At 33.6% G+C, this 141,606-nt stretch overlaps 9 protein-coding genes and 2 long non-coding RNA genes across 12 annotated transcripts; 4 read left to right on the forward strand and 7 right to left on the reverse strand.

Annotated features, from left to right (window-relative positions):
- Positions 1–4,237: 4,237 nt before the first annotated feature.
- On the reverse strand, positions 4,238–13,056 carry LOC132758674 (uncharacterized). Its single transcript, XR_009629612.1, has 4 exons — positions 12,967–13,056; positions 11,814–11,994; positions 11,278–11,542; positions 4,238–4,453 (listed from the first exon to the last, which is right to left on the reverse strand). It is a non-coding gene; the product is annotated as an uncharacterized LOC132758674 (long non-coding RNA).
- An 11,679-nt stretch (positions 13,057–24,735) lies between these two features.
- Positions 24,736–29,486, forward strand: LOC132758661 (uncharacterized). The gene is made up of 6 exons (XM_060750350.1): positions 24,736–24,956; positions 25,495–25,554; positions 26,189–26,497; positions 26,939–27,031; positions 27,923–27,995; positions 28,648–29,486. The coding sequence occupies exons 1-6, from the start codon at positions 24,899–24,901 to the stop codon at positions 29,087–29,089; spliced, it is 1,035 nt and encodes a 344-aa protein (XP_060606333.1). The 5' UTR covers positions 24,736–24,898; the 3' UTR covers positions 29,090–29,486.
- A 2,186-nt stretch (positions 29,487–31,672) lies between these two features.
- Positions 31,673–34,726, forward strand: LOC132758662 (uncharacterized). The gene is made up of 4 exons (XR_009629611.1): positions 31,673–31,782; positions 31,968–32,095; positions 33,959–34,097; positions 34,586–34,726. It is a non-coding gene; the product is annotated as an uncharacterized LOC132758662 (long non-coding RNA).
- Positions 34,727–37,718: 2,992 nt separating this feature from the next.
- LOC132758663 (tryptophan 5-hydroxylase 1-like) lies at positions 37,719–56,102 on the reverse strand. Its single transcript, XM_060750351.1, has 13 exons — positions 55,573–56,102; positions 50,311–50,427; positions 47,526–47,715; positions 46,925–47,028; positions 46,182–46,249; positions 45,221–45,271; positions 44,793–44,891; positions 42,968–43,014; positions 40,964–41,099; positions 40,472–40,598; positions 39,693–39,788; positions 38,535–38,668; positions 37,719–37,972 (listed from the first exon to the last, which is right to left on the reverse strand). The coding sequence occupies exons 1-13, from the start codon at positions 55,870–55,872 to the stop codon at positions 37,732–37,734; spliced, it is 1,710 nt and encodes a 569-aa protein (XP_060606334.1). The 5' UTR covers positions 55,873–56,102; the 3' UTR covers positions 37,719–37,731.
- A 7,475-nt stretch (positions 56,103–63,577) lies between these two features.
- LOC132758664 (uncharacterized) lies at positions 63,578–71,061 on the reverse strand. Its single transcript, XM_060750352.1, has 6 exons — positions 70,948–71,061; positions 67,826–67,967; positions 67,146–67,274; positions 65,003–65,077; positions 64,564–64,702; positions 63,578–63,943 (listed from the first exon to the last, which is right to left on the reverse strand). Exons 1-6 carry the CDS (start codon positions 71,045–71,047, stop codon positions 63,647–63,649), a joined length of 882 nt encoding a protein of 293 aa, XP_060606335.1. The 5' UTR covers positions 71,048–71,061; the 3' UTR covers positions 63,578–63,646.
- A 6,617-nt stretch (positions 71,062–77,678) lies between these two features.
- LOC132758665 (probable methyltransferase-like protein 24) lies at positions 77,679–98,157 on the reverse strand. 2 transcript variants are annotated; one of them, XM_060750353.1, is made up of 8 exons: positions 98,063–98,157; positions 96,986–97,100; positions 95,593–95,734; positions 94,513–94,641; positions 93,404–93,478; positions 93,009–93,083; positions 92,657–92,795; positions 77,679–78,112 (listed from the first exon to the last, which is right to left on the reverse strand). In XM_060750353.1, the coding sequence occupies exons 2-8, from the start codon at positions 97,083–97,085 to the stop codon at positions 77,816–77,818; spliced, it is 957 nt and encodes a 318-aa protein (XP_060606336.1). In that variant the 5' UTR covers positions 97,086–97,100; positions 98,063–98,157; the 3' UTR covers positions 77,679–77,815. The 2 variants fall into 2 exon arrangements, with proteins under 2 accessions (XP_060606336.1, XP_060606337.1); XM_060750354.1 differs by lacking the exon at positions 93,404–93,478.
- Positions 98,158–98,979: 822 nt separating this feature from the next.
- On the forward strand, positions 98,980–106,922 carry LOC132758675 (uncharacterized). The gene is made up of 7 exons (XM_060750363.1): positions 98,980–99,082; positions 99,440–99,829; positions 100,317–100,512; positions 103,869–104,047; positions 104,361–104,558; positions 104,899–105,014; positions 105,213–106,922. Exons 1-7 carry the CDS (start codon positions 99,013–99,015, stop codon positions 106,701–106,703), a joined length of 2,640 nt encoding a protein of 879 aa, XP_060606346.1. The 5' UTR covers positions 98,980–99,012; the 3' UTR covers positions 106,704–106,922.
- Positions 106,923–110,526: 3,604 nt separating this feature from the next.
- LOC132758671 (uncharacterized) lies at positions 110,527–115,288 on the forward strand. Its single transcript, XM_060750360.1, has 4 exons — positions 110,527–110,587; positions 111,848–112,450; positions 112,720–112,820; positions 113,826–115,288. The coding sequence occupies exons 1-4, from the start codon at positions 110,527–110,529 to the stop codon at positions 115,023–115,025; spliced, it is 1,965 nt and encodes a 654-aa protein (XP_060606343.1). The 3' UTR covers positions 115,026–115,288.
- A 4,508-nt stretch (positions 115,289–119,796) lies between these two features.
- Positions 119,797–122,084, reverse strand: LOC132758676 (uncharacterized). Its single transcript, XM_060750364.1, has 2 exons — positions 121,920–122,084; positions 119,797–120,848 (listed from the first exon to the last, which is right to left on the reverse strand). The coding sequence occupies exons 1-2, from the start codon at positions 122,082–122,084 to the stop codon at positions 119,832–119,834; spliced, it is 1,182 nt and encodes a 393-aa protein (XP_060606347.1). The 3' UTR covers positions 119,797–119,831.
- A 3,820-nt stretch (positions 122,085–125,904) lies between these two features.
- LOC132758672 (uncharacterized) lies at positions 125,905–131,165 on the reverse strand. Its single transcript, XM_060750361.1, has 3 exons — positions 131,041–131,165; positions 127,527–127,916; positions 125,905–126,107 (listed from the first exon to the last, which is right to left on the reverse strand). The coding sequence occupies exons 1-3, from the start codon at positions 131,099–131,101 to the stop codon at positions 125,905–125,907; spliced, it is 654 nt and encodes a 217-aa protein (XP_060606344.1). The 5' UTR covers positions 131,102–131,165.
- A 2,957-nt stretch (positions 131,166–134,122) lies between these two features.
- Positions 134,123–141,011, reverse strand: LOC132758673 (probable serine/threonine-protein kinase DDB_G0275165). The gene is made up of 4 exons (XM_060750362.1): positions 140,753–141,011; positions 140,472–140,596; positions 136,928–137,791; positions 134,123–134,161 (listed from the first exon to the last, which is right to left on the reverse strand). The coding sequence occupies exons 1-4, from the start codon at positions 141,009–141,011 to the stop codon at positions 134,123–134,125; spliced, it is 1,287 nt and encodes a 428-aa protein (XP_060606345.1).
- Between the last annotated feature and the right edge of the window lie 595 nt (positions 141,012–141,606).

The following is a 141,606-nucleotide window of genomic DNA, read 5'->3' on the forward strand; positions in this document are numbered from 1 at the left end:
TCTACTTACATCATGTAACGATCATTCCCAGTAAGTCGACCATATAAGGAATGCAGTCTCGGGTGTGTTAATGCTGTATGTAACAATTCATGTGTATGTGAATCTTTATTTGCACAAACATTACGTTAATAATTTTCGGTATGGCCGAATATACTAAATATTTTAGTATTCTTTCATTTCAGATACTGAGAATGCAGCTAACAATGGTAGGATATTTTTTGGTTCGGACAGGAAAGGGAGGGATTTGGTCACATATTTTTTTTTAACAAATCTGTGGCATATTTTATTAAATCACGAAACTCATTAAATGTGGATTCTTTTATTTGATAATTTATTAACACGAGATACTGATATGTAAATTGTATATAAATGAACAAACTGATAAGCTGGACTTCTCCATACTATAAGTTTGATTTCTATAAATCTACAGGTGACGTTGAGGGTTTCTATGACGTAATTGGTGCAGCACTAGGATCATGTTTGGTTATTATTCTTGTAGCGGTTTCTGTCGCAGTTATAGTCAAGGTGAAAAGGTACAGTTACAAATTTTACTTTACAATACATGTATATATACTCTTCTTTGTCATTTCAATCACCGTAGCTATTAAATAATGTTTTGCGTCCGCATCTTGCGGCGTGTCCTGTGTGACTTTGTGTTGGTCTTGAACGAGTGGGCTTGATTTTGTTGGGAGCTGCATTCTGTGAACGTCGCTATGTTCCACGGCATTCGTTTCACTGCCATTTATGATCCACCCCTTCTATTCCTCCTGTCCCCATTTTATTTCTCCTTTCAAAATTCGCGTCTTTTTTTTTTCAGATTATTCTTATTTGTTAATTGTAAACAATAATAATTTTTCCCCGCCCTTCATTTTCTGTAGTATTTTGTACGCTATAACTGACCTTCAAAAAGGTCTTGTTGTACTAAATAAATGTCACCGGGACTGCGTCCAATGAATATCGCGCTCCCTTGATGATCTGTGAACTCATAACTTACAGTTGCAATAACATTTTCAGGGTACATCTGAAAAATAAAATCCACGATTCGTCTGCAGATATGATTGAGAACAGACGGCAGTCACACGAGGAGATGAGGTCTCGACTGAAATCAATTGCCAGCATTCAAAGTACATCACACATACCAGTATCCGTGGAAGATATTAAATAGATTTAACAGTTAACAAAAAAGATAAAACGCATATCGTGTTTAGATACTAATAGATTTTTATTATTTTGTTGTCGACAAAAATCAGTTTTGGTGGTATGATTACTATTTTTTTATATTGATTCCAAACACCATGAAATCGGAGGGTCATTCATAGTATACCTTTGTCCATGTTTGTAACTGCGGGCAAATGTGCGAGTCCGAAAAAGTTCAATATTACAATAAAGGATTTAACTTAGTATATTTATAACGTTTTTTCTTAAGTTTAGCAAGGTCTTAGAAAGTATCAAAGTTGTTCACTTCAAACTCAGTTATTTCACAAACAAATGTGCACAATATTAAAAGGGCATAATTATAATCGTAAAACTAATTTTGCAAAATAACGCCTCCCTTTTTTGGCTTACTTTTTTTATATTTTTATGCCCTTCTTTACTTTTTTTAGTCTATTCAAAAAAAAAATTAAAGGTATTCACTTCAAAGTAGGAAAAGTACCAATGGTTTTAAAATAAGATTCTGAGATACATGTATCACGATTGTAAAACAGTTCTAAGTCACAATATACAATTTGTATACAACATCATAAAAACATGTATAACAAGAGCATTGAATTGAAGTTTGTACACAGAAACTCGTACTTTTGCATTTTTTAAAGGTAACTGAATTATGGACAAATATTGCAGTAATTTCTCTCGCCTTCATGAAGAATGAATGACAATGGTCTCTGTTGTATTTGAAAAAACTAGATGTAATTTAAAGGCCCATTTATAAAAAAAGAATCATATTATTTTTGGTGCCCTTTTACGGTTTTATTGACAACTCCACCAACTTTTGCTTATTTAGTACAGCTATTATGTTTATGTAATCTGCATGGAATTACTTCTTTGTTACATTTTCCTACTTTTTTGACAAATTATTTAACATCCAGTGCTTCTTTCTTCAGATGATACACGGAACTGCCAAGCATGTTCTAAATTCGTTATATTAGGAACATAAAACACACGTTTGACTATTCTGAAAAAAGGAAAAATGTACTCATTTCTTAGCGTTAATGTGCTTAGTTTTCTTGTTTTGTTATTTACTTTGCTTTATAATATATTTTGTTATGATGTTCTTGCATATAATTAACTATTTTTTTATTACTCTTTCTATTTTTTTTTCAGATTTATCGTAGTTCCGTCCAATAAATGTAGCTTTAGCCAAAAAATCGAAATATTCAGTTGATAGTTGAATTAAATAAAAGTATTTCGTAAAACTGTTAAGTTGTTATTGCTATAAAATATACTAATATGAAAACAGTATGGAAACACCTCGTATATTTATACATGTATTTATATGCTGCTAACTTTTGTCAAGTGACAACAAGACTGACAGTTCTCTTTTTTTAATCAAAGCATGTAATCAAGTATGGTTCCAGGAACTGATCCGTCCTCATACCAGAATGTCGCAAATATACGGGTGGACGATTTAAGTTCAATTATTGATAGAGCATAAAACTAATCGCAGCGGTACTTATATAAACCAAATACCGAGATATTTTACTATATAATTCTTATTATGATGCACATTTTGTGTGGCAAATGAGGTTATTACCACTAAAGACCAAATTTTCCAATTGAAAAACACCTTAAAAACTGTTTTATTTAATTAGGATTTTTTTTTCAAAGAAACGTTCCTTTGGTGACAATCTACCAATATTGTTCAAATATTCCTGTTACTATGAACTGTAATATAAAGAATTGGCTGTCTCAGAAAGTTTCTCCAGGCTGCCGTAGCCCCTCAAAGTAATTGGGGGATACAGTGTAATGTTAAGTGTTCTCAACTCACTCCTTGGCTAACTTCACTGCGAAAAAGATACTGATATACGGGAATATACGGTCCTGTATTTTTGACATATACGGGCGTGTACGGGATGTATTCGTCGAATATACGGACCAAGTATACGAGTCCGTATAGGGAACACCGGGTATACGGGAAGTCCGTATATGCATCAGGCATATACGGAATTCCGTATTTGCCCCATATACATGTACGTATATTTGTTCGTACTTCTGAAGTATACGGAGAATTTAATCCCGTATACGGACTATATCAAGGTTGTTATCCCTAGTATACTATAAATATACCAAGGATATACGGGACCGTATTTTCTACATATACAGAGGATACGGACCCGTATTTTCTACGTATACAGAGGATATACGGAACCGTATATTCTACATATACATAGCATATACGGACTCTTATTTTCCACATATACAGATGAAATACGGAATCGTATTTTCTACATATACAGACGATATACGGAATCGTATTTTCTACATATACAGGGGAAATACGGAATCGTATTTTCAATATATACAGGGGATATACGGAATTGCATTTTTTAGTTGTCCACAGGGAATACAGAACTGTATTTTCTTGATAAAAGAAGATACAGATAATATCAAATGCATTTACATATAAAGTGACACGTATGCTTGACCGAAATGCAGACGTGTAAAAATAGAACATGTTTTATTACACATTTTGAATGGGAACTGTAAAGTCATATGCTTAAAGAACTTTATCTTCACAATTGGAGTATTTCAAATGATAAAGTAAAAAACCAAATCGAGTTCATTCTTAAATATTTATTATTTCATAAACATATATTCAATATGTATACATATATTAAACAAAATAAACATGTCTTCGCTACAACAGTCATATATTTTGCAAGCCTTTTTCCAGAGGGACAAATTAATGTAGCGTTTGCAACGGACGGCGATATACCGTTATGTTGCGATACAGAGTCATGAAATACGCATCACGGTGGAGAAAATCCGCACTGCGATATTTTCTTTAGAGATCGAATTATACATGTACAGTTTTCGATATTTTCAAGCCGTAACCTTTATGAATTGCATGTTATTTAAATCTAGAAACAACTATACCAACTTGAAGTTATTTTCTATTTATCTTAACAATGATTTTTATGAGCACACTAGTATTACACCTATAAAACATTTTAAAGATATTCATATCATTTGTTCGTGTTAACATTACATATTATTTTAGGAAAATGAGTCCATAGCACAAATGGATTATTACAGAAAGTTTTAATAATAATCATTAAAACTAAAAATCCGTATTCACAGAAATTCGTCATTCAAACACAGTTCTTAAAAGCACTTAAATACATGTATATCAAGCATCTATAGGAATGTTACGTAGACCAGTGTGATGGTGTCTATTTCGTGACGTAGGAAATGTTATCTCCAGATATTACAATCTTCTTCGGCATGTGTGTATCTGAAAAAGAGAGTTTAAAATCTTGTTTAAATAGTGTCTTGAAATAGTTATCACATCTTTCAAAAAGACTATACACAGGCATTTTTTAAGCGTATACATATATACACAGGCACCAGACACAATTATTTTACCCATATACGCTCCTAATACTATATATAAAGAATAAAGGCCCCTAACGAGAGAAAACTATCATGCAAAACAAACAAAAACTGTTCTGTAAAAATACACCAGATCACTATTTTGTCTTTGTGGTCGACTCAAGGGATGATTATTCCTATCATAAACACTTTTTACTTCATCGAAATCCCTCAAAATGCTCCAAAATACGAGCAAGTTTTCCAAATTTCACTGAAATGTCATTGCAATGTCGTTTTTCCGACGTCCAAGCGATGCGTGTAAACAAAGGTGAATTCTGGTCAATTTCTACAAAATCAACGAATAACTGTTAAAATTTTCACATACTTCTTTAAAACATCTCGTTTACAGTCAACTGCGAAAGTCTTTACTTCTCAACTGCCCCGGTGATAAATTCAACGAGCTGAAAAAATAAAAAAAAATTGAGAGCTCCGTACCAGAAAAGTAACGCATTTCCTACTTTACCGCACTGAATAAAAACGTCGATTAACGATTGGTTAGCGCGAAATCGGAAAAAACTCGGATTTCCCGCTTAACCAATCGTTACTTGACGTTATATTCAGTTGCGGTAAAGTAGGAAATGGTTACTTTCTGGACGGAGGCTGTCAATAAATTTATTTTTTTTAGCTTGTCGGCGTTATCATCGGGCAGTTGAGAAGTAAAGACTTCGCAGTTTGACTGTAAACAAGATGTTTTAAAGAAAGTATGTGAAAATTTTAACAGTTATTCGTTGATTTTGTAGAAATTGACCAGAATTCACCTTTGTTCAACGCATCGCTTAGACGTCGGAAACGACATGCAATGACATTTCAGTGAAATTTGGAAACTTTGCTCGTATTTTGGAGCATTTTGAGGGTTTCGATGAAGTAAAAAGTGTTTATGATAGGAAATAATCATCCCTTGAGTCGACCACAAAGACAAAATAGTGATCTGGTGTATTTTTTACAGAACAGTTTTTGTTTGTTTTGCATGATAGTTTTCTCTCGTTAGGGGCCTTTATTCTTTAATATATAGTATTAGGAGCGTAATATGGGTAAAATAATTGTGTCTGGTGCCTGTGCATATATTAACATTTTTTTCTTACGGCAAAATTTCAAAAATTATTATATATTTATTAGGGATAAAGATGTCATTTATAAAGCAAACCATTTACAACAGGGATTTAAAATGAATATGATTAATTTTATGACGGATGTAAGTAATATGTGTTTTTTATAAAACCTTACGAAATATATTTTTTTCACACCTTGTAATATAAATGATAATGGTAATCTTTGTTTCTAATGTAAAGAGTGTTTTATTTGATAAAAAATTTATTAAAATACAAAATAACTTGTATTGTTGGGAAAAAGGGTGCTGACATAATCTTTTTGATCGTTTTACGATTTAAATATTTAGCATCGTTGGTAGATTCCCAATTTCGTTTTGAAAAAAAGGTCCTTAAAAAGGTACAGATATTTTGATATCATTGAAGATTCCGTGTTTTTGCAAATCATTGATATCCCAGTTAAGTAAAAGGCGGAATACCCAGCTATACTTTCTCATTTGTATAAAAACGTTAAATCTTAACAAAATTTGGGGAAATATTGTTGTTTCAATTTCAATTGTCTTTCAAAAAAAAATAATCTCAAGCAAACGATTTGAATACCTTTCAATAATAACAATGGTGTAGATTAATTATTTTTTATTGTTTAAGAACTGTTTTAACTAAACAGTGGCTATCTCCAAAATAAAGTGATTTAATTCTCAACAAAATATTAAAATCAAAATAACCCCCTTGGCCCCTTAGCATTAATCTTGATAAGTATGAAATCAAATTCAGATGATAAAATAATACGTATCAGATGTGAACAATAAACATTAAAAAATAACATAGGAAATATTTTTAGATAATACATTTCGAATGCGACTAAATTAGCGTGTGCACCGTGAAACATTTACTACAAACGCAAATATGTTTTTACCGGAGCACAAGTACTGTGGCGTTTAGTATAATAATTTTAAGTGGGACGAGGGCTCAAGTTCACATCCAGGTGTGTCTCAAACAGCCTAGATTTGTGACAACGATGTACCAGAACTCTCAGGCGTAATTGCATAAGGTCATAAATATGCAGATGAAGACAATGTAGGAGCACATTGAGCACACACGAGATGTGTTGCTTGTAAACATTCATATTTGCGAAAAATGGGAAATGAGACAGATGTGACACTCACTCGAAGCACATTTGACTCACATTCTTCCATAAAAAATTCTAAAAGGTTAATAATTATCCCCGTCCGTTTCCTGGCAACCAGTCATTGTTTTGTGTTGTCTGTATTTATAATACCGTTTTAGGTCACTTCCGGTCCAATCAAAAACTTCCTTCCTCTGCATAGGAGTCCCATATTAACTTAAAGAAAAATCCCTGTCCTGCCTGTGCACAATGAAAATTTTCTAACAGTGCAGTATCTAAGAACCCCAAACACATATGCAGCGAGAGATTTTTATCGTTAAATTTTTATCAATTGTGAACACGTTTCTTTCCGATGCTCAAAGTTTTATAATTTAGGAATTATTCTAAGCAACAAGAAGGTAGTATTACGGTGGCATAAAAGGGACTCTAGGATTTTTCGTTATTTATTATGTGCGCACGCGAAAAAGCTTTTAACTTGGCCAATCGATACTTTTACGTGCGAAACGCAGATAAGCTATTCACGTTTCGTAAGGAATTAGTTATTTGCGTGCTCATGCGATATAACTATACGAACGTGCGCACGCGGATAGGTATTCTGCATTTGGACCCTGGACAATTCTTCCTCACATAAATAGTTCTGTACGCTCCGAGTGAGTGTCTTTTGTTTGTTTTGTTTGTTTGTTTCATTTACGTGGACGCCTTTTTCCCCAAAGTATTGTTCAGACCCCCCCCCCTTCATATAGGCGGGTACAGTTTCCTGAGAGTTAACAACCAGTACTAGACTCCCTCCTCGCGCGCTAAACTACCAAAGCATCTCCGGGGATCGAACCCACGCCAGAGAGGTAAATGGATTAGAAGTCATCGACTCTAACCCCTCGACCAACGGAGGCGGTACCCGAGTGAGTGTCAAACTCTACAGTGGGTAGGGGCAAATAGATTTTTTGAAATCATCCCCCGACCACAGAGACTAAATTGATCTAAGGAAGAAAATGAGATGACCATGCCCACACGTATTTTGTTTTATCAGAAACATATAAAAATATCGCCATTTTCAGAGAAGTGATGCTTTCAGATCCGCCATTGAAAAGCACTTACAAAACGTGCATGAGTTCCTAAAAGAATTCCGGTTAATGCCATAATTATGGAATATCGGACCTCGCAGAATCGGGCGAGACACGAGCATTCCGACGAGAACCAGAAGCGAGGCACGATACTGTAACACGAGATCTCGCAATGTCGAAGTATCCCTTACCACGAAATTTCACGGCTCGCTTTCATGTTTTGCCGGAAAGCGGCTTTTCTTGTCTCTCGTGCATCGCTTCGTGCATGTGCTTCTCAAATACCTGACTATGACAAAGGAACCAGCGCGGGAGCCATCTGGGCTTGTCGCCTTAAGTAATGGCGGACAGTTATTGACACTTTTTTGCACACTGCATGGCTATAGACCTTTTTTAGCAATACGATTTTCCATAGTCAACGAAATGTTGCATTTCGCGCATGCGCATTCTGCGATTAGGGCTAAAATGCAATATACGATATCTACAGTTTATCATACTTTTAAAAGGCTTTTATAGATGCGAATTTCATGTTATGTCACCTAAAAAAATATTAATTTTGGGATGACTTAAGGCGGAAAGTACTGAAAACGTGAATTTATTTTTTAACAGATCTACGAAAATGTGGCGAGACTAATAATTCAATGGTCTAAAAAAGGGCCGCACATGTCGTTTGTTTAAGGTATCATTAGACGACTTTTCCATCAGTAATTTAAATTGAAACAGTAGGGTTGTTAAAGAATAAAATTTTATTACTCATGTTTTACATAATATTACGCAATTTGTATTGTACACTTCCTTTGAATAACTGGATTGGTCAGACGGCAAGTGTCAAACAGATTGGCATCAACCTGGACGTTTAAATACCATGATATAGTTTATCAGTTACGTTTATTAAAATGGTAAATAATGTAACTTTTTAAATATACCGATCAATGTTTTACGGATTTTTGAGAAGAGAAAAATTGGTGTGACGTGCATTATTAAAAATAACATGTATTACGGAGAAGCGGAAAAAATGTGTGTTTATGTGCCATGTCTCTTCCAAACAACCTATCTTAACTTCTCAAGATTTTGAAAAAAAAATAATTATTTAAAATCTATTTATGTGACTTAAATTTTTTTCTGTTTGCATCACAGGCAAATCGGATAAAGGATATAATCAGGTATATTGAACACTAAAAATGCATTATCACCTGTTCTGATATTTTTTACAGAATTGATAATTAATCTCGATTTCATGTTATAAATAAATTTCTTTTGTTTTTATATGAACTATTTCTACAGCAAATACGTTAACTTTCCATTGGCTAATAGATATATTCCCACGTCTTCTTAAAAAAAATGATCTCAGTGTCAGGTCCGTGATCATAAATTCTTAAACAAGTATCTTTTTCCATGCCTTTTATGGCATTCTTCGCCACAAGCTATAAAGTCACCTTTTCTATATTTGTTTAAAGCTATTTAATATAATTTTCTACAGTTTACCTTGAACTAAGTCGGAATTGTCTATGAAATTCTACTATATTTTCTATGTAGAGCGATGCAGTTTTTTTCCCTACGCAGGTTGCGCATGCGCGAGAAAATTCTAATTCCGGTCGATTTTCATAGCAACGGACCGCGTCGTAAAAAGGTCTATAGACTCCAAAACGTCAAGCTATTTTCTATTTAAATTTCATTATGAAAACGTTTTTGACATTTGGTTGAAAAACATGCGAGTAAAGGTTGTATTTGATTAAGTGAATTTCAGTCTTCGTTATGGTGGTCACAGCACTGTAATTCTAAGTGATTTTACAGTAACAAATATGACGCTAGAAATGTTTCTTTCATCATTTTTATATCAGTTTTATCATAACTCTTTAAAATGAGATAAGGATTTGTTTTATATAGAATATAAAGGGAATACTATTTAGTGGTATATTGCCTCTTTCGCGTCGACGTACGATATTCGAAGCGAGACGTGAGATTCAGGCGAGATGCGAAACGAGTCGCGATATTGTATCGTTCAAATATTCGCCCGATTACGGTGATCCGTAACATTTTTGTCTCCTGAAACCGATATGCACGATGGTACAATGGTGATTTCTAGCGCAAAGGTACGATGATGAAAATACGGACGCATGATGATGAAAACAATGATGGCACGATGCTCATATAAGAATGATGCGATGACACGATGTTGAAAAAATAATATCGCGTTTTCAACATAATGCCATTGCAGTTTCATCATCGTACCATCGCATTTTCACCATCGTACTACCACGTTTTTCATCATCGTGCATCGCTGTTCAACACATCGTACAATCGTTGTTTCAAGTTTTGTATCATCGTGTTTTCATCATCGTTTCCATCGCGTTTTCATCATCCATGCCATTGTGTCATTTTTTTCCCGTTTTTTTACCATTGTACCATCGTGAAACGGGATTCCGTATGTTTCAATGTTTGCCTTCAGGTTAGCCAATCAAATTTCTTGAATTAGAGATATTATAATTGATAGTTCCACTGTAGGTTTAAGATTTTCAATAAAAAAACATTTGCAAACCTATTGTTGATTACATTTGGCGAAACGGCGAACCTCGAAAAAAATCTGCATGAGACAAATGTGCTTTTCTTGTCCCTTAAAAAATCATGAGACAATGTGCTTTCTGGTCCCTTAAAAAACTTGATCGGAACACATTTATCACACAAATGAGTTTTTTTGGGGTAGACATTTGAGGTCCCATTTGTCTCACGTGGGACAAATGCGACCCGCATTGGTCTTACGTAAGACAAATGTGCTCCGAGACAAATGTGCTCCTCCATAGCTTTTTCAACGGATTTGAATGGCCACAGCGGCCAAAAGTAGGCGATTTTTTATGTCAGTCCCTGTCACCACACCTTCCATTTCACTTTTATTTAGATCAAAAAAGAATTTGATAGAAACAAAAGTAAAATCAAGTGATATTAGGACAATTATTATTATTGTTGTACTCTTTTAGCTGTTTTTTTTTGCAATTTAATGAGTTTATAAGTGTACGTGAAAGTTTTAGTTTTAAATGCTGCTTAATTAAGATGTTTGAAAAGTAAAACTTACATAAGTGGAAAAGCTGCGAAGGGTTATGAGGTACGGTGAATTAAAAACAATTTATTCGGAGCAGCAGACCTCTTCGCTAAACTAAACTTTAATCTGCTGGCACCGGAAGTGGTTTGCATAGATTCTGGTTAGTATACAAGTTCGCGTCGTCTGACCAGTCTCTATAATGTTGGTAGTTCATATATAACATGGAATGTTTCAAATTCATTACAGGGCAAATCATATTACACAAATTCAGCAGTTAAAATAGTAAATAGACCGTTATAAAGAGGTCCAGTAAACTGAAAATTGTCTCTGAGATGCCCTAATTACGCGTAACCACATGCATGTAGTCGATCATCTAAAGAAAGTTAAGTTTTGTTAGGAAAGTGAACTAATCTGAATTACCTGTAACGAACATACGGGTATAAATGGGTACTTTGCGTGACTTCGGCCAACGCGTACACGTGTAGATATGACCGTTTCACCATCAGGATCAATATTCTGTAAGGCTCTTATTTGTTCTTCTGACCCATAGTAAGGTTCCGGATGATTTAAAATTTCAACACGGTGATACCTTCTTATAACTTCAGTGAATATGTCAGCAAAAACACACTATACGCCTCGGGATCGCTGGCATAAATACCTGCGTTTTTACGAAAATGCAAACACCCTGCAAACATTTCGAAATATAACAATATACTTTAGTGTATTTTTTCTTATGTATTTTGAAACAACAGCATAATTCTACTGAAGTTATTTAATATTGATTAACGAAATAACAAAAAAATGGTTAATTACTAGAGTATTCATATCGCAAGCCAATAAACAGTTTCTCATTAGAAACTATAATAAATATTTAATTAACATGTATTTTCTAATGAAATCGATATAGTCGTACGTGAGCTGTTTTCTCGAATGTTTAAAAATAATATATATCTCACCTGAACTCATACAATGTGCCAGTGTACCGCCAAATGAAGTTTTTTTGTCCTTCAGTTTGTGAAACAACTCTTCTGTTAGGATCCCCTTCAAAATGGACGGAGAGTCGTTCTTACTGATAAGTTCCCATAATTCCTCTGCTGGTCTAGGATTCCAATCCATGCTTGTTTGTGTGTTTTTTTTCTTTGTAAATATAAATAATAATATAAATCAGAAGTAATAAAGCAAGGTGAAGTTTATGAAATAATCAAACCATATAACGATGAAAACAGTATGCGACAACAAGATATGCACTGGAACACTGCAATATGAAATCACCCTCAGAGTGGATGACTTTTTGACGACACCCACCCAACATGGGTCCGTCCTACGTGTGTGTAACTTCCACATTTTATAGAATATATTTTAAATTCGGTGACTTTTTTTTTTTATAATTTCCCGTTCTCCTTTTTTTTTTTCATACCAACCTGCCTGTGCGGACAGTTAAGGTAAAATATGCGATGAAAAGGCACGCTCTCGGTGAAAAGTGAACAAATGTACAAAATAGAATGAGTGTAGGTCCTTACTGAATTTATTTAACGAGTTGAATAAAATTATATCATGCGAGCCCTTTGCGAGCATTACATTATTTTATTCATCGAGTTCAATAAGTTAGTTAAGTTAGTGCTGAAGCTGAAGCTACACGAATATAATTATTTATTTATTACATACCCCAAAAAAAAACTGTTTACAGTAGAAAGAATCATTTTTTCATTAACGTACTTATATACAGTGTACGTATACGTTGCTGTTTAAAGAAAGCTCTAGATCATTAAAAAAAATCAAAAAGAAATACAATTAGATGAACTCACTGGATTTCCTTTAACACGTTGAAGAATTCAAATTCATTTTTCGTATAAATATTAATATCACCTCTATATCAATTTAATATATAAAGTAAATCTAGTTTAATAAAGAATACCTTGTAATAACTTGTGTCTAATCACAGCTCCTGTTACGAATATATCATCGAAACTTAAATATAAGTCAAACTAAGATATCATCCAAACTTAAATATCATCCAAACTTAAATATCATCCAAACTTAAATATCAGCCAAACTTAAATATCACCCAAACTTAAATATCACCCAAACTTACATATCACCCAAACTTACATATCAGTAAAACACAGTCATCACAATTTCGTTTTAAACGAGTGCGCCTTCATACAGTTTTCATTTTTATAATTTACTAGTGATCATGAGCTTACATATTTTTTAAAAAACGTTTTTGCTGATTGCTTACCGTGTTAAAGGTGTATGATGAAGTGAGTATTACGACTGTGACATTCGCATGTAGCATCGATTCTTGTATCATAAAATCAATCGATTTGATCTCTCGGCTATGATGCTTCACAAAAGACCACTGGCATAAAAAGGCGGCATATTGGGAACTAGCACATGATTCTGCCATTTTGTTTTTTCAAAATTGGGACGTAAGTTGAAAAAATCAAGCTGGTAAAATGGATCTACCGCCGAGGTATATGTGTTCAAAATAACGTATTAAAATCCGCTTAAAACCAGAAAAACAGTCAAAGAAATCAGTTATCATGCAATTTTTTGTGATACTGTTGATACCGTGTAACAAAAAAAAAAATTAATAAATAAACAAAAAATAAAAAACAGCAACAACAATAACACGTTTATTTTAGAAATCTTTAGAGAAATTAGATAGTAAATGTTTTTTTTTTTTCAAAGTTCAGATTTTACACATGCTATAGGCAAATGATAACAGTATATTTCTATGATATTCTAAAAGAATACAAAGTTAAAGTAACTTCTATTATACAATTTTCATCCTGTCTGAAAATGGCCTATATTTCACTGTAGCATACGCCTTTAATATCCTGTTGCAATCGCCCACGCAATTTACTCGTTCAAAATAATTAGTCATAAAATTATTTATTTAAAACGATCACCATCCTGCAAGCTGTACGGCCGTAAATGAATAAATGTGTGAACATTTCCAAGATGGCAGACTGTTAAAGTAGTTAAGGTAGGTGAGCATAACATTTTTACTTGAAAATGTCTGGAACAAAAAGTGCATGGAGAACATGTTGAGACTCGGTACCATAAAGAAATATTCCAATGCCCTTTTGTTTTAAGAACAATGCCAATTGGTGAAAATCAAAATTATATCGAGGATCTCTAACTGTTATGATATGTTTAGTTATGTTCAGTTTAATGCACATGAGCCGCGTCACGACAAAACCAACATAATGCGTTTGCGACCAGCATGGATCCAGACCAGCCTGCGCATCTGCGCAGTCTGATCAGGATCCATGCTGTTCGCTTACAAACCCTATAGCAAGTAGAGAAACTGATAGCGAACAGCATGGATCCTGATCAGACTGCGCGGATGCGCAGTCTGGTCTGGATCCATGCTGGTCGCAAACCCATTATGTTGGTTTTGTCGTGACGCGGCTCATATGGTTGTCACTTGACAAGTTCAACTCCTACTTTATGTTGGTTGACGATGTTTTTGTAAGATGTAAAAAAAGTCTATATAAATGCTCGGAAACATGTATTTTTTTCTTTCATATCTTCAATGCAGCGTTGTCGACCATATGAATTGTTTCGCACACAGCTGCGTAGAAACATTATTTTCTGAACAATTTGACACGTAAACGAACCTTATTTCTGTACGGTTTAGATCCAAAATTTATAAAATCATTTTCTTACATAAGTTCTTATATTTTTTTTGTTACATTGTTAAAACACGTAATGTGTACAAAAACGAAACCGATGTCTAAATATTTGTGCCAAACAGTTCATATGGTCTACATTGAAGATTTAGAAAATATATGTTTTTGGACATTTATAATTACTTCACAAAAACGATGTTAACGAACGCAAATAATGAGTTGAAGAAGTCTAGACACTATAATTTGCATCGAAAGCATAAGCCTATTTAACAAATTATAACTAAGAATAATGCGAGATCCTCGATTCAATTTTAAATTTCACCAATTAGCTATGTTTACTGACAAACATAATGACAATGTGATTCCGAGGCCCTACACGTTTTTCATACAAATTTTGCTATATATTTTATAGCCAGATATATTCAAGAAAAACAGCCTACCTTTTCCACTTAGACATCCCGCACACATTTAGTTTAAACATAGTTTATTTCGAACAAATTCACAATCATATATACAGACAATAATGTCAAAATACAAACATAGTATGTTGACGAAAGCTGAGCTTATAAAGGCCTTCTCCTTATAGATTTACAGTGCATAAGATATGGTATGACAGTATATGTGACTTTCTTGAAATATATCTGATTTTACATTGTTTTTAAGAAGTTAAAGTCAAAATTGTTTCTAACATTTAGGTATAATATAAAACAAAAATATATACAAAAAAGGAATGAGAATACAAGACTGCATCATTTTGTTATATAAAATTAAAGAGAATTAACGTAAATTAAGATAGAAACAAAAAAAGGAAGAAGCTTTCAGCAAATAGAAAAGAAGAAGAAATTAATGAAATGTGGATCATTCGGATAGTTCAACGATTTGAATAGGAAGCATTTAGTGTTTTGAGCTGATGTGAATATACTTAAGAGAATCTCCTGCTTTCTCGGATGTATGTATGAACGGCTTCAAACAGTCTTCTGTTTGCATCATCACTAATGTTTGGGTCTCCATTCAATATCTTTTGGAGCGTTACTGAACAAATAGTAGATATAGTGTTAAGAAAAGAGGCCCTGCTGTCAACATAGCGTTGACATTCAAAGAAAAAGTGGTAATTACTTTCCACTATGCCACACTGACAAAGAGGAGATGGAGAAATATTTTTCTTAAATAGATGCTGATTTAGAGAACTACATTCAGTACGAAGTCGAGCATGATAGATCTGCCATTTTGTATCGCCTTCATAGAAATAAATCAGACAACAAGAGCTGCTTCGTCTCAAATGGGATTTGAAAGAGGACAGTGAACGTAAATTTTGTACTTCAGATGGAAGGGCGTTCCATTTAGTCAGAGCAGTTGGAAGAAAAGCATTTTGATAAAGAGTTGTTCGTGTTCGAATAGTCTGAATATTTGTAGCATTTCGTAGATCGTACCTTGAATTTTCACTTACAGTAGGTGGAAGTAAAGAACACAAGTAATCTGGTGTTAAGCCATTTTTCATTTTATAAAGTAAGATAAGCATATGATTATTTCTTCGAGATTCTAAGGATTCCCAAGGAACTTCACTATGGAGTTGAACTAATGATACAAGTTTTGTAGCACCGCACACAATACGCGACGCTTCATTTTGAATTTTGTCAAGCTCAAGTTTCTCATATTGTGTGCAGTTTAGATAGACAACATCGGCGTATTCCAAAATCGGTCGATCTACGTCAAGCTGAAACTTCAATTTCCTCATTATGTGTATCATCTTCCAGGCTCGTTCGGTAATATAGTTAATGTGACAATGCCACGAGCAATCGTCTGAAAGGTGGAGGCCAAGATGTTTGTGACTGTTGACGGTTGTTTTCTGTTGGTTATGCATAAGAAGTGAAGGATGAAAGGGTTAATTTCTTTTACGAAGATACTAGTAACCATAGATTCAGACTTCGATGGATTGAAAGTAACAAGCCATTTTTCAGCCCAAGCTGATATCTTGTCTATATCAGATTGAAGTGTTTCAGCAGCAGAAGCAGGGTAGTCAACAATAATATGTAAACTGGTATCGTCAGCAAAAAGATTAATTTTAGAGCCTATATCTTCCACGATGTCATTGATGAAAACTAGGAATAGTAGCGGCCCAAGGATGGAGCCTTGGGGTACTCCAGCCTTTACTATCGACCAGTCTGATTGGACCCCAGGTAGGATAACCGCCTGGTGTCTGTTAGTAAGATAGTCAGAAAACCAGTTAAGTAGACAACCGTCTACTCCAGCAGCTTTCAGCTTAAAAAGAAGACCTTTGTGCCAGACTTTATCGAACGCTTTGCTTATATCAAAGAACACAGCTCTAACTTCTAATCCGTCATCTAAAGCTTTACAGAATGTGTTGTACAAGTACGTTAACTGGTTTACCGTTGAGTCACCTGGTCTGAAGCCTGACTGTACGGAAGAAAGGAAGTTATTATCTTGAAGAAAATTAAATAGATACTTAAATATAATACGTTCAAAAACCTTTTCTACGCAGGACAACAATGAAATCGGACGATAGTTATTTGGAACAGATGGATCACCTTTTTTAAAGACAGCACAAACATTGGCCTTTTTCCATGTAAATGGTATTTTACAAGTTTGAAGAGACTGATTGAACAACGAACATAGGGGAAATTTAATAACTGAAGCAGTTTCCCGCAATATACGGTTACTGACTCCATCAGGACCTGAAGCTTTGTTTGTTTTAAGTGACCGCAGAGCGTCTTCAAATTCCTGAGGAGTAATAGAAATAGAACAAAGTATGTTTGTAGGCATATTACAATCATTAAAATGAAGTTCTTTATCAGAATTATTAAGCGACGACTGACTTTAGAAAAAGTCATTTAAGAGGTCAGATTTCAATTTTGAATCAAAAACAAGTTTATCGTTGATTGGGTTTTAAGTGGAGGAATGCTTTGTTTTTCAGTGGGAGAGATAAAGTATTTGATTAGTTTCCACCAGTCCTTCTGTGTAGTAGAGTCTGACTTGAGAGACTCTGCCATTTGTAAGAAGTGGTTATGTTTAGCCGTGCGTATAAGTGTGACGATTTTATTACGGAGTTGTCTGAATTTGTACCAATGGTGCGAGTTCTGTGAGTATTTGGCTCTATGGTAATACTTTTTGCGCTTATGTATTAGTTTCTTTATTTCTGTTGTAATCCACGGAGCATCGTTAGGCTTAACAGTTACTTGCCTCGTTGGAATGAATGATTTAGAAAGTTCTAGGAGTTTGTTAGTAAATGAGGAAGTATAGATATTGATGCCATCTGTTTTGAACTGATTCCATTCGGTGTTACTAATGTTGTTTCGGAGAGAGATATAGTCTCCTTGATCGTAAAGCCATACAAGTCGTTGCAATGAATTGGTTTGTGGTCTCTTGAAAGAGAATAGAGAGTATATAGGGCAGTGAAATCTCTGATTTTGGTCTAGGATCGGCTTTCCAACTCCTGAAGCAATACACATTTACCACCGTAAAGCTTACAACACAGTGATTTTTGCGCGGCCAATGACTAAGCTTATACAGATTATTGGAAAGAGACTGGCACATATGTTTTTTTTAAATTTGTGCAATCTTATGAAACGAAAAGGTTCGGCAAACACTAACTTTTGTTTAAAGTTGTTTTTTTGTCCAATGAGGCATAAGGAGGTATTATATTGAAATTCCCATCTATTTTCTCTAACAACGTTTTTTATCATTTATTCATATTTTTTCCTTATAAGCGCCTTACTATTGTTAGATATGTCCGCGCGACATATTTGTCCTCCCCGGCCATTCGAAGCTGTGGCTTCAATTAGTGTGGTGTGCTGCCATACCTGGAAAAATCTGCCATTTTGTCAAGACAGCATCACGTGACAAAATCTTAAGAAACTATTGGTTCAGAAGTAACGATATTATGGACGTTATTTTTAACGTAATTTTTGGACTTACAGCATTCTGACCTATTCAATATATCGTTACAGGTAAGAACCAGAGATAGAGCTAAAAATTACGAACATGTTGACACCAAACACTCATTTTTTCCAAAATTGGAGTTACGACACTGTGGAAATGATTGCAAACCGAATACGATATTTTCACAAATGCGCTGTTAACTGAACAAATAAATCGTACTCATATACTTACATGTTAAAATGCTTCTTAATTCCAATTTTATAAGGTACGTTTTTTTCCTAAAACTATTTCATGACTTCAACCAATTATGTCTCATAACATTTATATCATAAAAAATGAAATGAAATGGTTTTCAATATTCATTCAATACATTTTGTTTACTTTAGAGTTTGAACAAGGGTTACTTTACATTTCGTGTAAGGTAAAATGCTCTCACTGAGAGTTTATTTTGGGTAAATGCTCATAATATTGCGCCTGTACCTACTTTTTCAATAAGTTAATAATTTAAGACAATAAGCATAATCGAAAAAGATTCATCGCACATTAAGAAAAAAATTCCTTTCAGTATGGCACCTCTCACACAATTAATTAAGTAATCAATTAACTAACTGATGTTTGTTTTGTGTGCAAATTTTCAGATGTTTTTCCAGAATCATTTTTTTTGTGTGCAAAATGACACCAAAACGAAAGGCGTTGCAACGCTATTCACTCAAATCAGATTAAGAATCACATACAAAATCAAATCAAATTTATATACAAAATCACATTTGCTTACTTTAGGTGGACTTTAACACATTCTTTTCAAAATAATATTTGTTTTTAATGGTTGGTTAAACTGAAGTATCGTATCTATTTATCGTATCGTATTTATACCGAACGTGAAAAATGAATTAAGAGTTGAGTATTTATGCAAATGTTGGTTTATTTACGCCAAGTCTAATACCTGTCGATTAGTTTAAACATAGTTTTTTTCAAACAATGATACAAGTACATGTTGTTAATACATTTACAATAATTAGATACACGAATGAAAAGGGATTAGAGCCGAAAGCTATAAAGCTTATAAAGGTCTTCTCCTACATATTTGTATAATGCAGTTAAATTATATACATGTCCATTGAATATCATAATAAATTCCAGGCTGTGTTACGAATATATCTACAAAATATTATTGTTATATAACTCCACGGACTTTTTTTATCAACCCTCGTAACGAGTTTTGCCAATTTACCGAGTCATTTATCTAATGTTAATCAGTATAATTTAAAAAAGGCTGTGTTTTCAAACCACTTGTAGTTAAATTATATATACGTTTATCTGTTGTCATCAAAGAAAAGCAATATTGGTAGTTTTTTATGATTTATGATTTAACAAAATTTAAGTAATATGAGCCGCGTCACGACAAAACGAATTGTCATTTAGAAGCTAACTTTATTGATAAATAGTCGAAATCAAATTTCAGATAAAATATTTGACCCGAAGAATAATAAAGGTATAAATCTTCAGAGTTTTGCATACGTGAAGGTTGCTAAGGATAAAATATATAAAAGAGCGGTTCAGTCTATATATTTTTTAGGCAGAATAATATTTGTCCCATTCATTTTCCAATATCGACTGTTTGTCAATAACCATCATAAAAATCATTCTTTTGAAATACGAAGACAATTTATCTCAATTTGACAAGGAAAAAATAGCATAATGTTACTTTAAATGTGCTGAATTGAAATAAAAAGAATAATGATTAACAAGGTACCGGTTAAATAGCATTCATATTAACATTGAAGTTGAAAGGTTGTATTTCTATATGATGTGAAAACGTAGTTCTTGTCGAATAATTACTTGTGTTCAGTTTTTAGCACATCAAAATTTTGGTATCAAGGTCACATTAAAAATAGTCGAAATTGAATCCTGTATGGCTCCAGATGAGCCAAAATGTTTCAAACTTGAGAAAAAATGTACTAAGCTTTCAAGAAAAGTAAAAATATTCAAGATTAAAGTAATAATTTACATCTTATGTGCGATTAATGATTGATTTTGCAGTATTTATCACCATATTTATTATGCGTGACTAACGCTGTAATAGCTATGTTTGCATATTTTGACCTCTTTTGGTAACTTACGTTAATTTTGAGTGCAATTTGTAAATTACTTTCTTTATTCACTTCACAATATTTTACTTTTAAGTACATGTCGGTGGTTCTACTCAGGTGCCCGTTCGTGCCTGAAATAATGCACGGAAGGGCACCTGAGGTCTTCCTCCACCAGTAAAGCTGGAACGTCGCGATATGACCTATACTGTGTCGATGTGACGTAAAACCCAAAACAAAAAAAAAAAAACATGTGCATTCTCAAAATGTTTATGAAAATCATCATATACATGTGTGGCATTCAGATAAAATGAAAAAAAGGGTCAAGTTTTACGAATTTCGAACATTTGACCTTGAACCAATGTCATGTTTCTCAATATGTTTGTCAATAAAGTTTATCTACCTATAAAAATATGTTGGAATTTATCTTTCTGAAAAATAAAATAAGTAACTGAAGGTCTTTGTTATTTATATCACAATGTTATTTGTTCATTTGTCGAAATCAAATACAAAATAGTGTATCTAATCATTGTAAATGTATTAACAACATGATGTACTTGTATCATTGTTTGAAAAAAAAACTATGTTTAAACTAATCGACATGTATTAGACTCGTAACGAGTTTTGCCAATTTACCGAGTCATTTATCTAATGTTAATCAGTATAATACAAAAAGGCTGTGTTTTCAAACCACTTGTAGTTAAATTATATATACGTTTATCTGTTGTCATCAAAGAAAAGCAATATTGGTAGTTTTTTTAATGATTTATGATTTAACAAAATTTAAGTAATATGAGCCGCGTCACGACAAACCAACATAATGGGTTTGCGACCAGCATGGATTCAGACCAGCCTGCGCATCCGCGCAGTCTGATCAGGATCCATGTTGTTCGCTTACCAACCCTATTACAAGTAGAGAAACTGATAGCGAACAGCATGGATCCTGATCAGACTGCGCGGATGCGCAGGCTGGTCTGGATCCATGCTGGTCGCAAACCCACTATGTTGGTTTTGTCGTGACGCGGCTCATATGCATTTATGCATTACAAATATCCTCCTTGAGTTCACCTATACCTCAGAGGATAACTACATTGATTTAGTAAATTTCTTTGAAATGATTTCATTTAGTATATCCCAAGCAGTGATACAACTATTTCTGCTTCGTCAATCACAAATAAATAATGAGAGTACTGTATTAAATGGTGTACATTACTCAGCGATTCATCGGTTATCATCAAAAAAACATCCACCACTCATTTATGAAACATTTCGCGTAGTCATTGAAACCGAACAGTCGATGAAGGAAGTTGTACAATCGCAACTTTTCGTTCATTTCCGTCCAACTTCGAATTGTTTGTGTGTCGTACTGAAACTTCTATATCAAGTTGTAACAGGTAACAGGTATTTTAAGAATAAAACAACTCGCATTGTTATTTTTATAAGATATTTTTATTGATTAAAGGGTATAAATATTTATTATATACTTATTAATGAAATATTGAGAAATATTGATGAAATAAAATGCGTATTTTCATTTTCCGTATTTTCACTGTAAAAATTTATTTTTCACTGCAGTGAAACATATTTTCCGTATTTTCACTTGTGTCTTGCCGGTCTACTTTCTTTTAAATTCTGCCAGTTCACAAAATTTAAGGGAAATTTTTCAAATTTTAATGTCAAAAAAGAGAAAAAAATGTATATAATAAACAGAAAATTCAAGTTATTTCTATAAATACATGATTTATTTTCATCTTGTGGCATGAAAATTACCATATTTCACTCGTGGCTACCGCCATTCATGAAATATTTATTTTCATACCACTCGATGAAAATAAATCATGTATTTATAGAAAAAACTTGAATATCCTCTATATATATTATGAAATATTTAAAGGGTTTCAACTTTTATCCGTTAAGCAATGTTTTCGTTCAATCACTTTTAAAGTAACATACTTGCATTTTTCCTCATAGAAAAGCAAGGTTTATAATTGTAAGACTAAAGTTTCATAAAAAAATATCCCGCCATTAACTTATTTAGATATTTTTTGTCTTTAATATTATTATAATATATTTTCGCTGATATTTTATGTTTTCACTTTAACTGATTGATATGCACCTAATTTCGTTGAATTTGGACATTTAGATTTTGCTGGCAGTATGACAAGGGAAGTAATCGTACCAAGTGGCTGTTTAAAATTTGATCGAAGTGGTTATCTCCCTTTGACTATTATACTACTATTTCGTGTTCACTGACCGCCAGATAGTAAAATGAAAAAAAAAATGAAATAAAATTTCAAGTAAATGGTAAATACTGATCTAGTTAGGTTTATTGTATAAATCCATCATTACTGACATCTTAATTCAAGAAAGAATGTTGACAAAAGCGTTAATATATTGGGTTTTCTTTTCTATAATCTACTACGTTACTAAACCTTGTGAAAAATGGCCGTTTTCATTGAAAAGCCTCCTGTTACAAGTTCCAACTGCTATAAAACTATGAAAAATGATTCAATACTGATGAAACTTGGCATATATGTAGACTGAACCATAACCTCTGTAACAACATGCTCAATCTTAAATTTCCTGTCACCATGGCAACGGCGGGACGTGTCAAAATTGCGAAAAATTACTTTTTTGCATTGTTTTTTTCATCAAAACTGATTTCAAAGTGCTGCAACCTTATCAATTCATTGAGAAGTTGCAGCACTTTGAAATCAGTTTTGATGAAAAAAACAATGCAAAAAAGTAATTTTTTTCAGAAATCTTCATTCTATTGTAACACTGTTTAAATTCACCACTTTAAAAACTCCTGACAGCTGGTGGGTAGTACATCTTTAATCCTTCCACCAACAAATGAGTTCCTGGAGAATACACAAAAAACAACTTTTAAAGTCATCATATCATATAACACACAAAAACTACACACATGCAATAAGTACTTTTTAATTATGACCAATCTAACTAGAGATGACTTAAATTGGGCCATTTCAAAATTTTAAAGAACTACTTTCTAGACTACAATGGGTTCGGTCTAATTCCGTACCGGGTTGAGACCTTATGGTCTCACCCCGATACGGAATTGAAGTGGCCCAGTTTAAGTTCTCTCTAGTTTGATTGGTCACAATTAAAGTGTATTTATTGTATGTGTGTAGTTTTTGTGCGTTATAGGATGACTTTAAAAGTTGTTTTTTGTGTACTCCTAGGAACTCATTTGTTGGCGGAAGTATTAAAAATGTACTACCCACCAGCAGTCAAGAGTTTTCAAAGTGGTGAATTTAAACAGTGTTTTAACAGAATGAAAATTTCTGAAAAAAGTAGATGGCTAACATGTTATATTTTGGGCCTCATTTGACTTAGATAGTGTTGATGTTTAAAGTTGAAGACAGTATATAATTCACCAGAAACAGTAGAATTGGGAATTAAGCCTCAAATGTGACTGATTTACTATAGCACAAAGAATACGAAAATTCACTAGGCCGACTCCTTATCAATTTTCGTCATTAAGTAGGCCCCTATCACATTTCAAGCTAAAGGTTAAATCGATAAATTGGTCATCATATATATGAAATAATTAATCAATTATAATTTTAGTGCCATGAATTTCTACAAATATAAAAACAAAAGCAGTTATTCGTATCGCTATATGTTTGATAAAATCCCGGGGTTTCGTGCGTTCCGGAGCACAGACTGTACGATCACGTGATACTAGAAAAAAAAACCCGGATGAAAAAAATTCCGTGGTATAATGAAAGAAGGTACATGTATTTCCCGTTGGTGGAAAAGCGAACTGTTTTTCTTCAGAGCAATAATGTTAAAATATGAACATTTTGAAGTGTCATTTCGATTTCTTTCAACTATATAATGTTTTTTAGGGGGGATTTTGAATATTAGCAAGATGACAGTTTTTCTGCTATCTTCTGGAGGTCAGCTGCTTTAAGCTCGGAGTGATTTATGCTACGTTAGGTTCGGTTCTCGTGCTCGTGATACTTTGATGTCTCACAACCGGTATTGTAATGGTTACCGTATTTCACAAGTATTTTTCGAAATTTTCATTTGATATCAATTCATAACTTTATCCCGTAATCTATGCTATTTGGTAACGTATTATATCCGCTTTCTCACAAGAACAGTCTCTAAATGATCACATGTAATATACTAATCATGATAACCGGAAGGTGAACGGTACACAACACTTGACAATTACTGTTGACTGTCATGAAACGCTTACCGGTAATTGTCGTCTGATAAATAATTTGAATAGTCGAACAGGAACATAAAAACAAAATCATTTGATCGGTTAGTTCTCTCAATGTAGTTTCGCTTTTAAAAGCAGAACTATTCATCATTTCAAATAGTTATATTAATACGAAACGGCAACTTTTTATATAATCTTTCTTAATATAAAACAATTTAATAAAAATGCAAATTATCCTGGCGAATTTATTTGTTGCTGCTAGTTTGCTGGTGGTTTTAAGGGGTATGTTACTGTTTTTTATTCAATTTCGTTTGATTCAAATAATATTTCTTAATCAAGTATAGCTTTGTCTTTTACTCAAAGTAAAATTTATTCATGCTTCATTAGAAATAAATGGTTAGAAATGACATGATGATATTATGGTATATCATAATTTGGAGACATTTCTATTGAATATGTGTCAGAGCTCATAAAGGCACTGTCTGTCGGGGATAAAAATGTCTAAATTTGTTGGGGTTTACTTACAATAACGACAGGGAAATGGATAATGATAGAACAATTATATCCGGATGATGTCCGTAAATTGGTTCATTTATTCTAGGGTTTCATATTGTGGCGAAAGGGAAGTGTTTTTATTTTTGCCTATGATACAAAAGAGACACTTGGCAAACTGATTTATACGTGGGGGCTACGCCCCTACAAATCAGCCTCGTGTTTCGATGCTCTTTCTATTACATAAAGAATCCAATGGATACGGTATTCATTAAGTGACTGTGGACGTTCCTTGAGTTTAATACTTTGCTTGGTTTACTTGATTTAGGTTGTCTCGGTCAGACTGGTTTCTGCAATGAAGCACATCGAAAGAATCCGAACACACAAGGTAATATATGTATGTTAAAGAGTTACTATGTTAGTCACATGAAATATGTGTACATATCTTTAAGAATTATGAACATTTTTTAACCAAGGTGTATTATAACTAACTGATAAAACTTCATACATTGACTGTTACCGTCTTAAACTCAACCTTAGCAAGATGTTATACTTTTAATGATTATCTGTTTGCAAATGACATTAATTATACTTTGCGACCAACCTTCGTGATATTTTGGTATCGTGCACACGTTAAAATGTTGAAGAGTCCTGAAATATTTAAGCATAATCGACATATATGTATTTTGTTATTATTTGTAAACGCATTATGTACAGACAGCAGAGGAAAAGGCTTTTTGTATTTATCACGTCTTTTTTAAATGTCCAATCAACACTCATACACATTTCTTGCATATTATCCAAATGCCGTATTGCATTCTCTTTTTATGTGTCTTTTTTGTTTTGATCGATCTGTTATTATCTATTAACATGAAAATAGGAACTCAAATATTAACCAAAGTGACCTCTGTTAACGAACAATCGGACAGACAGAAAAACTTGGTGCTCTATTTGAAATGATCCCTATAGAATGTGACACATTCCATTGAATTCTATTGATAAACAAATTTACTTTTTTTCAGTTATGGAAATATGCACCGACCAAGCATCAAGAAATTCAACTGTCTTAATCGATACGTTCCAAGTCTCAAAATTCCAAGACATAATTTGTGAATGTAACATTACGCCTCCAGGCGTTGATATTGAATTTTACTTTTCATTCTATAATACTAGTATGAGTGTTGCAAAGGGCATGTCGTTTAGAATCCACACACTGGTGCTAAATGAAATAGTAATGAGGGGTGCATTGCATTTGTGGGACGTTACGTCACTTCGGTTCTTTACGTCAGAACAATTTGAAAATGGCGGAGCATGTTTGATTGTCAAAACAGGTAACATGTTAGACCGTACATGTACTTGTAAACCGTTATTTCATATAGTGAACTATACATTTTTATGAGTTTAGGGTAACAGTAGTGAAAATATTAGGTATAGAGTCGGGATAGAGATTTTTCAATACAATTATCATGTCGCCATATTGTAAAACAGAGTCGGCTTGGGTTAAGCTTGGTAAGGTTTTTTTAAGAGCTTGAAGCTTTTAAAAGCATGCTAATATGAAATTTACAGAAACAATATTTCCACACAAAATTATAAAATGTACATTCTGTGAAGCTTTACTATTCCGAAGAATAAAACCACTAACAAGTGTATGTAAACAAACCTATGACAAAAAAGCAAAGGACTTAATTTTCAGTCTTATTGTAAAAATCATGGTTACAATAATCATAGTTAATTATATATTTTTCTTTTTATTTCAAAACATGGATATAAAGAACATGGCCCATTTGATATCAATTGTGCGCAACCGGAGACGAATTCCAGTCAAGATGTTAACAAAGAAACACATGGCTACGACTATTATATAAGTATGAAACTATAGTTTCAATAAAACAGTAAGTTAGTATCGTATCCTTAAGATATGATTTATAACTTTACTTTATGCATATTCTTCAACAAAATAGCCGAGTCCCAGAGGAGGCATAACTCATAAGCATCCCTCTAGACAGACCCGCTGACTACTTGTCATAAAGTGATAAACGTAATGATTGGATCAGTACATATGTTGCCGTCTGAACATACATATATGTACATAAAAAGGAAATATATCTAGCAAAAAATGGCATACAATTAGTTTGTCGCGGTAAATTGTAGTATTATTTGGTAAACATTTTTTATTAACTATCACCAATTGTTTTATTCTTAAACTTGGTACAGATGTTCATGATTGCGAGGCTTTGTTTCGCGCTCATAATTAAGGTTTCTGTGGCCAAAATCAGTCACATAAAAATGTGTTTATAGACAATTTTTAGGTATTGTTATAAAAATGTTCTGTCATGAGACTGAGTCTTGACAGCATAGTTTAGGTCAATATATGCAAGGCCAAGTTCACCAGACGACCTTACCTAGCTCCGATATATACCGCGGTAATTTGCGTACCATGGTAAATTTTAACCACCATTTATACAATTTGCTGCAGGAATTAAATTACGGAAACATAGAGTATATATTTTAGCTTAGAGTTATCTTAGTCTGCCTCTTTGAACTAACATTAAGTTTACATGGCTGTGTCTCTAGAACTGCTCGAACTTTCGATTCTTGTGATGTGAGGCAGACAACTTAACCATTAGGCCGCCGCTCCCCGACGTTGTTTGATTCTAGAAATATCAACATTCTCATAATAGTTTTTATTTTATGAATGCATATTATATACATTTTTTACAATTTTGTGTAACATTTGTTTTTGTTTTATTTTACAGTCTCATCTATTGTAGCATCTGTTTGCATTGGTTGTTTATTAATTGTCATACCTCTTGGTATTTTCTGCAAAAGGTAAGGGAAACAACTCTTTTGATAAATATAAAAAACACACACACACAAAAACTTCTATATGAGTTTTTATTTTATGGCTTATTATTACTTTTTCACATATATTACATGTATATCTAAGGTAATGCATCCCACTTAACGTACGTTAGTTTGTCTATATTGTTTTATTTGAAGCCACACCAACATCTGTTCTTTAAAGATCGTATGACGGTGGAGTTATCTTTTCAGACAGGAACGTGCACCATAAACCAGTATACACCTTAATTAAGTTAGAGTGCACATTTACTGACCGTCTGTACGCTTGTTCGGTAGTTGTTTCAGGGATTTTAAACCACATGCAGTGGCGATGGACGCGATATTAGCTAGTTTAATAGCCCATTCAGACTTCACGTTTTCAATATATGTATAAAATATTCGATTCGATATGATATACAAATGCAGGAAAGGGCAGCGAAGCAAATTTTTATTCTTATTATTGATACACAAAACATAATTTGACAAATAATTTTTATAATTCAATTATATTTCCCTAAAGTAAATAAAAGAAAATATTGTGCTGAAGTATGATTGATATGAATTAGTAATTTACACTCTACTAATGAACGATTTTACCGTTTTGCAAATATAATTGATAATGCTATTGCTTTCCTTGTAGAAAATATAGAAGTAAAGATTTACAATCCGGCAATTTAAAGACACAAGGACTTCATGGGGAGCAAGGAGACGATCACGATGCAGACAATCCAGTCTTTGATATTAGTGGAACACAGTCACGTGGTAATAGCACTGCGCATGACTACAACTACATTGATCATTATCATTTTTGCGGGAATCAGTACAACCACCTTTCTGAACAACAATACGATTGTACTCGTACAGTAAACCAAAATAACAATTCGAATAAAGGTATTAAAAGTGTCGATGATAGCTTGTATAACACTATAAATGCCAATGAAGGTCAACTAAACCAAGATGCAGACGACTATCATCATCTGGGCTCGGTAAATGTAAGGAAAGCTAATATCGCGGATAAATACAATACAGTAGATGTTACTGGTCAAAGAATAAAAAATGGAACTACTTTTCGTAACCAGTGATAAGATCGTTTACTTAAAAGGTGGAATACTTTTTCGTTCGAAAAGCTTATAATGATTTGCGTGTTTTGTTTGATTGATGAACAGTGCACATGTATATGTAAAATGTACTCACAAGTTCTGTGTTTGAATGACATAGAGTGTAGTTCTATCAAAGAAAAATAATGTAATAATGGCGATTTGTACCAGATAAAATTTGGTTTTTCAAAATCCTCCCACTGGTTACGTCACATTCTATTTTACCACTGTCATTATACTATTTCTAACGTCACGAAAGGCATATCCTATGGTCAAAAATGGCGGCCTGTTATAGTTAAAAAATCCTTTCGTTTATTTTTCAAATATTTTTTTTTCATATTTATTTTTTAACTATTTGTATATTAAGCTAAATAATTAAATGAAAGAAAAAAAAGTGATATAATGTATTAGATAACAATAAATTTAAGTTAAAAATAAAACTGTAAAAATATACTCGGCTCTCTGGCGTCCAAGTTAGTGTTATCTTAACGTCAAGCTGCCGTGCTGTTCTACAGAAATTAGAAACTTTGACGGGAGCGATAGCGACAGGAGGATGTTTCTAATTTCTGTAGAACAGCTACGGATGAATACTAACATATTTAGTGTCAAACTTTATTTGGCCTCATAATCACTCACTTTATTACGTCACTGTGCCGTTCCTATGAAGTACTATTTAAAATAGAAGTCGACTATGAACGGAATTCGATATAGTATCGACTTTTGTTCTTCTATGAAAATTAATGCACAGAATTTTTAAGAAATACAGCGTTTTCATTGAATGACAAATAAAGTTGGACACTAAATCAAATTGAAGCAGTCTATAATCTGAACAGTCTATAATCATTCTGACAGGGGTCAGAAAGACCTTATAACTACATTAACATCAGGTTTAAAAGGGGCGGATGAGGATTAATTAAGCCTTTCAATTACAGTAAGTATTTTACATAGACTTTTTCCACAGGAAAAAAATTACTAAAAATTTTGAAACATAAAAATGCATAGAATATGTTTTGAAGGAAGTGTTATTAAATTATAGCTATGTTCTATGAATATATCACCAGATGTCGATCATAAATGACGTTAAAAATCATACTACTATATCATGCGCAGCAGAAGGACCTTTTTATACACAATTCATCGTCATCATAATTTAACACCCATGAAATCACTCGATATCAATCATTTCCGGCTAATGAGATTGTGTGACAGATGTGATGTAATTGATAGCTATTTAATAACCCACAATTTTCAAACCTATTCTGTTTTGATATCGAAATATTTATATATACCATATAGTCCCACTTAACCTCGGCCTTTGCTGACGATGAAGGTTGCGTTTCCTATTTTCCATGGTCGCTTTATCATTAATCAAGAACAGAAAACTCCATAAATAATGTCAATATTATATCTGTCGTTAAACACACACGCACGCACGCACTAATGTTTTTTTTCTAACAGTGTTAGGTACTAGTTCTTTGTTTAACTGACATCAACTCTAACCGTTACCCTTACCTTAGACTTACCCTTAAGCGTTCAAAAACTAAACATAATGTCCATACAGTCTTCGGCTCATAAACCTAATATGACTAGAAGGAAGGTTAAGTTCTGAGGTAGCACTTTTTCTACCTCACAATGTCAGTTAATAAACCTTACTTTGTACCTCACCTGGTAGATAAACACACGCACACACACACTTTGAGAGTGTGAAATTACAGTTTAATAAAATTAAATATATGAATATCATGTATGTACTTTTATAAAATAAAATACCAAATAAGAAAGTACTATTCGAATAAGTGAAATAAAACATTTGCGTTGTCAGAAACAATCCGAAATCAAGACGACAATCATTTTCATTGATTTCATATATACCGCCACAGCATGTACAAGAAGGTACAATGCGCCTTTTAAAAAAATCTAGACGGAAAAGTAAACATTGTATGCAATATTTGTTTTAAGAGTGATACTTAGCCACAAAAATACCAGATGACTTCAAAGGACCGTTCAAAGCCATCTTAATCCCCAGCGTCGAAAAGAGTCCATAAATCATGGTTCATTCCAGAGTCAAATAAAGGTATTAGTATATTGCAAAATTAAATGCTAAAAAACACACTTCCTTTAAAGGCACATTATTCCTTAGAAAAAAAATGAACTTTTACTTCTGTACAGAAAGAACAAACGTGGTTTTTTATCTTCTAAATAATGGATTTAGAGCATGTTACACGAGGAAAGAAGCGCTAAATGTGAAATTATTTGTCATAAAAGTAGCAAAATGTAAACAAAGTAGTAATTTGTCTTCTATACAAAAAACTACACCACTATAACCATACTGAATGCCAAAATGCAACAGAAAAAAAGATGTACAGGTAATATTGGCCAATTAGTAACTTTTTTGGAAACTATGAAAGTACACAAAAAATAAAAAGCTTTTGTGAAATAAATATAAAATGTAACATCATGGATATGGCCTCTAGCTTCTATCAGAACATCATGACAAACACACTGCTCCCTCCAAGCTGCTGCATACAGAATGAATGACACATGATAATTAATGTGATAACGTGATAATTATCAGAGAACAGTGTATTATAATACAGGTAATCTGTATATATATACGACATAATCAAAGTTAGAATAAGCAAATACACACAGGGAGACTTATTTCCTCATCAAACCCGGTATGTTCAAGTTATATTTACATATTTCTCCAAATTTTATAAAAATCACCGTAAATTTTCTTTTAATAATTATATTTGAATTGAAATGGTTAATATTACATTAAATTTAAAAAGTCTCGTTCTTAAATTGTATATAAACAAAATTAAAACACAACATCGACAAAGTTTGATTGTTATATTTTCAGATTTATTTTTACAAGAATGGTTTACAAAATATACTTCGCTGCGTTCCTTCTTGGAACTGCGTTCATCATGTCACTTATTCAAGGTTCAGACGCGGGTGTGCGAACAAATGAAGGTCCGGGTTCAGCTGGTAAGTATTTCATAGTGTTCTGGTGATTACACTGATGATGTCACAAAGTCCAGCTGATATATTATGTTTTACTCCTGGTGTTTTATATCCTGTGTTAGAATACATATTAGCTAAATTTTACTATGTATAAAGGACGTTATTGTTTATGTACATGGCGTTCATTTTCAGGACAGAATTGAGGTTATTCAATGTATAATTGCATGTTTTGTTTAAACAATAACTTTTGCTAATCGCGTAAATAATGTTCCGATGTAAGTCACATATCCACGAAAAATACTTGAAAACAAAAACATTCATACTTCGTATTTATATTAGGAGTGTTGAACGTTGATTTCTATATACTAGTATAACATTTGAAGCATTGCGTTAAGTATTTCTTTTTTGTTTATAGCTAAATGCTTAATTTCAAAGTTGATAATCATAATATCTTTTCAAACTTAAATGTTGCTATACATGAATAATATTTACATCGTACAGTTTAGAAATGTATTTTTTTCTAAGTGGTTGGAAAATTAAAATAAATCTATAAAGCATCTATTTACTTTATTTACTTTAAGGCTATTCCCTTCTTTTACAGTCGTCATATGATATTTTTTGAAATGCATACATTGCTAAAGAATCATTGGGGCTAAATGGGGAGAGTGGTCGTTATTCTTGAGAAGAAAAATAATAGTTTATCTTTCTATACATACTGATATTAAAAATAGTAGAGCAAGGATATAGCAAGGACATTATTTTCCTTTTGTACGTTATGGCAATAAGGGATAGATCATATTTTTCTAAAATAAGGACTTGATTTCGCAATGTTTCATCCAAAAGGTAATACATTGTGGGATAAATTGATATACACATACGCGTGCAATATATTTGGTAAGCACGAACATTAACATTTCTAGTTATTTCATATTTATAAATATAAGTAATTAAACTGCACATTGTTTACAGTTATATACAAGACATAAATATCATACATTGCATATTCACATGTGACAATACATTGCGGTCGGTAAGAACATTATTATTACCATTTCTACATACAGAAATAAGCTAAAAAGGAACCATTAAACAAGACACAAGCAGCAGAAAAAAAGTAATAATATTGTCAGAGTTATCAACAGAACTCAACAACATTTTTAAACTGTATTTTAGGACGAAGATAAACATGGACTCATAGGTTACTGTTTTCACTAAAATATCTTTGTTTCTGAGAAGTAAAACTGATAATTTAAATTATTTTTAGCAGTATAGGAAGTATTTTGCAATCTCAGTCATCACACTTTAGTTTAATATATCAAATTGTGAAGGGGCCATGAGCATTATGATTTGTTAATGACAAGTACGATTTTTCTTGACATGTTGAAGTTAGAGAACGCAAAAGGGAACTGCTAACTTTGCAATGTTGTTGTAAACCTGCATTGTGGCTGTAATCGAAAAACAAATCAATGGCAACATTTCTTTTAGTTATAAAGCTGCTATTTGGTCTTGAGACATGGTCTTGTCACACTAGGGATCCTTGTTTCGCAATCGAGCTTAATTGTTTAAACTAACTCTGAATACAGCTCCGCATCAATTAATGAAGCAACGAATAGAGAGATTCTCGAGGTATACTATACAGCAACAACTACGAATAATGCACCCCTTAATGCTCTATTCGAAAGTATCGCTAAAGGATGTGACAAGGCATTCTTCAAACTATTAAAGGACCTTCATCTTTTATTGAGATATAGAATAACCATTTATCTTTTTGTTTATACATTATCAGGAGTAATTAACCGAAAAACAAATTTTATAATTTTTCGTGACTTCTATGTTTAACATCATGAATGAATGCAAAGTATAATTAAACACATTTTTAATTGGCAGAGCCACCATGTACAGTCGGCGGTACGGTCAATCAACCATATGATTCAACATGGGTAGATTCGTCAGGAAGAACTTGCAAATGTTTTGCACATGGAAGATCTAATTGTGACTCAGCGGATGACAACTAGAGGTAAATACGGTAATAATTTATTGATATTTATTTACATTTTATTTACAGGATTAGATAGGAAGGTGGGGACATTTACTTTTCGCTTTGCAACTATTTAAAACAAGCAATATATGACGGGGCACTAGTTGAAAAGAATTGTTCTTCTTAAAGTCTTTCATTTTATGTATTTAGTCCATATATATTAGGAGCCAGATTATGTACAGAGTGAAACATGTTTGTAGCCATCAAATCAAAGTAAAATGTACAAGTTATTGTACATAATTTTTTTTTACTGAATTACTAAAGCAATTTGATAATTGTATTATTGTATTTCATCTTGAATTTCGTATTTCCTTATCAAATGTATAATTGATTGTTACTAGTATTTTAACTGTTCAGCCATTTTTTCTGCTTGATGGCCTGGATAACATTTCTCTCGACTCTATTGGCCATATGGCTATTTTTTTTTATTCTCAAGTTAATAAAAATATAACTTCTTTTTTGTCTTTTCATTTTAGGTGATGAATGTAAATAGCTTTCGTGATAAAAATGAAAAACTGATGCTCTGATCTTTCTCCCGAAGTCGATTTTGTGTCATTAAAATCCAAATACAATATGGTTGTTCGTTTAAGTTGTCATGTAAATATAGACTTTAAAATAATATCAGACACATGTCGGTACTTGGTTAATACCACAGATCTCCAAATAATGTATCTGGCTTACTTCTTGGTATAATAATATATCGTTATAATTGCATGTATAATATTAATCCTTCACCTTTCTGTCGAAATTTTGACACAAAACACAGTAAAGCAGGTAAGACCTCCTGTTATCAGTATAATGAAAAACAAACAAAAACGACACGTGATTTATTTCTATATTTTATTGTATTTAACTATAGGAATCATCATTTCCAACATTATACATGTGTTTACTCAAATGACTGTAAAAGTATCATTTAAAAAGAAGAAGAAAGCATAACAAATATACAATCTAATCAATGCTCTTCAATGACGCTACACTAAGTCATAAGCAGGTCAGAACTTTAGTCATAACTATATACATATATTCTCTTACCTAAGCTAAAAACGTTATTAACTTATTAATCAATATTAAAGCTATATGCCTCCAAATTAGCCAAAAAACATCAAACTTTAGAAATAAATATTGAAATTTTAAGAAAAGTAAAATGGTTCAAGATAAAAGACATAATGTCTATGTAGTTTGCGATTTATGGCCGATTTTGCAGTATGTTTTCACCATATTTCTAAGCGCTATTTTTGCATTTTTGACCTCTTTTTGGTAATTTACATGGATTGTAAGTGCTGTTTGTTATGTGAAAATTATGTTCTTTGTTCATTTGACAATATTTCACCTTTAAAAACATTTTCAAAATTTTGGCTAAAATCAGCATGAATCTGGAGGCATGCTGCTGTAAGATTTGTGTCATCTCCAAAATTAGCGGATATGCGAACTTTTAAAAACGAATGCATTCACCGGCATCTAAGGAAGTAACAGCTAAAATTTTGTTTAAAATTATTTCTCATTCCGACCCATTTTTTACACTGGATATTTTGTTTTAACATACTATTATAATTATAAAGAACATATTAATTATACATTGAATATTTTGCATTTTTAAAATAGTAAAACTTCAATTATATATAAGATATTTGACATCAAATAGTGATTAAACAGCGGGTGGTTACATTTCAAGGGACACTTCTTTATCTATGGCGTCACAGATTTGAAGCTGGAGGCATTTCTCGAGTTTACGGGTGCTTTATTCAGAACTACAGGACTTTCTCTACAAATCAATCCAGATTTCAAACAAGTATATGTAAATTAAAAGCTATTGGTGGTGCATTTCACGAGAGTTGAGACATATAAAATAAGTGTCAACATTTAAACCTTAAATTACAGCCTTACTCAGGACACGATTTCATTTTCCTCATATGGTACCAGTACTGGTAAGTTGCAGGAAAACAAAAACTCGAACTTGATCAATGTAAGTTATAAAACTATAACAATCAAAAACAGACGAGATACTGAACGTTTGATTGATTTTATATACAGAACAATAAAAAATTACAGGCCTATTTCAAATAAACGTTTGACAATGAGACAATTAATAAAAAAATCGTGAATAGATTAGTTAACGTTATATAGTGTAAGGAGCTTGTACGGTCTAGGCATTCTAAAGCTATAGCGGTCAAAATTTTTCTCGATGCACCTTCTATTAAGTCCAACTATTTGGATATTGAAATCGAAAAGAAGGAAAAAACACCCGGAAAATTCGACCTAAATGTACATCTTCATTAATACAGATGAAGTAGAAAATAAGGTAGCCCTCTTCTTATAGGCTGACTAGTCAGAATAAAAAAGCGATTGGTAGCAATTTTTAATGTCATATTGTAATAAGTACGTATTTTGACAATTGGTAGTGAAAAAATGAGTTTAGCACTAATCTTTTATGTTAGCAGTCAATTGTTACCACGGTAACCATGGTTCCTATACCTTAAAATGGCCAACAACAGCCGGGGGAATGAGCATCGTTAGAACATGGTTAGAAAGTTTCTTTTTTAGATGAAGGATAACTGACTACATTTGTATTTGTTTTAAAACGATATTTACTTAGTCTATTTTCCGTGTCGGACGGCCATTTAAGTTTCCGGAAGAGGACGGGTAAGTTGCATACACAGCCAGAAGACTTAGTTACATTTTGCTCTTTGCTACTTTAAACCATGATACCATCAGTATGACGATTTCTTACTTGGTTTATGCATTCAATGTTAACTCTTCTTTACAGTCATTTAACTTTATTTACGTGCAAATTTCTCTTTTTATCACATGAATGTTTTGTTTGAGACAAAACTCATTTTACAGTTGAAAGGAGTTATTTTAGGTATTACAAATATCAAAATTAACGTTATTTATACATACAAATAACATTGTAATTATTAGCCTATCGAAAGCACCGTCACCAAAATAAAGAAACGTGCACAGTCACTATTTACATATAGATGGACACACCGTAATACATACTTCATAAGTTTATATTATTAGTTATAAAGATCGTTGACAGGTTATATGGCCCTATATAAACGGCTATTTGTAAATATAACCCGAGCCGTCAGGCGAGGGTTATATTGCAAACAGCCGTTTATATACGGCCATATAACCTTACAACAATCTTTATAACGAATTTATAATACAGCAAGCTTCATTTTTAGAGAAAAAGTATGATTTCTTAGCCGTGTATATAAAACTATATAAACGTCACGATTATCCAATGAAAATTGACGTTACAAACGTGCAGTATTATAAAGTTTTTTATGTACAAAACAAACCGCCAAACAATTTAAATATAGATTATTATGCGCGTAGTGCCACACACAAGAAATGAAAATCATTATGAGCACATAAGCTAAATATGGTCTTAACGCGCACATTGTCACATGTTCTAAATATAGATCATTATGCGCATACACATACAATCTGAATATAGATTATTACATTGATTATTACGTGCACACTATCACATATGTGCGCTTCAATACAATTTTAATATAACTGTACAATATTTAATATTACTGTACTTTGTCACTTAATCTTAACATTAATTATTTTAACCAACATCTACAAATGTATTAGCATATTGTCTTTAATGACTTGCTTCTTCTTCATCTATAGAGTTTTCTTTTGGTTTCTCGAAAGTAAGTCTTTTAGATTTTTCCTTTTCGAGCAGTTGAACCCTTCTTAGTGCGTCACTGACTATACACAGTTCACCTTTCACCTCGCTAACTAGGTAACCAATACACCGTGTGTTGTCAAGCACATCCACACTCTGGGTGTACGGGTTGAACCGTATTGCAAACGGACGTTTGATAGTGCTTGCAAAATTTCTGAAATATTGAAGGAAAATTGTTTTCGGAACTGATATGAAAACATTTAAAAAAAAAAAATAAATAAAATTCGTCGTTATATCAGTACTAATATTATTCTCAACACGTGCTATATGTTTGACGTCATCCTACAGAGGCTACGCCAATGACGCCATTCATTATTCTAAAAGGTATGAGTAAACAATTTCTTGGACTTACGCCGCACAAACACAGTACTAGTCTTATGGCGACTTTCAAGCTTTACTGGTTTAGGAAGACCTTAAGTATCCTTCCGTACATTATTTCAGGCAGGAACTGACATCTGAGTAGAACGTAAGCTATCTGGATAGCTCCCTCAAATGAAGGAATGCAAAGTACTGTCGTCGGGATTTGAACCAGCGATTAGGGGGAAGTGGTTTGAAGTCAATGACCATAACCACTCGCCGATGGACGTCCCTTACTAAAATTCATCAATGAATTTTTTTTTCATAACTAAAAGATCGCCTTCAATCAATACTTTTAATTACTTTGATTAAAAAGTTACGTCAGTACTTTGGTTAAAAGTTGCATCTCAAATACAAACCTCATTTGCTCTTTGGCCTCCTCAAAACTTTCCGCATAAAAGTAGACGTCTTGGAAAGTTGTAACTAAGCACTCTTGTTGACACGTTGTGATGGGGTCAAACGGCTTCTTCATAGCTCTGTCTGTCAGCGCGTGCTAAATGTGAACAAAAGATAATTTATAAACACGTACCTTATGCAGCTATAATTTATGGGCCTGGCGTTACGTTTAGTTTTACCAGATTCTATAGTATGAACAAAACCGTTGCCTAAATTATATTTAACAGGATAAAGATTAAGAAAACAACAGTATTTTAAACCAGAAATGTTGATCAATCAAACCTAAAAATACCTTTATTGACAATAACAGAATATGAGTCAAAAACAGCAACGTGACTCACGTTAAAAGCAAAGTTCATGACAAAGATCTGATTAACACGATTGTTAGCGGTTTGCATGTAATGACGTCTTCTTTTTGTAATTTAATGCACTACAGCAATATCTCTTTGAAATGTTTGTTCCAAAAACCGCAGTGTTTAGTAACTTAAAATTGTACAGCTTTAGATGAGCAAAAATGATTTTAGAAAATTATATACGGCAATTTTTAGAAATGAATAAAACTTTTTAATTCAGTTAAGCTTTGCATGCTCATTGTTGCGGACAACATACAGCATTTTTCTATAAAAAAAACTATATTTATTCAGGATATTTTCTTCTCTATCTCATTACTGTCGGAGTTACGACTATTTTTACATATTTTGAAACATTTTATGCAATCTGTGTGGCATGCATGTGTCGAACATTTGATCAAATTACTTGTTGTTCATCTTAAAATATTTACACCTTTTTACAGAGGATATGTGAACTTGGGAGGTGATTGTGGGGGATGTGGGAAGAAAAAAGCGCAAGAAAAGAAGGAAAAGAAAGCACTCCTAAACATTGTCTTGAATTAACATGTATGAGCATCTACGCTGATTTAACATATCTATAAAATCTTGCACTTTTATCATAAAAGCTTAAGGTGTTCTTTTTACTTTTATCGTTAATGTGTCATAATTTTAAAGTGAGTTTTTTTTTACCAAAACGTTTGATTTTCCATTGTAACTATTAATTAGTACTTTTGATGTTAAACCTGCAATACTACAATACATTGTACGCAATGCGTGAGACAGAATCCATACCTTCAGTTCGCTGATAGAAGATAAAAGACCGGCTCCGTATACCCTTAGCTCCCCGTCCTGTTTACAGAGACCAAATTCCACAGAGAAGAAATAGCACTGGAAGTAGGAAATAAAAAATGTATGCAAAAGCCAATACAACTATGCTCATTGTAGATATTGCTAAAACTACACTTATTTACATCATTTTATTCCATTTCTTTTTTTTTATTTTACTTGTATGACTGTATACTAGTAATCTTGTTCTTCACTAAAAAGCAACATCAGAAAAAAATCCCTACCAGCAACAACACATATTTATGTGCTAATATACTTCAAGAAAAAATAGCACTGCATTTGCAGAAAATGAATCACAAAACAGACTTCAAAATATCAATCTCCAATCCTAACAGAAAACAGGATAAATCAAATAAATGTAAAATGATTACTTCAAGTTAAGTCGTTTACATCCTAAATGCAATCAATTTTATTGCTTATTATGTCATTATATCTGAATTCAACTGGAAGCTTTTGGTCTTCCCGATTTATCTAACGTTGTTATATGAGCCGCGTCATGACAAAACCAACATAATGGGTTTGCGACCAGCATGGATCCAGACCAGCCTGCGCATCCGCGCAGTCTGATTAGGATTCATGCTGTTCGCTATCAGTTTCTCTGCTTGCATGGATCCTGATCAGACTGCGCGGATGCGCAGGCTGGTCTGGATCCATGCTGGTCGCAAACCCATTATGTTGGTATTGTCATGGCACGGCTCATATTCATTATAAAACAAGGGACATACCGTTGCAAGCTTTGCTACTTCGTCATCAGACGCTCCGAGAGACGCTAGACCTATCTCGTGTGAAAATTGGGCAAAACTTGGATCAGCAAACAACGGAACGTGTCCCATCAGCTCGTGGCAACAGTCTCTGAAGTCAAAAGCAACAACAATGACAGTAAGACAAAGGATTCCGTTAAATAATATTTTAGTTCATAATAAAATCTAAAATGTTGCATTTGATGTTCATGAAAAAGGAAGATGTCGAAACAATTTGATAAATATATGCTTCAAACATTTCAATAAAAGAAACAATATAGTTCATAATCTCCGTTTTTTTTATTTTCGCTTTTTAACACCGCATGTAATGTGAAATGTTCAGCATTGAAAAATTACGGAATTTAGTTATGGATGTATTTTTTTTGTTCTTTTTTTTTAAAGAAGGTTTATAAATGATATTTACAATAAAATGAACAGTGTAACTAAGGGGGTTAGCTATGAGAATGAAGTTCTTACGGTTCTGGTGTGTACAAGGGGTCAGACTGATGTCGTATGTATTGTGTACAGTGAAACACACGGAACGCTAAGCCAGCAAGGAAGTCACGTGACGATAGGTAACCAGCCACAGGTCTCAGGGTGAACCCCGTTTGTGCTGTAAATCATAAAAAAATGAAATGCTTGCAAAACAAAAACAGCTTTCTGAATATTTTTCGATGTTTTATCCACATTCTATATTAATATACATTATTATGTAAGCACAAAACACATCTCTCTATTCACAGTTACATTTTTTCTCGGTGCTTGTATAATAAATGCACGATTCTTTCAGGTACACCGAAAGACAATGGTGTGACGATGATTTCCATCGTTTCAAGTTTGTTTTTGTACGTGTATGTGAGCCATACAACAATAGCACGAGAGTTGATGATGAATTGACAGGTCTTATGTTTTTTTATTTGGCAAACTAATTTGTTTGAGAAATATAATATTTTATGTATTCAAAAATGGAGAAAGTTTAGGGGAAATGCTCCCAAAAATTCATTCATCGATTATTCTTCTTTCCGATAGCGTATGTTCTTCTGTTGCAAACGCAAGAAACATATCTGTTCCGTCTTGAAGAATATTAATAGCAAATGTCCTAGGACTTACATCGTTATCCGGGGGCTTAGTTGGCAATAAAAGTAATATCGTTGACAAATCGTCTCTGTTAGCAACGAGTATGATAATGACCATGTATTTGAAATGTGTCTATAAGCGTTTTGTTTTACATAAGAATCACCCATGTGGTGTCTTTGACGACGTAACAATTTGACCGCGCGTGCGCTAAAATCATTATTTTCTATTGATTGAGTTTAACACGCGTCTTTATTCTCAAACAAACAGACCTGGTAACTAAACAAATAATCAACTTAATTAAGTCAAATTGGGAAAAAGTGAGGATTTGCAAACAATAGACGCTTTATCTCCCGGTTTAATTGTCGTCTGCAAATAAAAGATGGCATCATCTGACATTATCTAATGATATATCGATTTGTATGACATTACATCCGTGATAAGCGACTACGTTACCAAATTATAATGTAAAAAGAGAAATATTATTCAAATCAACGGATCAACAGAGTTATTAAGATATTTGCGTCAGTTATTTCTGAATATTAATATTGGACGGAATTCAAGATTATATACACCCACTCTAACCAAAGTAGAATTTGATAAACAAGAGTCTCATCTATTTCTATTGCATATTCGGCGTTTTCATCTTGCAAATTCTAATTCCGTGTATCAACAACCTCATATTATATTTACAAATAATAATGATTCCAGTGACGTCAAGAAATCAGAATTGATATCACATTCATTGTAACACGTTCGTTACAACATTCGTAGTCTCTGCACGCGCTAATGATTAAAGTGTGCATTTATAGTCTGTAAACATAACTGTTTAAACTATCAAGTTAACTTGTTGTTTAAAGCATGAACAAGTTAAAGAAGAATGAAGAAAAATGCACTGTTATGCCGTATGTAGCACTGACCCTCCTAATATACAGCTCCACGCGACTTCACCTATAAAGATGATTGCAACTTACTGTATAGAGCGTCCAAACAAAAATACTTTATCATTTCTGAATTAAATTTACATGACATTTTTTCTGTTAGAAATAGGACGAATTTTTTTTTTCAAATATGGAAGAGTAAGAATAGATATTTGAGGTTTCTAATGAAACTTTAATTAAAATGCACTTGTGCTATTTATATGTTTTGGCAGAGCCAATGTATTTAATGTTCTGTTACCAAGATAATCCATAATTTTCAGAGCGTTTAAACTTTGTACATTTAGCCTTTGTTTGTTACATACATTAGTAGGATATACACTATCTATAGGTTTATTTTTATACATGTACTTCAGTATTTAAAAATGAAGAAAATTCGAATTTCAAGGCAGAACATGGCCGTGCATAATTCATTACGGTAAAAGCTAATTTAACACAACAACAATTTATTTAATCAAAGTATAAATACCTTTTAAGAATTCAGAAATGTCTTGAAGCTGTGGGATATTATCTTCTCTGAAAAGTATATATGAGCCGTGTCATGACAAAACCAACATAATGGGTTTGCGACCAGCATGGATCCAGACCAGCCTGCGCAGCCGCGCAGTCTGATCAGGATCCATGCTGTTCGCTGTCAGTTTCTCTACTTATAATAGGGTTTGTAAGCGAACAGCATGAATCCTGATCAGACTGCGCGGATGCGCAGGCTGGTCTGGATCCATGCTGGTCGCAAACCCATTATGTTGGTTTTGTCATGACGTGGCTCATACAAATAAATAAAACTTCTATTTATGAAAAGTTCATGAAATTATCACCTTGAATGAATCAAAATTTAAGAACATTATATTTTTACAATATCGAAATATTGTGTAAATTTAAAATGGTGAAAAATGGTATTTTCAAATTGTAGTGTAAATGTATATATGATAAAGTAAATGCAATCCAGAAATAAAATATAATAGAATAGAATGAAATGGAATTGAATAGAGAAAAATAGAATAGAAAAGAATAAAAATAGAAATAGAAATGGAACAAAACAGGGTAAAACAGTGTGTAATAGATAAGAACAAAAAGATAGGACATAACATAACATGGCAGAACAGAACAGAACTGAACAAACATGATAGATCGCCATTACAAACCGTTCCTATATCTATTATAAAACAAAGAAAGTGCATCATTTATTGTAAACATCGTATTTCCTTCGTGTATACCCAATCAAAGATTAAGTCACGAACATTTATAATTGTCTTAAAACTGCTAAATGAAGGCATCAACTTGATAACTTCTTAGTCACGAAGATCCGGACTACGTGACTACATTTATTTTAAAACAACACTTTTTATAGGAAATGACGATAAGTAGTACATGTCAACAACAAGTTATGCTAGTGTTTATAGAAAATTAGGAAGGTAGTCAGTATCTATTATATTTCTCGTTCAACTGGAATTATCAAAATTTTGGCAAATTTCTAATAAATTTTGATTGATTGAATTAGCAATGTATAAGGTACTTTAAAGAAAGTTTAGGAATAAGAAACGCTATCTTAAAACTTATTTGATAATCCTAGTTAAAAATATTCTCTTTTACCAGGTTCCGCATCTTGTATATTTTGTGTGGCATATAAAATATTGTATATCTAACTTTTTGCATGGCGGTGTTCTATGCACAAGTCTAAAATGAAATATCTGTCATGTTCTTTAATTTTTATGACAATAACAGTTAAAGTTAAATTTATCAATTGAAGAAGGTCTATTTTGATTTGTCATTAAACATACATAAACTAGTAAAAAAGAGAAAGATGACTAAATGTGATAAATACTTAGACACGACAGACGGACAATAACTTATTTGTTCCCTTGTTGAATCATCACGAAAATTTAAAAACAATCACGTCACATGTTTGTGAGTGAATTATTAATAACCAACATATGCTGGTAAAATAGTAAACATAAGGTTTGAACAAAATATTTATGAAAGTCCGTATATATCCGATTAACTTTCCGTATCTATTAATTAAGCGTTAAGTGGAAAGGACTAATTTCTTGATTCTGGTCTTGTCAGGGCTTTTCTCTTTCCTTCTGAAAAACGGATATTGTCGAAATATGCCGATTTTCCTAACAATGAACGTATTCCCGGAGAGCCATGGCCATAGCGTATAAAACATGTCCCATGGAATTAACATGTGCTTGCAATCTCAAGACAGTGTACACATAGCATTGTCTATACTTGCAAGATTATCAGGTCAACTTAGTTTAATTGCAAGTCACCATTTTTATTTTAAAATCATTTACCTATATCCGCAAAATTCCTTTAACAATGGCCAACTTCTTAGGTATTCTCTGCACGCGTGCGTCGGATACAGCTTTGTAAGTTCCCGAAATACCGTTCCCCTGAAATAGTAATTGTGCTTGTGCAATGCATTTCTTTTTTCAAAATATATCGCTTATTTTTTATCTAAGAAAAAACAATAGCAACAAATTTCCAGGAAAGCTAACGGTAAATTTTGAAGACGTTGAATAGTCATCATCATCATCATCATCATTATCATCATCATCATCATCATTATCATCATCATCATCATCATCATCATCACCATTGTCGTCGTTATCATCATAATCATTAACATCATCATTATCAACGTCATCGTCGTCATTATTATCATTATTATCATTATTGTTATCGTTATCAGCATTACTATTACTAAGACAAGTGTTATTACCATGTTTTTCTTTCATCTTCTGTGTACTCTACTCGTGGTATAGGTTCACCACTGAAACAAAAAAGCATAAAAACTTTGAGATTTACAAATACCAGGCAACATGACAGCCTGGTCAAAAATTCAGGGCATAAAATTTCGAGAAACTTTGGGTCAGAAATTAAAAACCTATAATAATAACACTTTCTGAATCAGGCACCTTATGTGAAAAGTTGAAAAATTTCTTGCTACTGTTTTATAGTGATCATACAGATTAAAATCAAAGTCAGCATTTTTTTAATTAAAAAAGCGCAAAGACAACCTTTTTTATGTTTCTTTTTTATCATTTTTGAGAAAAGTCCAGACAATATGCGTTACCTTGGAAAACACGTCGGGAAATAATGTTTTACGTTTACGTTTAGATAGACTTGCTTTTTTTAAGTAATAATATTTTAGAAAAAAAATCAAAGCAATAATTCTTATATTTTGTTCCATCGTTAAAGTGTACAATATAGTTGTGTAACGATTTTATATAACATCAAATTATGCATTTTTGATTTTTATATACTATATACTCGTATACTGTAAATAAGTGTCAAACAATTACACCAAGAATTATATTTATGTCTCACGACTTTTTGTTCTTGAAACACACAATATATTGGAAAAATAATGCTAAATAACTAAAATGAAAAATACATGAAAGTGTAACATTAATAATGTACGAAATGTAAAAAGTATTCTAACCATGCAATGTTATAAAATTTAAATACATTAGAAATATGCAATAGTTGATAAAAAGATAGTTCTTGCATTCATTCTTTTTTAACTATCATGCATATATATGCATACAAAAACAAATGTTAAACCATTAAAAGCCACTTATTACAAAGAAAAAATACTTAATATATTATCATATTTAAAAACGTTAATATTACCAAAATGGACATTTAATCAACACTAAAAACATAAAAATATAACTTACTGTCGATAATTCATGGCAATGGTGGCAAAGTGTAATCTTCTTTGTCTGTATACCTTATCAGTGAAACCCTGTAATACATGTTGATTCAACGGCAGTTGAAAGAACAGAACAGAACAGAACAAAGCTTTGGCAAAAACATATTAACATGTCCATCGCCCATACGTTATTACAAGGTATGGCGGTAAAAATTAAAAGCATACGACAGTTCAAAGGTAAAGTTTACTTTAAGAAATTGTAATTAAGTTCCTTTGCGAAACAAGGTTATTCAAATCAAACTAATCAGTTTTGATTCCGTACCTCGGACAAACCAGTTTCGGTGCCACACTATGGAAACATGGACTAGTAAAGTTCGAACCCACGGTCCATATAACTGTATTTATTGCAAAAACGCAACAGATGAAAAACGATTGTTCAGGTAATTGGTCAAGGATATTAATATGAAAGTACATCAAAATTAAAAGTATTTTTAAAATAGAAGTAAACTATTTTAGAGGCGGAATAGTTCTTTGAATAACATTGACAATATTTATAACTTTGAAATAAAAATTTCCTGTACATGTACACATGTCAATTTTCATATCTGATATTAGAATTTCAAGGTTCATCATCAACGAAGAAACATCTTACAAACTACCATAACAAACCACATAACAAGCAGAGCAAACTAATCATAAAGTAAATTTGAATAACAATCAAGTGTGGAAATATTATACAAAAATAAACAAAATAATATTTCTGCTTACAGGATGATCAGCATCTAACTCGGTGCCGTACATTAACACACGATTTGCTGTTCGGTCAAGGTCACTGACAGTCCTCGGAAACCAGGGAGTTGTCGCAAAATTATCTAGAAAAAAAAAACCCCAAAGAATTAAACTTAGCTCATGCAATAGATCCATGTGTATATAGTGATGAACAGGTAAAAGTAAAACTAGATTACATTTTGCCATAATTCCTTTCAATTTTATAATTTACTTCGCTTTAACGATTAATAAACCACGTGACACGAGGAAATGTCTGTAAATATCACTCAGAATTTACTGTAACGTTCAATTTATCAAAAGAGCGAAGAGTCTTTTTATATTTTAGCCAGATTTATATTTTACCCTATTTTACACTTCCAATATCAACATTTAGTTATTTACCGTTATAACAGTCAATCTTTTGAAATACATGTAATATTATATACACATGTCAATTCAGCTCAACTAGACACTATACATATGAGCATTGTGTCACTTAAAGTACGATGACATGCAACAACTCATATGTACTATAATATTAATTAACACGAATTTTGGCATAATGTCATATTTTGAGGAGCTATATCATGAAAAGACCTACCAGGAGTAAGAGCTGGTGATTGCGGTATAGGGAAGTCATTGAGAGTTATACTAGCAACCTGTTTCTTCAAACGCTTTATAAGTTCCTGCAATCGTATATAGTCTGTTTCCAAGTCAACGTATATATCAAACATCGAATCATTCTTTTCACTCTTTCTAGATTCAATATGGACCACATTTATATTATTTTCCTAAAAAGAAAACAAATCAATGCATAATTTTATAATGTATGTATATATTTCACTAGCTGTTGAAAGGTTTTTCGCGTTAAACAAACGCGTTATGTCTCTGGAAACATACCGGTTCTCGTCATTTATATGGTCCTTAATAATCAGTCATATGGTATTTTCATAAATATCAAAAACGTTCATTAATTTACCAATGTTTCATGATCCACCAGTACGATTCTTTAAAAATAAGACCCACCTTATGATTAGTATTTTAATCAGCTAGCTTGACTATTAAACCGCTGTTCAACGGCTTATTATGTAGTCTCTAATAAAATCTATTTTAACCTATAACTTCTTGAAAAAACAACAACAAAAATAACAATAACAACAGCAGACCCCCAAAGCAGCGACTCTTGTGCCACTAACTTTATACTGACAAAAGTTCTAACAATTAGCTTTAAATCTATATCTTATGCTAACGTACGTTCTGTCAATGTTAGATTAAGTAAAATTGTAAAAAGTAAAAGATAAATGAGAAAAATAAAATTTAGCTTACCATTTTGAAATTTTTGTAATGCATACCGGAATAAAAGTCTTTATAAATTACATTCTTAGCTATATGACTAAAACATGTTCACTGTATTTCATATTTGTTTCATCTGATTTACAACTTACATAAGAAGCGCTAATAAAACTGTTCACGAAGTCTATTTAAGTGATTCATTGTTAACAACGCGTGAAGCAAGTCATTTCATATCACGATTTTTTTTGTTATTAAAGTCCAACTTGGTTTAGCCCCCAAGTCTAAGTTTGAGATACCTTTGTTACCAGGATACTGCTCATAGCTTATGCACAAGGTTGTGTAACAATGATGACTTTTTAATTCCAAAAGTCTATTAATTTTTCTATCAAAACCATTTTGCTTTTTAGGTTGCTCACCATGGCATTGTCTGCCAGTTAGTATCAATCAAACTAAAACTGTACGTCCTTTTAAACGTGTACATATGAGCCGCGTCACGACAAAACCAACATAATGGGTTTGCGACCAGCATGCATCCGCGCAGTCTGATCAGGATCAATGCTGTTCGCTATCAATTTCTCTACTTGTTATAGAGTTTGTAAGCGAACAGCATGGGTCCTGATCAGACTGCGCGGATGCGCAGGCTGGTCTGGATCCATGCTGATCGCAAACCCATTATGTTTGTTTTGTCGTGACGCGGCTCAGTTATCAACATTATATTTTAGAGGACTTGAATTAGACTTTATATTATAATGTAGGCAGTTTACATCTTGGGACATGCTGGAGTTATCTTTAACAGTATAATGTATTATAGTTTTCTTTTTTATTTTCAGTGATAATTGCAGCAACATATTATCACTACCTCCCTTTGTTATGTAATCAACACTAAGGGACCACAATGAAAACAAGGAGCTTGCAATTGGGTTGCGCTTGGTGGAAAATGTGAACGGACATAAGGACGAATGACTGTGGACGACCATAATTACTTATTTTGACATTTCATGTCGGGCTAGTTAAAACTAATAAGTGTTCCCTTTTTTGCTCATATTTATGTTTGATTACATCTTTGTATACAATGCTTTCAGAATCGGCATCAACAAGAGACAAATACATTATAGTACTGGATTTTGTTTTGTGGTCAGGTGATAATAATTGGTATATGTAATACAATACTAAGATATGGTTTATGCTTTGTAAAGGTTAAAATGTATGGCTTTCCGCCGATTAAATAAATTTGCATGTACTGGTATAATACCTATGGTAAACATATCAAAAATACTTATCTTTATTTTCTTACCAACTTCAACGAATTCACAGAAAAGGTCACAGAACATTAATAAAATATGATACTTTTTGATATATTCAATCAATTAAAATAATGGTTATTTTGATGTAACATTTACACTTATCTCCCGTTTAAAGAAAACAGAGCACCTTGCAAAGAGGAGCTATTAGTACCAATGTTGACATCTGAAGCATGACGTTTCTTGATATAAAATATATGAATCTAAGACAAAATGACGTTCCCATTCCCAGTTTTGCTTGGCTTTCTTTTCTAACTTCCATGTCTCAGAAATGAATATAAATATCACAAAAGAATGGCCAATCCTGTGTTTTCGAATGTATATTATTATGAATTTAGAACATGTGATTTGTTTGTTGCTCGAAAAAGTCACGATTAACTTGAAATAATTGGTCAAAAAAGAAGAAACACGTATGTGTTCGGTGAGGAAAATTATTCGATCAGTTTTTTCAATAGCCACAAGCAAAGATAATAAAGCAATATGAACATTGAGTTTTTTGGACACTTTGACTGAACAACAAAATAAGAATACAAATATGAGCCACGTCACGGCAAAACCAACGTAATACGTTTGCGACCAGCATGGATCCAGACCAGCCTGCGCATCCGCGCAGTCTGATCAGGATACATGATGTTCGCTTACCAACTCTATTACAAGTAGAGAAACTGATAGCGAACAGAATGGATGCTGATCAGACTGCGCGGATGCGCAGGCTGGTCTGGATTCATGCTGGTCGCAAACGCACTATGTTGGTTTTGTCATGACGCGGCTCAAATATGTTTCATAAATTACCTCAAACACTTTGAGTGCATTGACTAAACATCCAACGGTGTTTCTCAAAGAAAATACGATAGATGTTGTCTTGCCTATCCCACTTGGACTTGCGATGCCTAAATTTCTTATATTTTCCTGAAATAGAAAACACAAAGTATATTGTATTGAATTCCAAACTCTGCTTAAAACAATGTACAGTGTTCATTAGTCCATTCGTTCGCTCATTCTCTCATTCAATTAACGTAATTGTTTTGTATTCTGACTAACAAGTCAAAGGTCACGTTCTAAACACGTTCGTAAACAAAAGATACCTTACTCTGCTATCACTATTTCATATTTTTAAAACAAACGGAAGTATTTCACATTCTTGAAACAAATGGAAACTATTTCACATAAACAAAGGGAAACTATTTTACATTCTTTAATCAAATGAAAGTATTTAATATTTTGAGTGAAAGGGAACTATTTCACATTTTTGAAACAAAAGGAAACTTTTTTCGGATTCTTGAAACAAAAAACAAATAAGTTTTCTTATTTCATTTATTGTTTATAATTTATTTTCGCTGATATATGTCATGCTTTTCGCTTATAGAAAATTCATACACGGTTGAACTATTTTCTGTTGTTGCTAAATTAGTATTGTTTCTCTACATAACCTCAAAACTAATTCCCTGAAAGAGTTATCTCTCTCATATATACGAACATATTAGCTAGATAATCGAACTTGTGTAAAACAATCAATCTTTCTAAGAGAAATAAAGTGAATATAAGGCTCAAGTCAAAGGTCATTTGTTCCTAGATTGTTTTGCAAAATGATTTCTTGATTTAAACCTAAATCGATGTCTTGATTACCATCAAAATATCTTATCCGAGCAATGTGTATGCTATAGCCAAGTTCATGCATTAATTTGCATGTTGAACGTTTCCCATTCGGCGGTGGTATTAAAAGATTTGTTATTTGGACAAATATAGAATCAGAAAATACCGGGGCTTAAGAAAAAACATTACTATCAGGTTCAGTTATTTCATTCATGAAAATAAGCTGGCTTTACGTGCACAATAGCATGGAAAGCTATTCGTTGGTCGAAATTGATGTTTATTCCTTCATTTTATTGTTTCCGAAATAAAGAAAATCTGTAATTCAGTTCAACGGTCTTGCATTTGATATGCATTCTTGGTAAATTGTACACACACTTCTACACGGACATGTTTTGTCTGCCATTGTTGAAATAAATTAAATATTAATATTTCAATGGTACAGTATGTCAAGGGACACAAACAAAACAACAATAACGACGACGACGACGGCGACTACATCAACAACAACTAAACAGAACATGAAAACGTTCTGTTTTAATATTGTATTTGAAATGACCATGTTTATCTTATTTAGGCCGTTTAAAGGGCACTCTATTTTTTCCGGAGTATTTATTCTAAGAGTAAAAAAAGGATAACAAAAAATACGAATTTCAAATTATTTCTGAGACTGTTTCTTAATTATCATTGCACATCTTTGTGTTTTAAATGCCCAAGCTTATCTTTGTAGGAAATTAAAATTTTATGTTGTTAGGTTTTGGGACCTCAGTGACAACACTATATTGCAACATTCCGATGCACTGGGAGAAATATTACATATTATAATGCCTACATTATATGAGAGCTTTAGAAAACGAATATCTCCAGCGCAACTTTATTGCTCATGTATAATACCGCACGTTTGTTGCGTCGTTTTTCATTGGATAATCGTGGCGTTTACACGCGGCTGCTGTCAACTTTTTGCGAGAAATCTATTTGTGCTAATAAAGGAAGTTTTCTGTAATATAAACTCGATATAAAAATTATGGACAGGTTATATAACCGTTTGTACCGCGACTAGGGTTATATTTGCTAACAAACGATTATGTAAGGCCAAATAACTTGTCAAACTTCCTTTTAACCATCAAAATATACGTGGGTAATTTCTTAATAACATAACCGTTGCTTATTGGTCAGCATTTTATTCTTTGACTGATATGTATATACATGCATGTAATTAAATGTAGCAAGCTCGATCCCCCCCACCCCATATTTCCAAAACAGATCAGTGCACACGCCCAGGGAAAAGTTAAAGAGGACTGTCGGACAGATATTGAAAGTCAAAATTATTAAATCCATGGTCTCTCTATCGACTATAAAATAATATTTATATGCTCTTGCCCATAAGGTAATTATTCCGGCGGCAAATTAGTTAAGCAAAATACAAAAAAATCAAGTGTTAAAAAATAGGCGCAGTGATCCAGTGGAAATATTTGAGTTTACAAGTTAGGCTCCCTGCATTTTCAACTTAAAGAGCTCCACTGAGGTCAAAAATGTTTTAAATTTTACAAAGATCGATTGAAGCACTTCAAAAAGAAAAAAATCTGCAAAGGATGATAAAGGAAATATTCTCAGAATTTAATTGAAACCGATTTTTGTGCAGTTCTTAGCTCGATTTTAGTGAAAATCGTTGCAACTTGTTCCATTTTATGGGGGATCATTTTCCTCATACTGGAAAAAACGGAATGAGGGAATAAGTTTAAATAATTTGTACGTGCAAATCTACATCAAATGATTCACAAATTTCGGAAAAATATTTCCAGTACCATCATGTCACAAACCCCCCCTTAAAATTACAGTAGGGTACGTCTTTCGGACGAGACGTCTAGAGTAACGGTTCTTGCATGAGCGTAGGTTCAATACTGAATTTATTGAACGAATTGAATAAAATTATATTATGTAAGCCTCTGGAGAGCAAAATATTATTTTATTCAACGACTTCATTTAATTCAGTAATGAACCTACACGAATAAATATTATATTTATCAAATACCAAAAATAAAGCCTTTTTAAACTGCAAAATAATTATTTTGTTCATTGACTCAACTATTACGCTAACATTTAGCACGTGTTTACAATATGTTGATGTCACGTTAAAAAAATATATACACGGCCGTGCAATACCATTTTACGGAGTAATCTGCACGATATGTGATAAAACCAGTAATGAGATGGTTGTAAATTGATAAATTCTAGTTCAATTATAGAAAGAGTCCGACCAATGTGCTGTTTTCGCATACAATACTGTAGTAAGAAAGATTTTGCCGATAAGATGCAATGAAATACTAATAGATTTAAAATATATTTTCCTTATGACACACATCGTTTCATTCGTGATTACTTTCATTATTTTGCTTAAAAAACGGCAAACGAAATCTATTATTCGAATTTAAGATCAAAGCATCGATATGGTGGCCTCTTTTGACTTGGAAATCTCTTTCTTTTTGAGTTTCACAAGCATGGGAAAATGTTTACCATTTAACTCGTGCGCATGTCTTTTCTATATTGAAAGAATGTGATGGACTAGTCGAAATTTGGCATGATGTGCAGGTTTTACCTATATCCATGCTTGATATCTTCTTGTACCATCTATCTATATCACGTCACCTTTGAACCTCAACTTTGTTACAGAAATATGTTTAGGAACAGATCTAGTTAATACATCTTTATAATTCAAGCGCTATTTTCGAAAAACGAAAAATATGCAAACATATACATTCACCGGTAAATATTCAGTATCACTCTCTATCTTTAAATAATTAATTAATCAATACATTTATTTATTGTTTTGGTTTCAAGTCACATCGACATCGCCAATGCCAAAAGGTGACTTTTCAGCTTGATTGCTGGATGAAGACCGAATATGCCGCCCCTTCTCCCACCCCACGATCCATGGCACCAGCTACTTAGTTTTAACAACATCTGAGAGTTGACACAAGCTAGTATTGAAATTGCTCTATTCGTGTTATGACAAAGTACCTTTTCTTTGCGATCTCAGCTCTAAATTAATTAGATTGCCATGAAGTTGCAATTAATGAGAACAAAAATATCCGAAATAGACATTATTAATGAAATTTTAAAATTTCGCAAGGGACAAAGTGGATTTCTCCCTCCGATGCGATTTAATTAGATTGGAAAGTTCTAAGATTTGAATATTCTATTGTAACAATGCGATACAATTTCGTTGGCATATGAATATTGGTAGAAACACAACTAGATACAATGTATTTCATAAGAGGCTATGTCCTGAAAGATTATTTGAATGTATGTAAAGAGTATTTATAATCCTGTCAGATATGCAAGAATAACTAAAACAACATCGTCATGTAACCAAAATTTCAGATTTCAGCTGGAAATATGTGCATTTTTGGTTAATATGTGATTTGGAAATATGAGTGTTCGATTTTGATAGAAAAAAAATCTAAAAAGTCAATGAGCTGCTATGACAGATTCTGAAGCTAGAATTTAGAATCTGTCCGCAGCTATTTTTAACATTTTAGTTATACCCAATATTATTTCTTTTTTATGTTTCCCTACAAAATCACCCAGCAAACTTGATTCTGCAACTTGGTGGTGGGTAAGTTAAATATAAATTAGCTTCGTTCCATCTTTTGAGGTCGAACCTAGACATATAAGATTTACAGTTATTTCTGTATTTTATTCTTTAAAAAAAGACATGAAGAGATTAAGACGACGAAACAACACCAGCAGCAACCGCAACAACAATAACAACAACAATTTGAAGAAATTCAGAATTATTTTAGTTTGTTGAATTGTCCTAAAGATGTAAAAAAAAGTTTTGTATACCGCAAATAGAGTACTAGTATGTTTTTGGAAACTGTAACCAATAATAAACAGTTTTTGAGAAATAAAGACGATAGTATTTGTAAGACATAATGGGCCTTTAAAGTCGAAAATGAAAATCATGAGAACTTTTAAATTTTTGCGGACTTGCCAACGAGATCTTTAATAAAAATTCTAGCATTTTAAAAATAATAGTATTCAGGCGTGACAATGTTACACCCACTGTTATAAAATATAAATAAATACATATAAGAAAGTACAATCTACACATATTTTTTTTCATTTAAGATTTTTTAAAAAGACACATACAGTAAACTATAATGAATCTAGATATTATCTCAATTAAATCAGCTGTTACATTTTTCTTTATGATCTAAAATTAAATACTATAACACATTTCAAAATGTTGTTAAATTAAATCAGTTTTTTATTCTGTTCAGAAGGCCATAAATAAACATAAAATAAAATAATGTTTGTTAGCATGAAAGTACCACTGGGATCGGTTTTGAGTTCAACTTAAGAGGTGTATCATTTTAACACATAGGTTTATATGATAATCGACGAATGTAAGGTAGGGTGTTGCTAATTGGAAATAATAGAGCCGATAAGAAAACAACATACCTCTAGATTCTGAATGTCACGATCATCCTCTATTATAATACTACTACATCTCCTTTTCAGCTTGAATTTTTCCTCTTTGCCATAATCTCTCTTTTCATCCGACTCATGAACCTTCATTATTCTCGCCGAGTTCCTCATGTACGCAGCCCCTCGACTCGATTGAGGCTCTAAACTGACTATCCCTCGGATATTAGCGACTCCGGGGTGATGCGGAGGCTCGACCGTAATTGAAGCTCCTCGTTCAAACGTTTTCTGAGGCGCCGTGCCATTTTGACTTGCCCGCTCTTTCTGACGTTCCATTATGTAATTTTGAAATGCGGCGTGTTTTAACGCCAGCTTATACGGTTCCACACAGTTCCCCGTTTTGGCCCAGTTCTTTAACTCGAGGGAAAATATTATATTCCTCAGAATACAAATGAGACAGTTTTCCTTTGATCCGATCTTTTAAATAAGAAAGTCAATTTGTTTTAAATAATTCTCTAAGAAAAAAAAAGAATGCGTATATCCAAAAAGTCTGCTTTCTCCGTTAGCTATTGCTATTCGATATTGAGAAAGGTGGTGAAACGTTCTATATATATAACAATAGTACGGTGATGGGAACGTCCACGATCGATTCGTTCCAATCGTTACAATATATTATACTGTACAATATGAGATATGTCCTTATGTTGTTACATGTATTAAAATGATAATACTTTTTATGTAGAGAACAAAAACTGTTAAAATTGTTGCTACATACTTAGTTGATGTTAATTTCCATCAAACACACTTTCATTCTGGCACGTAGTGTATGCAAAAGTCAGTATGTCAGTTGGTATTTTTATACATTTTTTTTTTAATTTGAAACTTTTTTTTTGCATTTTTGGTATAGGTAAATGGATGCACCAGCTGTTTCACCTGATTATGATGGAAAACATGTAGTTTTCTATCTAAATAAAATAATGTAAAACTTGTTGTTTTTTATCTCTAGTGACATTCATTAACTTATAAAATTATTTATTACAAATGTTAAATATAAGTCACCACATTAGACATTATTAATAAACATAAAATAAATATGTGTGAATTCATATGCACATGAAACTAATTAGATAAAGAGCAATGAAAAATACTTAAAAAAAATTGTAAATAAAAATACGAAAATAACTGATTTTGCCTTTAATGAAATGCCTTTACAAATAAACAATTTGCAAATATTGTCATATAGCAATACATATAATCTTTTTCTTTATTCATTTGTTTTGTTTAAGACACAATTGCATGAGAATAAATTACTGAATATTTCGACTCGTATTTAACAACAAAATGCACAAAATATTTAAAAAAAATATGTCTGTTTTCATTTGCACCGCGTGCATATTAGATCGTGCAAGGGTCTATAAGATGTTATAAAATATGTGCTAGCGGAGACAGTTTGCAATCAAAATCACGTTGCAAAAAAAAAACACATTTGATTAATATTTTGACTTTTCATTTTGTACCTACAATGTAACAACAGTTTAGTGCGGTGTTGTTTGGTTCAATTTGAAATGACCTAGATTCAATTTTCTCTTATGTTAAAGAAAAAAATGGCAAAAATGTAGGACTTCATGCAACAAATCTCATGTATAAATACAAAATACAAAAATTAACTACCCATCTTGTAATTTAGTTTAGTTTGTATTAAATTACATAAATAAAACATTGGAATACTGGCGAAATAAAGTACAAAGACATCTTTATGCTAGCCTAGATAAATATGCAAATTCTGCAGACGATAGCGTCGAGGAAGATACAAAAAGTATATATACATGTATATATTATAATTATCACAAATATACATGTATATCGTTGTATTAATTGAGTGTTAAACCGAGAGATTCTCGCGAACACCTTGTGAAAATTACTTTTAAAAAATCAATAAAACCGACATACATTGTATATATTAACATAGCGTTAACCAAATTGACATAAATAAATTTCAAATTTTCTTCTGTTATATACGTTTGAGTGCTGACGAAGGAGGAAGCCTTGGTTAGTATCGAACATGGTAGTGTTTTTCCATATAGTCCGAAGAGACTTTATTGTAACCCCTTAATGTCCCCTTCCTACAGTTTACAAGATATAACCTGGTGAATTTTATGTCATTTAACTTCGTTCCACGTACTTCTACCAACCACTTGTTGTTAATGAAAAGAACAAAAACATTAAAATAATAGCTATATCAGCCAAGCAAAGGTCAATCTAGAATCATAACGAGAAAACATGTTGTTTTTTCATCTTTTTTCAAATAGAAATATAATTGTACCATACGACATTTCACAAATGACGTCGCCAGTGCGGGAAACAACAAAAGGTCATTAGTCGTCTTGGTGTAGCGGATAAATCCCGTCTTTATTCGGACCTTAAGAACCCGGCTTTAAAATGACGGAATGTCAATATTTCTATGAATATAAATGAGCGTCCTACACGCTTTTACGTCTAACATATTTACAATCAAGGATGAATCGTCTTTCATGCCGCCGAACATCGTTTCATTAGGAATTGTTTTTTTTAATTCTCTACGCGACAAGTTAACTAGAATTAAAACGGGTTTTTTTTTATTCTAAAACACCAGATGATGATTGTGCAATTAATATTCGCTATGTCAGCATAAAATTTGTCTCCTTTACGTAAATAAAAGTAATTGTCATTATCTTGAAACATTTATGCATGTTTTGCAAGTTTAAATCAGTGCTGTCCCGATATCTGTATATTTTAATTGTCGTCATAATTATGTAGGTGAATTGAAGATGCCTCTCACGCAAGTCACCCACATGAGTTACAAAATGTTACGCAAGCACATGTAAACATGCGTGTCAGCGTTCCCTGCTGGAACCGAACGGATTTCTCTTTGCTACCACAGCTAAACCTGCGCATCTTTACAGTCTTGCCAGTGTCTAAACTGTGATTGAAATGTTCCAATGGCAAATCCTATACGTAAAGGGTTAATTGAACATTATTATGTAGTATAAGACACGTGAATTTGTCAAACTTGTTTTAGAACAATGTTTCTACCCAGACTAGACCCACATGCAAATAATGGCCATCAAATTAACACTATAAGTATCAAATGTCATAATGACTTCAAAGTTTACGTTTCTAACGACGTAAAAATGTAAAAAAGGTATTAAAAATGTATTGTGATTACAGATAAAAACAGCCCACACAATTATGGTTTCGATAATAGAACAATTGATATGTAACGTCAGAGACTGTTAAATTGCGCTTCATTATTAAACTATGGAAATTGACCGCACACCTTTATAGTTTCGTAACTAATAAACAACAGAAAATGGATAATAATGTGTATTTTTCCCTTTGGTATTTAAACCATTTTTACATAAGTATTCTTACGTATCTTTCGCTATCTTTATTATTTTCTAATTTGACCCATAATGATGTTTTTTGACACTTTTTTAAAGGGAATAATAACTATGACTATCGACGCAAACGTGTGCGGCGCATTGTCGATGTAAACGTGTGCCACGCATTGTTTAAATAACATAATATCACTGGTTTATGTGACACGGGTGGATATATTTTCGTTAATCAGCATTGTAATACTTTTCACAGTTTTCTATCCCGATATTTTCTGAATGGGATAACATATCACCTTGTGAATTGTCACAGTTTTTAATGGTCTAGATATAGAACAGAACAATAACTTTATTCAGGATTCGTACAAAACGTTCATCATCATAAAGACATATATATACATATAAAACAATTTACAATATCAAATATAACGTCACACTGAAATAACAAAGTATTATTTCTGATTTTAGTACAATCTGATTTTTTGGAGGAGGATGAACCACAAATAGTTAAACATAAACGCAGTTCAAAAAGAGGGTGCACATTTTTGTGTCCCTAAAGACCATTTAGATAAGTCTTAATAACCATTCATGAATTTTAAAGTTCCACAATCATTCTTTCTGTCCCGTAAAAGTGCGCATGCGCTAAATATGGCGGTTCTTTAAAAATCTCTGAGTCAGAAATATAAATAAAACTTATTTCAAAATTTAAAGATCATTTTTTTTTTACAAAAACAATATATCATAAGGATTTTGTATTTAGTAACGGTAGAGAAAAATGAATTATTTTTCAAGTATATTCTGTATATATACCAATCATTTTATTTAAACGCACATTATGCCTCAGAAATCCATATTTTTTCAATTCTCTTTGAATGTTAAACACACGTTTAATAATGCTTTTAAAAAGGATTTATAGCATATTAGATAGATGTAGCACTGAACGTGCAGCAATGTGTCATAAAGATAGCAAAACGTAAACAAAATAGTATTTTGACTTCCATACAAAGTAATTCTTCCCTCTTATTATACCAACTGGCAACAGAGCAAGCGAAGAACTATGTGGCAAATGAGTAAATATTTTGAAACTGTAACAAGATACCAAAAATTAAAAAAGTTTCTGAGTGATAAAAAGATGGCATTTTTGAGGCATATTGGGCCTTTAAGAGGATGGAATGGAATGGAAAAAACAAAAACAGCTTACATAATATGTTAGTAAAATAAGCATTTCTTAATTAAAGACACAACTAAGTATATAAATTGGAGCCGGCTACACTTATTTTACATATCTACATCTATCATTAATTAACATTTCATATGTCTGGTTGCAATATGCTTTTTAAACGCAGCTTTTCCCCCCACCTTTCCATTTGTACACCAAAGACAGTAATTGGACATGTACCCTTTTTCATACTTTTCTCATGTTCAAATAATGTATTGTTTTGTCTTATACCGCCATAATACTATAACTTTTCAATAAGCTAACATTCTACGCGGTCTGTATAGTATAATCCCCCATTTAAGTCACATCCGTAAAAAAGGTAAGGGAAGTAACTCTTCCCTGACTTTTATCGCTTAAATGGCGATAGACATTGAAATTTGCGGTAACAAGAAACTAGCGACACAAAGTCGTTACGTCACGGGTAGTTTAGTTTAAAAATGTTAGAAATGGGACAGAAGACATTTTGTAAATGCGAAAATTAATAAACTTTCACTGTTTTTGGAGCAGCTTATACACATATATAAATTCCGTATTTAAGTTTAAACAAATTTTGCATGTAACATATCGTAAAATAGTAAACACCGGTAAGATTCATATAGAGTATCGTTTTAAATTTTTAGGTATATCATAAGAAAAAGCAACTCTATTTTTGAACGGGAAAATATTTAGTATCAAAATGGGACTAGCTCTTAATTTTATCTGATATTGATCTCACGACTTAAAGAAGTCAGAAAGGTTTTACCCAAGGACCATTCTCAATCTCTGAAGCAAAGTATATGTCCAGAGCTAGCTTGAGCACAAAATCTCCCTTTATTCATATTCGGACCCTTCGTTCACCACCTTCCATCCATTTCAGATGTGTTGTTACTGATATTTTTATTCGTGTTTTTATGATTTATTTTTAATATAAGAATCATATCAACTCAGCGTGCAATTAGTTTGTAGAAATTATCTTATATAATACAATAGAACAACGTGCTGTTTCACCAATCGTTAAACTTCGGGTATTTTCGTGTGTTTTAATAGATCTTAGAAAGCATAGGAGCAATGTTGGCCATATCTCGTCTTTTTCCAATATTATAAACATAATTTATCCTAACGCTTGAGATTTTATTATGGAAAAAAAATATTTGAATTAGGCATTAAGAGAAATATGTTCAATGTCCTACAGTTCATATATAAATCTGTGTCAACCAGGGTTCGAGTAAAATGTCTAATTCGACACAATCTCTGGTCTTCAACAAGGCTGTTCATTATAACCAATTTAATTCAACATGATTGTTTATGATTTGGAATTAAAATTAAAAGCCACCGGAAAAGGCGTCACTATACAATGAATTAGTTTGCCTTTTATTGTTTACTGACGATTTTATGTTCTTGGTTGCAAATGAAACAAACGTTCAAATGCGTTAAATGTTTTAGTAAATTGGTGTTCATTCAACACAATATTTGCTTACCCTGAAAAGATTATTATTATGCATTTTCGGCCATTATTTGTTGGCAGAACGGACTGTTGTTGACCACATTCTAAAGATGTTTTATTACTTTATATGTACTTGACTTTGTACATTCATGTTCTAACTTGGTAACGTCCTGTAAATTCATGTTCTAACTTGGTCATGTCCTGTATATTCATGTTCTTACTTGGTCACGTCCTGTACATTCATGCTCTTCTACCTAGGTCATGTCCTGTACATTCATGTTCTTCTACCTAGGTCATGTCCTGTACATTCTTTCTTGGTCATATCCTGTACATTCTGGTGAATATATCATACCATGTTCAAGATGAATATGAGTGAGTGAATTTTTATACTCCATCTATGTAATAGTGATGTTTACATGTATAAATGATATTAACAGACACAAAGTCTGTATAGACTGGCTGAGTGCATTTTAATACATTCAATATACTTTTATTTATGATATTTTGTATATATTTATCACATTAAAACAATACTGTTATAAATATATATTCTGTATTATAGCCGAGATGATCAGACTGGCATTTTTATTATACTAGTATATAAAAATATATCTAGGTATTGTGTGTACGCCATTCATCATAAATTACGAAAATAAAACAGATTACCTACCTGCGTCACCGACATATTTGGCGATTATACAAAATGTATTAGTAAGATAAAGAAGAAAATAGATTGAATATATTGTTATGTTCTATATCGGATACGTGGTCGTTAATAAACCCAGGTAGAATAAAGAAGCGTTCTAATTTGTAGTAATGGTATAGGCATACACTTATATAGAGTTTTCTATTTATAGTTATATGAGGTCATCTAAAAGCACTAATAAGATTACATTAAGTGCACAGACACTTGGGGTGAGGAGCTCTAAACGCCTTAAATCCATATAAAATGAATATTTGTCAATCCCAGCACATATACTTCATATATGTAAAAAAAACTCTTCATATAAACTGTTTAACTTTTGAAAAAAAAATTTATATTTCAACATCTATAATAATACATGTACATGTGCTAGGTTTGACAAATAGACATTTTATTTGTTATTTTAAGGCGTTTTGGAGTTCCGCATCCCAAGTGTCTGTGATAAGGTGCAGTGCCCATTATGAGTGGTAAGTTTGGCAGCCTCTTCTACCATCTAGGATATTCAGATGTTTGCCTATTGTCCCCCATAAATAAATTCTGAATTATTACTATTGAATTCAGCACGGTGGAGGAACTGTTACACGAGGGATGGAGTTCTTATGATAACTTGTCAAGAGTTCTTGTGATAACTGTCACGAAGTTCGTCGGAAAATATTTGTATTTTCTACAAAACAATCGTCAAAAATGATGATTCTCATCTTTAAAAAGTGTGTTTTAGGTGTTAAGTTAACTTGTTTATGATTAAGCTTGTCTTACATCATGTATTATGTGTCAAAAACTAATTCATGGTCCAATTTTCATCGCCTCTTGCTTAAAATCTGGTAGTTTTGAGCAAAATTTCCAAATTATTTGCCAATTCACAAATATTGACCTGTTTATTCCTGATCTTCATCTTTGCCATAAGTAATTACCTAATTATAATGCAAAATTGCAAACATAAAGCCACAGCTAACAAATTTATACCCGATTATTCAAATGTCCTGGAGTTCTTGTGATAACTCTGAAGATGTCATAGAGTTCTTGTGATAACTTTTGTTACTGCCAGTGTGTTTCTTGCGCTAAATCACGGCACGTTTTAGCGTTATTTATCATTCAATAAGGTTGTAAATTATTATGAAATGTAACGTTAGTACGCTCATCATTTACACAAAAATGAGGATATATAATATTGGTTCCACTTGTTCACGCGAACATTTCTCGTGAAAAATATCTGTATCTGTTGCAAATTACTAGTATTCGATCAAATAACTTTTAAAATAAAAACATACCATCCGACATTATATCTATTTTACAGACACTCATATTATCAAGTATATTAATATACAAAATAAAGATAGGCCTAACATTTAAATAAATTATAAATAAATATTATATTCGGAACGTTACACGCTTCACAGAAATCTTATATTAACCATTGATATCTCAACGTTGAAAACCACAGAATAACCAAGGTCTTTGTAGAATTTGGCTCCTCCTAGATTTCGTTCCCTGCTGAATGATCTAAAACCGTAATCATAAAGTTTTCTTAACACTCTTAACTGTCTTATCTTCTCGTATCTCATTTCTTTGTCAAAATGAAATTCGACGAGAAGTTGGCGAACATTTGCCAGCGTTCCTGACGTCATCATTTCTTCAAAGGCAGACCACTCTGATCCTTCTACGTCAACTTTTAACAAATCAAGCGTCCTCTGTAAGATATGATGTACAAGATGGTTATTCAAATTCTTTAAAAAAATAGTCAATTCAGAATAATCGCCAGACCATTTACTGGACAAATACCGTCATAGTCGAACAATTTTTGTTAAAGGCTAATTATACCCCGGCAATTTTTTTATTTTTATTTTCTAAAAAGCTTTTTTTATGTTTGGTGTACTTACATAGTTGAAAAAAATGTTACTTATTGGCCTGAACCTGAACCATCTCTTTCTCTGTTACTTTTGGGCAATATAATTTTAGTACAATTATAAAGATTTAGTATTTTGTATGGAAGTCAAAATACTACGTTATTTACATGTTGATACTATATGACATAGAACTTCACATTTAGCTATCCAAACTCCTCACAGTGATTACCTCCCTTGGCAGAAATTGTATTGATTAGGGGAGATCACTGCGAAGAGTGCTCTTAAAGTACTAGCTAAATTTTATAAAACTCATGTTTGTCTGCTAGTTAAGAAATTTTATCGTGTAATCAGCAGAAAACTAGAAAATCAATTCAAGCTCAAAATATACAATTCGTAGGTATGAAAATTTAGTCTATATATTTCAGCAAAATCATTTCAAAAACTGTAATAAATATATCTTTTACCGTAGAGTGTCCATATTCTTGTAGAATTGTTCCAAGTGTGAACAGATTTTTCTCCGGCATATCAACACCTTCCAATCCTTTCTCATAGAACTTGGAACTATTTGGTATTCTCATATCCTTTCTATCCAATGACCCCATCCTATAGTATTAAATTTTATTCATTGCAGTACGTAATTTTAGAGAGAGAGAGAGATATAACCTGTCAAAAATCTTTATGACTTATATAACGTCGCTTTTAATTGCATTATCGTGATGTTTATTGTATAAAAAATGACAGATTATATGGCCCTACATAAACGGTTATATTGCAAAACAATCGTTTATATACGGTCATATAACCTGTCAGGAATTATTTTTAATGAATTTTTGATACAGCAACGTTCTTTTTTTGAGAGAAAAAATGAGATTACGGCATAAAAAACAACAGCCTAAAACTTACGTCGGATCAAAGGTTAAAACTTCACACCCAAATTGCTTGATTAGTTTATATTCGAAGTCAAATTTGTTGTTTGAACTGAAAAAAGAAAAATAAACTTATAATGAAAAAGTAACAATATTTAGAATAATATGGTAAAATATTTTTAAAATATATTAATAGCATATGGCTTATGTTTTTTTTAAACTTTTGTTTAAACTGCGTGTCATAAAAACTTCTGTTCAATCATTTGTATATTGTCAGGCATATCTCCTCAATGTGAACAAAATACGTTTATGGTATATCTCCTATGTTAAGGGTCAAAGAAAAATGAAAACAACGTTAAAGCAAAGCATTGTGGTGGGTAGAAGAACGAAATTTCGCTCACATTTTCGTGACTTTGATTTTCATTGTTTTCTTGTCTAATTGAGAAGGTAAGTACTTCGGCTCATCCATCCATTTTCTAAAAAATGTAAATCGAACCGGAAGTGTAAAAATAAGATTTGATATTATTTAATGAAGTTTTATCATAGAATTGCTTAAAGTGTACAAATACATATTGTATAGCGTAGGCAACTTCCGGTGGTGAAAGAAAAATGCAAGTTTGGTTACTTCATTATGAGATTTTATTCAAATGCAAACTTTTAATGACTCAGAATTTGTAATTCCCTTGATTACAATAAATTTACAAAAGCATTATATTTGAGAGCAAAAAATGCTCTTCATACCATTTTTAATTAAATACAAAGGAATTGATTTCTACAAAATGCAAATTTGAACCCGGGGGGTTTGGGGTGGGGTGAAGACAATTATTTATTTATTTTTACATACAAAAAACGAGCGAAAAAATAAAAAACAAATAAATTTACAAATAATTGATTGACAAAACAATAAAATAAGCATTTTATTAAATCTATAAATGGAAAAAATATGACATTTCAAATAGATAAATTTTACCAGGGTTATTATACAAGAACTTGAAACAATGCTTTTAAGTTTGATATAAAGTACGTGACACTAAGTGTATTACACAACTTTACTGTAAAATAAATTATTTGTTATTTGTACTAAATGGAACTGGCGAAGGAAAATATTGTTTGGTATTGTTTGGCCCAATATTGAGTTAAGTTTGTCGAAGAATGATTAAAATATTTAATTTCTATATATCCATCTTTAATTCTTGCCTGCATAAATGTAGCTTTTTCAGTTAACCATCTCTATAATAATTTTATATTGTCTTTACTAATTTCAGTTTTTATTACTGTAGGCATTTTTATTTTATTTAAAACCTAAACCTCTCTCATGGACAGTGCATACGATTAGCACGATTATGCAAATTTAAATAATTAACAATCCGGAATAAAGTACAATAGTAATCTAAATAGAAAATGACCTTTGTGTAAGAATGATTTGGCAAGGTATTTGTAATGAGCGCATTTTTTGTGTGTGCCAAGCTTCCCAAATGCTGCATCGCAGAAACAATTGTTCTTGTTTTTCTACTGTTTATTTTCTTTTGAGTTCACAGGAAAGTGTAACATTTCAGTCTAAATATAAGATTGTCCATAGAATAGATATTTTCCCATAAAAACAGATACATTTTTGATGCTCAAAGAACTGTCTAAGAATTGCTACACAATCAATTAAATATTGCAACGTTAAGATGCATTTTGTTACCAGTTCGATGTACATGTTTCGCAGAAGCGGAAGTGATATTTAGATTTCTTCACATTAAAAACAAATACAAATCAACAAGTCCGTCAAGACAAATATGTGTATTATCAATCAAATTGAAACTACATCGATGCAACTGTCAGTCTGATAACATTTTGCATACGAAGTCCTATATCTTGGAAACCGTCTCTTTGTATAATAATTTGTTTTGTCTTACTTTTCAGAATTCGAAGATTTTGAAATTGGTGCAATTCATCGAAATCCTCGTCACGTTTTCACTAAATAAAACAGTTGTAGATTTTTAGCACTTAAGTCTTTTTGCCTCGCTAAACAATTAATTAATGTAATTTCTATATAACCATTTAGTCCATTCACCTTTTTTCAGTTCGTCAGAGTCAAATATTCGTTGTATTTATGGTTACAGTTAATTCGCTTAAAAAATTGTTACCGTTTTTGGTTTCGGCATGATATGGAATGAAAAAATGTGATATTTTACCCAAACGAATAAACGAGGCACGGTGATCTCGGGCGGATAATTTCGTCAACGCATACTTCCTTACCACCGTCAGTTATTACCCCTATTCTCTTGTGATTTCTGCACATTATCTGGAACGAGTTGATGTACCTAATGTATAAAGAATACATATACCTGAACGTGAATACAAAGTACCTAATTCATTTTATACAAGTATTTCTTCAGATGTGTTAAATTGACGGCATGACGGCCTGTCGACCTAATTGTTTCAACTTTTAAAGTTCTTGAAATGTTATAAAACCAATTAAAACGTCTCTTAATAAAGTTCTTAAGACTTTTTTGTCATTTAAAAGATATGAGCAAAAATCACTCTCACAGAATCAATGGAACTCGTTTTGAGGGAAACGATTATTGGATATACTGCTCTGGATAATAGATTTTGAACACTGTTAAGTCTTAACCGTCGACAAAGTGACCTACCGACATAAAAAAGCCTGATCAGATTGCATAGAAATGCAGGCTTGAATTGTCCATACTAGGTTCAAGGTTGTCACTTTTGATTCTAGCGGATTAATTATTAAAGGCATATTTAGCATCGATAACCATTGAATATTTTTAAAAAAATAATTTCATTTGAAATTATTATAGTTTAGTCAAGTTAATTTTTTCTTTCTTTTTAAATAAACTTTTCAAAAACCCACTTTGTGAAAACATCCATAAGCTGGATATCCGATAATCGCCCAAGTTGTTGGTCGTCTGGTATCAAGAACTGATCACTGTATGGCCCAACTGTTATTATGTCACCGGTGCCAACTGTTTTGGAAACAAGTCTAAGTGTATACACTGTAAAGCAAAATTGTGTATGAGTAAAATCAGCTAAAACAGGAATGTTAACATGGCAAATCACATTCAACAATTATTGTAATTTAGTATATAACAGTACAATTTTAAAAAAATTCACAATTGTAAGGCACAGTGTTGTGTGCAAAAAACATGGTCATTGTGGTCAAAGTCAAGGTCAAAGATAGTGAGACAGTAAATTCTGGAACAAATAGATAAAAATAACTTTAATAATAATGTCGAACATTAGCATCTAAATTGTATTCAGCAACAAAAATAACAGTGGAAAAAGTGGTTATCAACATTATCCTGATCAGAGAAGAAGAGGTCGTCGTGACTGAAACAGAGGTAATCGTGGAGGAATTTGAGTGTGATTTAGTGGAAGAGACAATAGTTGTAGTTATGCATAGGTTTCTGCCGGGTTTTGAAACATTTACGGATGAAAAAATGATGTTTAGAGATAATCACATATAGTGAAAACAATGTCTATTATATTTAGACTCTAGCTGAAACTCATTTAAAAGGAAATTCAGTTATAAGTGTACTAGGTTATATTTTGTTTGGTAACGACCGCAAAAAGAACATGTGCATACAAATGCTAAAACTGGTTACGGGGGTGTTGATTTTTTAATAAAAGAAGAATTGATTAAGATCAAGGGGTCAAAAGTCAAGGTCACATTTACCTTGTAAGAAAAACGGTTTCCGATCTATAACTTGACAATCCATTAGCTGTTGGCTCTGAAACGTCGTATGTGCATTGGTCTTGGCCAGTAGATGACCCCTATTTATTGAAGGGTCAAAGGTCAATGTCATTTTTGAATTGCAGGTAAAACGGTTTCCGATCAATTACTTGACAAGCCATAGGCCTTTGGCCCTTTAACTTTACAAGTGCATTGGTCTTGGCAAGTAGATAACTCCGATTGATTTAAAAGTCAAAGGGTCAAAGATCAAGATCACATTGACCTTGTCGTTCAAAGCGGTTTTCGATTAATAACTTGACAACCCATGGGCTGTTGGCCCTCAAAGGTAATGTGCCCATATGTTATTTGGTTAAATATGTAATACTTTTGTCATAAAATTGTTGCACACAATCTTTACGGCCACAATAACCTAGTGATAAGTCATGACCAGTAGATAACCTCTATTGTTTTTTTGGTCACTAGGTTAAAAGTCAGTCACAATAACCTGACCACATGACTAATTGGCTGCCTATAGGGGGTATATATGTTTTAAAATCATATCTTGTTCAGAGGAATATCACTTTCTTGCTCCATGTATAAATTATATTGTGCTTTATGACCCGATCATACTCATATACCCTGAAACATTCATGTTCTTCATTAATCATATCCTATAAATTCATTCGTTTACTAAGTCACATCACTTACACAATCATTTTTATGGTCATGTCCTGAACATTTATGTTTTTACTTGTCATATCCTGTAAATTCATGTTCTAAAATGGTGACTTCCCTTACAAACATGTACTTGGTCACGTCCTGTACATCTTTGATATTACTTGTAATATCCTGTAAGTTCATGTTCTTACATGGTCACGTCCCTAAAAAACATGCACTTTGTCACGCACCTTATATTTATGTTCTTACTTCTAATAACCTTTACTTATGATTCATGTTCTGATATGGTCACGTCCATTACAAACATGTTCTTTGTCACGTCCTATACATTTATGTTCTTACTTGTAATATCCTGCACTTTTATGTTCTTACGTGATCACGTCCTTGACAAATATGTACTTGGTCACATCCTACACATTTATGATCTTACTTGAAATATCCTGTATATTCATGTATTTGGTCGTGCCTTGTATATGCATATTCTCCCTTTTAAATCACGTCCTGTGTAATCAAAACTTGATTACATCCAATATAAGTATATATCAATGTTCTTACTTAACTTTATACCAATCCTAACTAGGGCATATTCTTTACAATTATGTATATCCCATGCAGACATGCACAAGATGGTGTTCAAATAACAGTGCAACTGGGTAAATGTTAGAAGTGCTTAACAAACAATGCCAAAATAAATAATCTCAATCCTTCAAAATACTCACAACCATGAGATATACAAAGATTTAGTCTTTTAATCCAATTTTTAGGCCATGCCCCTCGGACAAATCAGATAGCATTGTGTTATTACTTGTATGGCCATGTAACCAGAGAATAAATGTCCATGTTTTGTTTGAAACATATCTTCTTCATCAGTCAAAAGATCAAAAGTGTTACTTAAACCAGTACAAATGTTAATCTTCTCAAGATGAGGTATTGCGGGCTGAAATTAGATCAAAGGTTAAGGTTATATAATGTAGCAAAGAGCTTGTCCGTGGCAAAACTTTAATTATACATTAAATGATTTAAATATAATATGGCACGAATGTTGACGATGTTAGGCGGGTGTTGTTTGCAAATTAAAATCCATGTGCAGGTGAGGCACAAGATCAGATGTTGAGATCATATATCAGATGAAGTATTAAAATATGTATACGGACAATGCATTTGCCTTGAATTCAGGGATTATATTACAACGTACTAATGTTCACAATCATGAGATTAAGAGTTACCAGCATACTCCAAGTCTAAACTTGTATATAGAGTCATTTTCACCTGGGACAATGAATAATCCTGAGCATGCATGTGTGTTTTTTTTTTTGCATCATTTAAATAAAATATTCGGCATTATTAGACGTTGTGTCGCTTACCAGGTTTCTAAAAATCCGGCCAACTCGGGCTCAGGTCTCGAGGTCAAACATCAATGTCACATTTTGAGATTAGAGGAAAACTCTTGCTCTTGCTCAAAATGTCGGTCTTTGTCATGTGCAAAGCACACAAATCAGAACAAAAAGAAATCTAAGGATACCAATGTAAATTGAAATAAAAAAATGAGATGAGATTTTTTTTTGTGAACGGTATATACTTGTTTATGTATAGTTATTAAGATGCAAGCAATTGCAAATACTCACAAATATACATGCATATAAAGATGACAAACGCTTGGGAGATACTCTTGGAGAAACATTTCCTTACACTGCAAGTTGAAAAACTTCTTTCTATTTTGTACATAATCTGGCAGTTTGGCTGAAAACATATCAAATATATGGCTATTTAAATCGTTCAATTCGGTTAAATTTCAGTGAGAAAGCTATAATTGAATCCTTGCTTTAGTATATCTTTCTTTTACTAACGATAGAATGATTAAACATCAAACTGAATACTCAGTTCCTATGATATCACCACACTTGCCACAGCTTTTGTCGAAGCGGCGGATCCAACGAAGCGGATCCACCTCAGCGGCGATAGAGTATTCGTTACAGAAGCGGTTGATAAAAAAAATGGCCGCTTGATGTTGTCGGTAATTTTATGACTGAACTTTATTTTATGTTTTAATGTTATACAGGAAACACCTTGTGAGAGTGGAGCCAATGTTCGTACTCTTCCAACTTATCACACATATACAATGTTATTCATTGCCATTTATGTAAACATTTCTGTACAGTTTCTACTTAGAATATATCACGCCTACTAAACGGTGGCTCTTTCACATTTTGGTGATCTGTTTAAATGAGAGCCATCGACACTTCCGTTGAAGAGCCCTCGATGTAAACAAGACTGAAAAAGGTAAGACATTTTAGTAAAAATATCAATTTAAAAAGATCATGCTTGTTTTTCAAAAATCGAAGAATGTCATGCCATGTAGAACATTTTTCTCATCATGGATGCAGTTTCGATAAGAAATACACTGAAATGACGTTGCTAGAACTTTTACCAAATATAACCTCGTGGGTTTTCTTTTACGAAGAGACACATTTTGAGTTATTTCCCTATCGTTAAGTAGATGCTGGCCCACTTAATCGTGTATATAGCATTGTCCCAACCTCCTCTTTGGACCAACACAAAAAATAAATTACAGAACTTAGTTGAAAACCAAATAATCACATTTTTATTATTGTGTCATCGACAAGGTGCTGGCGCCATCGGCAATGTGAATGAGCCCTCGAATATGTGATGGAGCCAACACTATCATTCAATATGTAATAATATGATGGAGTGTAACCATTATTATACGTAACTGATTAACATATACAATTGCATATGCATCGTACCATTTGGTTGACAAATTGGAATACAAAACGTGATTTGATTATTCGAATTCATTAAAATTGAAGTAAAACCTCTGAATAAAATATAAACAGATTAGGCACACAAAAATAGTGTTTTTTACTTTTAGTCAGTAAAGTTTCAGTTTTTAATTTTGAAATTTATGTAAATTTCAGGTAGAATCTCGACATGAATAAGGGCAGGCAAAAAAGATTTTCATGTGATGTGTGCGGAAAGACCTACGCCAATAAGGCAAAAGTTAAATTTCACATCAAAAACTACCATAAGCAGGCGGCGACCAGAACATTATGTGGTATTTGTAATGGGCGGTTCGCAACACCAGCTTCTCTTAAAAGACACGTTGAACGTGTACATACACGGAAAAGGGAACTTATGTGCACGATTGAAGGATGCAATAGTTCATTCTACACAAAGAAAGACTTTAGGTTTATCTTCTGTTCGTCTGTCTGTCTGTCCGTCCATCCGTCAACAAAACTTTCATTAAAGTAAGTCTTAAGCATTTAGCTGTTGAGGGCATCGTTACTTGAACTTAGCTTTACCCTGTTGTTGTTTTTTGTTGTTGTTTTTTTTCCTTTCATATTTAATGAAATTATGAAAATAATTGTATACATGAATATTTCCTCAATATTAATTTGTTGATCAGTTACATATTACCGGTAACACCATATTATCACATATTGAATGATAGTGTTGGCTCCATCACATATTCGAGGGCTCATTCACATTGCCGATGGCGCCAGCACCTTGTCGATGGCTCGATCACAATAATAAAAATGTGATTATTTGGTTTTCAACTAAGTTCTGTAATTTATTTTTTGTGTTGGTCCAAAGAGGAGGTTGGGACAAAGCTATATACACGATTAAGTGGGCCAGCATCTACTTTACGATAGGGAAATAACTCAAAATGTGTCTCTTCGTAAAAGAAAACCCACGAGGTTATATTTGGTAAAAGTTCTAGCAACGTCATTTCAGGGTATTTCTTATCGAAACTGCATCCAACATGATGAGAAAAATGTTCTACGTGGCATGACATTCTTCGATTTTTGAAAAACAAGCATGATCTTTTTAAATTGATATTTTTACTAAAATGTCTTACCTTTTTCAGTCTTGTTTACATCGAGGGCTCTTCAACGGAAGTGTCGATGGCTCTCATTTAAACAGATCACCAAAATGTGAAGGAGCCACCGTTAAGTAGGCGTGTATATACATATAATAATTATATGTAACATTATAATATATAATTATTATATGTATATATTCTTAGTAGATACTTACTGAAAATGTAAGGACTAAATGGAAAGATTTCTAGGAACCAGGGTTCCATCTGGAGCAATTTTAGTTTGTGCCACAAAATTCGCCAGCAGAAAATTTGCTCCAAAGTTGGAGCCAATAATTCTGCAAGGGAAAGATGCCTATCTTTGTTAAAGGTCTGTGGACAAGAAAAGGCATGTTTGTCTGTTTTAAATTTCGATACATAGATTACAATAAACACAATAAAACGGTGTTTTAATATAGACGGTACTTACCGCCGCGATTTTTAACTGACGACGTAGGAATATCCCTTCCTAATTTGAGCCACGTAACGACAAAACCAACATAATGGGTTTGCGACCAGCATGGATCCAGACCAGCCTGCGCATCTGACCAGGATCCATGCTGTTCGCTATCAGTTTCTCTACTTGCTATAGGGTTTGTAAGCGAACAGAATGGATACTGGTCAGATTGTGCGGATGCGCAGGCTGGTCTGAATCCATGCTGGTCGCAAACCCATTATGTTGGTTTAGTCGTGACACGGCTCAATTTTTGTTAACCTTCATGTCAGTCGTGTGTAAAAACGGTGTAACATTATATGTTATTATTATATGTATATATTTTTAGTAGAAACTTAATTAACATGTAAGGACTAAATAGAAGGTAATCTAGGAACAATGGTTTTAGTTTGTGCCACCAAATTCGCCATCAGAAAAAGATGGAGCCAATGGCTCCAAAGTTGGAGTCAATAATTCTGATAGGGAGACATGCCTTTCTAGCAGTTATATATCATTGTGATTACAAACACATATAATATTTATTTTTTATTACAGTAGTTTATTATGTAAAATAGACATATTAATATGTGGATTTCAAATTCCATTTAAATAAATACACATGACAATATTATAAATGTAATCAAAAACATAATTTTAAGTCAGCAATGAGGTTGGGCGGTCCTGTTTTGCCTATAGCAGTTCTTATCTCTTAAGCAGTAAAGATATGGTTATAAATAAAAAAAAACAATCAATAATCACACATAACATATAAATTATTACTGATAAGACTGATACCTGACACATGTTTTCCGTATGCACGATGCTAAGGGAAGATCATTTTTAGCCAAAATATTGGTCCAGACCGGACCGTCCAAGACGGTTTTGTACGTTGGCGCAAGAAAAATTCGCCAATTCAAGATTTTATGCGAAATTTGTATGAAAAATCAGACTGCAATTTATTGAAAAACTATGATTTATATATATATATATATATATATATATATATATATATATATATATATATATATATATATATATATATATATATATATATATATATATATATATACAAAAAATTTTAACAAGTCTGGAAAAAAGTCACATATAAATAAACAAAAAACACAGTCCATGAGTTAACTTATTTAATTATTTGCCAACCGGTTTTTCTCTTATGATCATCAGGGCAAATGTGACGTTCGTCGCATAGTAACGACGACGTTTTTGTGTACACATGTGTACGCATAATCTAAAAATAGTAACGTCATTATATAGTATTTTAGTTTTGATTAAAAACATCAATAAAATAGCGTTCTCTAGATAACCTAGCTGAAACGTTTTTACTGTGAAATTTATAAAATGGGAAAATACAAAATTTCGGGTCTTTTTTAGAGCATTTATCTAAATGCTCACTTAAAAGGTAATTGTCTGGTTGATGGGTCTCTTATCTGCTGAGCATGAACAGTTTTTCTGTTTCTGAGTTTGTCACCTGTTTGGCCTATGTAAAATTCTTTGCAGCCGTTGCAAACTAAAACATATAAAACATTTTCAACAGTACAGTCCATATTTTCTTTTATATGAAATATTTTATCCTGAAGTTTTAAAGAATATCCTTCTATTAAATAATCACAGCTATGTTCGTTGCATTTTTTAACACAGGGCATTATATTGTTTTCTTTAAATTCTGAACTTATTAAAATGCTTTTTAAATTTGGTAATTGTATATATATAAACGGTTTTCCGAAAATCGTACCGCGGTACGAGATTTATTTTTATCGGTAAACCGCGTTACACCCTTATTCTGAAGCATCGATAACTCGTCGTGAATGAACATTTTAAAACATTTCGAACGGGTATTTAATTCAATCAATAATGTTTTATAAAATCAAAAATATTAAATAAATATAAATACAAACATTTTCTAATATCCTCCCTCCGAAATCTAAGATAACTGCATATAAAGCCCTGTGGTCAAATACTAGTAATAATTGACAGTTGAACTTGCAATGTCCGGTTAAAATTGTATTTAATATAGATATAAACTTCATTCTACTCGTATTTGAGTGGTCATCCACTTCTGGCAAAATCGCAATCGCAACTATCGGCCCTTTACGTCAGTCTTCGGATAAGGACCTCGAACACAATAGTATGAATACACAGAACGGATGCGGTAATTCGGTCTAACCTACGCTAAGAAACTATAAACATGCAAACAAATAGTTATTTAATGCTGCGAGTTGTTGACAAGTTTATTTCCAATAAATTTAGTAAAAGTCCACCTAAAATAAGTGAATTCATAGGTACAAAAGCAAACAATACATTATTTATATATTTATTATTATGGTTGTAGAAACCGAAAGTATAAAAAATCAACCTGTTGACATTTAGTCGGACTTGTTTAAAATTGAACATCAGTTGGCATACTTAAATTACAAATTGTTGTCTGACATATTTTCAAGCATAAGAGTACAGGGACAGACATTAGATGTCAAATATATACATTCGTTTGACATTATCTCTGTTTCTGTCTACATCTGAAACCACGTGGTAGAACTACTTTTAATCCGTATTGTTTCCGAGGTTATTATAGATAATAGCCGAGGCTGTTCCGAATGGCAAAATCGCCGAAAACGGCCTTGCCTTTCTAGCATAGTTGTGTACAGGACTGTTAGCGAGTGTATTCATTTTTGTTTTTTGTTTTTTTTGTTTTGTTTTTGAATGCGTGGGGGGGGGGGGGGGGTGGAGTACAACGCATTAAAATAGTCTAGGCCATATGACGACTTTTTAGCTTGAAGGGTGGAGAAAGAATTCAGGTGCACCTTTGCAAAATTGTTCCAAGCACAAATAGGCATCTGAGTACAATCACCGACGTTTCGTGAGCTTTTTTTTATAGAATCGAATGTCATGATCGAAACACTCTTATTTCTGAAAATTACATCAAATTCTCAAATTCAACTGTACTTTGGTCATTATTTATGTTATTAAACATTTAAATATTTTATAAGAAACTTGTTTAAAATTTAATGATTTTTCGGGGGAAATGATATGGTTTAGTTGTACCTCAAATAAGATCAAAGTGCTGAAGGCACTGAAAAAGACTGACAGGAATGCTAAGCTAAACAAGGGACTTTAGGTAACACACTTTCACTCCAGTTTCACAAGTGAATGACTTCTTTCTGTCAGTATATTTACGCCTTGATATACCGTATACTTATGCTTCATTGAGATTTCTGCTTTTGAAAATAATCTAAAGAGTACAATAAACTTACTTTTAAGAGTAAATAACTTAATAAGAAGCATAGTGACCCCCGATATTTCTTTCATAAATTTGCTTTTTATGTATTATATAAAACTTGTAATACTGATATTAACAGACATAACTATGTATAGAATGGCTATTTTATGTATTTTGATACATTAAATATGTTTTAACAATGAAATATTGTATATATTCATCATATTAAAATGAGACTGTTATAAAGAATAAGATAAATATATTCTGTATTATAACCGAGGTGATACGATTGGCCATTTTACATGTATAATGTATAAAAGTTACAAATAAAGAATATATCGAGATATTGTTTGTACATTGTATTTGTATACATTTGTGTCATTCATCCTAAATTACTAAAAATAATTCAGATAACCTGCGTTAGCAACGTATTTGATGGTTATTTAATCAATGTAAAGAAGAAAATAGATTGTGTATAATGTTATGTTGTATGAAGTTATTCAATATTGGACACGTAATCGTTTATGTATCCAATACTGTAGTTATATGATAAAGAAGCGTTCCGTTTTGTTATAATGGTACGGTAAGACACAAATAGAGAATTTTTTTATAGTTACATGTATTTTTGTGCACATAATGACTAATAAGTCTATCAGCCTCTGCTACCAGAATATTCTGATGTTTACACACTACTTGTACAAGATAGATCATCTACCCACCCCACCACTAACAAAATCTGAATAATTATTATTGATTCCGTGCGAATATATATAGTGAGAAAATATTGTACCTTTTTGCAAATTATAGGGATAAAATCTTAAAATGAAACATAGACTCTGACATCATATTTATTCTACAGACAATTATCAAGTATATAAATATATAAAATAAAGATAGACCTAACATTTAAATAAATTATAAATAAATATTATATTCGGAACGTTACATGCTTCACAGAAATCTTATATTAACCATTGAGATTTCAACGTTAAAAACCACAGCATAACCAAGGTCTTTGAAGAATTTGGCTCCTCCTAGATTTCGTTCCCTGCTAAATGATCTAAAACCGTAATCGTAAAGTTTTCTGAATACCCTTAACTGTCTTATCTTTTCGTATCTCATTTCCTTGTCAAAATGAAATTCGACGAGAAGTTGGCGGACATTTGCAAGCGTTCCTGACGTCATCATTTCTTCAAAGGCAGACCACTCTGATCCTTCTACGTCAACTTTTAATAAATCAAGCGTCCTCTGTAAGATATGATGTACAAGATGGTTATTCAAAGTCTTCAAAAAAGTTGTCGTAAAATTCAAATTCAGAATAACCACCGGAGCATTTACGGGACAATCTTTGTTTACATTTTGATACTATATAATGACAAAGTATTACACAATTAAAGCTACTTTCTTCCGGCAATACTCATGCTCTTAAACCATTACTCTAACATTATAAAATTCATGTTTGCTCTTTCTAAAAAAAAGTATTTACTCGTTTCTTAATGTTCGTGAAGTTAGCCAGACAGCCGGAGCAGCCGGAACAGCCGGAACAAAACTTTGTCTCGTCTGGCTGTTCCGGCTACTCCGGCTAGCCGGAATCCGTTTCCGGCTGAATCGGCTAGCCAGAGAATAGACAGTAAAACCTGTGCAATAGACAATTGGTAAATTTCATAATGTAGTTTCAAATTATTTATCACCTCGATCTCTGGCTATTCCGGCTGGCCAGAATAACCAAAATAAAGGCAATTAAAGATGAAAAAATAATCCATGAACAATTTTTTGAATATTTGTGTCGTGCAAAGTATGACCACGGGCCCGCTGGCAAAGGTTCGCCGTCGGGAATGCTGTAGCATTTTGCCGACGTTGAGCCGAAAATCGAACTATACATGGTCATTTCAACTCATATCTGGCCATTTCCGGCTAACCCCTGTCAGGCTCAGCCTCAATTGCACAGAACCCCATATGGTGGGGTGGTTAGGGAGTATAACCGTGTCCGCTGACAAAGGTGTGTCCGTCGGGAATACTTTGGTATTTTGCCGACGTTGAGCCGAAAATCGTACTTTACATGGTAATTTCAACTCATATATGGCCGTTTCCGCCTGACCCCTTTGAGGCCCGGCCTCAATTGCACAGAACGCCATAGGGAGTTTAACCGTGTGTCCGCTGGCAAAGGTGTGTCGGTCGGGACTACTTGGTATTTTGCCGACGTTGAGCCGAAAATCGTACTATACATGGTCATTTCAACTCATATCTGGCCATTTCCGGCTGACCCCTGTGAGGCCCGGTCTCAATTGCACAGAACCACAGATGGTGGGAAGGTTAGAGAATTTAACCGTGTGACCGCTGGCAAAGGTGTGTCCGTCGGAAATGCTGTAGCATTTTGCCGACATTGAGCCGAAGATCGTGCTATAAATGGTCATTTCAACTCATATCTCGCCTATTTCGGCTGACCCCTGTGAGGTCCAGCCTCAGTTTCGCAGAATCTCATATATTTGGATGGTTAGGGGGACCGTGTGTTCGCTGGTTTATTTGTGTCTGCCAAAAATACTCTGGTATTTTGCTACGTTTAGCCAAATATCAAAATATAAATGATCATTTTAGCTCATATTTTAACATTTTCCTTAAATGTCCCCTGTGATACCCAGAACAAATTCCACAGAATGCGGGGTTTTTATAGGGCTTACTGTGTGTTCGCGGGTATAGGTGTGTCCGTCAGGATGACTCTGGTATTTTGCCGACTTTGAGTCAAAAATCGTACAATACATGGTCATTTCAGCTCATATCTTGCCATTTCCGGCTGACCCCATTTCCTTATGATCCCAAGGTTCAGTTCAACAGAAACCCATAAACTTTTATTCTTAGGTACGAAAGACCAGTGGGGACATTTCAACTACATGAATTTCCGATTATATCTTCGTGAATTCACGAATTCAACTTTGTGAGTTAACGTTTTCAACATACGGAAATCACGGAAAATACGATTTAAACTTCAGGAATTCACAACTTCAACTTCGTGAATTCACGATTTCAACTGCACGAGTTCATGATTTTAAATGCATGCTATCCTTAAAATAACAAAGAGTTATTTCTGATGATAGTTTTTTAATGTTTTTCTGCGGATGTAGAGTGTAGGTAAAGTGAATTAACGGTTTCAACTTTAGATGAATCCTACATTTCTTTTTAGATAGTGGTATGTTTTAAGTCATTTACATGAAAGAAGTATGTGGCCAAATAACTATCAGCACAGTCAATGCCCCAATTATTTTTATACAATTATATAGCATGCTCAACTTACTTATTGTGGTAAATCATATTTTCTGTTATTCACTATCAAGACATCCAACTGAAACTGTATATGGTAAATGTCTGTAAATTCAAAGGCTTGTTATTTATTAGATTCTGGAGAGGGCGGGGTGTTGACATTTAACAGTCAGTATATGTTTAGGTAAAGAATATCAGTGATAATGAGTCTTGCTGTAAGATGAAGTTACAAACTTTTAAAATGAAATCAAATACATGCACGATGTTATTCTGTATATTTTCAGCTGATCTTGTTAACCTTCTCTGTTAAGCTTTTTTTCCTATAATTAATTGCTAATTTTCATTTTTTAATATGATCAATAAAAATCATTACAGGCATATATTAAACGTGTACTTTGTTATTTGTGTAATTTTTCAATAACTATTTTTCAGTTATTTGTTACAATTTCGTCGAAGTGAAGAGCACCATGAAAAAACTAAAAAGGAAAAATCAAGAATACAAAATCGATTTTTTTCAGAATTAAGAAGAATTCAAACGATGTTATAAAGAGGACAGAAAGGGGGTGGGGTGGAGATAAACTAAGGTAAAAACCCTTAATTAAGACAAACATCGTGACTGAACCAAAGTGGTCGTAATTCAGGGTTGGTCTTAATTGTGGATATTCTAAGCATTGCTTGAATACTTTAGGAACATGACTTTATAACCTACAAATACAATATTAAAGTATGTTATAATATTTAATCTGATAAGAGCTAAACAAATTTCTGAAGAAAAGCTAATACTTTATACCACCATCGGGACTGGACCAAAGTGGTCTTAATTGCGGGGTGGTCTTAATTGTGAATATTCTTATCATTTCTTACATACTAGACAATGGTCTATTTTAGTCATTTGTTTGAACAAAACATATGTATCTTAACCTGCAAATAAATTAAAAAGTTTATAATGTTACATCTGATGAGAAGAAAACATATTTCTGAAGAAACTAAATATCAAATTCTATTTAGCCTGATTTCAATAATAATTATTATATGATGTACAAAATTCATTCATCAAATAAAAAAATAAATTCTTCGAAAAATCGATATGCTTCAAGCAACATTAAACCACTTTTAAATCTACTTTCTCATCTTATTTCATAGAAGAAGAAGAAGAAGAAGAATGATTTTATTTTCAACTTGTACACAACATATGGTACATCGTTGTACAATATACATTTACAAAATACATGGCATATGGTCACTATGATTGACAATGTTAACATTCTGTATTAGCAATCAATAATGTTTAAGTAAAGTTTATATCTATTAGAGACTAAATAAGTATGTGTATGTTCTTAAGACATTACCTTAGAAAATATGTACTTAAGTATTCATCTTAGAAAAAGAAAAGTCAAATTTGAAAATTAACTTAAGTAAAGTGAACAAATACTTTCTATCAATTGAACAATCATACAAGTTAGAATAAAATTAACACCTGTTCTAGAAGTTTTTCTTTTAAACTGATTACATCAAATATTATTTTTGGCAGTAAAGAAAAACAATTTATAAAAAGTACTATTGGAGAACGAACGGAATATCATATAGTCCTTGATAATATGGACATGTCCTCAGCATCTGTTTTTCAATCAAAAGTTATACATGATTAAGTAAAGTAAACATTGTGCATGTGTATGCCATAAAAATATTACTTTTGGTGTTTATTGAGAAAAAGACAACAATCTATAGGAAATTACTATTGTAGCATCGACCACAGATATATTGTCGGATCAGGCCGTGACAAAAAAAAAAAAAAAAAAAAAAAAAAAAAAAACACAACGATTTATAGTTGATATTGCTTATCACTTTAGAAACGTATATATTCAAACTTTAAAATAAAACTGCATTATTACTGTATTGTATAAAGCAGCTCTGTGCGAATACGACTCGCTTGGTAAATATATTTCGCCAGGTTTCTGGTGATAACTTTATTTTTAGCAGATACTAATAGTATGAATTTGTGCATATTTTGGCGCCTGTAAAAATATTGTTTAATGTATTTATGACGCAAGGTTTCATAGGCTTTGCAAATTATAGTGAAGTGGTATTCATCCTCAATTTCTTGAGAATCACAAAGCTGACAAACTCGCTCGGACCGTTCTATGCGATTTCGACCGTGCCTACCAGTTTCAATGCGCGGCCTATGTGCCGATATGCGTATTCTTGTCAAAGACTGACGTAAATACTTAGAGTTTATTACATTAAGATAGTCACTCGTGACGAACTCATCTTTTAGGTATACATATAAAGTGTTCAGAACATTATTTGCTTGCAAATCAGCTCGCCAGCTCTGTACGTAACAGTCAAATAGCCGTTGTCTAAATAAAGGTAAAAAGAGTTTGGCATCTACGTTATCTTGATTTTCCCAAACGTCAGAAAACCCATACTGATCGAGTAATATCTTAACTCTACCGGCCCAACTTACTGTATTACTATTTAGGCATCTTTTCAACGATTCGTCATATACACGTTTAATTATAATGTTATCTGTCGTTAGAATTTGTAACCAATACTTAATAATCTGATAATATCTTGTAATATGCAGCGGATACCGCGCTAGTTCCCCATATACGGCTGCATTACTAGTACTTTGTTTGACTCCCAAGATTGACTTGCAAAACCTCAAGTGCACGCGTTCTATTTCCTTTGTTTTCGAGAAACCCCAAATCGGACAGGCATAGTTTAAGATCGCACCGACAAATGCATCAAAAAATTTCATAGTTAACGATGGGTTTAATTCATATTTATTGATATTGTTTAAAAGTATGTTTGAAGCTTTAATCGCCTTTCCAATAACGTACTGATTATGCAAAGCGAATGAACCGGTATAATTAAACACGACCCCCAAGTAATTAAAATCATTTACTACTTCAAGAGGTTGGTTGTTATAATACCAGCGCTCTTCTTGCTTAACAGGACCCCTTTTACGGAACACTACGACTTTGGCTTTTATTTGTTTGGGTCGTCAGACCAAACAAATAATGGTAGCGAAATTTCAGAGCCTTATGCTGTTAATTGCAAATGCCTTAAGTAGTCCACTTTTTTGCAGCAGTTACTTCCCTTTATATGTACACTAACGCCGAAAAATTCAAGGGAGATCAATGCGTAAAGATTGTCAAATGACAGGCGCATTAATTTTCAAGCAAAGTAGTTCCCGAATGGTCGAAAATTTCTAATATTGTTTCATTCTTTATAGATATACATGCTTACAGTAAGCTCCATGATTATTTACATCTGTGTTTAGCGTCGAAATAATAAGTTACAAACCCTAATTTAGAATAATATGGTTGACTTCACACATACATGTACAACTTCACCGTGGCCGAGCGTTTGCACGCTCGCTTATGAATTGAGAGGTATCAAGTTCAAATCCCAGTTGAGGCAACTATTTTTTTTTTAAGTCAAATAATCATTAAATTGACTATCAGTCTTGCAATTAGTCTTATAGCCAATTTACTACAGTTAAAACACTGGAAAGCATTGGTGGCACTATACAAATCAAATTGGTTTATAATCTCACAACCTTCACCTTTCTGACATTCTGAGACCCAAACAAATTCAGCGCCTTCTGTGCTTTGATTTCTATATTAACTTGAAGTCCCCAGTAATTGCAATAATCATATAATTTGTTTAAACTAGTCTGTAAGTCCTGAACAGAATTACCAATTAAAACCATATCGTCTGCAAACATTAGTAATATTACACAAATATCAGACATTGTTAAACCAGACTTGTTCGAATCTTGCAAAAATAGTTCTAAATCCTCTAGAAATAACGCGAACAAGGCAGGAGAATTATTAAGACCTTGTCTTAGACCGATTGATATTTCGAAGAAGTCTGAGTACTTATTACAATTTTTAACGCATGATTTTACTACAGCATACATTGCCCTAAACGTTTGTAGAATTTTGCCATCGATGCCCATATTGAAAAGTTTGAACCACAGTGCATTGCGGTAGGCGGAGTCGAAGGCTTTCTGCAGATCAATGAATGCGCAGTGCAGTCTCAACTTTTGTGATAAAACGTGTTCTATTAAGTTATGTAATACAAAGGCCGCATCAACCGTACTCCTACCCTTTCTAAAACCAAACTGAGCGTCTGAAATAAAATTTTTTTTTTTCGAACCATTTTTCAATTCTACCTGTCAGTATACTTGTATATAATTTTCCCAAATTGCTTAATAAAGTGATCCCACGATAATTATTTGGCAAATTTTTATCCCCCTTTTTAAAGATAGGCACTATAAATCCTTGAGACCAGGATTCTGGGAATTGTCCAGAATTGAACACTTTGTTGAATAAATCAGTAATATGGCTACCAAGTATATCAATTGTTTCTATTAAAATTCGTTAATTAAGTGATCACTAGGACACGATGATTTGTTGCGCTTAAGACTTTTTACTGCTGTAATAACCTCTTGTAACGATATAGGGCCATTAAGTTCACTGAATGTTGAATCATTCACATTAAAATCAGAAGTTTCGTTGAAAGTTTCAACATTATCAATGGAAGTTGTCCTAATATCACTAAATAATTCAGAGAAATATGTCTTAAACTCATCCGGCGATATATTACCATTTGAATTATTATATTTTGCCTTAAAATGTTTCCAGAAGTCACGAGACTTTTTATTTTTTAGATCGGTCAATTCCCTTGATTTCTTTATTTTATGTGCACGTTTCTTTTTGCGTGAAATATATTTGAAACGCTTCCTTGCGTCGCACAACTGCGCTCTATTATAATCAGACTTGCAGTTATTAAATAAAATTAGCGTATTTTTATATTCAGTTTTAAGCATTAAACATTCATCATCGAACCATGGAGAACTATTATCACGCGGCTTGTTCCTAATATTTGAATTACCCTTATATTCTTTTTTAAATAATGAATCCGCCGCGTCAAAAATAGCTCGCGAGAACTGCGTTACTGCTGAATCTACGTCAAGAGTGTCATCAAAAACAGTATTATTGAAAATATTTAAATTTCCAATAATATTGCTTCTAAATGATGCCTTTTTATCAGCTTCCCATTTATAGTAAATATGTGATTCGGAAGAATGTACATCTGTATCTGTACGACATAGCTCAATTCCAGTTATATTAAACGACAACGCTGCGTGGTCGCTAAATGTGTTGAAAGGAAATATTTCAAAAGAATTAAGTGCGTGAAACTCTTTCAACAAAAGATAGTCGATTGTACTGCTTGAATTACGGTTAAAAAATGTAAAGGAGTCCGTGTTTATATAACGCCCGTTGAGTTTAACATCAGTAGTGGGTTTAAAAAAGATTAAAATAAGGGTTTTGGGACTGAATCTGGTGGTTTTTAAAGTGGATAAGCAGGGTGGTCTTTATTATAAATCATGTAACCATTGACATAAAGAACAGAAAATACCGTTCTTTTATTAAATGGTCTAATAGCGGAATGGTCTTAATTCCGGGATGGTCTTAAGAACAGAGAGTCTACTGTATGAAGTAGACTTTGCTTCGGATAGCACGGCAGTTTGAACAGGGACAATATAAATATGAAAATATTCTAGAGAGTTGCCTGGTTTCATCAAACATTGTTCTATTTGATTCATCGTTAATGTATGGGCATGATGAATGCTCTATTCAACCATGAACAACCGCGTAATGCTCAGCTTTGATGTATCTAATTGACAGAGTCGTCTCCCTTTAAATATTATCACCATTTGTAATTCAGTTTTAATTTAGTTTTAGAGTATTAGTTTCGAACTGGCCAGGGTCAAATTTACAAATAAAAATCACATTTGACATTATATCAGAAAGTTAAGCTTCTAAATATCGAAATGTGATATATTTCAAGTTTCGGTGCTTAGAATCGCGTTTCAAATGATTGGAAAAAAAACGCGGTAAAACTCATCATAATAATATTATTTCCAATATGTCGTTACCTCCTGTTTAAGGAAATTTCTATTTAATCAAGGTCAAATTTTCACAATTAAACAAAAATGATAAAAGGAAGAAACATAACAGTAATGAAAAAATATTAGTATATAAAGAGGCAGGATACCCGAGTATTCCCGACGGACACACCTATACCCGCGGACACCCGGTCAGACCCCCTAACCATCCCACCATATGCGGTTCTGCGGAATTGAGTCTGGTCCCCACAGGGGCCAGCCGGAATTGGCCAGATATGACCTGTATAGTACGATTTTCGGCTCACCGTCGGCAAAATACCAGAGTATTCCCGACGGACACACCTATACCCGCGGACACCCGGTCAGACCCCCTAACCATCCCACCATATGCGGTTCTGCGGAATTGAGTCTGGTCCCCACAGGGGCCAGCCGGAATTGGCCAGATATGACCTGTATAGTACGATTTTCGGCTCACCGTCGGCAAAATACCAGAGTATTCCCGACGGACACACCTATACCCGCGGACACCCGGTCAGACCCCCTAACCATCCCACCATATGCGGTTCTGCGGAATTGAGTCTGGTCCCCACAGGGGCCAGCCGGAATTGGCCAGATATGACCTGTATAGTACGATTTTCGGCTCACCGTCGGCAAAATACCAGAGTATTCCCGACGGACACACCTATACCCGCGGACACCCGGTCAGACCCCCTAACCATCCCACCATATGCGGTTCTGCGGAATTGAGTCTGGTCCCCACAGGGGCCAGCCGGAATTGGCCAGATATGACCTGTATAGTACGATTTTCGGCTCACCGTCGGCAAAATACCAGAGTATTCCCGACGGACACACCTATACCCGCGGACACCCGGTCAGACCCCCTAACCATCCCACCATATGCGGTTCTGCGGAATTGAGTCTGGTCCCCACAGGGGCCAGCCGGAATTGGCCAGATATGACCTGTATAGTACGATTTTCGGCTCACCGTCGGCAAAATACCAGAGTATTCCCGACGGACACACCTATACCCGCGGACACCCGGTCAGACCCCCTAACCATCCCACCATATGCGGTTCTGCGGAATTGAGTCTGGTCCCCACAGGGGCCAGCCGGAATTGGCCAGATATGACCTGTATAGTACGATTTTCGGCTCACCGTCGGCAAAATACCAGAGTATTCCCGACGGACACACCTATACCCGCGGACACCCGGTCAGACCCCCTAACCATCCCACCATATGCGGTTCTGCGGAATTGAGTCTGGTCCCCACAGGGGCCAGCCGGAATTGGCCAGATATGACCTGTATAGTACGATTTTCGGCTCACCGTCGGCAAAATACCAGAGTATTCCCGACGGACACACCTATACCCGCGGACACCCGGTCAGACCCCCTAACCATCCCACCATATGCGGTTCTGCGGAATTGAGTCTGGTCCCCACAGGGGCCAGCCGGAATTGGCCAGATATGACCTGTATAGTACGATTTTCGGCTCACCGTCGGCAAAATACCAGAGTATTCCCGACGGACACACCTATACCCGCGGACACCCGGTCAGACCCCCTAACCATCCCACCATATGCGGTTCTGCGGAATTGAGTCTGGTCCCCACAGGGGCCAGCCGGAATTGGCCAGATATGACCTGTATAGTACGATTTTCGGCTCACCGTCGGCAAAATACCAGAGTATTCCCGACGGACACACCTATACCCGCGGACACCCGGTCAGACCCCCTAACCATCCCACCATATGCGGTTCTGCGGAATTGAGTCTGGTCCCCACAGGGGCCAGCCGGAATTGGCCAGATATGACCTGTATAGTACGATTTTCGGCTCACCGTCGGCAAAATACCAGAGTATTCCCGACGGACACACCTATACCCGCGGACACCCGGTCAGACCCCCTAACCATCCCACCATATGCGGTTCTGCGGAATTGAGTCTGGTCCCCACAGGGGCCAGCCGGAATTGGCCAGATATGACCTGTATAGTACGATTTTCGGCTCACCGTCGGCAAAATACCAGAGTATTCCCGACGGACACACCTATACCCGCGGACACCCGGTCAGACCCCCTAACCATCCCACCATATGCGGTTCTGCGGAATTGAGTCTGGTCCCCACAGGGGCCAGCCGGAATTGGCCAGATATGACCTGTATAGTACGATTTTCGGCTCACCGTCGGCAAAATACCAGAGTATTCCCGACGGACACACCTATACCCGCGGACACCCGGTCAGACCCCCTAACCATCCCACCATATGCGGTTCTGCGGAATTGAGTCTGGTCCCCACAGGGGCCAGCCGGAATTGGCCAGATATGACCTGTATAGTACGATTTTCGGCTCACCGTCGGCAAAATACCAGAGTATTCCCGACGGACACACCTATACCCGCGGACACCCGGTCAGACCCCCTAACCATCCCACCATATGCGGTTCTGCGGAATTGAGTCTGGTCCCCACAGGGGCCAGCCGGAATTGGCCAGATATGACCTGTATAGTACGATTTTCGGCTCACCGTCGGCAAAATACCAGAGTATTCCCGACGGACACACCTATACCCGCGGACACCCGGTCAGACCCCCTAACCATCCCACCATATGCGGTTCTGCGGAATTGAGTCTGGTCCCCACAGGGGCCAGCCGGAATTGGCCAGATATGACCTGTATAGTACGATTTTCGGCTCACCGTCGGCAAAATACCAAGGTATTCCCGACGGACACACCTATACCCGCGGACACCCGGTCAGACCCCCTAACCATCCCACCATATGCGGTTCTGCGGAATTGAGTCTGGTCCCCACAGGGGCCAGCCGGAATTGGCCAGATATGACCTGTATAGTACGATTTTCGGCTCACCGTCGGCAAAATACCAGAGTATTCCCGACGGACACACCTATACCCGCGGACACCCGGTCAGACCCCCTAACCATCCCACCATATGCGGTTCTGCGGAATTGAGTCTGGTCCCCACAGGGGCCAGCCGGAATTGGCCAGATATGACCTGTATAGTACGATTTTCGGCTCACCGTCGGCAAAATACCAGAGTATTCCCGACGGACACACCTATACCCGCGGACACCCGGTCAGACCCCCTAACCATCCCACCATATGCGGTTCTGCGGAATTGAGTCTGGTCCCCACAGGGGCCAGCCGGAATTGGCCAGATATGACCTGTATAGTACGATTTTCGGCTCACCGTCGGCAAAATACCAGAGTATTCCCGACGGACACACCTATACCCGCGGACACCCGGTCAGACCCCCTAACCATCCCACCATATGCGGTTCTGCGGAATTGAGTCTGGTCCCCACAGGGGCCAGCCGGAATTGGCCAGATATGACCTGTATAGTACGATTTTCGGCTCACCGTCGGCAAAATACCAGAGTATTCCCGACGGACACACCTATACCCGCGGACACCCGGTCAGACCCCCTAACCATCCCACCATATGCGGTTCTGCGGAATTGAGTCTGGTCCCCACAGGGGCCAGCCGGAATTGGCCAGATATGACCTGTATAGTACGATTTTCGGCTCACCGTCGGCAAAATACCAGAGTATTCCCGACGGACACACCTATACCCGCGGACACCCGGTCAGACCCCCTAACCATCCCACCATATGCGGTTCTGCGGAATTGAGTCTGGTCCCCACAGGGGCCAGCCGGAATTGGCCAGATATGACCTGTATAGTACGATTTTCGGCTCACCGTCGGCAAAATACCAGAGTATTCCCGACGGACACACCTATACCCGCGGACACCCGGTCAGACCCCCTAACCATCCCACCATATGCGGTTCTGCGGAATTGAGTCTGGTCCCCACAGGGGCCAGCCGGAATTGGCCAGATATGACCTGTATAGTACGATTTTCGGCTCACCGTCGGCAAAATACCAGAGTATTCCCGACGGACACACCTATACCCGCGGACACCCGGTCAGACCCCCTAACCATCCCACCATATGCGGTTCTGCGGAATTGAGTCTGGTCCCCCAGGGGCCAGCCGGAATTGGCCAGATATGACCTGTATAGTACGATTTTCGGCTCACCGTCGGCAAAATACCAGAGTATTCCCGACGGACACACCTATACCCGCGGACACCCGGTCAGACCCCCTAACCATCCCACCATATGCGGTTCTGCGGAATTGAGTCTGGTCCCCACAGGGGCCAGCCGGAATTGGCCAGATATGACCTGTATAGTACGATTTTCGGCTCACCGTCGGCAAAATACCAGAGTATTCCCGACGGACACACCTATACCCGCGGACACCCGGTCAGACCCCCTAACCATCCCACCATATGCGGTTCTGCGGAATTGAGTCTGGTCCCCACAGGGGCCAGCCGGAATTGGCCAGATATGACCTGTATAGTACGATTTTCGGCTCACCGTCGGCAAAATACCAGAGTATTCCCGACGGACACACCTATACCCGCGGACACCCGGTCAGACCCCCTAACCATCCCACCATATGCGGTTCTGCGGAATTGAGTCTGGTCCCCACAGGGGCCAGCCGGAATTGGCCAGATATGACCTGTATAGTACGATTTTCGGCTCACCGTCGGCAAAATACCAGAGTATTCCCGACGGACACACCTATACCCGCGGACACCCGGTCAGACCCCCTAACCATCCCACCATATGCGGTTCTGCGGAATTGAGTCTGGTCCCCACAGGGGCCAGCCGGAATTGGCCAGATATGACCTGTATAGTACGATTTTCGGCTCACCGTCGGCAAAATACCAGAGTATTCCCGACGGACACACCTATACCCGCGGACACCCGGTCAGACCCCCTAACCATCCCACCATATGCGGTTCTGCGGAATTGAGTCTGGTCCCCACAGGGGCCAGCCGGAATTGGCCAGATATGACCTGTATAGTACGATTTTCGGCTCACCGTCGGCAAAATACCAGAGTATTCCCGACGGACACACCTATACCCGCGGACACCCGGTCAGACCCCCTAACCATCCCACCATATGCGGTTCTGCGGAATTGAGTCTGGTCCCCACAGGGGCCAGCCGGAATTGGCCAGATATGACCTGTATAGTACGATTTTCGGCTCACCGTCGGCAAAATACCAGAGTATTCCCGACGGACACACCTATACCCGCGGACACCCGGTCAGACCCCCTAACCATCCCACCATATGCGGTTCTGCGGAATTGAGTCTGGTCCCCACAGGGGCCAGCCGGAATTGGCCAGATATGACCTGTATAGTACGATTTTCGGCTCACCGTCGGCAAAATACCAGAGTATTCCCGACGGACACACCTATACCCGCGGACACCCGGTCAGACCCCCTAACCATCCCACCATATGCGGTTCTGCGGAATTGAGTCTGGTCCCCACAGGGGCCAGCCGGAATTGGCCAGATATGACCTGTATAGTACGATTTTCGGCTCACCGTCGGCAAAATACCAGAGTATTCCCGACGGACACACCTATACCCGCGGACACCCGGTCAGACCCCCTAACCATCCCACCATATGCGGTTCTGCGGAATTGAGTCTGGTCCCCACAGGGGCCAGCCGGAATTGGCCAGATATGACCTGTATAGTACGATTTTCGGCTCACCGTCGGCAAAATACCAGAGTATTCCCGACGGACACACCTATACCCGCGGACACCCGGTCAGACCCCCTAACCATCCCACCATATGCGGTTCTGCGGAATTGAGTCTGGTCCCCACAGGGGCCAGCCGGAATTGGCCAGATATGACCTGTATAGTACGATTTTCGGCTCACCGTCGGCAAAATACCAGAGTATTCCCGACGGACACACCTATACCCGCGGACACCCGGTCAGACCCCCTAACCATCCCACCATATGCTGTTCTACGGCCCCACAGGGGCCAGCCTGAATCAGCCAGATATGAGCTGTATAGTACGATTTTCGGCTCACCGTCGGCAAAATACCAGAGTATTCCCGACGGACACACCTATACCCGCGGACACCCGGTCAGACCCCCTAACCATCCCACCATATGCGGTTCTGCGGAATTGAGTCTGGTCCCCACAGGGGCCAGCCGGAATTGGCCAGATATGACCTGTATAGTACGATTTTCGGCTCACCGTCGGCAAAATACCAGAGTATTCCCGACGGACACACCTATACCCGCGGACACCCGGACACACCATGGAAGAATGGAAGACGCTCATTTTTTAGGAATATATCTGATTTTTTTCATCTGAAGTACACTTGATATCGGTTATTCTGGCTAGCCTGAAGAACCAGATATCGATGTGATTAGGAATTTGAAAATACATCATGAAATAAATGAATGGTCTTTTGCACAGGTTTTACTGTATCATTTCTGGCTAGCCTGTTCAGCCAGAACCGGATTCCGGCTAGCCGGAGTAGCCGGAACAACCGGATTAAACGAAAATATGTTCCGGCTGCTCCGGCTGTTCCGGCTGTCTGGCTAACTTCACGCACATCGTTTCTTAGGCATATTGTTCCTTTAAAAATAAGTACATTTTAGCGCTAATTAAGATATTTTATGGTGTAATCAGCAGAAAAATAAAGAAAACCACTACAAGCTAAAAATACAATTGGTAGGAATGAAAATTTAGCCTATAGATTTCGTTAAAATCATTAAAAACTTTAAAACTTTTTACCGTAGAGTGTCCATATTCTTGTAGAATTGTTCCAAGTGTGAACAGGTTTTTCTCCGGCATATTAACACCTTCCAATCCTTTCTCATAGAACTTGCAACCACGTGGAATTCTCATATCTTTTTTATCCAATGACTCCATCCTATAGATATAAAACCATAAAATACAGCAGGGAATCGTTAATATACATATACTAAGTAATAGAAACAACCGTTTGTACAGGGTCATATAACCTTTAAAAATCTTTATAACAAATAATATAGCTGAAATTTTAGGCAAAATACAGTCAAGCATATATCTAAATAACCCTATATGTATAAATTAATTAAAAAAGATAATAAAAAAATTAACTTACGTTGGGTCAAAGGTTAAAACTTCACACCCAAATTGTTTGATTACTTTATCCTCAAAGTCAAACTGGTTGTTTGAACTGAAAAATAAAAATAAAATTCTAAAAAAGTAACAATAATTATAATTATATGACTTTACTTTTATAATATATAAATCCATGTACAATGTTAACATGGAGAGAGATATCCAACTTTGTTTAAACTTCGTGTCAATAAATCTTCTGTTCAATTATTTGATATTTAGATTGATGGCCCCAAACACATTTAATTGTTAATGATTGTGACTGTTAGACAGATCTCATCTATGTGAACAAAAATATATTTACGATATATATGGCCAAAGAAAAGTTATGAAAATATTGGGTAAACAAAGTGTGTAGAAGAACGAAATTCTGCTCACTCTTTCTTGACTTCGATTTTTATTGTTTTTCCGTCTAATGCAGCATGTATGTACTTCTTTTCATCCTTCCATCTTCTAGAAAATGTAAATCGAACCGGATGTACTTGTATTTTAAATTTATTTGAAAATAAAATTTTGATATTTTTAAAATGCCTTTCTTTTATATCATATGAGTGGTAAAATTGCTTAAAGTGTACTTGTAAATATTGTATAGAGCAGACAACTTCCGGTGATGAAAGTTGAATGAAAGTTTGATTACTTCTTTCTGAGAACTTATTCAAAGCAAAATTTTATTTATCAGGACACTGTTATTCCCCTGGTTGGAATAAATCACAAAAGCATTAGGCCTTATTTAACTGCAAAAATTTTTATTCACATTTATTTTTATTCAGTATATAAGGACTTCTGCAAAAGATGCAAATCGAATGAATTATGTATGCAAATTGTATTATTTATTATTTGTAATTTTCTTTTAAGTTCACTGAAAAGTATAACATTTTCTGTCTAAAAAAGTAACTGATAAATGTTTGATGCTCTAAGCATTGTCTAGGAATTGCCAAAAAATCATCAAGAATGTGCATTTTGTTACCAGTTCGATTTACATGTTTCGCAGAAGCGGAAGTGATATTGAGGTTTCTACACACATCAAGATAAATATGCAAATGAAAGTACAACGATGCAACCGCAAGGCTGATATTTGCATATGTAGACCAATATCTTGGAAACGGTCTCTTTGTATAATACATGTATTTGGTTTACATACTGTTTTCCAGTATTCGAAAATTTCGAATATGTGCAATTATCGAAATTCACTTTGTCACTTCATAAAACAGTTCTAGATTTTATCTTGGAAGACGTTCAAGCTAAAAATTACGAATTCACAGATTTAAGTCCATGAATGACCACAGCAGGAAAAAACTTTTTTCTCTCACTTTTTGTCAATTCGTCAAAATAAAATAATCATTGGATCTATGGCGCTGTAAATTTGTTGAAAAATTTAACAGTTTTTGGTTTCCGTCTTATTTAAACGGTATGGAGTGACATCATGTAAAATTGTAACAATCGGAAAGATGTTTTTTTAAAAGGAAAGAAAAATGTTGATGTTTTACCCGAACGAATAAACGAGGCACGGTGATCTCGGGCGGATAATTTCGTCAACGCATACTTCCTTACCCCCGTCAGTTATTACCCCTGTCCTCTTGTGATTCCTGCACATAATTTGGAACGAGTTGATGTACCTAGTGTATAAAGAATACATATCATACCTGAACATGAATATTAAGAACTAAATTAACTTTATATATGTGTGAAGTCGGCGGCCTAGCTGCGTAAAAGTGTCGACCGAGCGGTCTAAACCTTTTGTCCTGTACTATAAGAAGGACTGAAACGTCTCTTTACGGAGTTCTTAAGACATTTCTTGTTATTTAAAAGATCTATAAGCAGAAAAATCACTATGAAAGAATCAAAGAAACTCGTTTTGAGAGAAAAGATTATTAGTATTTAATATACTGCTACAAGTAATAGGTTCAATTTCTGAATGTTGGGTAATGTATTTGCTATGCCATAAATTCTGAACAGCCATTCCGACTCTTAAAAGAACTCCTCTGAGGTCCAAAAGCTTATAAATAGCATAAAAAATCAATTTGTTATATTAATCAGTTGGGGGAATGCATGCAAATGATAATTTAGAAATACACACAGAAATAAATTGAACATCATAGTTTTGTGCTATTCATTGCCCGATTTGAGTGAAAAGCGTTGTAACGCTTTTCAATTTTGGGTCAATTTTCACAATAAGAATAATTATTCTGGAAAAGTGTAGTGAGTGAATGATCAGAAATTTTGCACACAAGGTTTTGAACATTAATTCAGAAAAAATAGTTCCTGTTCCGTCATGTCAAAAACATCAGTGAAGTCCTTTAAGATATTTCAATGTTGAAATACCAAAGTGAGCTACCGACATAAATAGACCCTGTCCCTGGTCAGACTGTCCTGAAATGCAGGCCAAATGCTTGGCTGTATACTAGGTACAAGGTTGACCCTTTTGTTACGAACAGGTTAATGGTGAAAGGCATGTTGAACATCGATCACCAGTTAATAGTTTCTTCAAAAATGATTACATTTGTTATTTTTATAATTAAGTCTGGTATATTTGTTCTGTCTTTTAAATAAACTTATCAAAAACCTACTTTGTGAAAATGTCCACAAGCTGGCTATCCGATAACCGCTCAAGTTGTTGGTCGTCTGGTATCAAAAACTGATCACTGTATGGTCCAACTGTTATGACGTCACCGGTGCCAACTCTCATGGACACAAGGCTAAGTGTATACACTGTAAAGCAAAATAGAGTAAAATCAGCTTAAACAGGAATGTTAACATGGCAAACACATTCAACTATTTTGCTGATATTTTGGTTTATTTTATCTTTACTAGGTACAATATGTGCAGCCATGTCAATGTCTCATTTAGCTATGTTTGGATAGCATTTACAGCAAACCTAGACTTTTAATGAATGATATATTATTATTCGACAACAGAACGTGTAAATATATGCATAGTAATAATAGGAATCATTATTTATGCTATGACAATTAATGTGCACCTTTCCAACTTTGGTAGCTGTTTTGATTATATAAGTAATTATATGCCAAAATGTCATTACGTTGATGTATATCCGCCCGTTTGGAGATAAAAAGAAGAAATAAAGAAAAACATCAAGAATGAAATCGAGTCGCATCTGGCAGGCACGCGGACGAGCTTAGTCCATTTTATTCCGGGACATATCTTCTATATGCATGAAGTGATTCTTCTATTACTTTATACAAATGTTTTCCACCATGACGCAGTTTTTCAAGCATGTATCAAGTCTCTAGTACAAATATCAAGGTCTCACATTATGTGCAATGTTTTTAGTATAGCTCGTATAACATTACTCGGGTATAACTCGTCACAAATATTCACTTATTATATTCAGATCCCTGAGACCAAGGTCAAGTTCATATGTAGAGGTCATATGTCGGATAAAAATATGAAAATGAGTGTACGGACAAGGAAGATGCCTTGAATTGAGACATTATATTACAAATGTTCACAATCATGAGACTAAGTGTTACCAGCATAATCCAAGTCTAAACTAGTGTATGGAGTCAAGGACACTAGAAACAATATCTCCAGACTTTTTCATGTGCATATCTCCTGTATGCATGGATGCATTTTTTCATTACTTAAAGAATTGCTCGGAATCATGAGGCGTACTGTCGCGCACATTAACCAGGGCTTTTATGAATCCGGCTAAATGTATCTATGTCAAACGTTAAGGTCATATTAAGAAATCAAAGGTTAACTTGTCGGCAGCAAAACTCCTACATGTATTTGGTTATTTCATTATATGCTTGAAAAATTCAGGTCCCTGTCAGAAGGTCATATGCAAAGCTCACAGATCAGCAAAAAATCGAAAGATAGGGATACTAATGTAAATGTTCACCACAACTGGACTGAAAAAAGACGGGCGTTTTTTGTATGTCAATGGTATATACTTGTTGGTGTATAGTAGTTAATATGCAAACAATTGTAAATACTCACAAATACACATGAATATCAAGATGACAAAGGCTTGGAAGATACTCGTGGAGAAACATTTCCTTATACTGCAAGTTGAAAAACTTCGTTCTATTTTGTACATTATCTGGCAGTTTGTCTGAAAATATATCAGTTATATGGATATTTAAATTCTTCAATTCGTTTTAATTTCGCTGCGAAAATTAATGTTTCATTTCCTTTAATAAAAGGTGTACATTTTAACGTAAATTTTTACTTTCTTCAAAAACAGTTTTACTTTCTTAAACATAACTTTCGTGAACATCACTTTCAATTTTTAAACAACGATTTCACCCCTTAAATATCAATTTCTCTAACGTTAGTTTCGCTAAACCTTATTTATAATGTGTCATTATAAAAATACCAAAAATGATCATAAACAACAACAACAATAACAACAACTACAACAACAACAAGGAAGTAAGTGATACAAAAAAAAAATCAAATACATGTATTGCGTTCAGGTAAGTATATGTAATCTATTCTTTATATTTAAGATTCAATATATTTCGGCTTACATAAACCTGTGAATAGAAAGAATAGAACTTAAGTCGATAAACTCATATTACAAAGTTATAAATGTACAAATAATGTACAAATTATATTTAGAATAATAATAAATCGCTGTAAAAGAACAGTTGTAAGATTGAAAGTAAGATAAACGTGATTACACACTTCACAAGTACTGGGAAAGTCCAAGAATTTTTTTTATCATATTCTATTAAAACAGAATATAAAGAACTTTTATTACTAGACTTATACAAATGTACATTGTCTTGTTAACATGCATAAATACAACGCAATCACATAACATATGTAAGACGAGTGTTTATAATAAATAAAAAGCTTACAATAAAAAACGCACAAATTTACTAAGAGGATAACTACAATTGAGAGTTCAAAACTGTATATTAATAAGTTCTTCAAATCATCGATAACACGTCGTAAACGAACATTTCAAAATATTGAGGACCGTTGAAGAGAAAGTACTCAATTGGAGTGTTAAATGTAAACATATAAAATTATATAAAATCAAAATTATTTAATTAGTAAAATACAAACCTCATCTGATATCCACCCTCCGAAGTGTAAAATAAAAATAACTGTATATGAAGCCCTGAGGTCAAACGTCACATACTTGTAATGATTGACAGTTAAACTTGCAATGTCCGGTTACCTACATATCAGTAATACGGGTAGATATGTATATTCTAACTCATTACAGTGTTTTATCAATTATAGATGTTTATATTACATCTGAAACATTCATCTTAAATGTATTTTGATTTAAATGAAGGCAAAAACAAAACACTTTTTTGCATTATCGTTTCGAAAGTTACATGATAATAATAATAATAATAAGAATAATAATAATAATAATAATAATAAAAAATGATAATAATAATAATAAAAATAATAATAATATAATAATAATAATAATAATAATAATAATAATAATAATAATAATAATAATAATAATTTATTTCATTCACAGTAATGAACCTACACGAATGTAATGTTCTATTTATCACGTATACCCAAAATAAAAACAGTAAGATATACAGATATGTAGATAAAAAGATGTTATCTATGTCTCTGTTATGCAAAAGAATATTTTTTATTCACGCGCTGTATAATGTAAATGACAGTAAAAACGTACTACATGGTCGTGCATATATATTACCCTATCTACTAACCGAAATCATATTTAATGACGTAGCTAGTGCTCAACTTGTCTTTTTAACATTTTACTATTTAAAATCAATCTTTAAAAAAATTTAAAACGCTTAATGCAAAAAGTATTGAATTTCTCTTCCTCGTCTTTTTGCTATTAACATATCGACTACCTAAAACAAATCTATTGTTTAAGTTAATCGGAGCAAATGCACGTCTAAAACAAACGTTAAACTTTCTCTAACTTTCTCTAGTCAACCATTCATTAATCAAGTTGATTATTCAGTTAACAATATAGTATTTATGTGTATGTACATCTAGTGGAAGATAAAAATACTATGTTTAAACTTGTGTTTTTGTATTGGCTCGTTTTAGTCTTCAAAGATACTATTTTCTCGACTAGTAGAGGTTAGTTAACGTTTTTAGTTTTTTGTTTTCATTAAATTTGATAAAATGACGAAAAGTTTCTTTAATTCCAGTGACAGAAAAAAAGGAAAAAATCCACGTGATTTAAAAACATAATACGTCCTTTTAGGGATAATAAATAAAGAATAAATCATATCTTACAGTTAAAAGGAGTAAAATAGCCTTCCTATTACCGTTAATCTTTATTGGATTGAAAGAAGGAAAATTAAAAAAAAACAATTGAAAGACTGTCGAAAATCTTATTAAGTTTTGCTGCCTTACGCCTAACGTAAAAGCGCTATAATAAACATGTTATCTACGTAAAATGACAATAGCTCTAATATTCTGGTCCATTTGTAGTTTCAGCTATACCACTATTACCATGTTGTCGTACAAACACAACATGTCGTGGCACAGGTCATGATAACCACTTTGATGTGGAATGCGGATTAGGGTATGCTATTGCAATATATAACATAACTGTTGGAACCAAAAGGATGTCAACAGGATGCCCAAACGCCTGGACTACACCTGTGAATGACTCGTCGTGTTGTGAAACGAATGAAGAAGACTGTATTTTCTTATTTGATTCAAATGCAAATCAGATATATCACAACAAAATTAACGGAAATGAGGTTATATCTGGTCTTCCTGTAACAGGGAGTAACACCCCTGCTTCCTGCCAAGGAGGGACTAACATATATTACAACTTAACAAACTACATGTACATCAATTATAACTGTATAAATCGTAAGTATTAAAGACCTACCCATATTTACAACAAACTACGTGAAACTAAATTACTTTGTATAAATTCCAGTCAGATTTGTTGATTGGCTTAAGTTTTTTGTTGCTTGGTATGCAAACAATTCCGTTTCAGCCTGGAATATTATCACAACAAAACAACAAAATTGCTAGGAAAACTGGAAATCGTACTTAACATAGCTTTTTGATTTACTAGAACTACAGATTTAGCCAGGGCTATAGATAAAAATGTAAACTCAGCGCGCAGGTTTTAATTTATATATTTATTTTTTTACCATGAGCATACGATATCCTTAAATATTCGCTCTGTTTGAGTTTGAGCTAACGGCCAAGTTTCCTGATATGAACCATTACTGACTTTTACCAGGAAACGAACTCAAGAGTGGTTGAATGATAAGCTTTCATCACCAATCTGTTTAGTAAATATATATAAACACACGCTCGTATTTATTTAAGCATGTTTACATTAAAGGAACACACATATTTGACATGTTCAGTGACACTGGTGTGAAAGTCGTTGTTGAAGCAGAAGCCGTGTATATTTGGAGCAAAGACTATCCGAGCGTGATACAGGGAGACATGGATAGAGCGGCTTGTTCTATAGAAATAGATAACTGTGATGCTGGTATTGAGATGTTCACATTAGACATATCTCTGTACTCATACAGGTCAGAAAAGTTCATTGAGTTGTCATTATTATCTGATGCTTACCGGAAGTTTTCGATCGAAATAACAACATGCTTACTGTATGTGCGAGATCGACAAAAATGAAAAACAAAAACTAAACAAAAAACACAAAAAACATAGTATTATAACTGTCAGTTTCGTATGGAAATGACCGAATGTAAACTTAAAGATTTATATTGTTAACCGTTTTTTCACAAGGAAATAACTATATGCAGACTGAAGTTGTATTAAATATGTAAAGAACGTAAAGAAGTACGATGTTAATGCACGAAAAAAAGTTGCATTGAACAAAAGTATACGTCTGATTCGGTGATTCCAGAAAGTTCCGTTATATTTTTCAAGAAGGATTATTACATCTATCTATCTATCTATCTATCTATCTATCTATCTATCTATCTATCTATCTATCTATCTATCTATCTATCTATCTAATCTATCTATCTATCTATCTATCTATCTATCTATCTATCTATCTATCTATCTATCTATCTATCTATCTATCTATCTATCTATCTATCTATCTATCTATCTATCTATCTATCTATCTATCTATCTATCTATCTATCTATCTATCTATCTATCTATCTATCTATCTATCTATCTATCTATCTATCTATCTATCTATCTATCTATCTATCTATCTATCTATCTATCTATCTATCTATCTATCTATCTATCTATCTATCTATCTATCTATCTATCTATCTATCTATCTATCTATCTATCTATCTATCTATCTATCTATCTATCTATCTATCTATCTATCTATCTATCTATCTATCTATCTATCTATCTATCTATCTATCTATCTATCTATCTATCTATCTATCTATCTATCTATCTATCTATCTATCTATCTTTCTATCTATCTATCTATCTAGCCACCTAGCTACCTACCTACCTACCTTGTCTTGTCTTGTCTGTATGTCCGTCCGTCCGTCCATCTATCTTTAAGCGTATGCATACTTTCAGTTTAAGATAGAAATTTTACTTATCGTACTTTTGAGGTCAAACTAACTACTAGTATATGCTAATGTTCATAGTATTTTTGATATCAAAACAAGTGTATGCTGACTGTAAGTTTTACATAGTAAATGCTTACTTAACTGATTTCTATGCTTACTGTTAATTTGATATGTAGATAACCGTAAAACAACAGTCTCTCCCAGATATTAACAATTCAATTCAAATGTTGTTGCATTTTTTCGGCAAACCTTTGCCTTTGGCAATACATACAAAACATACATAAATCACTAGAAATATGACTAACATTCAATACAAATATACAATGTTCACCTAAAATGCAGAAACATATTAAATCTACAATTCTTGCATTGTTTCTAAAACACTAGATCTTAATGCGAATGATTTATCTAGAAATTTACATAATTGCAATATTCTATTTTTGATCCTATCATGTTTTAGATAATGATAGATATCTATCTATCTATCTAGCCACCTACCTAGCTAGCTAGCTAGCTAGCTAGCTACCTACCTACCTACCTACCTACCTACCTTGTCTTGTCTTGTCTTGTCTGTATGTCCGTCCGTCCGTCCATCTATCTTTAAGCGTATGCATACTTTCAGTTTAAGATAGAAATTTTACTTATCGTACTTTTGAGGTCAAACTAACTACTAGTATATGCTAATGTTCATAGTATTTTTGATATCAAAACAAGTGTATGCTGACTGTAAGTTTTACATAGTAAATGCTTACTTAACTGATTTCTATGCTTACTGTTAATTTGATATGTAGATAACCGTAAAACAACAGTCCCTCCCAGATATTAACAATTCAATTCAATTCAAATGTTGTTGCATTTTTTCGGCAAACCTTTGCCTTTGGCAATACATACAAAACATACATAAATCACTAGAAATATGACTAACATTCAATACAAATATACAATGTTCACATAAAATGCAGAAACATATTAAATCTACAATTCTTGCATTGTTTCTAAAACACTAGATCTTAATGCGAATGATTTATCTAGAAATTTACATAATTGCAATATTCTATTTTTGATCCTATCATGTTTTAGATAATGTCATCACATAATGCCATGTTAGTTATTTAATGTTGGAAAAGATACATGTTTAATTAAAGAGTTTCTCAGTTCTGAATATAAGGGACAACATAATAAGAAGTGGTATTCTAATTCACCATTTTTATACTAGCATAATTTACATAATCAGTTATTTCTATCCGTTCTCATATATCTCCCTGTTTCTATTTTAAGGAATGAGAACATAATATATAACATGATAGTTGTTTACGTAAATTGTCATTCTTTACAATACAAAACTGTGTTTTATATTTATTATAGTAATCAAGCTTTGGCATAATATCTATACAATCGTACCATTGTTATAAATTGATCTCTTAATCTCTGCTTAAATTCCATTGGACGCGTTTAGCCAAACATTTATCATTCCCATTAATGCATTGGTCTAAATATATATATGTTATATAGGCGCCTGCTGACGGTTAACGATTGTATTCTAAAATCGTAAAGCTCTTTCCTTACATAAAACAAAGGAAATTCACCTAGTTCTTCATAGACAGCAAAATTTGGGGTCTGTCTTTTGACACCTAAAACATATTTATAAAATCTTATCTGTAGTTTTACAAGGTTATATATACCCCAAACCTCTGACCCATATAATAAGATTGGAGCTACCATTCTTTCAAACAAGTATAATTTTGTTATAACATCGAATTTAACTCTATCAAAAAGTGCGAGAAAATTTAGGTAAGTTCTTAGACCTTGATCTGAAAATGTTTTCACAGCTTCAACAAAACTACCTGTGTAAGAAAATTTCACTCCTAAATATGTAAAACCATCTACATTTTCAACAAATTGACCATTTATAAATATATCAAAATTATGGATTGACTTACGTTTTTCAAATTTTTGATAACATCTATCTTTAGACCACATTTATATGAATATTCAAAATCATGATCAACTTGTGTCTGCAGGCTTGCAGGGTCAGTTTTAAACAACACAAAACAACACATCTGCAAAAGTAACAACTACTTTTTATAAAATTAACAGTGATAAAAACCACGTGCCTAAGCCCTACTGTAATTTTGAGAGAGTAACAGCCTTGTGCTCAATGTAAAACTTAGATTTTAATATCCGAATGCTTTTAAAAGATGGAAATGACCTTATATCATATTTAAATAACGGTATACCTATTGTTAGTTTGGGATCAAATAACCTTACGTTTAAAATAAGTTTAAAATTCATTTTAAATTCTAAATTTTTTAACATAACACATTTAATTTGGATTTGATAAAGTAATCTTACTTTCACTTCATTATTTCCAGCAATGGATCGTGCGAACAGTACTTGAAAATCATGAATGCCGACAACAATACTGTGAATGATTGGAGCTGTTCTGAGAATACCGTTGATGTTGTCTCCGCTATCGTTCCTAATTACGTCATTATTTACTTCAGTAAGAACAATAAAGACGTAGGTGGGCGATTCTGGATAGGATTCCAACGTGAGTATTTAGTAAATTTCAATAACCATAGCAAACAATCATTATATCGAATGAAAATACTGATGTTAATTAACTTTGTTTTGTTATTATGTAATGATAAAAGGCCATATTGAAAACATAGAGCATTTTAGAATACGAAAGCAAGCAGTAAACCAGAAGCAATAATGTCTGCCTATCAATATGGGTATCAATCATGGGTTCGAGTCTAAGGATCATTCCCAGAACAGTATTTATGCCTTTTAACAAGACAAAATATCTGCTGGCAAACTTTTTTAGTTGAATTTTTATTTTGAAAACTTGAATACTTACACAGCGACAACTTCGTCGAACATCACTGTCAATTGTCCTCCAGAATATCCGACAATGTGTGAGAGAACGACTACTTCAACTTTATCGTCCACAACAACTACTATATCTAGCTCGAGCGAGTCTTTGAACTACTCAACTTCAACTAACAGTCCACCAGCAGTAATTTCTACATCTCAGACGATTACTACCGATTCAAACTATGGTAAATTGTAAACAGAATAAATAAAATTAATAAATAAATAAATAAGTAAATAAGTGAATAAATAAATAAATAAATAAATAAATAAATAAATAAATAAATAATAAATAAATAAATAAATAAATAAATAAATAAATTTATGCTAAAATGTGGACACTATCTGATTCGCAGCATCTATCGTGCAGCGGTTAGATAGATAAATAAATTATATAATAATGCCTGTTCATTTATGCGAGATATAATGCTCATATTTGTGTTTGTGCATTTAGAACAGAATGGTAGATTCTAATGTCTCATCTTTTAACTGCATATAACTATATTGGTAATAATTAATTTATTTCAGACTGGGTGCCAATAGTGATAGGTGTGTTTGCAGGATTAATTTTTATCGTGATAGTAATTCTTATAACTTTGTACTCCCGCAACTTCGGAGTTTGTCAACGGCGCAAACAAGTTAAGGTATTTTTACACATTTATACATATATGAATAGTTTTTATAATGTTTGCGTATTTGTAGCAGTAACCTACGCTTTCTTTGAAATTTACTTTGGAAACTTACATGTAATTCTATAGCGATATATTAAATGTTTATATTTTTGCTAATTTACAAATTGTCATAAAATGCGAATTAGTGCTATGTTTTAATATATGTTGCAGAAAGAAATTATTAGAGGAGATGCAAATAATGGCGGAAATAAAAATAAACCTTTACAAACGGCTGAAATAATATCTGAAGTAGAAAATAAGAAAGCAGCAGACTCAAACCCAGTTCTATGGCCAAACAAAACTACAAAGACTAGACATAATCATGAAGCTAAATCAACACGCACAGCACATGATAAAATAGACGAAAGTGTCGCGACAAATAAGAAAGTAAAGTCCAGTAAAAAAAGTAAAATTCAACCAGATGGAAAAAGAATAGGAGAAAAGGTTGTCAGTACTAGTGGAAAAAAAGTAAAATCGTCACCAAGAAGTGCTACAACTAACTCCTCACAAAATATACTTGATGTTAATAACAAGAGAACACATCAACGGAATAATGACCATGTTATTCAAGATGGTGAAAATTGGAAAGGAGAAAATACAGTCACTGCCGATGAAAAGAAAGAAAATTTGCCAAGATTATCATCTAGAGCTACTATGGACTCGTCAAAGGGCAAAGCATTTCTACATAACAAGAAAACAGGGCAGTTGAATGAAACTCAGATTTTTAAAGGTGATTCTCATGATCAAAATCCGAACACTAACACCGAACCACTGAGTACAACAGTTGCATCCGAAATATTACCCGGGAATAGCCTATTAATAGTAAAAAATGACATAAATATGATTCCAAAAGAAAAAAGGGCACCGGCATCCCCTATTCGAAATGAAACAGCTTTCAATGTAGGCGGATCTAGACCAGAGAGTGCAACTAAATCTTACAGAAGGAAGAAAAGAAGTAGTTTACATAGAAATCATTTAAGATATAAGAACACTCCAACCACCAACCAAGAAAGATCGTATCCAAGACCTTATCACGATTCATATAGCAGCGAATTTGAAAGTGTGGACGAGAATGATGACGATGATGACATCAAACCGTTAGGTCACGAAAACCGACATCTTCATAAAGTCAAAGATGCCTTTCTCGTGAGTAAAAACACTAAGGTTTCTCAAAGGTCTGGTCATAAGAAAAAGAGACGTAATAAGATTAGTCCGACACATTTGAGTTTAAAACACCGACATCATGCTCAACTCAAGAGTAAACCATTCAGTTTGTTGGATACAGACATAAAAGTTCTGCTTGGTATTATTGACAATTATGATGAAAACAGGTACTCGACCATGGTAAACAATAGTCAAGGTTTAACAAGATCTGAAGCGATGAATGATTTATCTAGAAAAAGTCGAAGAAAAAGGTCAGTAAATGCAAATGGTTCTACAGACAAAAACAAAGAATTAGTCGAAAATGATGCGTACAATGATATTACCGATGTTGAAAACAAAGATGATAGTTTGCGAATCGTTAAACCTACTACATGTAGAAGCCCACAAATGGCACAAACGGAAAGCTTAAAGACAACATTGGAAGCAGTTCTTAATTCGTCAAAACTAAATCTGAAAAGTAAAAAGAAACAAAATAATACTCAAAAAGGTAAACATTAAACATTGAAAAGAAGGTGAACAATATTGATGCGGACAATGTGGTGTTTGTCTCTAAATGCTATGATGACGGTACGATGATTGAAACCGTTTTTACTATAGTACTAAATTACATTTTATTAAACATGACGTTATTTTGTAACAGTTATTTTTTGGCATGGTTAAATAAAGACACAGTACATATATATACATGTACTTGTATCTTTATGTCTCTTTTAGATATATAAAGTGTTGGTGATTGTGATAATAAGCATTCCTTATTTTTTTAGCTCACCTGAGCTTGCTCAGGGTGAGCTATTAGGATCGGTGAATGTCCGTCGTCCGTCGTCCGTCGTATGTCCACAATTGCTTGTGAACACTCTAGCGGTCGCATTTTTGCCTCAATCATCATCAAACTTGGTCAGGATGCTTATCTAGTTGAAAGCTCGGATGAGTTCGAACATGGCTCATCTCGGATGAAAAACTAGGTCACAAGAGCTAAAAATAGAAAAACCTTGTGAACACTCTAGAGGTCACAATTTTGAACCAATCATCATCAAACTTTGTCAGGATGCTTGTTTAGATAATAGCTCGGATGAGTTCGAATATGGGTCATCTCGGATGAAAAACTAAGTCACCGGAGCTATAAGTAGAAAAACCTTGTTAACACTCTAGCGGTCACATTCTTGCATCAATCATCATCAAACTTGGTCAGGATGCTTATCTAGTTGATAGCTTGAATGAGTTTGAACATAAGTCATCTCGGATGAAAATGTAGGTCACCGGAGCTAAAAATAGAAAAACCTTGTTAACACTCTAGCGGTCACATTTTTGCATCAATAATTATCAAACTTGGTCAAGATGCTTGTCTAGGTGATAGCTCGGATGAGTTTGAACATGGGTTATCTCGGATGAAAAAGAAGGTCACCGGAGCTAAAAATAGAAAAACCTTGTTAACACTCTAGCGGTCACATTTTTCATCAATCATCATCAAACTTGATCAAGATGCTGCTTGTCTAGGTGATAGCTCGGATGAGTTCGAACATGGGTCATCTCGGATGAAAAACTAGGTCACAGGAGCTAAAAATAGAAAAACCTTGTTAACACTCTAGTGGTCACAATTTTGACTCAATTGTCATCAAACTTGGTCAGGAAACTTGTCTAGGTCATTGCTGGGAATAAATCGAACATGGGACATCTCGGATGAAAAACTAGGTCACAGGAGCTAAAAATAGAAAAATCTTGTTAACACTCTAGTGGCTACTGTTGTGATCCAAATATTCTGTTAATTGGTCTGAAAGTTTGTTTTGATGATTTCTAAGTCAAGATCGAACATGGGTCATCTTGGATGAAAAACTAGGTCACACCGCCCAAATATGGAAAAACATTGTTAACATTCTAGTGGTCACATTTTCGACTCAATTATCATGAAACTTGGTCAGGATGCTTGTCTAGGTAATTGCATGGATGAGTTCGAAATCGCATGTGAAACTAGGTCACCGGAGCTAAAAATAGAAAAATCTTGTTAACACTCTAGTTGCTACTGTTTTTATCCAAGTATCCTGGAAAGTGGCCTGAAAGTTTGTTTTGATGATTTCTAGGTCAAGTTTGAATATGTGTCACCTGGGTAAAAAACTAGGTCGCACTGCTCAAATATGGATAATCCTTGTTAACACTGTAGTGGTCACATTTTTGACTCACCTGTCATGAGACTTGGTCAGAATGCTTGTCTAGGTAATTGTTTGGATGAGTTTGATAAGTCAGGTGAGCGATCTAGGGCCATCATGGCCCTCTTGTTGTTTGTTTTAATCGTAATGTCTTTTTCTGCAGGAGTCATTGTATAATTATCTATTCTTTTGTAAGTTTTTGGTAGCAAGTATAAAAAAGTTATCAAAAGTATTATGCTCGTTAAACGAACGAACGTTATGAAACATAATTGTAAGCAGTGGGAAGTAGTAAGATTCGATAATATTCGTAAAAGTAGGACGTCCTATTTTGAAATTTTATAAAAAAAGTGTCTTTATTGTTTAGTAATGTTTAAAATATAAACTCAACTAAATTTTTTTGCAGAACTAGACAAAAATTGTTTTTACAACACAGCTCTATTCTATTATCGAAAAAAAAAAACAAACAACAAAGGTGAAATATTTAAACCCCAGTTTGTAACAATATTTGAAAGAGAGGGATTTGATCACAGGTCAAAATATATTAAAGAATAGCGGTGTGATCAAATGAAATCGTATAAAAAACTACTTCTATGTCCCTATGAAAGCCGTGCTCCATAACAATACAAAGTAAGTTTCAGTTTTTTTTAGTTTTTTTTAAATATTTTCACTTACATTCAATATAAATGTTTTTGTTTTTTACAATTAAATAGGCCTTCAACTTATAAAAATAAGTAAAAAGTAAAATACAGGCGTAAAATAAAATGCACACCAATAGTCATTTAGTAGTTGTCTAAAAAGAAGCACCTCAATTACATATATATTGAACATAAATATTGGATATATTTTAAAGACAAGGTGAATAATTTTTTGCTATTGAAATTAATTTTGGATCAGAGCAGCCATCTCTTAAAACAAAACATTGCCATTGACGAGTGTTGTATTAATACAACCAAATCATGATGATCAACGATCATCTATTAAGGCAAAAACAAGAGATAATGATCTAAAATTTAGTAGGGAATGTAAACTATTTCTCTTAGATTGGTATAGATAATGCCAAACTGTCACATTTCTGACTACTCTGATTACTCATACTAACCTTTCCATTATATATGCAAGGAATGTAAGAGGTGTTTTTCAATGGTGATACGGTATCCTTTACAGTTAACAGGTTTATCAAGATGGCTACATTAACCTTTATCTATGCCTGACGCAGTCAGAAGCGGTTTGTCCATCATAAGCTATTGGCTATTGTGAATAATGCATAAAGCGTTGTTACATATAACACTAAGCAAAGAATATGAACACATCATTCAAGAGATTCTATTTGAAAAATACGATATAGGATTGAATGCCGGCATATTTTATCTGTATAAGCGTAAACAAAAGACTATCCAAATATTGTTTTATTTGTTAACAGTATACGTATGAACAAAGAACATTTCAAATTTTGTTAACCTAATTGTATTACCCTTTGTCACCTTCTCAAAATTTGTATTAACCAATGTTAAAATGTTATTATAAATATTACATTTATTTTAAAAAAATACGGCATAAAATATTTTTGTTTCAAATATTTACATGTCTTTTTTGTATAGATACGCCTAAAACTAAACTGTAGATGGGAAAAATAGTGTTACTTTTGTGATGTTTTATGAAACTTGAGCAGTATTGTTTCAAATCGATGGACATATTAAAGCATTAAAATTAAGGAGATACAATATGATTTGATAAATTAACTTTTTAATTTAACGAAATGTGTTTTAATATACATTTTAATAAAAGATACTATTTGATGTATTGATTTTAACATGAATATCAGTTCGCCTAATTTGTAATAAAAATGAACACTAGTGTCTTTGGAATGATGATTCATTTCTATAGTTATAACAATCATAAATTTCACTTAAATAAATGTTAAGATAAGATGTGCATTTTATATCAACACAATAAACATTATCGAATGTGAATAAATTCAATCATCTTATACTTATAATATAGCTTTTTTTCTAAAAAAATAACATTTTTAACAATTAAATTTTAAAAAATCCATGGAATGATAAACTACTTTTTATTTGTCTAACCATATCATTTCTAAGCTGATCCACAGGTTTAAGACAAACTATTTTCTGTGTTTAAAGATTTTAATAGCGCATTTTTCTGGTGAACATTTCAAAACAATGAGAAAGTCGCGTGACCGTTTAATTTTAGTTATCACCATATTTGCTATATCCAGATCAGGTAAGAATTGAAATCTTAAATATTTTTATTTCATCTCATATTTCCCCTTTCTTTTTAAATATCATTTTGATATAAAAGAAAAAATCTGAAATTAAAATGAAACTTTTTTATTGTATGACCCTTCATAACCATCTTTAGTTTTGTGTGATCCAAATTTCACGTTTTTGGCTGCAAAGCTGCAAGACATTTATTTTGGAAAACTTGTTCCGGTTAGGTGGTTTCCTGCTTACATATGTTAGTGCATGATTGAACGGGAAACCAGCTGCAATCGTGCCAATCGCAACTTTTCGGCCCTTTCCGTCACTCTTCGGATTAATGATAATAGCCGATGTAGTTCCGATTGCAATCGTGACAATTCGGGCGAGTAATATTACCGAAATCTAAGCTATTTTAGTTACTTCGGTAATCCCAGTTTGTTTATATAAATAGGATTTCTATTTTTACTTGATTCCGTTTCAATTCTTTTTCAAGACGCAAAAGTTAGTTTCTTTTATAATTGTTTTTGTCTTTATTAGTTTTATACAATAGAGAATGGTTACTGTAGTTAGTAGTATTCCGTCTCCAATTTAAAGAGCGGTCCTGCTTATCAAAAGATCGTGACCGAATCACGCAGAATATTAGTGCATGATCAAGTTATATTTAGATCTAGCGTCTTGGTAAAGTAATCTAAAAATAGCCCATGCATATCATTAACCTTGCCACGTGCTGATCTCCATAGATATTTTAAGTGTAACATAGTTGATACATGCTTATTAATTGGTACCACGTAACGAAGTCTTTTAGTGCATTTACTTGTCTCTAAAGCTGCTATAAATGAAATTAGCAACTGCCAAAACGAAAAAACCCTACATATCCCTTTAAAAGTGAAACTTTTTTTTCGAGAAAAAAAACTAAATAAACCCTTTATAATATACAAATACGTAATTAAAAAAATGTGATAATAAATTGAAACAAAAAAAAAAAAAACAAATTTAAAGGGAAGGGATGATGGCACAACTGAGCAAGCCTTTCCTTTTTAAAGGAAACTTTATTTCCCCTCGAACTGTTTTGTTTCAATTGCTGATCTTTTTAATTTTTAGGAAACAATTACATTATGTATAAACACAAAGCAATTAAAGTTTATTAGTGTAAGAAATTAAATGATTGATATAGTTCTGTAAGGTATTAAATGCAAAAAATCCGTTGTAGTATGTTATTAGATTTGATAGCAATCCGTCAAACAGTTGTTTTTATAAAATGCTTTTTAAAAATTTATTACAGCTACTTCCGCGTCGTCGACTGCTTCAACGTTCTCATCGACTCAAAAATTAGACACAACAACAAAAAATGATGAGACGTATACCTCTTCCCAATCTACTGTTTCTTTTTCAACTGATATTCCAACAACAACTAGTGGTATAGACACCACAGTTGAACCAACAAGTATGATATCATCTACTGAATCTGGTACAACCACGGGCGATTTATCAACGACAACTGCAGCATCTGATACATCAGTCGATGATCTAAGCACAACTACCACAGGTGATATTGACTTTACAACATCAGATGATCTTGAGCCGTCCACAACTGATTTAGAGACAACTTCAAGTGAACAAATAACAACGGAAACTTCTACACAATTTACAGATCTAACCACATCAGTCGCTGCCGAAACAACAACGACTTCTTTAATTTCATCTAGAGCATCTACAGGTATGTCAACAACAGTCGACCAGGATACTACCATAGGTGAATCGACTACAATTACAGACTCCCCCACAACATCAACACAACCAGATCTAACAACGTCGTCGCTAGGGAAAGAAACAACTAGTATAGCTTCAGGTCAATTATGCCAAACAAGAGACGAGTTTGAGCAAGGTAATTAAACATGAAGATACCTACCATTTAAGAAATTGTTGTTGTTGTTGTTGTTGTTGTAGATGATATTTTTGAACAGTAACTTATAAATCATAATAGCTTTTTTTTAGATCATAGATCCAAATCTACATGCATATATTTGTTTTAATGTTTATAACTGACTATTTTTTGAAACCCTACTCTCAACTTAAGCTATAAATTATACGTAATAAGACTTGATTGTTTCTTCTGCCATTGAATAATTGTTTCTGTGTGTATTTTATTATCAGATGACGTCAGAAATTATGTCATTATTGCATTAAGCGTTGCTCTTGGTACTATGAGCATCTGTGTGATGATATGGTGTGTTATATCAAGATTGTTTGTGAATGTAAGTACTTACAAGCTATTTTAGAAATAATATCGGTCTCAGCGGTGTTTATCAGCTGACACCCGTGTGGAGTTTTGATGCATAGGAATCGACCACGAAGGCCGTTGGCTTCTGAGTGGTTAATATTGTCGCATTAAATCGACAAACCTATATTAAATAGCCGATTAACACCGCTTAGTCCGATTTTTTTTTGATTTTATAATATGATAAAATAAGGGAGACCATAAATGTTTTGTTTTAAGCCGATATTTTTCCGTTGCCGATTTTGTTATTTAGGACTCCTCTTTCGCTAAGGTATAAAAAAATAAACAAAAGAAATACAAATAAGAAAAATATGTCACACTTTTTTTTTTTCATCAATGATTTTGTTTTGTTTTTCAACAATTCAAACTTCCGTGTCAAACTTGATTGTCTTGTGATTCGGTTTTACAACATTTTAAACTTAAGTGTCAAACATCCATCACCCATTGCAGTTTAAGGTAACGCCATTCTGGCAATTTTAAGAATGAGTTGACTACTAAAAATGACGTCAATACGCTGATTAATATTGCCTAAGTATTTTCTCTAATAAATTATATCAACTGATATGGGTAAAAATGTAGCATTATTGCATGTGAAATGTCAATTTAGTATCATATTGAAAGAAAACAATTGTGAGCGGAAAAAATCAATTATTTGGTTATTATTTTTGCCTTCAAAGGATTTGTTTATCCATCTTAAGGGATGGAGGAAAAAAGAACAGCCGATTAATCTTGTAGTCCCTAACCAGTGTTTATTGGCAGCTAACCATGTGAATAGCGACGCAATCACGAAGCTTGTTAGAATTGTTTTTAACATTTATAATTAAACTTTTGAAAGTCTAACTAAAATGAAAAAAGATGTAAATTGGGAGTTATTTTGTGGAATAAGATATCGTGCATTTAACACGATAACTAATTAAAAATTTCAAAAGTATGTAAGAAATTGGAGTTTAACTACACATTTTCTTGTATTGCTATATTTAAGGTGAAGAAAACTATGATATCTGCAGGCACACAAACAGATTTCTTTATTTCAAAGGAAATTTATGTTCGTCCTTTGCCTCCAATAGATACACACATGAAGAAGTCAAATCCCTTTATAAATATAGACAGGAATACATGTGAAGACAAAAAATATCCGATGGATGTTCGCGTTGATATAGATCCCGATAACCCCCCTTTCGATAATAAATTGGATATTTTTTCCGAATGTGAATGTAGAAAAGTTAAAAAAGACGAAAAAATTAAGGAATGCAGAGAATATGATGGGTTGCTTTCACAATTAGTAGCAGAACCGACCGAGAGGTCATGTATGTCGAACGAGGATATAAAATCCACTGACACAGATCTTTTATCAGAAGACATGAACATACTGGATTCTGAAGAATTCTTTAATCTCATTTTCGTTAGTGAGTATCCAATAATGGAAAATCCAGACTCATTGGCTTCAATTACTGGACTTCCCCGATCAGTGTCTAATTCTGATTCAATTTCTTCGTTTGATAAAATAAAAGAAAGAAGAGATGTAGTACACGACATTTCCGGAATAGACAATGAAAAGGATGAAGGATCTAAATCTAAGACAAATGTGATTGGAGCAAGTATGAAAAATAAAAAGCCATCGTTTCAAACTAACCATTGTTTAAATGATGAAGAACCGTTTGAAGAGACAATAAATTTAGATACTGACGAAACAAAGCAAACAATGCGTCACGTGACATTTGCAGAACCTAAAGAACAAATTTTGAATCACAGCTTAAACTGTCAAGAAGTCGATCAAGAAGATTGTGTAGTCACCTTGGTAAGTCCTAAATACAGTAGATTAGAAAACTCAGAGACAAACACTGTCGAAATAACTGATTCATCAAGCCCAGGAAAATTGAGTATCAGTAGGAAATGGAAAAAGGTTCACAAGAACAGAGAAATAAATACTGACGTCATAAAAACTTTACCATTGTCACAAATTCAAAAGAAATATCTGGTTACATATGGCATTATATCAAATGAATGTAGTACCAATTCTGACATTAAAATGACGAAGTCGTTAAGAAAAATAATAGCAAGAAAAACACTAAAAATAAAAGCAAACTCAAAAAAGAAATGGTCTCTGCCAAAACCTGAACTCAAGTTTCAAAGTGAACCGTACAGTAGTTTGTATTCTCGACTGTCACATTTTGAAACTTGATATGTATAGATAGTCAAGGTAAAAACTTTGGTGAAACTTTCGTAAACATAATGCTGTTATGTATGTAAACTGAAAGTTATTTATATATGGCATTAATGTTATTAATTTGAAAATGAGAAGAAGATTTAAGGCCGTTTAATTTTTGTTGTTATTGCAAGTGTGCTAGGATTTAATAACGTATACTAACAAAATATTATTCCGTAAACAAATTTACATTATTAAGTACATGTAGATTTTAATACTATTAATCAAGTATTTGGTGTAAACCGCAAAGCCGTTTAATGAAGCGTATACACATTTTAATAATAAAGCTTATATGAATATTATTAATTAATTCCTATTTTACCTATCATGGTTTGGAAATATTCAGTCTTTATCTATTGGGACATATTGTTTTACTTGTATTTCATTTGTTATTTGTTCAGATACTAAATAAAAAGATTACATTAGTATATAATTTTACGTATTGAGTTGCCTTATAATTACATATATACCATATGAATAATTATAGTCCTTAAATATGCACGAAAACGTCACATTCAGACTGACTGCGTTCATAATAATAAAAACAATTGTAACGGATATAAGTTTGAAAATAAATGTGGGAACAATATAGATTATAGCATGTTGAAAAGAATTGTTATTGGTGAATGTTATAAAAGGCGCGTTTTAAATGTCTGTTGCTTTTCTTCTGATAAGTATTTTATTTAATACGTTTCCTATTAGTTTGTTTTTCCTTTTTACACATGCAAATAAGGAAAATCTTAACTGGTGAACAGAATTGGTTTAAGGGAATCATAAATGAAACAAATTTATGAAAGACAACCTGGGCGTCACCATCCTACTTCTTGAATTATATGGCCCGAAGATAAATGAGTTTAATAATTTTTCATTTTCTATTTGACATTGATAAATCCTCCTCCATTATCCTCCATATATCCTTCAAATTGTCCGTGTGATAATATTTTCAATTAATTTCGTTGAGAATTTATAATTCTTTGTTTGTTTTGATTTTACGTCGTACCAACCTATAAAGGACTTATTCCAGCTTTACTGGTAGAAGAAGATGTCAGGTTCTCCGCTGCGTATTGTTTCAGGCACGAACGAACATGCACCTGTATAGAGACATGCTTGCTGGATGGCTTCCGTACATGAAAAAAAAAACAAGTCCCTGGCAGGATTCGAACCCACAGCGGTGAGAGGCAAGTGGTGAGAATTTGCTAAAAGTTTTGGTGAAGACAAAAACCGTTGGGTACACATGCTAAAAAGTAAAAAAAAAATATGAATATAAATTTTGAAGTTATGTTTCATTCACGGATTTATGTCAGGTGAAAGGCAGTATTTGATTTCCATAACAGTGAGTAAATGACTAGAAAAACTAAATACCACATGAACATCATCTATATTCAGTAAATAAGCCAAAGAATTTGTCATCTTTACAGCTAGTTAATTTGTGACTTGACAGCACCAGATTCGTTCAAGCACACAACATCTTCACACGAAACAACTAGCTAGCAGTAAACATTATTTTCAAAAAATAAAGACCATAAACAAATAAAAAGTTTTACTAGTTTATTTTATATTATAATGTTATCTTAGAGCATCAAAAGTCTCCGGCAGTGAGTTATACTGAATAACAAATATTTGTTTGCATTAAATGTGTTTCATTAATGATTCCCTTAAACCAACTAGTTTTACTAGTTTATTTTATATTATAATGTTATCTTAGAGCATCAAAAGTCTCCGGCAGTGAGTTATACTGAATAACAAATATTTGTTTGCATTAAATGTGTTTCATTAATGATTCCCTTAAACCAACTAGTTTTACTAGTTTATTTTACATTATAATGTTATCTTAGAGCATCAAAAGTCTCCGGCAGTGAGTTATACTGAATAACAAATATTTGTTTGCATTGACAACTGTCCGTTTTTTAGAAAGGTCAACGCGATGTATTAAAGCCATATTTCATTGCAGGTCGAGGTACTAATGACGTTAATATACTTGCTGCTCGATATTATGCGATAATGACCTTCGGACTGAGGCCCTCATGCCATTATGGAGATACTCAGGCCTTTTATTCATGATAGTGAATAGCGACCAAGAATTTACTCTAAATAACTCATTTAAGTCTTATCAAATATATGCCTTCTCACTCCCAGTTTTTTTGGAGTTAGAAATGATGCATGGGTATGTGATAAAGTATCTATGTTCTTTTTTGTGAATATGTTTTTCTTGGTTTGTTTCCTTTCAGTTTAGTTGATATGACGTCAACCTAAAATGTCAACAAATAACACTTATTTATTTTGTTACACAATACGTCAAGATAATCTTTATTGCAATATCTTTCAATGTATAGTTAGGGAACCGACCGAAATGCAATTTCTAACTCAGTTTTAATGTCATATGACTCAAATCTTATTTAAGTTATCAATATCCTATTGAAAAACTTGCATTATTCCGCTTAACCATTACCACGCTAAACGTCTTAAAAAGTAATTGTCCATCACAATCTGGACAAAACCATTCATCATTTCTTAGGAAATTTTTGAAATAAGAGCTGAAAGAGCAGCTAACACTGCGGGACCATGACATTTATAGTTTTTCTTTTGATTCATGAACGACAATATTCAGGATGCAGAAAAACAGCGTTTCTTTTACGTGTTTTATAGTGTTAATTTCTTTGTCTTTCGTCAGAATATACATGTTAAATTTGACCAGGTAAAGTAACCAAAGAGACGATGACGAAAACAACGCTATGATTGATTCATCTGTCAGGGTCAAGGAAATAAGTTTAAAATTCAAAATCGGCATATATTGTTTTGCTTTCTTTATTCATGTATGTAATAATTGGAATTCCATCACACTTAAAATATAAACAACATCAATAAAAAAAATGTTTGGACAATTAAACATCTAAAATAATTGTAGGTCTCATTACTTAAGTTTGGTAAAAATGGGTGTTTTAACACTTTCTTAAAAAGGCTTTAACAAGGCAAAGCAAAGCAATTCACAATACAAGAGTCCGGTTGAAAGATTGGGAAAGATGACTCAAATCGCATTGCTTCTGGGCACTGAGCAACGACAATGCACAGATTGACCTTAGGGACGCCAGCCCTGTTGGCACCCCAAGCACGTGCTATGAACGAATTGAAAATGCCGCATAACCACCGAAAAGACGCACATTGATTGTTTGATAAGTTCCTAATACGTATTAAATACTACTAAATACGCCGTGAGGATGCCATTCGCCGTAGAATCATTGTACACACACTAAGAACGCTCTAAAAATCCTGTTAAGTCGCATATAAATGCCGTAAGAACAAAATAGGAATGCCATATGAACGCCCTGTAAACGCAGTATAACCTTCATAATTGTACTTGAAACGCATTAAATAGGATGCCAAAATTTGCAATTTTGCCTGAAAAGAAATCGCGGGTTCTAGTACGGCTACGGCATTTTCCAAAACATAAAATGCCGGTTTAGGTCGCTTAAGATAGTCATACTGGGTACTTATTAGAGAAGGAGAAATAACGATTTACCGCTAGAGACATTTCAACTTCGTGAATTCGCTTATATAGATACAATTTCAACTGTATGACGATTTCAACTGATTTGATCATTAGATATTGGCTAAATAATTCAAACTTTACATATTCAGCTTCATCAAATTATGATTTTAATTTGACTAACATACGTTTGTGAATCTGAAATCGTGAACTTATGAAGTTGAATCCGTGAAGACACAATGGCATCACCCGTTATTAGCAGGAAATCGCAAATCATTCACTTTGTATAGTGGTAGCATTGCATGGATCTTTTGCAAACTACCACTGGGAATACCTGTTTGCAGCCACATTGTATCCCCTGTCTTTTTCTTTTGTCTTTTCCAAACCATATATCAATAAAGCCCTATCCTGTCCATCATGTTTTGCCCTTTATTTACATAATAACTTCCTGATAATTACAAGAAACAATTGATACAGACGATATATACATAGGACGTAAATCCATAAGCTGCCCTTTTTGTTGAACTTATTTAACGATGTGTGCATGCAAAAAGAAAAACAATCAACAGCTATCAAAAACATAAATATTGAAATATTGATAAGGAACAATTTTTTTTTGATAACTCTTAAGCATTTTTCATAAGATTCGTCTATATTCTTTCACTAACATAACAGCTTAATTTCAATACAAAATACAAAACAACATTGTTAAACAAGTGAAAATACATTTATGTCGTGCATCTCAAAATACTTTTGTATTTTATAATATTAACGACACGAGGGCATGTACCAGAAATCATTTTAATAAATAAATAGAGGATATCCAAGTTTCTATAAATAGATAAAGGATCTATTTTCATCGAGTGGTATGAAAATAAATATTTTACGAGTGGCAGTAACCAGGAGTGAAATATGATAATTTTCATACCTCAAGATGAAAATATATCCTGTATTAATAGAAATTTGAAGTTTCTGTTTATTTTATACCTTTTTCTCGTTTTTAACCTCATGAATAGGCAATATTCACTTTTAATCTTGTTTATTGGCCGAATTTAGAGGAGAGTCGTCCGGCAACACACCAGTGAAAATATGGAAAATATATTTCACTGCAGTGAAAAATAAATTTTTACAGTGAAAATACGGAAAATAACAAAACGCATTTTATTTCATAAAAAATTCTCAATATTTCATTTATAAGTATATAATAAAACAATATACTTATGAATAAAATGACCCTATTTGTATATTCTGTTTATATGTAAAGTAATTCGAATAATACTGTTATGATATCATGTTTGTTAGCAATGTGAATCTTTTCGTTTCTTTACTCGTTTCCCCTTGGATTGACGTCTTATCATGTGTAGTAGCTTTTCCTCATTCTTTTCCTGAGTAAAGAAAGCACTTTCCATCACGCTACGAACTTTATAAACATGTTTAATCTCCTTGGCAACAGTTGGGCTAAATGGCATTACCTGAATTGGGCGAACTTCCCTACTATACGTATCCGGACTTTCAGTATCAGTATTATCGGTTTGATAACTGTGTACAACCGTTTCCGGTTGAGACATTTCCGGTTCCGGTTTATATACTTCCTTTTCCGGTGTAAAAAAAAATCTTTTATTTGCCGGAATGTCTTTGATTGAATCTACACTGGCTATATCTAGAGTATCAGGAGATATATTACGAATGTCACGTTCATCGTCACTTTTTGGAATCTTTTTCTTTTTCCTTGTCTTCCTTTTGTGTTTATGTTTGCTGATAATTACATTTTCCATTTGGATTGGAGACGCTTCATCTTCATCTACAAATGCTGGAATATTTCCATTAGCCACAGGCTTGATAGGTGTTTTATCAGGGCCAATTGTGAATTGTTTAGCTTCCCCTTGTTTTTTATCGTCTCGATGGATAATATCCGTTTGACTGCTTGTAGTTTGAACATTTTTCTTTGTTTTGATATTTGCTTGACTTTTCTGATTTTTTGTCTTAATCATGTCTGTTTGACATTGTCCATTAGACTGTAATATTGCTTCTGTTGATACACCTTTATCTTTGTGTTTCAATGGTGGTACTTCAGACATCATAAAATCAGTTAATCTGTCTGATTCCGTTAAGGTTACTTGGCAGCCAATCTCTGCCCTCGGAATACGTATTTCATTCATTTCAGAGTTGATGTTAGGTTCAGTCAGATCTTTTGTTTCCACAGTATGGTGTAGTTGTACCTGGCAAGCAAAATCTTTTAAAGTTGGACTAGTGGGCGGTTCTGGTACGGATACCATGACTGGCTGTTGCAGGGATGGTTTATTCTCCGCGGGAACCTGTAATGGGGTTAAAGCATACTTTTATTTCTCAAAGATATGTTCATTTCTGCTCATGGTTGTTGCTTTGTCTATTTCAATGACAAGGAATGACAACTCCATGAGTGTTTTTTTTCGTGTAATACGAAATTTACTTCCCTTTTAGGTTAACCATTATTGTGAAAAACAATGCGATTGTGAATTTATTGTGTGTACATGAATAACAAAAACATTAAAGATTAAAAGATCTACATTAAATAAATCAATACATGTGACTAGGAAGTAAAACAGTGGTTAATTTACGCTCATGCAGACGACATCGATTAGATAAAATTATGATCGTGGAATGAGGAAGAATTATTTAAATTATTTATTGACCTCGATTAAATTTGTTCGTTAAAATTTGTAAGATGTCAGCAGTGGACTTTTTAAAAAGATAAATACATATGTACATTCAACATGCAATTTCAAATAACAACCCTTTATCCTTTTTTCATTGCTTTACCAAATAAATTACCTTTAATAGAAAGTAATTTGTAAATATGTAATGCTTTCTATTCAGAAACATTAAACGTACAATGGTTATTGATCGTATTGTCACCTTAGTGCATTAACGGATTAAGTCCTTTTAAATTCAATAGGAGTTAACCAGTTATTGTCCCAAGATAATTAAACATGTTAAATCTAAGAAGGATAATGTTTTGCTATTGAAAATGCTTAACTTTTTAATACATGTAAATAGAGCAGGTGCAGTGATCCAGTGTTAACAGTGATTGATTGACTACAATTCGTAGGTTGTGAGTTCAACCATCAGCTACTCAAACTAATTACAATATAGGTTACCATGACGACTATATGTAAACGTGTATTTCACACAATACCCTCTGGAACCCTTTAATAATAATTCATATGTAGTATACTTTTTATCAAATGATATTACTGACAGGTAAAATATTTTAAGAAAAAGTGAGATCCAAGAGCTTATTTCTTATCATCTACATGTAGATGGTATATAAAATAAAACACTTTTTATTTTCTATTTACTTAGTTACGAATGGATTGTCTTATGACATACGATTTGGTACGATTTACCTTTTCTAAGTCATTGCTGCTTTTAATACGACATGTTCTGTATAGGCAACATGATAATATCATAACAACAATCAACAGAATGGCCGACAACACTCCCAGAGCAATTACTACAGCCAAGTAGTCATCTGGAAAAAATACAACAACAAGAGATTTCATTATGTTCATTGCCGGATAGTCATCTGTAACAAAAACACTTGTAGGGATGTTAATTGTGGAGTAGTGATCTGTGACAAAATAAAAAGATGACACGATGTTCATTGCCTAAAAGTCGTTTTGAATAAAAACAGATGCCAGATTGCCGGATAATCATCTATAACAAAAACACATGTACGGATGTTAATACCCGAGTAGTCATCTGGCAACAGATCTCACAACAGTTATCTGGAACAAAAACAGATTTCGTAATGTTAATTTGAAAAAAAAACATGGCTGCAATTATGAAACTTTCTTTATTACTGAAAAAAAAACTCTAAGTATATATTTAATGAAATGGTAAACTGTATTTGTCTCATTTACCGTTTGTGACAAAGTTATACGCAAGTGTTTAATATATATTGCAAAAGAACTGGCAAAAATATGAATGATCTAAGCTATAATATCATTGCAAACATTATGATTCTGCTGTGTCTGCGGAGAAGCATGCGAGGAATTCCGCCCAAAGTAAGGAGGACAGTCGTCACATCAGCGTAGAGGTGACGGCAGAAATGAAATATTCAATAATAACAGAACATGTGGTTTGATAAATTTTATAAAAATCAGTAAATCGATACCCTTTTCTTCAGAATTGTCCTCTGCTGTTGTTACATTGTGTGAATCTGTTGACGTTATAATAGTAGTTGTCATATTCTCAGTGGTTGTAGATGTGGTTACCGTGGTAATGTTCATTGTTGTACTGGTTGTCGTCTGCATGCAGTATTGTTGTGATGTAGGCGGACAGCTGACAGTTATGTTAGCATTCTGATTGGCTATTAAGCAACAGCAACAAAAACAACAACTAAAAATGATTATCAAAAGGTTACGTAATTAATGTTCTAGGAATAGAACACATATTTATTGATGTTATCTTATCTGATATAATCATAAAATTATCCTCTATTTTTTAACAAAGAATGGCGAATGCGCAAACAATTCTTTTGTCTGGGTTTCACGTCGCATCAACACAGTATAGGTCATACGGCGACTTTCAGGCTTTACTGGCGGAAGAAGACCTCAAGTGTCGGCAGAAACAGGCATTTGAGTAGAACAACGGCGTAACGAAAGCTATCTGGATAACCTTCTGACATGTAGAATCCGACGACACTTGCACGGCTCGAACCTACAACTACCTAAAACCCCTGTCACACTAGGGCGGCGTTCTCACGGCGTCCAATGAATTTTCAGAACGCCGAGGTGAGCGCAGTAAGATCGCAAACATCGCCGCAGCATCGCCGTAGCATCGTAGTGGTATCGCATAGAACGCCGACCGACGGCGCGCATTTTGAGCATGTTCAAAACAAACGCCGTCACTCGGCGTTCTAAAGTGAGCTCAGTGGGATCGCAGCAAGGACGCCGTAGCAACTCAGTAACATCTCCTACAACGCAACAGGAGCGCCGTGAAAGCGCAAAAGGAACGCCGAATGAACGCGGTGGTTATCCACGGCGCTTGTACGGAGTTTGTGCGGCGTCCTTACCGCGCTTATACTGCGTGTGCACGGCGCTTTTACAGAGCTTTACGATTTCAGCGCAGTGTGAATGCCGTAAGGGCGCCGTATAAGCGCCGTAAAAGCGCAGTGAAAGCGCAAAGAACGTCGTAGAAGCGCGATCTGAACGAAGACAATCGTCAATTAAAACGCCGTGGAAGCTCCGTAGCATCGCCATGATTGCCGTGGGGACGCCGTGAAGACTCCATGAAGTCTTCATGTCATCAAAAATATTAGATTTTTCATTGCGATCTCGCGGCGCTTTGTTAAATTTTACAACGCCGTGCAAACGCAGTGAAAGCGCAGTCTGGTGTGACAGGGCCTTAACCAACGACCTTTCATACGGACGCCCCTTTTATACCCAAAATAAATAGTTAAAACGCTACTTGAAATTGTATGTAACAAACAAATAGAAATAGAGAAATACAGAATCACTAAAGAAAGCCCAACACGACAAAATTGAAAATGTTGCAGGCTCGGTTTGATTGAGCCTGTTCATGGACGGTACTGGAAAGTGCAAGTTATCGTCCACGCCCCCTAGCACCGGCTTAAGCAGAATTCAACATTTAACATGACAATGGTGAAATTTTGAATTTAGAAACATCCGCAGATGTGTTCATAAAAGTCTATGTAAAAAAAATCTGGAAACAAAGTGATCCCTCGGAAGCATTAATCACAACAATATTACAAGAGAATTGCAGACTCGGTTTGATTGAGTCTGTACATGAGGGGTAATGAATACGTGCAACATCCCTCACGCCCCCGAGCACCGGCTTGAGCGGTACTCAATTCTCAACACTTAATAGTGCTGGCATCAATGATCCTGAAGGACCAGAAAAATATAACAACTCTGAAGTGAAGTACAGGGCAACTTTTTACAGCTGCCACACAGCACTTAACACCTGCTGTTGTGAAGTATAAAAATCTTGAAATAAAGTGATCCCTCTGAATCATTAAACACAACAAAATTACAAGAGAATTGCAGACTCAGTTTGATTGAGTCTGTACATGAGGGATAATGAATACGTGAAACACCCCTCACGCCCCCTAGCACCGGCTTGAGCGGTACTCAATTCTCAATACTTAACAGTGCTGGCATCAATGATCCCAAAGGACCAGAAAAATATAACAACCAGAAAAATATAACAACAATAAAATACTTAAACAGATATAGCTTTTACCCCTTAACTTGGTTGTTTACAAAAAATAATATTAAATTAAAAAACCCTTTGCATTTAAGATTAAAAATATAATAAACGGAAACCTTTAAACCCCATCCAGACCTTGCCGTCGCTATCATTACGGGTATTTTCTAGGTTAAGCAGTATATAAGTAACCTGTGCTTGGAAGTTTTCTATATCTTGTTTGTTATCACTACATGTCCACTCATAAAGGATAGTACTATTTTCACCACTTCCAATCCGAACAGTTTGATTGCACGCCCCATTTCTGAAAGAAGTTATTTGTCGTATAAGCTCTGATTTTGATGGTCAAATTCGAGAGAACGAACGCATACAAACATGTTATTGTTATGATATGCAGTTTTATTAACTTACGAATCGGTATTTGTTTTGAGTTTGAAGACACATAAAAATTGTAAAGATCACTTTTTCACTTTTTAGCCTGCTCGTTCCTGAACGAATTCAGGGACACCTGATGTCTTTCATCATTGTCGCCGAATGACTTTAACAATTTCGGTGTGACTCAAAGTTCAACAAAACAAACAAACAAACAAAATTAAAAAAAAAGAATTATGATTTTTATTGATTAAGCAGGACCACAGACCATAGTTTCAGTATATTTAGTATAAACGGAAGCATGCTGAAGCCACCCACCATATGAAATCTAGCTTATTTAAAGTGGTAAATGTCACAAGGTGAGAAAAATGTGCAGCCTGACCGAGACTCGAACCCGGGACCTCGGAATACCGTACCGCGGCTCTGCCGACTGAGCTATCCGGCCGCTTACACATCCTCTCCCCCTATATAGTGAACAGTTCTGAACCGTGACATACTCCCCTGCTATATTGAAATTTGTCCTCGAAATTCACAGAGTTACAGAGCAATGTGAATTAAACTCTGAGCTATATTCAGTCACGGCCCCACGTTGGGCGCCAAATGTCACAAGGTGAGAAAAATGTGCAGCCTGACCGGGACTCGAACCCGGGACCCTCGGAATACCGTTCCGCGGCTCTACCGACTGAGCTATCCGGCCGATTACACATCTTCTCCCCTAAATTGTGAACAGTTCTGAACCGTGACATAAAGAACATGTATATCATTTCCTTCAGAATTATAGTTTCGATATTACCCGTTTCCCGTTAATATGCTGTACATTTTATAGATATCAATATAAGCATCACAGTTGTCTATCTCCACGGAACAGTTGCAGCTTGGGTCAGACGGACTGATGGACGAAACCTCAAAATCTTTGTTCCAAATGTAGACTGTAGTGTTCTCTCTTGTTATTGTAGATGTCGTGGCGGAACACAACTCTAACATTTTATCGTCTGCAAGTTTTATGCAAAAGGAAGACAAAATAAGAAATTTACATTGATCTATGAATACAATAAATATCATTATATAATCACAGGAACATATTTCAAAAGCATCAATTTCCAAAATTTTTTCTTTCCGCACTAGATTTCAATGAAATCATATATCCATGACAGAAGATCTCTCCCGAAAAACGACATAGTACCGAGTGAGAAAGCAAAACGGTCGGGCTCTCAGACGGCCACGAACAGCCCGTACACCGGGGATACTCAGTGCGAATCGCAAGTTCTTCATGTTAGGGATGCTGGGTGGATGGCACACTTTGCCATTTCTTCGGAGAAAAAAACAGTTCCATGCACACTCAGGGGTTAGACCCTAACTCCACCTAACAAGGCCCTTATCAACTCTAAGTAACTGTTAACATTGTAACACGAATGTAGGTAGCATCAGTGTCAATGTTAAAAATGTATTTCAATTCAATTTCCATCTAAATAGTGCTTTACAATTAAGTTTCATTAAAATACTGAATTAAGATTTGGTTGTAAATGTTGTTTTTAGTTCGTGTGAAAAAAACAACAACTAAGTTTATGATCGACAGATTACAAACTTGTATGTTACCGAGAGTTGACCAAGGTGGATTAAGTAGGGGTCAGGGTCTGACCCAATATTGTGTGTTGTCCAAAAATACATTAACAACGCAAGTGCTGTGAAAGAAGTATCTTCCAATGTTAATTTAAGTTTGATCAATTGTTCTTAATTTGTTCCGTCACTAGAATGTAGTGATTGAAGTAAATATAATTCGTATGGAAAACAGAACACGTATGACTATATTCACAAGCACATGCCAAATATGCGTCTTGATTTATCAAAAACAGTGTTGTTGATGAGATGTTTTACTCTAAAGCTATTACAGCCAATCAGAAATAAGAGGGCCAGACATCTATAGTACATTTTAAAGGTGCATAAATCAAATTAAACTATTTATCCTTAGTTTCCTATCATTCACAGATTCTATCCATGCGATCAGTGCAGTCTGGACATGGTCTCTACTCTACCATATCCAATCAGTACTTATTACATATATGATGTTTCCCCTTAAAACAATAAAAGGTTTTGTCCAATTTTAATTGAAAGAAATTTTGTATGCCAAGGGTTTAGGAAACTTGTTTTCCTAAAACGAGTAGGAATTGATAGATCCCTACTCTGACTTTCCATTTGAATAGCAATAGATTTAACCACAAACATGAACATGTGCTCTTTTGTTAACAAATATGTTGTGGTGAAATTATTATTGCATCCACTAATCTGATAAGGGATTAATGCATGTATTACGGAGATTAAAAATCTTTGGTTGTAAGTACTGTCAATTTATGTTTAAAATACTTGTCACGAGATAATTTAAACGTATGAAAAATATCGTTATATAATCTTACCCTCTATGCAGTAGTAATCAATGAACATGTAACGACTTAAAGTAGTAAGATTTCCTGTACAACTCGCGTCAGTATTTTGATTCTGTACTCCCAAGTAACAATTCTGTCGTCCGTTACAGCCTTCATGATAAGTTAAAGTTTCGAAATAAAATGGGAACAGACAGTCATTTGCTTGGTCATATGTACAGCAAACAGAAAAGTTGTGCATATCGTCGTAGTATCTAGGACAACCTGTAGATTGTAATTTGGAACCCACTGTTACATGTTTGATGGCAACGACATGACCATTACCACAGGAAGCATTGACGAAGACTTTATCAGGATCTGACGACGTTCCGGAACATGCCGATGGTGACTGTATGATTTGAAGATTCGATGGCTGGCAGGTCACTGTAAATAAACGTAGTTATATCAAAACATGATAAAAAAGAAACAGATTCTGTTGTCAATAATATGCGTGCACGCACACTGTAAACTGTTAGTCCCTTTAATACAATATGTACTGTGCATGTAATTATACTTTGATTTAATTTGTCATCTTATTGTACAGTTCTTCTCAATCTTGCTACTATTATTTCATGCCTATAGATGCTTATGTTTCCTGTAATTTGTAAACCGACTGAAAATAAAGTTTCTTGTATCTTGTATCTTGTACCCATGCATTATTTTATCGACTTATAGTTTTAAAGTGACTTCTGTTTCAAATGGTAACATTGCTAAAACAGCTTAGATTCTTTCTGATAATGCATTAAAGGCATTGTACAATTTGTTAAGTCTTTTTACAAGAATACATGTCGATATAATAACGAAGCTAAAACTGTTTGATTCCCTAGCTGTATCAATTTTGCTTCATTCACTAGATGTATGAGGAATATATTCTCCCAAAGAGGTTGATAAGATTAAAATAAATTTTGCAAAACCATATTAGTTGTGAAATCACAGACTCAAAATAATGATGTTTTAGGTGAATTCGGGAGATTCCCCTTATTTGCGGGGTTGGAGGTCCATATGGATCGCAAAATTGAGCATCAGTAAAAAGGATATGTGAATTTCCGCTCATCTAGATGTGAAGTTTAACACCAGATGTGAATGTTTAATAAGGTCAATCGTATGGTAGGTTTTCAACTTTTAAGCAGTTTTATAAACTTCAAACTTTTTTAAACGAAAATCGAAATGTGATTCTACCCTCCTGACTCTCCTCTATATTACCCATTTTTGCATTGGATTATTATGCAGTCTTCATCGAGATATTCTTTTCGTTGAGTGTTTTATACTGTAACAGTACGGGTACGTTTCAGTCATTATCGAAATGTGCCAGGAACGTTATGGTTTTAACCGTAATGTTTCTCGTAATGGTTAATCATTACGCCTTGAACATTAATTAATCATATCCTGATGATCAACGATAAAACATCAAATTTGAGTATAAACGTAGTATATAAAATGAAGAAAAACAGAACCCCTAAAGAAAGCCCAACACAACAAAATTGTTAAATGTTGCACGCTCGGTTTGATTGAGCATGTTCATGGAAGGTAATGGAAAAGTGCTAGATACCGTCCACGTCCCCCAAGCTCCGGCTTAAGCAGAATTCAACATTTTAACACAAAATGGTGAAATTTGAATTTAGAAACATACGCTGATGTGTCCATACGGTGGAACCTTCAATGTGACACAGAAGTGTCATGTCATGAGAAGCGGCGAATGGTCCCCCAGTAAAATAATGCGTGTGCCCTAAACGAGAAAACAATGGGCGGAGCTAAATAAAATGGAATTTTGAAAGGGGATCTGAGGTTATGAAGCCTGCACATCTTTTGACAAGACGTCAAAAGACAAATTTAAAAAGCACTACCTATTGGGCTAACCACGGCCGGACGCTACCTGTTGAGCTAATGCATATCGCCGACTTCGTTACAAATAATTGGAAAAAACGTTGCTACCTCATAAAAGGTATTTCTACTCGAATATTTGCGAATAATATTTTACTTGCTTCCTTTTAGTATTGACATGACTCTAGTACTCTATCTCAATAGCTTAGCGCAGATTCGACGTTATTTTTGCAAAATTTTGAAACTTGGCACGGCCTCGTGAACGCCGTAAACAGTTACCCTCGAGCTAGATATTCCCATCTTTACCGGCAGCCGGTGTAACATCCTTAATTGTAATCCGCGCAAGACAAGTCGCGTGTTTTAAATGACGTCATTCCCGCGCGCCTTTTATGAATGATTTTCGTTCTTAGAATGACGTCCTTTTGACGTTATGAATGAAGTTGTAAATTCAAACGCTACTATCAATGGAAATCTTAGTTCTTTCCGAAATGATTTTTCTGCGTAGTATTCAAGATAAAGAATCAAACACCGGCTGCCGTAATAGACCGGAATATCTAGCTCTCGCGTAACTGTTTACATACGGTAGTATCGCGGCCCTCAGCCGAGTTTCAGCTGAACATTTACCCGAGAGTTAGAAATTTCGGCAGCCGGTGTTTGATACCAAAAGATAAAAAAAAAACTTGAATTTTCTGTTTATTATATACATTTTTCTCTTTTTATAATTTGCAATTTGAGAGACTTTCCTATAAATTGTGTGTACTGGCAGAATTTAGAAGAAAGTAGTCAGGCAAGACATCTGTGAAAATACGGAAAGTATGTTTCACTGAAGTGAAAAATAAATTTTACAGTGAAAGTACGGAAAATAAAATACACATTTAATTTCATCAATATTTTCTCAATATAATGATTTTACATCATTATTATATTTATGTACGCCGAACACGGCGATGTGCATCGTCAATAAAAAAAATGAATTATAAATTTTTCAACTGATATTAATAAAACCTGTGGCATTAGTGTATTTGAGATGTTATTATAGCATCATATGGAAAGAAAACATAATAAGAATGGAAAATATCAATAGAATGCGTTGTTATTGCTTCCTAAAAGGCTTTGTTAACTATCTTATCGCAAGGACAAATAAAACAGTTGCATATACATGTAGCAGTCCCTAACCAGTATTTATTTGCACTTGAAAATCACGAGGGTTTTTAGAATTTATTATAATAATACTTGTGTCAGGACGGTTGTAAGGCTAGAAAGAATGTTTTAAACCAGTCTACCTCAAATGTTTAGCCGTTTCTTATAATGCCAAAAATATCTGTGGACAACAATTAAAGTTTTTGGGCTTTTTATATTGTCTATTTAAATCAGCTTTACAATAAAACACTGGCAAATTTTTGAAAATGATCATCGACTGGTTTCTCAACTTACGATCGGGTTGTTCGAATTACGGAATATTTCTTTAACACCAATCTATGATGTTTCATGGTAAACTTCAAGAACATCACCAATATTAGTCAAAGTTTCGTATCATTATGAGCTTTATAATCCCTCGTGTAATTTTTTATTTTGGGGGTCTTTTAGATCACATTAAGCCACTACTCTCTCGTATTATTAAACTCTTATTGATATCAATATTTTATAATTTAATAATTTCATATCAACAATTAAACAACAAACTTACCTTGTGCTATAAAAGCGCCAATTGAAACACATATTATCGCTAGAAAGTTTAATTTCGTCATATTAAGTTTTAAACAATCATATCATTTTTAATTTGAATAAAAACACTAACGGTTAGCATTGAAATCTTCACGCAACTGTTAAGGAGATTTGTTTTATTGTTATCACATACAGAGGGTTGATCAAAATGTAATATATCTTATCAGAAAATAAAATAGAACGGCTCCATGTATTCATGTATAATATCACACAAACGCGTAATAAATAAATAAATTGTTGGTAAAATGAATGCCATATCTTTAACCCAGGCACATATATAATGTAGCGCACACAACTTAAACTAAATAAAACTTGAGTACATTGACAACAAAACAATGCTTGTTTTCCTGAAGTTATTTTTTGTACACAAATGCAAATAAAGCACGATAAATCAAAGATTTATAGATTGAGAAGATTTGGTAATATTTATTTTATAAGGCTACGTGTACATATATTAAGTGATCTCTAAAAACTTTTTAAATAAATCACAGACAATTAAATACAGAAGCCTACGGTAACTAAAGAGCACGTGAATTAAAAAGGAATGTTTACAAACACAGTATCAATATCAGAAGACTTGCGAAAGGTTTGATAATCTTAAAACAAAAATAGAAATGAGCCGCGTCACGACAAAACCAACATAATGGGTTTGCGACCAGCATGGATCCAGACCAGCCTGCGGATCCGCGCAGTCTGATCAGGATCCATGCTGTTCGCTATCAGTTTCTTTACTTGTTATAGGGTTTGTAAGCGAACAGCATGGATCCTGATCAGACTGCGCATTATGTTGGTTTTGTCGCGACTCGGCTCAAATGTTAAAAGCGAGAAAAAATGATTAGAAAATTACAAACGTCAATACATGATTTGTTTATGCTTTAGAGAGTATAACAAGTGTGGGAGAAGCCGGTAGAATAGAAAAAGAAAAAATGACAAAATTATCATCTAGAGCTACTATGCACTCGTCAAAGGGCAAAGCTGATAACAAGGCAGTAAAATGAAACTCAGGTTTTTAAGGATGATTCTCTTGCTCAAAATCCGAACACTAACACCGAACCGCTGAGTGCAACAATTGCGTCCGAAATATTACCTGGGCATAGCACTGTAATAGTAAAATAGACATAAATGTGAGACCAAAAGAAAAAGGGCACAGACGGCCCCTATTCGGAATGAAGCACCTTTCAGTGTAGGTGGATCCAGACCAGAGATTACAACTAAATATAACGGAAGCAAGAAAAGAAGTAGCTCACATAAAACTCATTTAAGATATAAGAACTCTCCAACCACCACACAAGAAAGATCGTATCCAAAACCTTATCACGATTCATATAGCAGCGAATGCAAATGATTACGATAATGACATGAAACCGTTAGGTCATGAAAACCGATGCCTTTCTCATGAGTAAAACAACTAAGTTTTCTTAAAGGTGTGGGCATAAAAAAAGAGACGTAATAAGATTATTCCGACACATTTCAGTTTAAGACACCGACATCATGCACAACTCAAGAGTGAATCATTTAGTTTATTGGAAAGAGACATAAAATATCTGCTTTGTATAATTGACAATTATGATGAAAACAGGTACTCGACGATGATAAATAATGGCCATGGTTTAACAAGATCTAAAGCGATGAATAATTTATCTAGAAAAAGACGAAAAAGAAAGGGTCAGTAAAAACAAATGCTTCTACAGACAAAAACAATGATATAGTGAGAAATGATGCGTACAATGATAATTCTGATGTTGAAAACACAGTTGATAGTTTGCGAATTGTTAACCCTACTACACGAAGAAGGCCTCAAATGGCACAAACGGAAAGCTTGAAGACAACATTGGAAGCAGTTCTTAATTCATCAAAAGTAAAAAGAAACAAATAATACTCAAAAAGGTAAACAATGCTATTATGACAGTACGATGATGGAAACCGTTTTTACTATAGTACTAAATTACATTTTATTAAACATGACGTTATTTTGTAACAGTTATTAATTGGCATGATTAAATAAAGCCACATTGCATATATATATATACATGTACATGTATCCTTATGTCACTTTTAGATATAAAAAGTGATAATAAGCATTCCTTATATTTTGTTTGTTTGTTTCATTCGTAATGTCTTTTTCTACAGGAGTCATTGTATCATTACCTATTGTTAAGGTTTTTTAGCAAGAATAAAAATTAGTTATAAAGAGTATTATGCTCGTTATACGATCGAACGTTATAAAACATTATTGTAAGCAGTGGGAAGTACTAAGATTCGTTAATAGTCGTAAAAGTAGGACGTCCTATTATAATCTCAATCGCTATGCCTCGCCTATTTTGACTCAGGAGATTAAAAGAGTGTAGTGACTTTTGTGTGTTTTTTTCCGCTGTATCAAAATTCTTCTTGATTTAAAAATAAACACAACTTTTCCCGATTACCGAAAAAAAATAATAATAGAAAAGTGGAACATTAAGTCCCAGTAAAAACGTTTGAGGGAGAGGCATTTGATCACGGGTCAAAATATATTATAAAACGACTGTGTGATGATCAAATAAAATCATAAACAAATAACACTTCTATGTCCCTATGAAAGCCGTGCTCCATAACAATGCAAATTAACTTTATATCGTTTTTATTTTTTAATGAATTTTCATTAACATTCGATGCAAATGTCTTTGTTTTTACAATTAGAATAGGCCTTCAACTAATAAAGGTAAAATTAAGTAAAAAATAAAAACAGGCGTAAAATAAAATGCACACCAATAGACATTTAGTACGCGTTATCTGAACTAGATAAAATAGCACCTCAATTACCAATGTATTGAACATAAATATTAGATATATTGAAGAATTCTTTCTATTAAAATTAATGTTGGATCAGAACAACAATCTCTTAAAACAAAACATTGCCATTGACGAGTGTTCTATTCATACAACCAAATCATGATTATCAACGATCATTTATTTAGACAAAAACAAGAGATATTGTTCAACATTTAGTAGGGAGTGTGAACTATTTCTTTTAGATTGGTATAGATAATTCCAAACTGTCACATTGTTTAACGTTTATCCCGACTTTTCTGATTACTCATACCAACCTGCGATTATGAATGCAAGGAGTGTAAGATGTGTTTTTTCAATGATGATACCGTATCCTTTACAGTGCCTCTCTCATTCAGAAATGGTGTGTCCATCATTAGCTATTCGCTATTGTAAATAATGCGTAAAGCGTTGTTACAGTTCGGCACATCCATATAACACTTAGCAAAGAATATGAACAAATCATTCAAGAACAAATACGATATAGAAATGAATGCTGGCATAGTTTAACTGTATATACGTATGTTAACAAATAAAACAATATTTGGACATTCTTTTGTGAACGCTTATATAACAAAGAACATTTCAAATTTTGTTAACCTAATTGTATTGCCCTTTGTCACCTTCTCAAAATTTCTATTATCCAATATTAAATTGTTATTGTAAATTCATTATTTTAAAATACAGCCTAAAATAGTTTGTTTCAAATATTAACATGCAATTTTATGTCTATTTTTTGTAAAGATACACCAAAAACTTAACTGTAGATGGGCAAAAAATGTGTCATTTTTGCGATGTTTTATGAAACTTGAGCAGTATTTTTTCAAATCGATGGACATATTAAAGCATTAGAATTAGGGGATACAATTTTATTTGATAAATTGAAGCTTTATTTTAACAACATGTTTAGTTATAATTGTACATGTAAAACAATGTTTTTGATAAATAGATATTCGTTTATTTACTGATTTTAACATAAATGTCAGTTCGCCTTATTTGTAATAAAAATTACAAACACTAGTGTCTGTGGAATGGTGATTCATTTCTTTAGTTATAACAATTATAAATTTCACTTAAATAAATGTTAAGATAAGATGATATCAAATAAATGTATCACCAATTCTGATATTAAAATGGCGAAGTCGTTTAGAAAAATTATGGCAAGAAAAACACTAAAAATAAAAGCAAACTCAAAAAAGAAATGGTTTCTGCCAAAACCTGAACTCAAGTTTCAAAGTGAACCGTACAGTAGTTTGTATTCTTGACTGTCACATTTTGAAACTTGATATGTATTGATAAGTACGGTTGAATCTTTTTTGAAACATCCGTAAACTGAGAATTATTTATGTATTGTATTAATGGTATTAATTTGAAAATGAAAAGAAGAGTTGAGGCCATTTAATTTTTTTTTGTTATTGCGAGTGTGTTAGGATTTATTGAAGTATACCAACAAAATATTATTTCGTAAACAAATTTACATTATTAAGTAGATTTTAATACTATTAATGACGAAGAATTTGGTATCAGTCACAAAACCGTTTAATTATATAATGAAGCGTATAAAAATGTAATTGTAAACGTTAACCAACAAAACTGACACCAAATGACATTTATTTTGTTAGACATGACGTCAAGATAATCTTATTGCAATATGTTTCAATGTATAGTTAGGGAACCGACCGAAATGCAATTTCTAACTCAGTTTTAATGTCATATGACTCAAATCTTATTTAAGTTATCAATATCCTATTGAAAAACATAAAATTAAAACTTGCATTATTCCCCTTAACCATTATCACGCTAAATATCTTAAAAGGACTTGTCCAACTTACAATCTAAACAAAATCATTCATCATTTCTATTGATATTTTTAAAAATAAGTTTTACAGAGCAGCTAACACTGTGGAACCATAACATTTACATGACATTTACAGTTTTTCATTTTTATTCATTACCGACAATATTCAGGAAGTAGAATTAACAGCGTTTTCTTTACGTGTTTGATAGTGTTAATTTCTTTGTCTTTCATCAGAATATACCTATTAAATTTCACCAGGTATAGTGACCAAAGAGACGACGACAAAAATCAACGCTTTTTTTTTTGAAACTGAAATCGTGAATTTATGAAGTTGAATCCGTGAAGATACAATGCCATCACCCATTATATCGTAGGAAATCGTAAATCATACATTTTGTCTATTGGTATCATAACATGGATCTTTTTGCTAACTACCACTGGAAATACCTGCCTATATCCACATTGTTTCCTCTGTCTAATGTTTCTTTTCCAAACCTCACATCGATAAGGGTGTTTCCCCTTTCTGTCCATCATGGTTGACTCTTTATTTACACAATGACTTCCTCATAATTTCAGGGGGGAAAAAATAAATACAGACGATGTATACATTTGACGTAAATTTATAAGCTGTTCTTTTTGTTGAACTTATTTAATGAAAGGTCATGTTTAATGTGTGCATGCAAACAGAAAAACAATCAACAACAATCAAAAACCCTAATATTGATATATCGATTGGGAACATTTTTTTGTTTGATAACGCTTAAGCATTTTTCATAACCTTCGTTTATATTCTTCACTAAAATAACAGCTTAATTTCGATACCAAATACAAAACAACATAGTTAAACAAGTGAAAATACATGCATGATGTGCATCTCAATATACGTTTGTCATTTTACAAAATTGACCACGAATCATAAATCCGAAATCATTTTGATAAATAAAACGATATGTTTATGAATAAAATGCCCATATTTGATATTCTGTTTATGTGTAGTACGTGCAATGTAGTTTGTATGATACTGCTATGATATCATGTTTTAGCAATGTGAATCTTTTCGTTTCTTTACTCGTTTCTTTCAATTTTTTTTTTTTTTTTTTTTTTTTTTTTTTTTGGATTGACGTCTTATCATATGTAGCAGCTTTTCCTCATTCTTTTCTTGAGTAAAGAAAGCACTAGCCATCACGCTACGGACTTTATAAACATGTTTAATCTCCTTCCCAACCGTTGGGCTAAATGGCCTTACATGAATTGGGCGAACTTCCTTACTATACGTATCCGGACTTTCATTATCAGTATTATCGTTTTGATAATTGTCTGCAACCGTTTCTGGTTGAGACATTTCCGGTTCCGGTTTATTTACTTCCTTTTCCGGTGTAAACAAAAATCTTCTAATTGCAGGAGAGTCTTTGATTGTATCTACACTGGTTATATCTAGAGTATCAGGAGATATATTACGAATGTCACGTACATCGTCACTTTTTGGAATCTTTTTCTTTTTCCTTGTCTTCCTTTTGTGCTTATGTTTGCTGATAATTTCATTTTCCAATTTGATTGCAGCCTCTTCATCTTCATCTACAAATGCTTGAATATTTCCATTAGCCACAGGCTTGATTGGTGTTTTGTCAGGGACAATTGTGGATTGTTTAACTTCTTCTTGTTTTGTATCTTCTCGATGGATAGTATCAGTCTGACTGCTTGTAGTTTGAACATTTTTCTTTGTTTTGATATTTGCTTGACTCTTCTGACATTTTGTCTTAATCATGTCTGTTTGACATTGTTCATTATACTTTATAATTGCTTCAGTTGATACACCTTTATCTTTATTCTTTAATGGTGGTACTTCAGTTTGAGTTGACTTTTCTTCAGACATCATTAAATCAGTTAATATGTCTGATTCCGTTAAGGTTACTTGGCAGCCTATCTCAGCCCTCGAAATACGAATTTCGTTTATTTCAGAATTGACGTTAGGTTCAGTCAGATCTTTTGTTTCCATAGCAGGGTGTAGTTGTACCTGGCACGCAAAGTCTTTGAAAGTTGGACGAGCGGGCAGTTCTGGTACGGATACCATGACTGGCTGTTGCAGGGATGGTTTATTCTCCGCGGGAACCTATAATGGGGTTAAAGCACACTTTTATTTCTCAAAAAACAACAACAAATTTATATTCCTTTCTACTTATGGTTGTTGCTCTGTTTACAAAACAAGGATTGACAACTCCATGTGTGATATTTTTCGTGTAATACAAACTTTACTTCCCTTTTAGATTAACCAGTATTGTAAAAAGCATTGCTGCGTGTAGATTTGATAAAATAAAGAATAACATAAACATTAAAGATTAATAGATATAGATTAAAGAAATCAATACTTGTGACTAGGAAGTAAAGCAGTGGCTAATGAACGCTCACGCAGACGACATCGATTAAATAAAATTATGATCGTGGAATGAGGAAGAATACTTTAAATTATTTATGGACTCCGATTAAATTTGTTCGATTAAATTTAGATGGAATTTAAAAAATATATATGTATGTGCATTCAACATGCAGTTTCAAATTACAACCCTTTCTCCTTATTTTCATTGCTTAACCATTTAAATTACCTTTAATAGAAAGTAAATTGTAAATATGTAATGTTTTTTATTCAGAAACATTAAACGGTACAATGGTAATTGATCGTATTGTCACCTTAGTGCATTAACGGATTAAGTCATTTTAAATTCAATAGGAGTAAGCCAGTTATATTGCCTTAAAATTATTAAACAGAACAGAACAGAACATCGTTTTATTTAGACTTGTACATAGTACATCGTCATGCATATAGATAAATAAAACAATTATCACGTCACGTGATCATGGTAACACAAAGTACAATGTGATACTTAGAATATATAATAGAATGTACAGTGTTATGAGTAATAAGTAAATATTTTCTCAATCATAGCAGTAATAGAAATTCTACTGGCAACCTCACAGGATATTGTATACCATATTTTACCCAGTGAGTCTAACCATCCCACTGAAAGTAAAACTCCCTCCCGATAAAGGCGAAGGATAGATGTTAACCAGCAGCAAAACTAAATACTTATTGAGCAGTTTAATTCTTTCTAGATAGAGAACAGTATCATTAAAAGTTATACATGTTAACACACACATATCATATGATAATGTATCAAATAAGAGAAAATACCTTTATTATTTAAGAACAATGCATGATTACACAAACAAACATGATGTTATAATATATGAGAATTGTAAAAAAATATTTTCCAAGAGGATGTTAAAAAATCAAATATTTAAGAGAGTATTTCTTATTGCCAAACTTTCTTTAATGTATCTTGCTAAATTCATCAATAAAAGCTAGTTTGAAGTTTGCAATAACTGAATAAATTTGAACATCGATGGTCTAACATAAAAATATTTTTTTATATATGTCTTACGAATATTATTATAACAAGGACAAACCAGAACAAAATGATATTCATCTTCGATATCAAGGGTATTACAGCACTGACAATATCTCTCGTTTCGTGGTAATCTATGTCTACTATATCTACCAGTTTGTATTCTGAGAGAATGGGCTGATAGTCTTATTTTGGTAATATACATTCTTAAACTACGTGGTAAAAGGTCGAGGTAAATTTCATACGATAAATTAGTTTTGCAATTTTTATATAGATCTAAAACATTATTATTTTCAATATTACCATGCCAATCTTGTAAATAATTATCAATAAGTCTTTGTTTAAATATTCTAGGAAATAATTTACCATCAACATTATCACTATTTATAAAACAATCAGCAAAGCCAAATGTATACAATAATCGTTTAACATTTGAGACCCAGTTATTATATCCATGTTCACAATCAATAACACTTTGTTCATAAACTTTTTTCATAATTATATTATCAGTTTGGATTGTTTTACACCAAAACTTGATTACTTTAACAAAACGAGCAATATATAATGGCCATCTTCCTAATTAAACACGTTAAATTTCAAGAAGGAAATCGTTTTTCTATTTAAATTGCTTAAAGGGTATAAATCTACATCATATGAAATTTTTTTTTTTAAATTTATCAACAGTAAAATTATATTGGTTCCACTATTATATGATTGATTCCCGAATAAAAAAGTTATAACATAGAATGTCTCTATTATTTAATGCACATGAATAATGTACGTAAACAGAATAAAATGTTCCGGAACAAAATATTATTTTGCTCTTTTAAGAAGGGTTTTATCCATTTAGAAATAATTTGGTTCATGCGCCATTCGCTTTTAAGCCAATATACATGTATTACCATATTAATAATACAAGCATTTTGGTAATATACTTTTTAAGAATTTCAAGCAATAAGTTTTGTATCAGAAAAATAGCTTTACACACATTAACTTATTTTTAATAAATAGAGCAGCTGTAGTGACCCATTGTTAACATTGATTGATTGACTACAATTCGTAGGTTGCGAGTTCGATCATCAGCTACTCAAACTAGAAACTATCAAGTCTTTCAGATTAGAATTAAAAAATATAGGTTACTATGACGACTATATATTTACGCATATTTCACACAATACCCTCTGGAACCCTTTAATTATAATACAGACTTAGTATACATTTTTTATCCAATGATATTACTGATAGAAAATTTAAAAAAAAAACATTTTAAGAAAATATGAAATCCAAGAGCTAATATCTGATCATCTAGATAGTATATTAAATAAAACACTTTTTATTTGCTTAGTTACGAATGGATTTTCTTATGATATACGATTTGGTACTATTTACCTTTTCTATGTCATTGCTGCTTTTAATACGACATGTTCTGAACAGGCAACATGATAATATCATAACAACAATCAACAGTATGGCCGACAACACTCCCAGAGCAATCACTACAGCCAAGTAGTCATCTGGAAAATATACAACAAAAAAAAAACAGATTTCATGATGTTCATTGCCAAGTAATCATTTGGAACAAAGACAGATGTCATCAACGTAGTTGTGGCGGCAGAAATGAAACAAACAATGGACAAAAATACCCCCCAAAAACAACAGTAAATCGATACCTTTTTCATCAGAATTGTCTTCTGCTGTTGTTACATTGTGTGTATCTGTTGACGTTATTATAGTAGTAGTAGTTGTGGTTGTTGATGTCGAAGGTTCTGTCGTTGTTGTTGATGTCATATTCTCAGTGGTTGTAGATATGGTTACCGTGGTAACATTCATTGTTGTACTGGTGGTTGTCGTTTGCATGCAGTATTGTTGTGTTGAAGGCGGACAGCTGATAGTGATGTTAGAATTCTGTGTAGCTATTGGCACACACATATTTATTAATGTAATCTTATTTGATATTGTTACGAGCCAGGCGTAACGAGAAAGAAAAGCCAGCAACAAACTTGTAACAATAACAAATTTATTACAGAAAAATTATTAAAGAAAAATAAAATAACAAATTATCTTTACAAATACCTGAAGTCCAAATAAAAATTACAAATGTTTAGTCTGATCCTGGAATGATCCTTTTTCAATAGCACAGTTAAATCCAAGTTAAATCCAAGAACACTTTAGAATAAATTCCCACAATAAAATCCACGAGAATAATTTATTTTAAAATCCAAGCTCCAATAAATCACTTAATTTCCAAGTTGAATAATACTCCAAATATATTGATGACTTAAAAGATTACTGATGACTAAAAAGGTAACTGATGACTTAAAGAGGATTAATGAAAAATGTCTCCTTATATATATTAACTAAGAAGTTTCCAGAAAGGTCTATTATGTTCTCAAGTAATCATAATCTAGCAACTTCAACAATAAAGATCATTCCAGAAGTTTCTATCTAAATATAATGCATGAGTTTTCTACAAACAGTTAAGAACCTTCTAGTACATACATGTAGTTTATGTTCTAAAAATAGC

The sequence above is a fragment of the Ruditapes philippinarum genome, unplaced genomic scaffold (assembly GCF_026571515.1).
Source record: "Ruditapes philippinarum isolate M1 unplaced genomic scaffold, ASM2657151v2 ctg1726_1_1_1_1, whole genome shotgun sequence".
Lineage (NCBI taxonomy): Eukaryota > Metazoa > Mollusca > Bivalvia > Venerida > Veneridae > Ruditapes > Ruditapes philippinarum.

Coding starts and splice junctions, on each gene's coding strand:
- LOC132758675 (XM_060750363.1), top strand. CDS start 99,013: ATGTTTAAACTTGTGTTTTTGTATTGGCTCGTTTTAGTCTTCAAAGAT. Junction 100,513..103,868: donor ATATCTCTGTACTCATACAG/GTCAGAAAAGTT, acceptor CATTATTTCCAG/CAATGGATCGTGCGAACAGT. Junction 104,559..104,898: donor TACTACCGATTCAAACTATG/GTAAATTGTAAA, acceptor AATTTATTTCAG/ACTGGGTGCCAATAGTGATA.
- LOC132758676 (XM_060750364.1), bottom strand. CDS start 122,084: ATGAACATAATGAAATCTCTTGTTGTTGTATTTTTTCCAGATGACTAC. Junction 120,849..121,919: donor GCAGCAATGACTTAGAAAAG/GTAAATCGTACC, acceptor ACCCCATTACAG/GTTCCCGCGGAGAATAAACC.
- LOC132758665 (XM_060750353.1), bottom strand. CDS start 97,085: ATGTACAAAATAGAACGAAGTTTTTCAACTTGCAGTATAAGGAAATGT. Junction 93,479..94,512: donor TGCCTCGTTTATTCGTTCGG/GTAAAACATCAA, acceptor TACATTTTCTAG/AAGATGGAAGGATGAAAAGA. Junction 93,084..93,403: donor AAAATCGAAGTCAAGAAAGA/GTGAGCAGAATT, acceptor TTTATTTTTCAG/TTCAAACAACCAGTTTGACT.
- LOC132758663 (XM_060750351.1), bottom strand. CDS start 55,872: ATGGAACGTCAGAAAGAGCGGGCAAGTCAAAATGGCACGGCGCCTCAG. Junction 44,892..45,220: donor GAAGATGAAAGAAAAACATG/GTAATAACACTT, acceptor TTACTATTTCAG/GGGAACGGTATTTCGGGAAC. Junction 41,100..42,967: donor CATTTCTGAATTCTTAAAAG/GTATTTATACTT, acceptor TATGATTTACAG/CACAAACGGGGTTCACCCTG.
- LOC132758673 (XM_060750362.1), bottom strand. CDS start 141,011: ATGTGTGTGCCAATAGCTACACAGAATTCTAACATCACTATCAGCTGT. Junction 140,597..140,752: donor AGACAATTCTGATGAAAAAG/GTATCGATTTAC, acceptor TATATTTTCCAG/ATGACTACTTGGCTGTAGTG. Junction 134,162..136,927: donor AGGAAGTTCGCCCAATTCAT/GTAAGGCCATTT, acceptor TCATAATCGCAG/GTTGGTATGAGTAATCAGAA.
- LOC132758664 (XM_060750352.1), bottom strand. CDS start 71,047: ATGTACAAAATAGAAAGAAGTTTTTCAACTTGCAGTGTAAGGAAATGT. Junction 65,078..67,145: donor TGCCTCGTTTATTCGTTTGG/GTAAAATATCAC, acceptor TTCTTTTTTCAG/TTCAAACAACAAATTTGACT. Junction 64,703..65,002: donor GTTTTAACCTTTGATCCGAC/GTAAGTTTTAGG, acceptor TTAATACTATAG/GATGGGGTCATTGGATAGAA.
- LOC132758671 (XM_060750360.1), top strand. CDS start 110,527: ATGAGAAAGTCGCGTGACCGTTTAATTTTAGTTATCACCATATTTGCT. Junction 110,588..111,847: donor ATTTGCTATATCCAGATCAG/GTAAGAATTGAA, acceptor AATTTATTACAG/CTACTTCCGCGTCGTCGACT. Junction 112,451..112,719: donor AAGAGACGAGTTTGAGCAAG/GTAATTAAACAT, acceptor TTTTATTATCAG/ATGACGTCAGAAATTATGTC.
- LOC132758672 (XM_060750361.1), bottom strand. CDS start 131,101: ATGACGAAATTAAACTTTCTAGCGATAATATGTGTTTCAATTGGCGCT. Junction 127,917..131,040: donor TGGCGCTTTTATAGCACAAG/GTAAGTTTGTTG, acceptor GTTTATTTACAG/TGACCTGCCAGCCATCGAAT. Junction 126,108..127,526: donor TGATTACTACTGCATAGAGG/GTAAGATTATAT, acceptor TAAAACTTGCAG/ACGATAAAATGTTAGAGTTG.
- LOC132758661 (XM_060750350.1), top strand. CDS start 24,899: ATGCAAATTATCCTGGCGAATTTATTTGTTGCTGCTAGTTTGCTGGTG. Junction 24,957..25,494: donor TTTGCTGGTGGTTTTAAGGG/GTATGTTACTGT, acceptor TACTTGATTTAG/GTTGTCTCGGTCAGACTGGT. Junction 26,498..26,938: donor ATGTTTGATTGTCAAAACAG/GTAACATGTTAG, acceptor ATGGATATAAAG/AACATGGCCCATTTGATATC.